Source organism: Chamaea fasciata, unplaced genomic scaffold, assembly GCF_029207755.1.
Source record: "Chamaea fasciata isolate MVZ Bird 193981 ecotype frontalis unplaced genomic scaffold, bChaFas1.0.hap1 SCAF_18, whole genome shotgun sequence".
NCBI lineage: Eukaryota > Metazoa > Chordata > Aves > Passeriformes > Sylviidae > Chamaea > Chamaea fasciata.
This window is the reverse complement of record NW_027094103.1, coordinates 4,344,151-4,484,750: the sequence shown is the minus strand read 5'-3', so window position 1 is coordinate 4,484,750 and position 140,600 is coordinate 4,344,151. Positions and strand designations below refer to the sequence as shown.

General features: G+C 51.1%; 1 protein-coding gene and 1 long non-coding RNA gene across 6 annotated transcripts; both read left to right on the top strand.

The window, feature by feature from the left end:
- The first annotated feature begins 26,111 nt into the window (after positions 1 to 26,111).
- Positions 26,112 to 68,912, top strand: TBX5 (T-box transcription factor 5). Of its 5 annotated transcripts, XM_066199972.1 has the most exons (10): positions 29,896 to 30,027; positions 31,078 to 31,238; positions 33,657 to 33,832; positions 35,292 to 35,386; positions 37,964 to 38,083; positions 38,722 to 38,869; positions 40,856 to 41,008; positions 49,378 to 49,469; positions 59,586 to 59,812; positions 68,245 to 68,912. In XM_066199972.1, exons 2-10 carry the CDS (start codon positions 31,199 to 31,201, stop codon positions 68,820 to 68,822), a joined length of 1,629 nt encoding a protein of 542 aa, XP_066056069.1. In that variant the 5' UTR covers positions 29,896 to 30,027; positions 31,078 to 31,198; the 3' UTR covers positions 68,823 to 68,912. The 5 variants fall into 5 exon arrangements, with proteins under 5 accessions (XP_066056071.1, XP_066056069.1, XP_066056074.1 ...); XM_066199974.1 differs by lacking the exons at positions 29,896 to 30,027; positions 31,078 to 31,238 and adding an exon at positions 26,112 to 26,165; XM_066199977.1 differs by lacking the exons at positions 29,896 to 30,027; positions 31,078 to 31,238; positions 33,657 to 33,832; positions 35,292 to 35,386 and adding exons at positions 36,905 to 37,031; positions 37,563 to 37,655.
- A 45,586-nt stretch (positions 68,913 to 114,498) lies between these two features.
- LOC136298881 (uncharacterized) lies at positions 114,499 to 118,038 on the top strand. Its single transcript, XR_010723402.1, has 3 exons — positions 114,499 to 114,646; positions 117,497 to 117,613; positions 117,852 to 118,038. It is a non-coding gene; the product is annotated as an uncharacterized lncRNA (long non-coding RNA).
- The last annotated feature ends 22,562 nt before the right edge of the window (positions 118,039 to 140,600 follow it).

Here is a 140,600-nt window from a genome sequence, read left to right as displayed (position 1 = left end):
GCAGAGGATTGCAACGCCTTCCACCCTCCACAGGCCAGCAGAATTCCTGGGGAGGATTTTCCTGTTTATTGTTTAATTTGCCCATGTTTTGTTGTGTCTTGTCTTCTTTCCTGGGCCAGGCTCTTGTTCACCCAGCAGGTCCCCCCCAGCTGCCGCTGCTCTGGAGAATGACCCAAGGGATTCAGCTGTGGGATCCCAGATTTTGGATGAGGTGCTTTTCCCCTGCCTGCAGTCCCCCACAGCCCCATCATGGTTGATTTTATGTTCGAAGCTCCACAAAATGCTCCTGGAAAAACTTCATGTCTGGTTCTCTGAGAGAGAAAAGTGGGCAGTGAAGCTCCAAGATTATCAGATTTATCCTATTTACTATGATCTGGTGTCTCCTGCATCACTGTCCCAAGCTCAAACCGATTTTGATGACACCTGCCAGCAGCACAGGTCCCAAAACATGTGGGGCCTTCCCTGCCCTGGCTGTTGAGCCCTGCCCTCAAACGTCAGGGTCTCTCCTACTCTTTTCAGCATGAGCAATTGTTTTGGGTTCTTTTTGTTGTTTTCTAACCTTTCCCTGGGGTTTTTCTGGCCCTGCTCAGCGGGAGGGTACAGGTCCCCAAATCCCACCTCCGTGTGTGAGCAGTGCTCCCGCTGTGGTCCCTGCCCTCCTGCCACCCCTCCCTGCAAACCCCAGCCTCACCTTCTGCCTCATCCCTCTCTGGGACTAATAATTTAGTTTTACTGGACTGTGGATAAAACCACAATTAAAGATTCTGGGTTTTGAATAATCCTCCAGCCACTTTTCCCTGAATTTCATCACCACAAATAATTTTGGGACTCTTTCTCTATCCTTTCTTCCTGCTTTTCTCTGTCGTTTTTCCCTTCCCTTTTTAATCTTCTCTTGCCTTTCATGAGCTCCCTTAACTGGGTAGCATCTGCCAATTTTATTAATGGGCTGTGTAATCCATTTACTGGGTCATTAATGAAAATATTAAATAAGGCCAGACCTAACAAAAGATCCTTGGAGTACTCTGCAAGATACCTCCCACAAGTGTAACACTTGGCTTGGTGCCTTTCTGGCAGCTCTGAATCCACAAAGCAACCTTCTTATTATTGTTATTATTATTGTTATTATTACTGGCACGAGGTGACAACCAGAAACCCCAGCCAAAGGCCGGGTTTTTGTGGCCATAGGCATGGTGCACACATGCTCTGGTTATTTGTTAGAAAACAGCGGAGTCGCTCTGGGAGGGAGGCTCTGGTTTGGTCCAAGAGCTGCACGAAGAAGAGGCAGTCCCAGGGTGGTCACAGCATGAAAAAAGTGACCTGAAGGAAGGATGGGGAGGGTGACAACGGGATCAAGGGCACGGCTAAAGGTTTGCCCTCGGGCAGAAATCACTTGTCTCCATCTGCTTGATTTTACCTTTTCAAAGTGTGTCAGCGCTGGGTGCTTCATTACCCGTCCCAAAATTACCCTTTTTGTAAAGAAGCAAACCCCAGGGTCTTAAGGGGCATGGAAAAAAAGAGAAAATATAGAAACCTTTCTGTGTCTTCTGCTGGACAAGCTGAGTGCCTGGTAGGAGACATGAGCAGAGGGGATCAGGTGGATTTTTAAGAATCCCAGTGAAGGGGAGGATGAGGTGAGCTCAGAGCTCAGCAGGTGGTGGCACAAAGCCACAGCAGTCTGGACAGAGAGCAGAGGGGGGATAGAGCAAAATGCCCAGTGAAAGAGATTCTGCTGGGTGCTTTTCTGCTGGAAAATGTGAATGTCCAGAGCTGCTCACAGCACAGGAATGCCCATCTCCCAGTCAAAATCCCACTGCTCGGGCTTTTAAGATCTTGAGTTAATTAAGATCAGTGCTGGGGCATGTAAATTGTGCGTATCAGATGTTTAAAGAAGTTTTTGTATGCGCACACCCAGATGTTTACGGACAATTATTTTCATACCAGCACACTTATCAAACCTCCTGGATGCTGCAGGTTTAAGGCCTTCAGTTGAATTTTGGGAAACCTATCCCAGTGCACGTGGATAAAAATATTTTTATATCTTCTCCTTTCCAGGTGCGTTTTCCACAATGTCTGTGCGTATACCAGGACCCCTCTGTGACTTGATGGGACAAACAAAGTCCTTTTTGTGACTTTGCAGCTCAATTTTGAGCAGCTTTCAGGACTTCCCAGCTCTCTTTGCAGACCCTGAAGTCCAGGCAAAAAAACAAACAGAAAGGGTTAGGGGTTGGGGTGGAGTTGGGGAGGGGGAGAAGGAGAGGTTTCTGTGGAAAAGAAGAAATTTCTGACCACGTCCCTTTTATTGGCCTGGAGGAACCCTCGAGATTAACAAGCACCGACTGCCCCCTTCCCTGCCACCCACCCCCCTGCAACCCCGGGACCCGAAACAATCCGGTAGAAGGTGTGACTTCAAACTCGGTGGTAGGGATAAAGAGAAAGGAAGCCGGAATGTAAGCACTTGTGTGATGTGATTATTCCCAGAAATGCCTCGACATCTCCCCGCCGGCCCAGCGCGGCCGCCAGCGGGGCCGGGGAACTCGCAGTGAGGTGCTGACCGCGGCTGCCACGACTCTGTGATACCTTATCGGGCCGGGCAGTGTCCCCTCGTAGTTACAAGCGGAAATAGGGCCGGGAGCCAGCCCGAGCACTCTGCCAGGGCAGCTCGGCATCCATGAGACCTCTGCCGAGCCCCCCGCCAAGGTAAAGGGGCTCCGCGGCACCCCCCGGCCGGCCCTGCCCCGGCACCGCTCGCCTGGGCTGGGCTGGGCTGGGGCCACCGCCGGGGACACCCGGGGGGGGATTTGGGGTCCCGAGGGGGATGTGGGGACACCCAGGGGATGTGGGGTCCCGATGAGGATGTGGGGATCCCATGGGGATGTGGGGTCCCCATGGGGAAGTAGGGAACTCCATGGGGATGTGGGGACCCCATGGGAATGTGGAGACCCGATGGGGATGTGGGGACCCCCATGAGGATGTGGGGATCCCATGAGGATGTGGGGACCCCATGAGAATGTGGGGGACCCCATGGGGATGTGGGGACCCCATGAGGATGTGGGGACCCCGTGGGGATGTGGGGACCCCATGGGGATGTGGGGACCCCATGGGGATGTGGGGACCCCATGGGAATGTGGCGTCCCGATGAGGATGTGGGGACCCCCATGAAGATGTGGGGACCCCATGAGGATGTGGGGACCCCATGGGGATGTGGGGACCCCATGAGGATGTGGGGACCCCGTGGGGATGTGGGGGACCCCGTGGGGATGTGGGGGACCCCATGGGGATGTGGGGACCCCATGAGGATGTGGGGACCCCGTGGGGATGTGGGGACCCCGTGGGGATGTGGGGACCCCATGGGGATGTGGGGACCCCATGGGGATGTGGGGACCCCATGAGGATGTGGGGCGGATCCCACAGCACGGAGGGGCCGGGGCCACCCCTGGGTGCAGGGAAATTGGGGTGCACGGACTGGGAGTGTTGCTGTCCCACCCCCACCAGAGGAGGTTTTGCGTGTCGAGTTTTGGGTGCGAGTGTGGCTAAAGATGCTCTGGTAGAACTCGCCATGTCACTTCTTCAGTGCTCGATGATGAATTTACTCACCTGAAGTGATACCCAGCTCTGATCTCATTTGTCAGCAGAGAAAAACAATTCGGCTATTCTCTCTCATATATATGAGAGAAATATAATAAATATATTTCATTATTTAAATAATTTCATTTACAGGGGAGGTGGAAGCGAGGGAGGGCTAATGTAGAACAGGTGTTTTGATTTCACGTTCCTCTTTGAAAGGCAAATCTTGCCATTTGGAGCTCCTATCCAGCCTTGGTTGGTGAAAAAATTAATTATGGGGGTTGTTTAGGAATTCATCAAAGAAAACCCCATCCCCTTTCCCCGCCTCCCCTTCCCTGAGCCGTCGGTGGGATCCAGCTGCCCCTGATTGGAGATGGCACAAAGCTTTGGTGTTTGATTTTTTTTCAGTAATTATTTATTTATTATTTTGGTGGTGGTGGTGGTTTTGTTTTCCAACGCGCTGTTTGGGGCTGTGAGTTAGGAACTTGGCACGGATTGAGAGGGGCTGGCTCTTCCCCGCCGTGGGCTGTGAGGGATGGGGCGAGCAGGGAGAGCCGGCCCGGGTGTGGAGGGGCGGCGGCTTTTCCTGCTCCATTCCCGGCCCTATTCCCGCTCCATTCCTACTCTATTCCCTGCTCCCTTCCCGCTCCATTCCCTGCTCTATTTCCTCACCATTCCCGCACCATTCCCGCTCCATTCCCTCTGGAAGCCGGGATGGGAACACACGTGGGTTTGGAGAGCTGTCCCTGAACCTCCCCCGGCCCTTCCAGGGATCTGCCCTGCATCTCCACCGCTGCTCCTGGCCGAAAAGTAGCTCAGTATAGAAATATAGAAATATAGAAATATAAAAATATAGAAATATAGAAATATAGAAATATAGAAATATAGAAATATAGAAATATAGAAATATAGAAATATAGATATATAGAAATATAGAAATATAGAAATATAGAAATAATTCTTTGCTGTTTCTGCTTCTCTCCTACCCCGTGAATAATAAAAACCCACAGAACCGCGGCCCGGGGTCTCCGTGTGTCCATCGGGTGACACAAAATGTATCTGGATCTTGTGACGGTGCCAGGGGGTCCATCCATCCCCAGCCCTCAGAAACAACCCGGGCACACGGGGGTGAACGAAATATTTGGGTTGGTTTTGGTTGTTGTTTTTTATTTTTGTTTCCATGTTATTAATTATCATCCATCAGAAAAAAAAAATTGTATATTGATGATTTTCCCGTTGCCCGAGAACTTCACGGTTCCTCCCCACTCATCTCCCGGGGTTCACAAAAATGAAAAGCGGTGGTAGGAATGAGATAAATCGTTACACCGGGGAAAAAAAGCGCGTTTGCACTGGGGTGATTTGGAGTAAAATGGGGACTGGAGAATCAACATCGAGTTTGTAAAGCTGCGGTAACAAGTGCCACGCCGTTTGGGGGGGCTGGTTTTAGGACGGGGCTTTAAATAAGCCTAAAACGTGAGTAACTTCTGGCTTAGACTCGCTAGTGTGAGGATGAAATTAATTCAGGATCCTAAATGATGTTTGCGCCTAAACTCAACCAAATTAACCAAATATTTGGTGGTTCAAGAGCCCCGTTTTCCTCTTGATTTCAGGGCTTGGGCTGCTGCTGTGGGAAAGCCGTGGGTAAATGCATCCCTCCGAAATTCGATTTCTCCTGCCTGGTCCCGCTGTAGGTGCTCGTGCCCGAGGAAATTCCTGCCTGCCGCAGCTGCCTGCTCCGAGAAAACAGATTTTTCCTGGAGCCCAGGACAATTTTCTCCATCCTTCTCTTTGCGAGGCTGTTCCGTCCTGCAGAAACCCCGGCTAATTTCCCCAGATAATCTTAATATTGGCCACGAAGCAGAAGGAATGAGCTGGCCCATTCCTCCTTTGGTTTTAAAGGTTGTTTCAAAGATTTGATTTGAGCTCGGGGTGGTTGGAGGGGGCTGCCCTAACCTCGTTTGGAAAAGTCAATGGGGAAATCAGAAATGAAACATCTCCGAGATGGAGAAAGTCCTGTGAAAACTCTCCAGACACTCAGTCCCGCCCGAGAGCCCTCCCCGGCCAAAAGCACCCAGCAAGTGCATGGAGAGAGAAATTCGGGATTTGAATTAGGTAGACATGGAAAAGAGAAATGTTTTCTGTGTGGAAAGCAGGGGATTCGCCTCCTTTTCCAAAGGGGAGGTAAAAAAAAAATATTCTGGGTTTGAGGTTATTTTCTCTTGTAATTTCTCTCACGAACGGCTCTAATTTGGTGGCGATCGCTGGTTTTTAATCCCGAGCCTAACGGGAGGTGGGCTTTGCCCGAGGCCGGGCTGCTCCTTCCCCTCGCAACACTCGTCTTCCAAGATCCGGGATGCCTTGCTCATATTCCCTACAAACCGCTTTATTCCTCCTCAAAAAACCCCGAAACTTTCAGTGATTCTCTCCAATGCCCCCCCCCCCAAAACCAATGAAAACCAACCCAGCCCCAACCCTAAACCCGGATTTACATGGAGTCACTTCGGACGCAGTTTGGGCGAATTTATTCCTTTTTTTCCCTCCATCTTTTCAGAGTAAATCTTTTTTTTTTTTTTCTCTCCCGTTAGAACCCTCCTGAATTTCTCCCCCCTCCCGCTTTTGGCTGGGGGGGAGCGGCGTAATTTAAATCCGCCCTTCAGCCCGAACAATAGGGGCCGTAAACCCAGACTCGAAGAAAGTTGTCGGCAGGGACGGAGGAACCGCAAACACATTTTTTCCCCCCCGACCATACAATGTGGAAACTCTTAAAGTGCGCTATCTGTAGACATCTTGCAATCACTGCTCTTCCTTGTCATCTGAAGGAGAAAGGGGGAAATATATTAAGTGAAGACACACTTTAAAATTACTTATACATTTTAAACATGCTGGCAGAGGGAACTGCCTGATAAACTCTTGCCCAGATTTCCTTCTTCCCGGGTAAATTATTTCAAGTTGTTACTCGAGTATCTCCCGCCTCTCTCCTTTTGCCCCCCGCTTCTTTCCCCGGGTTTAATTCGAACGAAAACAAATTCCTACAGCCCCAAAACCAGCTCAGACGTGGGACAACGGCAGGGCCGGTCCTGCAGCCCCGCGTGAGTGCGAACACCCACCTCAGCTGGGATTAGAAACCGGGGGAAAAAATCCGACAACGATAATTTAAATAGCTTAAAATGCTTCCTAACAAGCCGGCACAGCGCCTGGTGTCGCAGCCAGGTGGGAGCTGAGCTGTGCTTGCTTTCCCCTGAGCCAAAATTCCCCCAAAAGCAGTCGGGGCAGCGAATTATTTCTCTGCTGACGAATTTGCGAGCCTGGCTGGCTGCGGCCAAGCTCACGCTGCCGCCTGTAAAGCCGCCAGCTCCCGAGGCGGAGGTTTGGCCCCGGAATAAACCGAGCGACTTTCCCACCGTGCGGCCGCGCTCCTCGGCTTTGCAAACGGGATTGATCCGGACGGGAGAACGCTGCGAGAAGGAAGCAAGGCTCTATCAGTCTATTTTTTTTTCTTCTTTTCTTTCTTTTTTTATTTTTTTTTCTCGTTTCTCTGGGGTAACATTGTAATTTTTTTTTTTCCTTTCTTACTTTTTAATAAAAACGGGGAAAGGCCCGGAATTCGGTCGGGGATGCGCTGCCTGGTCAGGGATATGCCGTGGTGTGGAGGGGAAAATAGGGTGGTTTGGGGGTGGAGGAAGGATCCGGCCCCGATCGGGGGGAGCAGCGGGGGTGGGGGTGACTCAAAGGAGGGTCTGGGGAACCGAGGGGCTGCGTGGATGAAGACTCGGGTCTACCCCGGGACAGGATCGGGTCCTTCCTCTCCAGCGGGATCTCCAGCCTCCCCCTCTCCCCCTCCCGCTCTTCCAGCATCTTCAAACAGCGTCCGTCACACAACCTGAGGGTAACGGCGCGGGGGAGGGGGCTTTTTTTTTTTTTTTTCCCGTTAGGTCTCTTTCAAGCTGAATTTATGTTTGTGTGATGAAATGCCCCTCTGTGTTTAACATTCCCAATGATCATTTGTTTCCTTAGCTCCATTACTCCTTTATGAGGGCGCCTTTCGCCCGGGCATGTTTAATCATAACCGCTTACGCAATATTTTCTTTGGGATAGATTCACTCGGCCTTATTACATATCAATTATTTCCTTACAACTTCGTTCCACACCAGCTGCTTTGTTATCTGGGCCTGCCACCCCTTCACCCACCCCCCCGCCCTCCATCCCCATCCCTCGGCGTGTGGTGGGAAGGGAGGGAGACGTTTGTTTTTCCTAGGATAAAATACTGCTAATAATAATGCAGATTGAGTGGAAGGAGAAGGGGGAAGCGGGGGGAGAAGCCGGGCCGGAGATGCTCCGCGGGGCTGCGTATCCCTGTCCCAGGCAGGACCCTCGGGGGGTTCCCTTTTCCCCGTTTTTCCAGACTTTTGCGCTTCGTTTCGGATCTGCTCCTCTGGGTTTGCGCCTCCCAGGCTTCGGCGCTGGCTGGGAGCAGAGATTTCTGCTTCACAATCCCCGGGGGAGCTTTCCCCACCCAGCCTCCCGCCGGCTCCTCCGGCAGCCACCCATCTGGAAAGGACATTTCCAATCGATTCGAGCCCCTCCCGCCCGGACTGGAGTTTGAAATCATTTCAGTGCGAGTTTTATCGGAATTTTACATCGTAAACACGCTGCCAGATTTGGCTCCTCTTCCCGATGCCGGTTTTCCTGGGCTGGCCCGGGATGAGCTTCGCTCTCCGCACCCCAGAGCGCTGCGCGGGGGCTGCCCGGGCGCTCCTGGCCCCCGGGGTGGGCTGCGGGGAGCTTTTCTCCTCGTCCGGCTGGAAAAGACAGGAGGGAACAATCCCGACAGGAGAGAACAATCCCGTCAGGAGGGAATCATCCCTGACAGGCAGGGAGAGCCGGACCCGTCAGATCCCGCAGTTCGCTCTTCTCCCCTTCTGCTTTTTACCCTTCCAGCCCCAAAACTCGAGTGACAGAGTTTCCCGTTTGGGGAGCGCGGCACAGCGAAGATTTCTTTCTCCGTTTTTTTTTTTTTTTTTAATTTTTATTCTCCCTGATGCCGAAGAACCTGAGATCGTTTGGTTAAGTCGTGTCTTTATAGGGGAAATATATACATCCATTTATGTGGGCTATAAAGCTGCGCTGGGGAAGGGAGAGTGACCTGCTGCAGTCCTGGGTCCTGTGCCAGTGTGACTCGCTGGGACAGGGACTCAGGGACACCCAGATTTGGAGGGTGTCAGGAGCCCCGGCAAAACGCACTTGGGATTTGGCGGGGTCCATGCTGAATTTCCTCGCTCTGGCGAGCCGCTCTCTCCATCATCTTTACGCGCACACACGGATATGTGAACAGATGACTTGGCACCGGCGAAAAACACTTAAAATAATGCCTCTGCCTCTGGCCAGGCCTGTGTAAATATCTCACTCTCCCACATGCCCGCCTGGCTTTTCCTGATGCTGCGTTACTTGATCACAAATACATAATTTGCACGAGTGTGTGTATACACGGAGCCGCTTTGATCTCGGCGCAGAAATGCCCCCCGCCCCTCGCCTTCGCAGGGGCTGCAGCCCCGAGAACAAAAGCGGAGAATAAAAATGCTCAAATAACACATTTTCAAATGGGAAGCGTGTGTCGGCTTCCTTGAGTGGTTCTGGCACTTGGAAAGGGGTGGTGGGGGTGGGGGGGAAAGAGACTTTATTGAACATATAAATTTAAACTTAGTTACCGCTAACCGTTGCCTTATAAAAGGGGTCCATATAACCCACATCCATTTTTTTTTTTCCCTCCTGGAGTCCTCAGGCGCGTTTCCCAGCGCAGCCGATCTCTTGGCAGCGCCAGGCTGCGAGGAGCGGGGCTGGCCGCGGGCTTTCGCAGGGGGAGATGTTTATTTTTCAGTCATTGTTGGCTCCCTCCCCTGGATTATTTTACTGCTGCAGATTTAAGCCCTTCTACTTATTTCTTGCTTCCCTGGCAGCGCTCTCCGCGAGCCGCTCGCAGCTCTGCGCTTTCTCCCTTCGCTGCGTCTCGGGGTGGTGAAATTACAGGGGACGAGGGAAATGTGTAAATTATAGGGTTTATTAAAATGTAGGCGAGCGTGGCTCTCTAGGCGAAACAGATGCAGGATGGCTGGAAGTCAGGCAGGCTGACAAAGTGCAGAGCAGCGGGGCAGGGGAGTCATTAGAGGGACATTTCCCGCAGGGAGAGAGGAAGCGGCCCCGGGGTGCCGGGGGGAGCCTCTCCCTTCAGGAGCGCCCTAAAACCAGCACAGATTCCCCCTGGGGACAGCGAGGAGGGTGAGCCCAGTAAAGCGGAGGAGGCCTCTGAGTGTTCAGCCCCGAAATGCCGCATCCCTTCTCTGCCAGCCCCGAGAAGTCCGAGGGGTTTCCCCCCTTCTCTCCCCGCACAGAGCCGGCCTCGCAGGCGATGATTTATTTAGGCTAAAGCGTAATTCTCACTTTATAGTTTGGCTTCTCCAACATTAACCTCAACTGCTTTTATGTGAATCTCAGGGATGATGAAGGGACTTTCTGCGGCAAGAGAGAGCTCTCAGAAGGACCTTGAGGTTTGAGCACTGAAACTCCCTTTTCCCTCGCTGCAGGGAAGGGCAAAGCGGCAAGGAACGGGGCTGGGATGTCGATACAGAGTGGGGAGTGGAGGAAAAAACCCTGGATGAGGCGGGCGGGCTTGGTGCTGGCCCGGCTCACAGCCGGCAGCAGGGGCTCACCCGGGGAGATGGAGGCGGATAAAGCAGGCTGAGATCGCACCAGGAGGGTGAGGGCTGGTGGCAGGAGCCCGTGCGGCTTTCCCTGAGGTCAGGTGGAGGATGGACGTGTTCTCCTCGGCAGGGCAGAGATACATCCTGCATCTCTCATGAGCTGTTGTCGCCCTGCCAGAGGAAGGACAAACATCCTGCGGTCCCTTCTGCTGTCACAGTGGGACGTGCTGGGAAGAGATCCCGTAAAGGGAATCCTGGGGCCGTTCTCTCAGCGCTCTTGTTTCGACACCTCGCGCAGCTAATGAAGCCTTTATTTATTCGTGCGGTTTCTGTTTGTTTTGGAGGGTGTCGGAGCAGCGAAAAGCAGACAGAGGTTAACAAAGGAAAGCGTTATTTACTAATCCCCTCGCAGCGTCTATTCGAGGTAACAAAACACCGTCATAAAAGGAGTAATTAGGAAGGTGCTGAAGTACTCGTTCGACTCTCGTCTTCAGGAGATTGGTTTGAGGATCTCAACCAGCCCGGCTGTTTTACCATAACGTGGCCGTCATCCTCTCCTGCTCTCCGGGCTGTGAACTGGGGAGGAAGGCTGCCCACACCTCCTCCCGCTGTAAAACCAAGCCTTCCTTGACTTTACAGTGCTGCTTATCAGTCCTGCCTCTCAATTTATGTCCTGAAAACTCATCTATAAGCTCAGCTGTCATTTTTCCTCCCTCCCTCCCCTTTTCTTTTATTTTTTTGTTTGTTTGTTTCTAGCCACTACATTAATTTAAGAGGAACATATGAATGAGGAAATGGTCCTTAGGCAGCTTTGGAAGCAGCCCTCTGCGAGGGGAAGTTGAGACAGGTCTGGGTAGGAGAGGCTGGAAGAGCAGCTGGGTTTTACATAAGGATGTGGGAGAGCTCGGGCTGAGCAGTGGGAATGGGGAAAGAGGCCAGGTCAGCAGGGAACAGGAGGAGAAACCTCCTCCATGAGCTCCATTCCTCCTCTGGGGAAGCCCTTGCTGTGGACAGATGCAGGAATTGCTGAGAGGTTTCTTCTCTCATTCAGTGAGGTTTCCTAGCTGAGATGCCTTTGAAAGACGAACATATTTGCAAATAAAGGACTGTCAAAACCAGCTCTTCAGTTCAGCCTTCCGTCCTCTTGACACAGGGATGGGAGTCAAAAGAGGCTGGTTGCTGAATGGAAAAGTGCCTGGTGGGATGTGGGGAGAGTTTATGCACTCAACAGTTGTGCTCTCAGTGCAAAGAGGGGGCTTTTTGTGCTGCTGATATTTCAGCAAAAGCTGAAGAGGAAATGAAGCAAACCCGTCTGCATTTCCAGAGGGAATTCTGCAGTGTGCAGGCTGGAAATATCTCCCTCTTTTCCCTTGGACTCCGTGGCTATTTTTATGTTACTTTAGCTCATGATCCTGGGTTCTTGGACTGCTTCTTCTGGGGTGCTAGTCTTTCTAAAAATAGGGAAAAAAATTCTATTCCTAGAAGTAATTTCTTTCTATTTTTGACTGTTGGCTTCTTATTTTTAATGAGGTTCTTTTGGTGGGTTTTTTCGGTTTTTTGAGCCAATGAAGTCACCTTTTCTCCTTTGTGAGAGGAAGGAGACCTTTGCATAAATGCCTGTACTTTGCCTCTGTGCTTATCTCCACCATACATAACTCTCCCAGCGCTGCACTGATTTGTGAGCCGGGGAGGACCAGGCCCATGTGTTTGGAAACACCAGGACAGCAGGAGCTATCAAGTGTGAGGGTGATTAACTGGATGGAGGCCTCCAGGCTGGAGCAGCACGAGTACAGGGCTGTGAGGATGGAAGAAGACAAGTGTCAAGTGCTGGCTCTCAGCTGTGCATGGGGCTCGTGTTATTCCAGGATCCAAACCCGGCCACCCCCTGGTGCTGGGCTCAGATGTCCCCCAGCTCAGGAACTAAACAAAGCCAAGGTGCCAGCTGAAGCCTCCAGCTCAAACTGTCCCGTTAGAGCCTTCACTGCACTCGTGTGGGGAATCCTCCTGACTGATGGGAAGAGTGCAAAAGGCAGGTTGTGTGCGGGAGGCAGTGATAAAACGGGATTTATCCAGAGGGAGGGAGGTCCTGCCTGGCTACCGAGCAGCTCTGAGCTGCTGCTGCTCAACTCCAGTGCCTTGGACTGCTGCCTGTGCTCTCTGCTTCCCTGGGCTGCTCCTTCTGCTGCAGATGGATCCATCAGGCTCTGCCTGTTTGCACTCCTGGCCTATCCACGTCACGCCCCAGAAGAAGAAGATCCTGCAGCTTAGGGATGGTTTCTCTCTTCTGTCACCTGCCTTGGAAGCTGCTGCACTGTGCTCACAGAGTTCACTTTTGCTGCAGTGCTTGGTGGGGTCAGGGTGTCTCAGCCCCAGATCTGTTTCCACAACAGTTTTTTGCTTCCACAGCTCCTGCCTAGTTGAGGTGGGCCTGGAGGGACGTGAGATTTGCCATCCCAGAGCAAAACCGGACACCGTCAGGAGCGCTGTAAATACAAGCGTGTGTGCACCAGTCTGGGTATTCACCACGTATTTCATCCCTAAAAATGCCTCAGCCTGTTGTAATGACCCTGATCTCTGTGGAAATGAGCAATGCATCTCCCTCCTGTCTGCTGTTGTGCCTCCAGTTCCTCTCGCAGCCACTTGGGATCCGACATCCATTTCAGATCCAAAGACAGAAAACACTGAAGGGTTTTATTGTGTGATACACCAGGGGTGGATTGAGAATTCCCAGCCAAGGATCAGCAGAAGTGAAAATGAAGCAAAACCGAAGCAGAGGAGGGATTGATACTGGTGGGATATCAGTGACAGTGGAACTGGCTTTTCCATCTGAAAGGAAGAGCAAGGATGTGGGAAGGGAAGAGGTCTCCCAGTCCACCGAGGGAGAGCAGAGCCTGAAAGGAGGCCCCAGCATGAATTCTTCCCTTCCCACTAACTTGGAGCGTTTTCTCTATCCTGTACAGAACGTGATACTCTCTCAGGAGTGACCCTGCTGACCTCCCGCCTCCTGATAGGATGGCGAGTAAGTGAGTGCAAAATAAATGGCACCAAATAGACCTTTTCAAAGAGAACGAGGGAAATAAATCAGGTTATTCTGGTGCGGCATTGACAGCATGTCAAAACAACTCCCCAAAGCGTGAAACTTGGCTGGGGAATGGTAATTCCACTGCCATGATCCTCACATGCCAGATGTATGGCTTATCATCATGTCTGTCTGTCTGTCTACCTGGCTGCCTACCTGCTGTTCCCCCAGGATCCAGTCTTGGAGCACACATGAGTTTTTAGGCGCTTTTCTCTCATTCTGGAGCAGAAAGTGGGGTTTAAATGGGTGAGGGTTACTCGGGGAGGAAGGGCTGGTAGGATGTAATAGCTGGGGGCTCAGTGTGGCCAAGTGATGGGTGGATATATATATATAAAATATATATATAAAATATATATATTTTATTTATATTTTATGTACAGAAGCCCTGCTGTCTTGCTGAGACCCACCAGGCAGGTGGGTGACTGCAAACCCTGGTGGATGCTGCACTCTCAGCCTGGTGAATTATTGTATCATCCAGGCTTGTATTACCCAGAGCCCCTTTCCAGCTTTCCAAAGAGCAGTGACAAACAGATTTAGAGCTCATCCTGCTAAAAAAACCCTCATTGCATTGTGTTCTGTGGAGACCCAGCCTTCAGGACGCACACAGAAAATCAGTGCTTGCTCATTCCACCAGGAAACTGGGACAAAAAAACCAAATGCGAGGAACTCTTGGTAGGCTCTCAGCATTGATCTGTGCCGATCAGGAGGAGCTGATGGACAAGGTGGGAACACCAGGCAGAGAGCTCCACACCCTCTGTGGTTCTCCAGACACACATCCCTGGGTTTGCCGTGTACAGGACTCTTTGAGAGGGAAGGCAGTTGTGGATTTCATGCCTTTGAGCTTCACGGTTACCCCAGCAGGAGCAGAATAAAGAAGGCTTAGAAATGCTGCTGAAGTTAGTTAGTATATTGCAACATTCCTGGAGATTTCTGTAAGTCCAGAAAAACTGTAGAAAATTATCCTCCCCAGCAATTTCCAGGGCTAAAGGCTGAGCTCACTTCCAGTAGTTCAGCTGCTGTAAATTTCTACTAATTAGCAGAAGGCTGAGTAATTTGGGGAGTAGTTAATGTTTTGGCATTTGTGTGCTTGTTTGTTTTTCTCTTTGGAGGATTAGGGGGAAATGGATCTGTGCTGCACGTTGGATCTGGTAGCAGGGGGGTGTTTCTGGTGCCAGATTGAAGCAGATTTCCTGGCTCTGCAGAGCCTGTTTGAGCAGTGGAGCTCAGGACACAGCCAAGGCCTTGAGCACACAGCCTTTGATCCCTAGCAGAGCCACCAGCAAACCTGTCCAAAATCCATCGGGAATGTTGTGTTTCTGGAGGTGATCTTGGAGCTGTAGCTTCCCTAGGTAGGGGACTGTAGGGATCTGAAGGAGCTTTAAACAAAATTGCTGCTGTTGGTGAGATGTAAATGAAGCATCGCCACCAGAAGAGCTCAGAGCAGGCAGGTATGAGCTGCAGAACAATGCCTCATCCATAAAGTCTCCCTGATCCACAGGAATTGGTTTTGCCTGGGCTGAAATTTAGTGATCCAGGACTGAGCTGTGCAGGATTCTCTGTTCCAAAAGTAGATAAAACCCCTTTTCTTTTGACTTCAGGTGAGCCTGGAGTAACCAGTGTGGTCTGGTGGAGCAGGAGTGAGGAGGGAAGTGTCCTGCAGGACAGGAGCAGAGCGCAGGCTCCGTGATTTCCCAGGACTTCCACCTCGTTTATGACACCAACACCCCTCTCACCTGGGTTCATGAGCGTCACGCCTCAAACGAGAGCGAGGGGAGGTGTCCCACCTGACCCTACTGTGGCTGCAATTCCTGCCAGGCAGATGTCAGAGCCCTGTTACTGCAGGGCCAGGGAGGGCTGGCAGAGCCTGGGGAGGGACCACCTGCCTCCTGGAGCACAGGCAATTACAGGTGACCACGGAAGAGCTGCTTAACCCAGAGGGGTCCCCAGCACATCCACCGCATGCTGCAGGCTGTAAAACACTTCCCAACACCCTATAACAAATTTAAGACCCTCAGTACAAAAGACCAAAAGCCACAAAACCGTGAACACGCAGGAGAGATCAAGGGCGGTGCCAGTGTCCTGGGTCCCAGCAGTAGCAGGGAAATTGTGAGGTGAAAATGTCCAGACGATCTTAGGAAGTGGACCATGGCCCACCCTACAGAGGAAAAGCAAGAAAACCCCATCAGTCCCTGCCAAATCTGACCCGAGGGGAAATTCTTTCCTGAATACAGGCCAAAACCCAAAGTAATTGCATATGTACTCTTTAAAAATGGATTTTATTTAGGAGAAACACATTGTCATCATCATCCTGTAAACTGCGCCAAATGTGCGCCAAGGACTTTCCGTGGAAGGAGAACTGGAAGGAGCTTTGCAGAGATTCTGGGATGAGTGAGGGACCTCCATCCCACACAGCCTGGCTGCTGCCAGAGGGAGGACCCCCTGGAACACCCCAGATTTCTTGGGAAATGAGGTTTGACTTTGCTGGAGCTGCTTTGTTTTTCTTCTTGCAGGAGTCCCCCCCGCCAGCTGTGGCGCGTTGGATTGATGGCTTTGAACCAATGTCGGCCTTCTGAAAGCCAGACAAAAATCTTTGGGAAGGGTTTCCTCAAGGTCCTGGCCTGAGGAACCTCGCTCAGGGTTGGAGAATCCATCGTGGCTGCCTGAGCACAAAGCAGCCACTCTGTGCCTCTGCTGAAATCCTCAGGGCTTGTAAAAGCCCCGAGCACCACTTCAACCTGACTGACCAGACTGAAGGGCTTGTTCTAAAGGGAAATGTGCTTCTGTTTCCTGCAGTCCCAGCCCCATTTCTCTCTTTTCCCTCTCCGTCCCCTTCGATTGCACTCTCTGCTCTCAGTTCAGGCAGCAGTGGCAGTCAGGGCTCTCTCAGGCTGCAGTTCCCCCGTGTCTGTGGAAGCAGATGGATTTCAGAGCACTTGCCAGAAGGACTTATCCAAATTAGAGCTTCCAGCCTTGCTAAAGCAGCCAGGTCTGTGCTCTGGATAGAATTCACACGGGCTGGGAGGGAACCAAGAGAGGTTGGTTTGCTCTCTTCCCATCCTTTTGCAGGGCTGTGTGATCCTGAAATTCCCTTATTTTCATAGAGAATGAGCCCACCATGAAATCTCAAAGCAACCTACACGGCATCACAGCAGACATCAGACTACTCTGTCATTTTACAGAGAGGTTCACAAGTGTACAAAAAAGGGGTCAAAAATCACACAGAGGGGTTGGAATTTTCCGTCAGAGACCCCGAAATTTTACCTTTCCTGGGAAGGGAACCAGGGCTCCCATGACTGGATACTGATTTGGGAAACCCTGGAAGTGTGGGATGTGCTGCTGGCCATGAGGACACACGTGTAATAAGGACCCTCATGCACTAGGGACTGCACAGACACCACTGATCCATTTGGGAATCTGCTGACAGGGATGAGCAGCAGCTCTTACACCCAGGGCTTCCCAAACTCTGAAATGTGGGAAATAGAAATGGGCACCAAATCATCTTGACGTTTTCTCACAGTCCTGTCATGCCACTGGTGACACATGCAGAGAACTGATATTTTCAGGTCTGTAGGTGAAGCCACGGACAAAAATTTGGGGCAGGATGATGCTGGCTGGAGACCTCCTCAGGGTGAGGTCTTGTCCCTACAACCGTGGTGTTTGCCCTGGGGAGATGTGTCCTTCTGCTCCATCCCAGTGACCTTGGGCTCTGTTCTGGCTGGGCTGAGGAGCCCCTCTGGCCACAGGAGGGGTCTCACAGGCACCTGGGGCTCTGGAATCCAATCTCCACTGGTGGCAGGAAAGCTTTGGCACAGGGAAGGCTGTGCCCAGCACGGTGTTTCCAGCACCCCTGAGTGTCCAGCAGTGATATCCAAGGCAGGGACACGGGCTCAAGCAGCTGCAGCTTCACAGTCCTGCCTGGCCCCAGATCTGCTCTGGGTGGACATCCCCAAGCTGAATTCCCCCTCAGGCTGATTTCTGAGCCTGCTGAGCTGTCAGACAGCCTGGCTTTGCTGGGGCCCTCACTGCAGGCTCCCTTCTTGTGCCTGGAGAGCCAGGAGGAGCATCAACAGAGCCAGCAGGGCCAGCTCTCTCTGGGGATTCCCAAATGCGCCCTCTGTCACCTCTCTCAGCTGCAGAAAAAACAGCAGCAAGGTTTAATGCCAGCTCACCTGGTAAAGCGGGAGAGCCAAGTGTTGTGGACACACTGTTGGCATTTATTTTCTTTTTTTTAATAGGAGGAATTAATTTCTATATATTTGGAAAGAGCAGGTTAAAAGCACAAGTCGTTGTGAAGTTAAAGCATGCATACAAGAAATAAAAATAGCCCATGTTGGTGGAGAGAAGGGGAGCTTGCACCATTTCCATTAAAAATGGCATTCAAATGGAAGGTGAACTTGAACCTTTGACAGGAGCATGTCCATCCCCTTTGGAGCCTGCTCCTGCAGAGCCAGGGTAGAACAGCTTTCCCTGCTGGTGATCCCTTGCTGATTTTTTATGTCTCTTTTGAGTGTGAGGAAGGTTCACTGAAAAGAAAAATAACCAGATTTTTTTTTTCCCCTGAAATACCCCTGTCAAAACCAGCTCCTACAGACAAATCACTCTCCTGGTGGAGATCTCATTTAGGAATAGTTGATGTGCTGCTCTTTCCCCCTTTCTGTGATGGGAAAAGGATATTATAGGGTGTGCTCAGGTGCCATCCTGTGTCCGAGAACGACATGGGTCATTTGGACTTTAGTAAAACTCAGTTCCTGCATTTTTCAGCACCTGTTAAGCCTCAAGGCCGGGTCTAGAGACCTTGTCTGGGCTGTGAGTCCCAAGTCCCCGGGGTGGGACCGAGGTTTGGCCATTTCCCACGGGGCTGGGCTGTGCAGAGCTGTTCTTTCCAAACCCACTGGAGGGAAATCAGACCCAAAACATCATGGAAAGGAAAAAGGTGTGAGAAGAAAAACAAAGAAATAAAAATCACAGACAAACCCTCTGAGCCCACACCTCCCTTCTCTTCTCCACGGCTTGCAGTAGATGGTTTTGGGGGCAGATCTGTTTTCTCTCAAGAGCAGGACCATCCTGCCATGGTGGGGCAGAGCTGAGTCCATCCCCTTGGGCCATGCACCCCTCTGGGCTGAGGTGGCTGCAAACCCAAGCCCAGGGGCTGGGCTGGGCAGAACCCCGGGCTGGCACCAATCACCCTGCTGGGCAAGGTTCATCATCACACTGGGCAAGGTTCCCCATCACCCTGGGCAAGGTTCACCCCATCACCCTGGGCAAGGTTCTCCATCACCCTGGGCAAGGTTCCCTATCACCCTGGGCAAGGTTCACCCCATCACCCTGGGCAAGGTTCCCCATCACCCTGGGCAAGGTTCTCCATCACCCTGGGCAAGGTTCTCCATCACCCTGGGCAAGGTTCTCCATCACCCTGGGCAAGGTTCACCCCATCACCCTGGGCAAGGTTCACCCCATCACCCAGGGCAAGGTTCTCCATCACCCTGGGCAAGGTTCACCCCATCACCCTGGGCAAGGTTCACCCCATCACCCTGGGCAAGGTTCACCCCATCACCCTGGGCAAGGTTCTCCATCACCCTGGGCAAGGTTCTCCATCACCCTGGGCAAGGTTCTCCATCACCCTGGGCAAGGTTCTCCATCACCCTGGGCAAGGTTCACCCCATCACCCTGGGCAAGGTTCTCCATCACCCAGGGCAAGGTTCTCCATCACCCTGGGCAAGGTTCTACATCACCCTGGGCAAGGTTCACCCCATCACCCTGGGCAAGGTTCCCCATCACCCCAGGTAAGGTTCCCCATCACCCAGGGCAAGGTTCCCCAGTCACCTGGGCAAGGTTCACGCTGCTCTGGCCAGACCCAGCCCCGCCGAGCCCGAGCCGGTTGTAGGGGTCAAGCTAATGCTGACACCGGGGCCTTTGATTGTGTGTGATTCATGTCCCGGCACCGCTGGTAGGTCAGATGGGCCGTTAATCCCACAGTCCCTTCCCCCTTCCACAGAGGAATTAAAAAAAATTTAAATAAATAAAAGAAGGAAAATGAGAAATAAGTTTAGTGGGCGACTTCCCGGCTCGCTTCAAGGCTTGTGGTGCCAGCTGGCTGCGAGCTCTGGGTGTTCAGAAATGCATTTCCTCCTCCTCTTTTGGTTTTTCGGGGAATTTTTGTCTGGTTTTTTTTGGGGGAGGGCTTTTTTGGGTTTGTTTTTCGGGTTTTTTTGGGGGGTGCTTTTTTGGGGTTTTGAGGGGTTTTTTTGGGGAGGAGAGTTGGGAGGGGTTTTGTGGTGGTTTTTTTGTTAGGGTTTTTTCGGGGGGTGTTTTTTGTTTGTTTGTTTGTTTTAGTTTGGTTTTGGGGTTTTTGTCTTTTGTAGTTTTGGGGTGGGTTTTTGTTTGTTTGTTTGTTTTATTTTGGGGGCTTTTTTTAGTAGCCGGGTTACTAAAATGCATTGGAAGGAAAAAAAAAAATCCCGGCTGCAGTGTGGAGCAGAGTCTGGTGGTGAGGTGGTCGCAACCTGGGCTGCCCGGGAAGTTGTGCTACAGAGAGGGTCTCTCCGCTTTGCCGTTTGCATTTAATCCCAGGGATTCCATTTGCAGCTAATCTCGGCAGCTGGAGGCTGGAGGAGGACGGTTTGGTGCAGGACTGAGCATCACCGCCCGTTTTCTTTCTGTACAGAGATTTTGCCTGCTTGAATGTGCCTTTGCATGTGATAAGAGGGTTTTTGTGGTTTTTTCCCCAGCTGATAAAATGTATTTGGTGTCGCTAAAAGGCCGAATAATCAGATTGTGGCTGTGCTCGGAGGGTGGTCAGGGGGACAAGCCACCCTGGGCGGCCAGTGCCGGGGGAATGATGCGGGACACGGGCTCTGCCATCCTTTGGGATGCGGGACTTCCCCGGCTTCCCCCGCTCCTGCGGGTGAGTGGGAGCGAGGAGAAGCCGTCGCCGTGGATTTGGGAAGGGAAGAGGCCGGGAAGCAGCAGCCGAGGGGGTCCCGGGGGCTCGACACCCCCGCTGGAGGCTGAAAATAGCGTCAGCCGGGCCTGGGCTGGGGATGGCTGCTGCGGGCAAATGACCAATTAGGGAATCTTTGTCAGATTCGGGAAAGCCGAGATAAGTCCCTTTTATCAGCCTATAAAAATACCACTTTCACTTATCTGGAGCTACCTACGCCGCCCCAGCTGCGGGAGCCGGGAGGGGGGAGCAGAGCGGAGCCGCGCCGCAGACAGAGGAGGAGTTTCGGATGGGCTTGACAGGGTTTGGAAAACCCTTTTTTGCCGGAGAACGAGCCCTCTCCCCTCACCTCTCTTCCCCCCGCAGCCCTCCAGCTCTCCTGCCCGCGTGGGGAATTCAAATCTTCCCTTTCCCTCTTTTTTTCCACCCATTTTTCCTGGTGTGATGCCGCATGGGGTTAGAGAAGCCGGGTGGGGAAGGAGCACCCACGGGCTGCAGGGTGGGCAGGAGCTGCCTCCGCTCCCCGCTGTGCGCTGATATTCCCGTATTCCCATGGAAATACCCAAATCCACGGGGCTCCATCCTCCCCCCGAGGCCGTGGGCGGACACGCGCCTGGGGCTGGGTGTTTCCCCGACACCCCAAAACCTCTTCCCGCGTCTGTGCCTGCGCATCTGAAGGCGTCTCCGCCCGGATCCCCACACTCAAACAGAGGATCAAGAGAGAGTGCTAACATGAATTCCCACTGTGGGAAAACATGCTGCACTTTGATTATTTTTTCTGTGGTTTCCAGGCTGTTTGGGCTGTAGGAAAAACGAGCAGATAGAGCGTGGAAGGGGGAAAAGGAACCCATCAGGCAACCCAGCTCACAGCGCTGCTTTCTAGGTTTTTTGAGAGGCTGTTGTGGAAGAGAAAAATGCGGGGAAAATATGGTTTTCGTTAAAAAAAAAAAAAAAAAAAAAAGCCAAGCAGTTTTGGTGGGTTGGAAAGAGGGCAGGGAGGCAGCTGTTCCCCCCTCGCCCTTCATCCCCCCCAGATCCAGGCCCGCAGGACTCCCTCCTGTTTGGTTTTTTTTGGGGGGGTGTTTTTTTGTTTTTTGGCTTTTTGGTGGTTTTTTTTGGTTTTTTTTTGGGCAGAACAAGCCAATCTGGCTGGCACAAAGTGAGAGCCTTGGCTGGCGTGGGGTGAAGTTGCCTCTCTTGGGGCTTGGGCAGGCAAAACTCGGAGCTGAGGGTTTTTGTGGAGTCGTTTCTCTTTCGAGGATCAAACAGGCGGAGGGAGAGGAGCAGGACGGTGCCACGGGCCGTGGGGCGACCCTTGGGGTCTCGGGGAAGGGGCCCGAGGTACCTTTGGCGCAGATTTGCTGGAAGGGCTTCCACAAATTCTTCCAAATTCTTTTCCAAATATAGCCCCGGGGCGGCCGCCCGACTCGCACCTCCTCCGTGTGCCCTTCACGGGGGGACAAACGCGACCCCGGCAGCCGGGAGGAAACGGGGACGGGGTGACCCCCAGGGAAACACGCGTGGGAGCTGCGGGGCCGATCCCCATCGCTCTGTGTTTACCCTGGACTCCGAGCAGGCTCACTTTTTGGGGAGCGAATGGGGTGTTTTGGTCCCTTCTGTCCTGCTGTCACTCCCCGTCCTTCCCGAGGACGTCACCGTCCCGGGCCGGCAAAGGAGGGCCAAGGATTGCTTTTCCCACCCTAACCCAAACCTGGGGATTCCCACCCCAAAGGCTGTGGCAGGAAGGAGTGCGAGGGGAGAACAGGGAGAACTGTGTGCCTTCAGCTGCCCCGGGGGGGGACACGCAGCTTTGGGGACAGACACCCCCCGATCCCCTCAGAACTCCCGTCCTGGGGTGAAACCTCCAGACAGAGGCTGGGGGGCATCTGGGGCGAGGGGATCCCTCCCCGCCAGGCCCGGGAGTCTTCAAAGATCATTTCCCCAGCGATAAAAGATGATTTCCACCCTCACCCCCCGTCCCAGAGACCCCGGTTCCCTTATAAAAGGCTCCGCTTGGGGTATTTCTCCCCCATCACGTTTTTATAGCGAGATCAAGGACAAACTTGTTGAGGATCTTTGGGATTTTTTTCCTGTAGTTTTTTTGTTTGTTTGTTTGGTTGGCTTTTTTTTTTTAAATTTTCCTCCCCCCCGTTTTTTACGGGGTAAAGCTCGGAGAAATTTGCGGTTCTCTCGCCGCAATTAGGAGGGAGAGGGAGCGCGATCCTGATTGCTCCTGCTCGTTCTGCTCGCTTCGGAGGTGGGGAAGGGGAGGGGGAGACGGGACGACGGGAGGGAATTGATTTTAGATTTCTCTTTTATGTCGGGTCTGGTTTCTGGTGATTAAATTTCTCTCTTCTGTGGACTGAACCTCGGGATAACTGATTAATAACATGCCACTTGGCGCCAACACGGGGTCTCGAGGCCTTTAATCGGCAAGATGCACAAGAGAACAGAGAGAAACACAGAGCAGGACGAAACTGCACCGACTATTTCAGCCTGCTGCTCTCTGGCTCGCCGGATTTTTTTTTCCCTCCCCCTCATCTTTTCAGTATTTCCTGCTAAACTCGTAAACTTTATTTGATTTACAGCTATTTCATGAACCTGCTTAAACTAACATGTGTTCCGTCTTGTCCAACTGAATCATAAAAACAATCTTGGATCCAAACGAGATTTTTTTTTTTTTAAAGGAAGAAACGAGTTATTAATGTCAGAAAATAGACTTTATCTCGAACGGCGGCTCCTCGGGCCCCCAGGGTGGGGAGGTTGGTGGCTCCTGTGCCCGCAGCCTCGGGGAGACCCGGTCTCTGTCCCACCCGGCCTCCGAGGGAGTTTTTTTGCCCAGAGATTCGAGCGCTTCTATCCCCTTCCAAAGAATTTTTCGTTGGAAATGAACGATTTTCAACCCAAAATGAGCTGGCAAAGGGCATTAACCCCCCGGCCCCTGTGGTGACAGACACGGGGCAGGTAAACACGCCTGGATGCCCCCCAAAACCCCCAGATTTTTGGGAACGAAACGAGCTCCTAAATTTTCCTCCAGTGGGGTGAAAGCAGGATTTTTTTTGGTGCCCAAAACCACAGGACAGAGAATCCAATGGGAACTGTTGATATCCATGGAACGGGTATAAATCTGTAGGACTGTGCGAGTGGAAGCGCACGTGGGCTTATAAAAAAATCAGGTTTACCACTCCAAGTACCGACACCACCCAAATATTCAGCCCCGAATTCCGCCTCTGTGTGGAAAAACTCTCCAGGGAAGATACCTGCTACCCTCAGAATTAACACCCTGACACTTCGGGAAGCAGGATAGGGCATCCCACTGCTCCCAAATATCGCTGATAACCCGCGGGGCTCTGCTCCTCCAAAATAAATTTCTCTTCTGCGCTCGGGTAGCTCAGGGCCCTAAAGTTACAATCTGGTATCTCACCCAGCCCTGGAACGAGAGGGGAAATGCTCATTATTGTTTTTCTTTTCTATTCCTCCTGTGATCATTTGTTGTTGTTGTTGTTTTTCGGTATTTAAGGTTTTCTGAATATGCACACAAAAGAAATCTCAAGAACTCTCTAGGTTATTGATGTAATCTGTATTTTTCCCGCATAGATAAAAATGGATTTTAGGATGCCCGTGACAGCCGTCCAAAGCCGAGTTAACGCAGTTCCCGTGCTGGGGGCCCACAGCCATCCCCCCGCATCCCTGGGAGCGTGTCCCGCTCCCAAAATTCGTGGATAGCAGGGAATACAAAGGTTAACCTGGACAGAACAGAGCGGCCGGGCTGCGCTGTCACTCGGCGTTACTTTGTGCAGGGGAAGAAAAACGACCGGGGGGAGAAACGGAAAACGGGGAAGAAAAGAGGAGAGAGGGCTTGGAAAGGAGGAAAGAGGGAAAGAAAAATGAGTTGGAGAGAAAGGGAGGAAGAAAGTGGGCCGGGATGAGGGAACCGTGGGTGTTCCCGCCCTGGGCTCCTGTCCCGGGGAGAGCCGGGGCTCCAGCGGGAGGGCGAGGGGAGGGAAGGGAAGAACATCCACAGGTGTTGCCGTGTGGCCTTTGATCAGTGCCTGGTCCAAACCCTTCGGGATCGGGCTCCTCTTGCCACCCTCGCCTCCCCTTCAAGGTCACGGCGGGAGGGAGAGGCGCAGGGCGCTGGGGACTCTCCCTCTCTTTCCCCACTGAGATTTTTCCCAGGGAGCGAAGAGAGCCGAGGCTTTATCTGCTTTTATTTTCTCCTCGGGGCCGAGATAAGGCCCTGATGGACGCCCCGGCTGGGAAGAGCAGATCAGCCCGGCGTGGCAGGGATCGATTAGGAATGGAACAGGGATCCCACGGGCAACCCATGCCAAAAACCCACCCGCTGACAACGGGCGGAAAGAGAAATGCAGCCGAATTCCCTCTTTTTCCTGGGCAGCACTGGGGAGAAATTGGGGAGGGGGTGGACCCCTGTGTCCCTGGACTCTCCTCCCTGAGATATTTTCCAGAGATATTTTGCTCCAGGGGTGCTCCAAGATCAATTTTGGGATCCTCACGCTCTGCTTTGACATCCAAGAGGAAAAGGGATTTTCACCTCCCACGCGTGGGAGATGAGGAAGGGCAGCGCCGTGCCCGCGCCTGGCCAAGCCCTGCCTCTGCCCGGCTCCTTCTTTTTCATTTTCGTCACTGTTTTAAAGCCTGCAGCTCGCCTGGGAAATTAATGAGCTGCAGGGAGGGGAAAAGAGTTTTAATTGCAAACTTACTTTTTTTTTTTTTCTTAAGGTAGCCAGAAAGGCGGGGGAAAAATAAACCCAACAAAAAACCCAGATCCAAAACACCCGAAACCACAAACTTTAAAGGAAAAATGCCATTCACCTGTAATTAAAAAAAAAAAAAAAAAAAAAAAAAAAAAAAAAAAAAGTAAAAAGCTTTATTACCCAGGTATCTACCCCCGAAGGTTTGTCTAAAGCAATTCTCCAGCACTAAATGCAGGATTTTGTAATGGAAAGAATGACACGACAGGACGGTATTGGCCGGAGTTTTATACAAATATTTTGTTGATATCAACTCTCAGATCAATGCAGTCAGTCCCTGCCCCCATGACTGAGGGGGAAAAAAAAGTAGGAAACAATTAGGAGAAAAAATCCAACACACATAAAAAAACCCCAAAAAGTAAATGGACAAAAATGCTTCCAGAGAGGAGGATTATTTTAAACACTTGTTTGCTCCCAGGTGCGTAGTTCGCCAAAGCAAAAAGCGGCCAACAAAAGGGAAATAAAAGCTAAGACAGAACTGGTCCGAGAGGCGAAGTAAATTATCTAAAAATGGAAAGGAAAAAATAATAACGCCTGCTAGGAGGGAGCTGATTTTCTCTGAAAATATGGGAAGGAGGAAAAAAAAAAAAAAAAAAAAAAAAGAAAACAACCCGAGCGTTGGAAAGCCACAAGTGCTGATGTATCTGTATTTTACAAGGCGGGCGGCCGCTCTTCCCCGGACTGGGCAGAGTGGCTGCCGAGGAGCCGCGAGAGAAACGCAAAAACCTCTTTAGTTTGGTTAAAAAGTGATTTTAAAGGGGTGTGTGGAGGGCGGGCGGGGGGAGAACGAGTTCACGCTCGGCACTATTTCTTACCGCTGACACCTCGACCCCACTGCGAGGCAGCACCCCGGCCAGGCCATCCCCCTCCCTGCAGCTCTCCCGGGGAAATCCCGCAAGGAGAAAAGCTCCGGGGCCGGGGACACCCTGCAGAGGCAGCGGGAGCGGCTCTCCGGCCATGCGGGGCGCTAAAGCCGGGGCTCCCCGCGGCCCGGGCCGGGCGCTGCGCTCCCGGAGCCGCCGGCGAGGAGCTGGAAAAGCGGGATCGAGCCTGGCGGGGCTGCGCTGAACTCGGGGTGGGGGAACAGCCACGAAGCCGCCGGCCCCACGGAGGTAAGGGCTGCACGGCCGTGGCTGCCGGAGAACGCGTGTGGGGGGATCTGTATTTATGTGGAATATATATATATATATATATATATAGGGAGAGAGCGTGATGCATAGGCGGTGCGTCCACGCTGATCCACTAGCCCGCCTCCTGCGGGTGCGAGGATTTGCACCCACTCCCACCGAGCTGTGAGGAGCGTGGGGGCACATTAAGGCTTTGGGTGTGCACCCAAAAATCCGCCTTTAAACCCCGGGCAAAACGTGAATATCCACGTAAAACCTACAGCGGATGTGGCAGCGATGGCTTGAGCTGGAGGAAACGCTGTTGGGCAAGTGTTTGTGGGGATCTCACCACCCGCACGGCCACGCACACCCGGGTTCTGTGGATATTTCCGTGTACAAACAGCCGCGTTTATTCGCGTGAATCTCTGGGATCTCAGCACTCGTGCGGCCACGTTTAGTCTAAAGACATCAAATAAATAATACACGGGATCCATGGGATGTAAAAATCGCTTAAAGGCTTGAGCTGAGGGGCATCGTGTGTGGGGGCGTGTTTGCAAACGGGGTGTCCACACTCCTGTGTGCACATCTGTACGGAAATACAAGTATTTACGTGTGTCTTTAGCTGCATTCCTGCGTGTGCTGGTTCTCCCAGCCCTCATCCCTGCCCGCTCCCGGGTGGGTCCCGCGTTCCCCAGGCTGCTCCCGGCTCGGAGGCCGAGAGCCAGCGGTGCCCGGGCGGGCAGGGGGAAGCGATTCCCATCCCTGGGCTGCAGCGGCCTCAGGAGCAGCGGGGGGACCTCAGGGGACACCAGGAGATGATGCTGGGTGCGGGGGAGAATATTTTAGCTCATATTTGGGGTGAGGTCCCATCCTGTTTTGGCAGCGTCAGCGCTTTGGGTGGTGGGTGCCAGCTGCAGCATCATCCTCGGTGGGATTTTTCCCTTCTCTCGGGGTTTTTTTTCTCTCCATCCCGGATATTCGGGAGGGCTCCGAGCTGACACGCACGGCCAGATGCAGCAAATGGGGCGCACCAGGATTAAGGGGGGGCTTTCCCTCCCTAACCTGCTTCCTTTTAATTTTTTTTCCTCCACCCTTGCCGGTGTTTTCCTGCGGGCCTGGCTCCCTGGAAGCTGCAGGGCTCAGCCCGGGGAGCTCCGGGCAGTGCCGGCAGGGCTGCGGGCTCTGGAGTCCCTGGGCCCGAGCAGGGCTGGGGACACTCACCTCGGCAGCCTCCAGCTCCTGCACAGTCTCCTCGCTCTTCCTGAGGTGTTGTTCCTTATTTCCTCGCTCCCTGTTTCTCCTCCTCTCTTTTTCTGTTGGGGGAAAAAACGTTTTAGCATCTTTTTGCCTCTGTGTGTAAGTTTTTTCCTTTTCTTTATTCTTTCTTTTTTATTATTTTTTTTTAAAGTTTGGGTGAAATGTTCCTGCTGTGACCGCGTTAGCATCCCAAAGTTCCTCCAGATTAAGGGAGAGCTGGGACAAGGGGCAGCGCCAGCGGCATCTCTGCAGCCACTCTTGCACTTGGAGGGATCTGGAGGGTTTCAATGTTTTTTTCTCCCTTGTCAATCTCATTTGGCGAATAATCGCCTGCACTTACTGCTTTTTTTTTCTTTCTTTCTTTTTTTACTCCCCCTTTTTTATTATTTATTCAGAGCAAATAATTGGTTCCCGAAGCACACTTGAATCCGTGCAAATAACCAGGTTATCATTTACTATATATAGCCCAGCGTGCTTGCTTCCAGAGGCGCCTGAGCGTTCATTGGACAAGTTTCTGCTCACCATAACAGAATTACTTGTTTAGAAAAAGAAATCCATCTGAATAATGCCAATCCCGTTGGATTATTTAACTCGTGGTGAAGCGGGAGTTCGGTTTCTGCTTTCCCCCTTTCCTGCTCGGAGGACGAGTGGGTTTTCCTGAAGTTTCCAGCGGGTCCTTGCCTGCTCATTTATGCTACAGACCCCCTCACAGCCGCATGTACGAGTCTGCCTCGTGAATATCTATATTTAAATGTATATACATACATCATACAGAGGTCGCACATACCCAGCCACGGTTGCATTCACCGAATGGATTTCTTTTGGGAAAAAAAAAAAAAAAAAAAAAAGGCGCAGGAATCTCCCTGATAGAGCTTTAAAAAGAGGAGAATAATACAAATTAACCTTCCATTACTGCTGCAGTCAACCATGACAGAACAGGCCAGTTGCGTGGTTGGTGACGTCTCCGTGTCCTATAGGAGCAAAGCTCGTGAGATAGCAGCTATCGCCTTGAACTCTCTTTATTTTATCCGAGTATGGCTGGTAATAAACAGTAATATTTAATTTGTCTGAGACCACAAACCAGCTTCGAGCTGGAAGGCTCCTCGCCTTGCGCTTCCAGTCCTGGGGGAGCCTGAATTTGCCATCCTTTTTATCTCCCCAGCTGCTTTTTTTTTTTTTTTAATTTTTAGATTTTTTTTCCCTCTTTATCCACTCCTCCCCCCTCCCCAACCTGCAGACGGAAATAAATTCGATTTATTTGCATCGTTTTCAACTTGTCTTCAAGGTGTTTGAGAGCTAGTTTGGCACTGGAGAGGTGAGTGCTTTTCTAGGCAGCGGCCGTGCTCGGGTTCGCTCTTCCGAACTTCAGGGATTCTCACTTCTCCCTTTCTTTCCGCCGAGGGGAGGGAACCTCCAGCTCTCTGTCGCTCGCAGCTGCGAGAAACCTTTCTCCTCGTTGCTTTCGCTCCTTTTTTGGGGGACAAACCCGCTGTCCTTTCGGGGATGCTCGCAGCACACGTGCGGCGCGGGGCCGGCCGCGCTCCCCGCCTGCTCCGCGGCTTCATCTCCTTTTCCCCCACCTTTCCTCCCCCCGGGTTTGCACCTTTCGGAGCCCAGCCCAGGCCGGGGGAAAGGCTCCGCCGAGCCGCCGCTGCCCGCCCGCCCCAGGCCGGGGCTGGGGCCGCCGCCTTCCCCGCGGGGGATGGAGCGCCCGCTCCGCCGCCTGGTTTATTTGTGTTTGGAAAGGCTCCACGGCTCCTTTCCCCTCGAAAAATAATGAAATATGGGACAAGCTTCGCTCTGTTTGTTTAAGTAGCGTTCTCTGGCTTATTCTCTGCGGCTACAAGTGCAGTTCTTGTATTATTTTATTATTTTGTTTGCAAGCGTTTACTGTTGGCTGTTTCTTTCTCAAGTAGCTGTTGGGGCTGGCGTGCACACGGGAAGGGATTGGGAGATGCCAAACGGCACCCGCAGACGCGCCCCCCTCCCCAAGAGCCGCTCGCCCCCAGACTTTCCCCTTCCTCACCTCAAACTTTCAGAGGGCTCCGGTGTTATTGCGCCCTGCGAGAGCTGGGAGCGAGGGTGGATTTGCTGAAAACTTCCTCGAAACATCAAAAAAAAAAAAAAAAAAAAAAAAGACTGAGAGGCAGAAAAGAGTGAGGGATTTCTTTTTTTTTTTTTTCTTTTTTTTTTTTTTTTTGGATGGGTAGGGGGACAGGACACGGGAGAGAGCGGCGAGCAGAGGGTGGGGGCAGCAGCAGAAGGAGGAGGAGGAGGAGGGTGGGCAGAGCAGATCTGAACCATGCCATTTATTCCGAGTCTTATCAAAAATCCTCCTCGCCAATCTGGTTCTCTTCAGCCTGCAGAATGCGACAGGGAGGCTGTTTACCCTGCGCTGACCTATTCAACTTTACCCTCCCAATAATACATTAAAAAAAAAAAAAAAAAAAAAAAAAAAAAAAAGAAGAAGAAGAAAAAAGAAAAAAAAAAAAAAAAGGAGAGAGGAGAGAGCGAAGGAAGATGCAGATAAACCCCCAGACCCGCTCTTCGCTGACGGCTTGATTTGAGCTCCGGGGGGCTGCGGCCCTCGGCCGTGGCGGCGCGGCCAGGGGTGAGGAAGAGGATGGGAAAGGGCAGGGGAAGGAGGTTGGATGCGGGGACAGGGGCCACAGCCCCGCGCACACACCCCGCGGCTTTCGCTGCCGCTCCGCCGCGGGTTTTTTTCGGGGGGCGTTGTACTCATTAAGAAAATCTATTTTAGGGGAACACCCCCCACCCCCCAATAAAAGGCCTCACTGTGAGCAGCAGCAGATTTAGAGCTGGGTTTAAATCCACACCTCTGCGCTGCCTTGGAGGGCGGGAGGGGGAACTGGGGGTGGTGCGAACTTAGAGGAGCCAGCGATTTATTTTAGAAGGGGGGGCAGGATATTCCCAGACGCTGAATTTTCTCTTTGGTTGGGAGAGATGGATGGAGGAGGGAGAGAGGGAGGGAAGGAGGGAGGGAGCGGGGAAGGAGGTAAAGGAGAGGGGGAGGGTTGCTGGGGAGTTTGATGATTGTCTTTGTGCCTTGTTCTTGTTTGCCGGCCAGAAAAATAGGCTGGAAAAGGAGCTTTGGGGGGGAGGGGGCGGGAGGGAGGGCTGTGGGAGAGGGAGTCTCTCCGGAGCAGGATCCCAGCTGGTTGGACAGTGGGTCCCGGCACTTGGCGAACGGAGCTGGACGAGCCCACGTCACCTCCGCGCTCCGCTCGGCTCCTCCGCGCTGCGCGCCCGGCTCCGCGCACAGCGGCAGCGCCGCGAACCTGCCCGGAGGAGCGGGGCTTACCAGCCAACAGAAACTTTTTCTTCCTTTTATTTTTTTTTTTTCTTTCCAAGAGGGTGCTGTTTTCTTTTTCCTCCCTCTCGCCCTCCCGCTTTTTTTTTTTTTTTAAACTACGATTTTTAATTTTTATATTAGTATTAGGTGGGCGGCAGCAAGAGTGGGCTGGGGAGAGCTGCATCAGATCAGGCTGAGAAAAGGGTGGGGGTGGGGGCTTTATCTTGGTCTCAGGATCCTTTCTAGTGCGTCTGACAACCTGGAAGTGTTTGTAGAGAGCAGGAGAGAGAGAGAGAGACAGAGACAGAAAGAAGCAGGCTTGCATTGGATAGATTTTTTTCCTTCCAGGCTGGGTTTTCACATGCTGATCCGCAAATATAAATAAATAAAAAGGAAATATGCACACGAGAAGCCTGATCCCATTGTAATTTCCATGGCAAACGGGGGAAAATAGACCCACACATTATATATGTGGAGATGCATTGATTGCATGGAATTCAACGAGCAAGGTAACGGCTCTTCCATTGCCATGTCTGTCCGTCGGGGTCTGTCCTGTGTGTGTGTGCGGGTGCGGGAGCGAGGCACAGCGAGCTCCGGGGGCTCCGGGGGCTGCGAGGCCTCGGGAGCCGCGGGCAGCGGGGCAAGGAGAGGCTGAGCTCTGCCCAGCGCTGCTCTGCGGGGCTGCCGGGGCCCGGGGCGAAGCCGGAACAAAAGCAGAGGGTGGTGATTTTATTTTATTTTTTAATTTCTCCCCTCCCTCCCCTTGTGTGTGTGTGTTGTGTTTTTTTTTTCCTCCCGCAAATCCACTCGGCGTTACTTTAGCAAAGCGAGATGCATTTTTCATCCAGCCACCGCGGCCTGGTTCTGTCAAGCTCCATTTCTTCTCAGAAGCTCTTTTAAGGGGAAAAAAGAAAGAGAGAAAGAAATTAGAAGCCACGGATCGCCAAATGCTCTTAGTTGTGGGGTTATTTTTTGTCGTCGCACCCTCTGTTTTTAAAATTATGGTTGTTTTTATATCTGCTTAATTATGTCTGGGCGCGGGGTGCATCGAGGAGGCTTCGCTGGGCTGGACTGGGCTGCGCTGCCATGGCTGGGTCCCTCTTTGTTTTAATAAACATGCTTTAGGGCTTTTTATTAGTATTTTCCCTCGCTCTACTCCCTAACCTTGCCACCTCTGGGGGAATCATAGCTCCAAGCTGGAGGGAAATCGGTTAAAAAATGCATAAGCGGCACTTCCCAAGGAAAAAAAAAAAACAACCCAAACAAACAAGACACCACAACAGTCCAGGAAAAAAAAAAAAAAAAAAAAAAAGAAAGAAAAAAAAAAAAAAGAAAAAAAAAAAAGAGGAGGAGGGGAAGAGAAAAGCCTTAAATGGTCCCTGGAGCTGCGGCTCTGCCCCCACGGGCTGGGCCCGGGCCCGGCGCAGCGGCTCCCGCAGCGCCCCACGCACTCTCCGCGCTCTCGCTTCGCCCTCGGCTCTGCGGCCGGGAAAAGAACCTTTGGGAAGGGAGGGAAGAAGGGAGGGATGGGCCACGGGCCGTGTCCGCGAGAGCTGCAGCTCCAGAGGTGCGGACCTGGAGTCCCCTCGCATTTTGTTCTTTTAAATTATATATCCGTCCGTGTGTGCGATACCCACCACCAGCGGGGACCATCGTTTTCTCCCCCCTCCTTCCCACTCACAATTTTCCTTCGTTTTTAAAGGAGGATTGCCTCTTCTTTTCGGTCTCTCTGCTTGATTTTTAACAGCCTTCAAACATCGTTGCAGGGCGAAAAACTCATTAAAAAAACATTCTCATGTATTTAAACCCAGTATTGCCTCCATATGGTTGGCCTTTCAAAACCGAATCCCCTTTGAAACATGCAAGGATTATATTTTTAAACCAGCTAAAACTCTGAACTCCTTACGAACAATAAAAACCTATCAGATAATTCAATTGCTTTTATATTTTGGTTTGTTGGGGTTTTTTTTTAATGTTGCTATGAAAGTTTTACCATTCCTGATAGAGCCTTTAAAGCTAACTCAAAGTACAGCTTTTAAAACTCACTGCGGTTACTCGCATCAGATATAAACCGTGTAATTTTTAAGCTCGTTTTCTCTTCTGGTGCAGTTTCATCCTAAATGTTATGGCTTAGTTCACTCCAGCCCCCGTTCACCAGCCCGAGTCCCCGTTACCTCGCACAGCGTTTGTCCAGTTGATTTATTTGCCCTTTTATATTTTCATTTTCTCCTCCATCCTTTGCTTTTGTTGTAACTGCCCGGGTTAAGAGAAGAACAGGGTTTTAAAATTTTTCGTTTGTTTAAGAGGTGCAAGAAGTTGAGTTCTCCTTGGGAATTGGGTGCTGGAAGTGGCCTCGTGTGTCAGTGGTGTTTTCCTGCTCGAAACTGAAGCGGGGTGAAAGCTTCCACTTCCCTGGGAGGAGAGTTGGGACTTTAAACCCCCCGGGCCGCAGCGAGCCCGGAGGAATTGGAGGTGGCCGAGCCTCAGGGGAGGCTCTGGAGCCCCCACCTCGGATCCCCCGACCCCCAGTATCATTTGTGCCACGAGCTGTTCGTCCCGCAGCCCCTCGGGTGCCCGGCTCCCCGCGTGCTGCCGGGCAGCCCTAAAACGCGCTGTTTACCTTTTCCAAAAGATGCATTCAATAATACCGCCTCCCCCTTCCCCTCCCTCCTCACCCCCCTGAGCCCCCCCCCAAAATCCTATCATCCCTTGCGGGCTGCGATAATAAATAAAAGTCTTTATTTCTCCCTCTCCCGAAGTTAAAGGGCCTCGCTCCCTCCCCGGGCAGCTGGAAGTGAGTGGCGGGATGGGCACGGCGCTGCGCTGGGCTCGCAGCCGCCCCGCTCGATAAATATCTATATTTTATTAACCACGGGCATTGACTTGTGCGTCTCCTATCTCTGCTCTCTCCCGACGTGTGCCTGCAGCGGGGGATTCGGCGAAGGAAGCTCGTAACATGGCGGATGGCGAGGAAGGCTTCGGGCTGCCCGGCACGCCGGCCGACCCCGAGGCCAAGGAGCTGCAGGCTGAGGCCAAGCAGGACACGCAGCTGGGGGCCACCAGCAAGTCGCCCACCTCGCCCCAAGCAGCCTTCACCCAGCAGGTAAGCAGCGCCCGCGCTCCTCTCCTTCCATTCGGTTATTTCCCCCTTTTTCTCCACGTTCTGCCCCCGCCCCGGCTGCGGGGCCGGGTTGTTTTAGGCCCCACGCGAGGGCAAAGCCTCACCTGGCCGTGGGCCCCGTCCTGCTTTTAGTGTTATTTAAGGTCGTGCTCGAGAGCTGAAGCGGCGGGGATGTGGCCGGGAGGTTTTTGGGGGTGTGGAGGAGCAGACCCGAGATCACAGCGAGGGGAACCCGCCCTGCAGCGGCACCCCCACACCCACGGGTGTCCGCGCCTGAGCGGGAAAAGACACGGGCGAGCACCCACAGGGTGGGTGTATATATATGTATAACCTTTATACATATATATAATTGTATGTATTTTATACATACCCACATCTACGTGCAGCCCTTGGACACCCAGCGGGCACAGCCACACCCCACAGCCCCAGCGGGCACTCGGGGATGTCACGCGTGGGCACCCTCAGGGTGACACGGGGAGCTCGGGGTGTCCCTCAGCCCTCGTCCCCGGCACTACGTGTGCCGGGGACACGCGTGGGCTCCGTGCGGGACCTCCGAGCCGTCCCTCGGCTTCTCCCCGGGCTGGGCGCTGGGAACCGGCTCGGGCAGCCCTGGCAGTGGAAGAAATGCGGGGAGAGGGGATTTCCCACGGCGATCCCTGCCCTCCGTGGGGTCCTCCACGCTTGTCCCCCGGCAGATCTCCCCCGATGGACCCCGCTGGCAACGGGGTGCGGGGAAGGCTCGGCAGGGCCAGGGCAGGCACCGGGGGCTCTGGACCACCGGGGCTGTTTGGAAAGCGACGCCCCGAATCTGACGGGGCGCTCCGGCTGCGTTTCCAGTGAGGGGGAGAATGATTTGGTTGGGCTGGGGGCGTCCCCGGTGCCCCCCAGCCCGGGTAGAGGGACCTGGTGTCCCCACGGTGGCATCTGCCCCAAGCGCAGGGCTCGCAGCTCTTGGGTGGAGAACGGAAAATCAGGGGGCGAGGGGAGCAGGGTGACACCCCACGCCGCTCCAGCCTGCAGAGTGTAAATCACTCGTGGGAGGTTGTAAATCTCCTCCGGCTGGCTCTGGGAGCTGCTGGGCCGGAGCTCCGGGGGATTTCTCTGGGAGGATGCAGTTGGAGCCGGCTCCTGGGGCTCCCTCCCATCGCCTCCCCGGCCTCAGGACCCCGCTCCAGGCCTGGACCCCCGCTCTGGCCGCCTTTGGGGCAAGGTTTTCCGGGGAATGCCCCGAGCTCCGGCCCGCAGAGCCCGGCCTGTCCCCTGCGGGCTTCCCGGCGGGGCCGTGACGGGCCCGGCCGCGCTGGTGGGGCTGTCCCCGCTCTGGTGAGGCTGTCCTTGCTCTGGTGGGGTTGTCTCCGCTCTGCTCGGGGTTGTCTCCGCTCTGCTCAGGGCTGTCCCCGCTGCTCTCGGGGCTGACGCTCTGTGCCTCCCCGCTCCGCAGGGCATGGAGGGCATCAAGGTGTTTTTGCACGAACGCGAGCTGTGGCTGAAGTTCCACGAGGTGGGCACGGAGATGATCATAACAAAGGCCGGGAGGTAAGAGCAGAGGGGGGTCCGCGGTGCCCTCCGTGTTTGCGGGGACGGGGGGACACACCTGCCTGGGTGGGGGACTGTGGACACCTCCCTGGCGCGGGGACGGTCACTTCTGTCGTGTCCGAGCCCCCCCGGTGTGTGTGTGTGTGCCAGTGCCCGGCCATGGAGAGCCCTTCCTGCCCGGAGAGACGCGACACAAATCGTTTCTTCTGGCTTCTTTCTTCACCAGAACAGCCGGATCATTAATTCCGACTTCAGGCCTTTGGAAACTTTCCAGGCGAGCGCGAGTTGCAACCACTTGGCCAAAAAGCAAACTTTGTTTAGAGCAGCTCTGTGGGCCATTATTATTATTATTATTATTATTATTATTATTATTATTATTATTATTATTGGAGCAGTTTGGCTCTTCTGCTTTCCCCTCCCCCCCAAAAAAAAAGTTTTACGCCGTTTTACAGAGATTTTTATTTAGTTTTGCTCACTCTGGGGCGAATATTCCCAGCCCAGCCAAGTCACCCCATTTAAAAGTCTATGAGGTCTGAAGCTACTGTTTATAGAGAGATAACAAAGCTGTTTAGATGCAGAGATAGATGCGTCCGCAAATCAATATCATGTGGGTGTGTTTCTGTGCGGGTGTTTATCTGCGTGGGTGTGCGGAAAAATACGCAGCCTCGCAAATCCGACTTTATTGGGGTTCTAATCGATTCCATGAGCGGCTGTGTAAACCTGATCCGCAGATATTTACACGTGGACGCGGGTATTTTTGAGGGGATTTAACATTATGCTGGATATTAATGCGGCGGAGGGTTGTTAAATTGAAGAGCGGCCAGCGAGACGCAGTAAAAGAGTCTCTCCAGTCCTATCAACAAATTGGGGGCAGCTCGAGGGAGGATTTTTCGTTGTGATTTTTAATTAGAATCCTCGGAGAGAAAGGGGGAAAGCTTCCACGTGTAGGAATAGTTTTAGATTGCAGGGGCACGATCAACAAGGCAAACTTTCATTTTGCTCTGTCATCTGGTATTTGTTGTGGTCTTCCAAAACTTGCCTGGAGAGGGAGGGGAAATATAAATATCGAGCTGGTTGGATAAAGTTTTAGCGGGTAGATCTCGCCTTCCCCTTGAACCTCGCTGCTGTAAAAATGGGTTTGAAAGGGGTTTGTGGCCAAGGGGACGTGGGATGAAGGGTGGGGGGGTGAAGTCGGTGTTGGGATCTTCCAAAAAAAAAAAAAAAAATCCCACCCTGGTTCACAGGGACAAAGGAAAAAAAATCCAGCTCTCGAAGGGAGACAGAAACCACCTTGCAGAAATTTCAAGCAAGATTCGCTGTGGACGGAGAGCTCATCTGGAGAGCAATAAAATAGACATTTACAGGGCAGGGGCTCGAGGGGAGATGCGGGCTGGGTTTCCTTATTTATTTTATGGCTGGAGAAGTCCCTGGTCCTGCCGCTCAGGTGTTTTCGATGGAGATACAGATTAATCTCCGGGTGAAATTCGGTTTCTTCTCCCTTAAAACTTTAAAGTTCAACTCCTGCTTCCTTCGTTGGGCGCTTTTCGCCCCCCCTTCAACTTTTTACCGAATTAAAACCCAGCCCAGGTGCCCCACGGCAGCGATAAGATCCCGAGCCTCGGAGAAGAGCGCGGTATTTTTAGAGGTGTGGGACGTTTTCTCTTTTTTTTTTTCTTCTTTTTTTTTTTTCTTTTTTTTGTTGTTTATGCGTGTTTTAAGTCCAGGGCTCCATTTTCATCTGCTTTATTTTTAAATATTTGGAAAGCTCGAACTAAAATAACAGCAGTGGTTTAAGTGCCTGCCTTGCAGTAATGGAAAATATTTCGAAAAGCCCCTGCCTTGTGTGTATCCGAGGGTTTCCAAGGATTTGTCAGGTGTGGCTGCTGCTCTCTCGGGGTGATCACTCGGCTGTTCACAGATTTTTCTCTTACACCTGAGTGCGTTCAGGGGTTTTTTTCCTCCATATCTATCCCTAGAACCTCAAGGTGTTCATATAAATGTATTTTAAAATGTTTATATTTTTATATATGTAATATATGAGAACGTATTTCTATAAACATAAACATTTATAGAAAGATATAAAATATAATTTTTAATAGAAGTATCTATATAAAAACTTTTCTTTTACAACTTTTTTTTTTTTTTTTTTTTTGGCAAATTTCCTCTCCTGCTCCAGCGGCTTATGGAGGGAGGGAAGTAAATTGCATCCAAAAGTTCTCACGCTCAGATTTATTCCAAAAAACGGAGATTCAAAACCTCGGTGAAAGAAGTAATCAGTAAAAATACGAATAGACGAGCAGATACACGACGGGGTGAATAAACAAACCCACCAGCCTCGAAATTCCGATTTTTCTCTGATAAATCACCCGGTTCACCTCGGATGGGACCCAGCACCACCCAAACTCGTCCCACATCCCAAAGGTTTCGGGAAGGTCCACCTGGGAATGTGGCGTTGCCCTTTCGTTAAATGACCCCCCTCAATGTCTCCTCCACGCGCGCACACACACACGAAACCACCTTGGCAAACTTCCTCCACTTTTAAACTTTTATTTATTTATGTATTTGTTCATTCAACAGGCGAATGTTCCCCAGTTACAAAGTGAAGGTCACTGGGCTCAACCCCAAAACGAAGTACATCCTGCTGATGGATATCGTGCCGGCCGATGACCACAGATACAAATTCGCCGATAATAAATGGTAGGCACGCGTGGGGCAGAGAGGACAGGGACGAGACCTCTGGGCTGCCCGGGGGGGGGGAGAAATCCTTCAATCAGCGCCTCGTCCTCCTTTACCCATGAAAAACGTTGGGCTGCAGGAGCCTCACCTGAGCCTAGCGGGATGTTCCCACAGCCCCCGCGAGAGAAATGCATCCAAAAAAAGGGGGGGGGAACACAAAGAAATTCTGTGGCAATTAACGAAACTTTTTGTCCATGAAATTATTCGCTATTGTGGAGCTGATGGCTTAATTATATTAAGGAAGGGAGTATCTCCGGGCAGGAAGATCTTTGAGGATTGGGTCTTTGCTCCTGGCTCGAGGGCCGTGAATTTGGGAAAGGGGGAAGGGTGGGGTTAAACAGGCAAGCGGCGAGAGCCATCTCGGATGGGGAAAGGTGCCAAAGAGCTCAGTAATTCCCGAGCCAGCGGTGCTGGAAATGCCTTTTCTCCCCAGGCACGGGGCACCTGAGTGGAAGTGACCCCGCGGGAGGGGACGGACGGGGAGCAGGAGCCCAGGAGGGGATGGACGGGGGAGTAGGAGCCCAGGAAGGGATAGAACGGCAGCAGGAGCCCACGGGCCGTCCCCAGCGGCCGGAGCTCAGCCCCGTGTCCCCACGCAGGTCGGTGACAGGCAAGGCAGAGCCGGCCATGCCCGGCAGGCTGTACGTGCACCCCGATTCCCCCGCCACCGGCGCCCACTGGATGAGGCAGCTGGTTTCCTTCCAGAAGCTCAAACTCACCAACAACCACCTCGATCCCTTCGGACATGTAAGTGCCGGGGCTGGGACAAGGGCACCGCGCGTGGGGTGTCCCCCACCACACCAAGGTGGTGCCGGTGTCACCCACCCTCCAATCCAGGGGTGCTGAGCTGTTGTTTTCACGCCTGAGAGAGCGAGGTCAACCCCACTCTGGACCCCCCAAAGATAGAAACATAAACCTAAAACCCAGGTTGTTGAGTGGGAATTGATTACAGACCCCCGGGCCTGGAGTTGGCGAGTGGGTGAAATTCTCCTGGCTTGGCTGAGTGTTTGGTACCTGATTTTAATCGCATGGGGAGTTCCCGCATCGTTAAAATCCGCCCGCTGCCTCCGGGAATTTGCCTAACAGGTAAAATCAATCAGGCAGAATTAGCGGAGGAAACAGGACCTAAAACGATGTGGATTCTTCGATCGGGGGAAAAAAAAAAAAAGGAAATGTAACAATAATTAAAGACAATTGGAAAATTTTAAGTCCCGCTAGAACTTCTCGGGCATTAAAAAGGTCTTTGCGAGACTCGCGAGGCCGTGAAAATTTGTGTGAATTCTGCAGCCAGGAACAGCCCTCCTTCGAAGGTCTCCAAAGATGCGAGTTCCTCTGAGCAAATATATATCTGCATGTATGAATAATATATATAGTATACATATATTATATATATATAATTGAACGAATATGTGAATCCAAATCCCGCCAGCCCTTTCCAAGAGCGGATTTTTCTCCAGTCTCGTTTCAACACTTCAGTTTCATTTTTTCCAAGCTGTTTTTTTTTTTCTTTGCTTTTTAATGATAAATTTTGTGCCATTAAATCCTCGCCCACGTGGTAGCCAAGAAGTGAGAGGGGTTTAGGGGAGAGGAGCCAGCAGAGTCCCCAGCCCACCCCAATGCTGAGCATCCTTTTACAAGCTCTCCTTTGCACCTCCATTTGCGGGGGTTGATTTCCTTTTTCTTTTTATAATTCGAATTTTGTTTTAATTCTACCTTGAGCTGGTGGCAAAGGGGTTTGCGAGGGCTTCTTCCCAGGCAGCAGGAACTTTCCTGAAAGGAAGAGGGAGGGGAGCAGCGCGGCCGGGGGAACCCACCCCAGCCCCGGGGTGCTTTTGGGGAGAAGGGGGGGATCCGGCCCGGGGGGAAGGGGCCAGGCCTCCCCGCTGGGAACAGGCGGCTCTGGGGAAAAAGTCCCTCTAAACAAACCGAAGACGCTGAGGGGACAATGAGGGACTTCAGAGGAGGAGCTGCGCCAGGAGCCTCTCAATTAGAGTCGCTGTAATGAAATTAAAAACCATTAGATCGTTCACCGTTGATGTCTACGACTTTCCTGGATGTCAAAGCAATTTGCTTAAACCCCCGGGACGGGGGAGGCGGCGGCGGGACGCGCTGAGTCTCGCTGTCGCCAGGGTCCGGCAGTCATTATCGGGCCCGAGCGGCCCCCCGCCGCCGCCGCCGCCCCCCGTCTTCCCCCGAGATTAACCCGGTACCGAGCAGGGCAGCGCCCGCTTTTTATCTGCAGCGCAGCGCCTCAGCCCTCCCGGCTCCGCCACCGTCCTCTCCTTCCCGTCCGCTGCGGGAGGGATGTCCCTAAACCCCCAAATCCCTCCAGCTCTCTTCCCTGACCATTTTCCCACTCTTTAGCCCCCGTCCTGGGATGGGGTGGGGGTGTTGAGATGCTCGGGCCCCTCATTTTCCCCCAACACGTGTTGGGGGAGCAGCTCTGGCCCCTCAGGGGTTTGTGTGGGGAGGGGGCAGCAGGTGAGGAACCGCCTGTGACAGCTCCCGGCCCTGCTGGGCTCCTGGAATTTTGGGTTTCTGGAGAGATCCGTTCCCTACCCCAGCACCTCAATCTGCCCTTCAAAGGGAGTCCTGAATGAGCCAAAAATGTTGGGGAAGGGGCTGTGTGTTCCTGCTGGTCTCTGTCCTCCTCCCCTGGAGAGGGGGGGGGAATGCGCCGTGCTGTGCCCCCTCCATTCCCACGGGATGTCCTCTCCTTCTCCCCCTGCCCAGATCATCCTGAACTCCATGCACAAGTACCAGCCCCGGCTTCACATCGTGAAAGCGGATGAGAACAACGGCTTCGGCTCCAAGAACACGGCCTTCTGCACCCACGTCTTCCCGGAGACCGCCTTCATCGCCGTCACCTCCTACCAAAACCACAAGGTGAGGGGCTGGGCCGGCCCCCGCCCCGGCAAACCGCATCCCGCTCCTTCCCTCTTCCCGCTGCTCTTCCTCAGGGCCTCAGCCCCTCTTCCCTCCCTTCTTCTTTCGCCCCTTCTTTTTCTCTCCCCTTTTACTTTCCACCCCTTCCTTCTCCTTTTTCTGTCCTTCCTTCTCCTTTTTCTTTCCCTCCTTCTCCTTTCCCCTTCATTTTTTCTCTCCTTTCCCCTTCTCCCCCTCCTTTCCCCCTTCTTTTTCTTCTCCTTGTCCCCTTCCTTCTCTTCTCCTTTCCCCCTTGTCCTTTCTTCTTCTCCTCTCCCCTCCCTGTCCTTTTCCTTTCCTTCCTTCTCCTTTCTCTTTCCCCTTTCTCTTCTCCTCGTCCCCTTGTCCTTTCTTCTTGTCCTTTCCCCTCCCTGTCCTTTTCCTTTCCCCTCCCTTGCCCTTTTTTCTTCCTCCCTTCCCCTTTCCTCTCCTCCCATCCCATCCCCTCTGTTATTCCTGGCGGCACAAAGCATCCAAAGGCAGCTCGGGGCGAGCCGGGGAGGGGGGAATGAGCTCACCAGGATGCTTTGCTCACACGGAGACGACCAACCGAGGAAGTTTGCTTTATCTTCCCCCCGCTCCCCGAGGGTCAAAGGCTCCTAATCTGGAGGAGGGAGCCGGGCGCTCCCCTCCGCGGCCGGGCGCTGATAACCCGGCTGCCCACGGGGGGCTGCGGGCTCGGCAGCCGGGGGGCCCGGGCAGGAAAGGGAGCCTCAGCTCCCGACATCAGGCAAACAAAGCACCGAAATAACGGCATGGGTTTGTCTTCTGCTGGAACAGAAAAGGGTTGGGTGGAATAAGGGATTTCTTGGCAGGCTGTCGCTGCCCCTCTGTGAGGAGCCCACTGCTCCCGCTCCTTCCCTGCTTGGTTTTGGGCTTCCCCACCCAGCAGGGGAGGAAGAAGGCTGAGGGTTGAGGTGGTTCTCCACAGATGAATGAGGGACGTCTTTCACCAACTGTCCCTTGCCACTGCCCACAGACCCTCTCCAGGGCAGAGCCCCACGAAAACTCAATTTCAAAAGCACAGATTCCTCTCTCAATCACATAAAATGCACTTACTATAAACCCGTACTCACAGGCAGGTAGGATGGCTCCTTGGTACCCGACAGAATAATTGTTTCTCAAACAGAGAAAAGTCATTTAGCACCCCAAAGAAATCCTGGATGCTTTCCTGGAAATGCAGGTTCCTAAACCTGTGTGAAACAATTGCATTTCCTCCATCCATCAGCTGGCCAACAAGATGCAGAGAGCAGAGCTGGGCTGGAGAAGAGTGTTCCACCATAACTAGGGAGAAAGGAAAATACTTCCCTGCCCTTTAAAATAGGAGCTGCTGGCACGGCCGGGACAAGCAAACCGAATCCAAATTGAGTCCTTGCCAAATTATGCCTTAAATTATAACTCCACTGTGGATGCTATAAAATCAAGTTTAACTTCTGCTTGATGGATTTGGAGAAAGAATATAATATTAATAGAAGTGGGAGTTAATAAAACAGGACACACTGCCTGCTTTAAAGGCATTTCCCGAGGAGAAAACACGTGAATGGAACTGCTCCCCTTTGAAGAAAAACGGGGCTGTTTTATAGGGAAAGAAATGATCATGCAAATAAAACGAAAGCAAAGCAGGAACATGTAAGTACAGTAGTTTGGGAAAAGTGCCATGCTAGGAGGAGCAGAAATATTTGATTGTAAATCAGCAACATCTGTGTGATAAGAAATGACATCTGCGCATCTGACACGGGCAGGAACCCCCACAGACACACACACACTCCCAGCCCAGCAGACATTTGCACCCACCAGGACACATTTTACACACCCCTGACACGTTTTACAGGCTCTGACATCCCTCTGCCCCCTGACACACACACATTCCTCCCCGTGCTGCTTGGAATTGGGGGGGAACGGAGGAAGAGTGGCCGTAGCCCCAAGATAAAATCTCAATCGGGAAAGATAGAGTCGTAAAAATAAATCAGGGGATGATCTTCCCCAAATGGCATCTCCCTGCAGGGAAGGGAATAAAATTTGTAGCTCACCCCAGGACAGATGGGGAATGATTTTGGGGTTGATGCAAATGCTGAGGAGAAATATCCTCCAGTGGAGGTGGGTGAGGCTGAGTTGGGGTCTTTTCCACCAGCAGAAACCTGAGTTCAGCTTTCACAGCTGAGAGGTTGCTTGGAAAACCAGATTTTCCTCCTGCAGCACAGGCTGCATTTCCCCCACACCTACCCCTGCCTGGTGTGGGGCATCCCCAGCTCTTTCTGTCCGTGCACTGCTGATTTTCCCATTTTTCTCTCTCACCTTCCTCCCTCACCTGTGGCTCATCCCTCGTGCAATCTTTCCCACCCACCCCACCCAGCCTCGGACATATTTCACACAGCCTCTGATATATTTCACACAGAGTTTTATACACCCATCTATTTTACACACACAAATTCATCCCTGCACGGGGTTTAGGTTTCAAGAGCTCTGTTATAGCTGAATTCTGTTACAGAATTAATCGTGTGACTCACCCCAAAACGCATTTGAGTCCATGCTTACACAGCTTATAGAAATACCTGCCTGCTTCCACATAGGTCAATTTATTCCAAGAGCACAGCTGCAATCCCAATGTAGGGCTTGTGCTTATTTCCCCAGATATTTTAGACAGCCTGAAAAGATATTTAAGCACCCTGGGATCTCCCTCTCCTCAGCCCTACTCCCCAAAAAGAGGCTTAAGCTATGAAGGGAGTTTTGGTGAAGTTTTCAGGGCGGTTGTCAGCAGCTCTGTTGGTCACCTCCCCCCTCTCTGCTACCCTTGAAAACACCCCAGAAATATCGAGGTGTTAAAAAAGGTCACATGCACATTTCATTTCCTCGCCGTTTACACAATGGGTGCTAGCAATCAGGTTGATTCCCAAATATTAACTTCCCCTGCAGTCAAGCACCGTTTTGCTGTAGCTTAAAGCATTGTGTTACTGGCTCGTATTTATTAGGTACGAGCTCTCTGCTTAGGACCAGGAAATGAACCTAATAGACAGAAATAATTAAGGTTCTCCCCTCACGAGGGTTCTTTCAAAAGCAAGAATTCACAACAATTATTCTCATTAATTTTTACAACCTACTTTCCCCCCTTAGCTGGACTTGGGCTTTATATTGGTTCCCCCCCTCAGGATATCCGGTTTTATGCTGATTTTTTCTTCTCCCCCACCCTAAGTTATTTCATGTTCTTGGGAGCCAAAATTCTTTTAAGGAAACTTTAGCCCCAGGTGGGATGATACAGGCACCCAGAAATGCTGCGTGCACCAGGGTGAAGCAGGGGAGCAGGGCAGGGCATGGCTGAAGGCTGGATTCACTCCCACATATCTGTGGGATCTCTGAATAGAGAGGCTCATCATTCCCCTGGAAAGACCCAGTGCTAAAATCATGCTAGTGACTCAGTTGGTGCTGCATTCTGGGGAATTCTGGAGAGATGCCTGTCCCCTCTGAGCATGTGGCCTCTTCTCACTGTGTTTGAGGGCAGGTCCTTGGGCCTGGGGTTGGTCCTTGGGCTCTCTCTTCTCCTGAGAGCTCCATTCTCCTTGTCTGAGGTTGTAGGTGGCCACCTCCACCACTTCAGTGGCCACCAGCGTGGTGGCCTGGCTGGCATTTCACGGGATTCCTCTGTGCAGCTCTCCCTGCCCCGCCTGGGGTCACTGTCCCTGTGTTCTCCATCTCATTGGCAAGAGGGGACAGCCCCTGTCCTCACCCAGGGCTTCCCCAAAGAGGGGTCCCCGAGTGCTCCCTGGTTTAGGCAAGGTGAGACCAAGTAGCTCCTCTTCATCACCACACCTGGTGGCTTCTGTGCAGCCCTGGGGCACCTGAGGATGGCACTGAGCCTCTTCTCTCTCGCTGACCCTCTCTGGGGCTCCTCACATCTCTGCTCTCAAATCCTTAGTGCTGTTCCAGGCCTTGGTCGGACAGTGCTTCCTTCCAGAGGTCTCATGCCCTTCACAACTGTGGCTGAACCAGCCTTGTCTCCTTCTGTCCCCAGCCCTGTCCCTGCTCCCTGCCAGCCCTGAGCCCCTGGACCCCCAAAGCAGCCCCTCTCCCCAAGCTTGGCAAAGACACCCTCTGGACCCAGCGTCCTCCCCGCCTGCAGACCCATCTCCTTCCCCCACAGCACTGTGCCAGGTCTCCCTTCCCACCCCTCGTCCTGGTGCCACAGCTCAGCCAGCAGCCTGCTCAATGAGCCCCTCTGTCTCGCCCCAGAAGCTCCAACCGGCCTCCCAGGCCCTCCCATTTCCTTCACTGCCTTCGGGTCCAGCATCTTCTCCCCTCTGCCAGCAACTCCCCCCTCTCCTCCCTTCTCCTGGCCTTTACCTCGGGCTCCCAGCCCCGCCTGCCCCTCCAGCTGCTCTGCTTGGCCCACGTGTCCGTGGGCTCAGCAGGCACCTTGTCTTCATCTGCTTCTCTCCTTCCCACTCCTCTGGTTTGGTTTCCTCCTCCATCCTGCCTTGGTTTCCCCTTGGGCTACGTGAGAGTGAGACAGAAAAACTCTGTGCTCTTCAGCCCCAGGGCCAGGTCCTCTGGCTCCCAGCACTGCCAGCTCCAGGGGCGGCACAGCTGCCCCTGGTCCCTCTCTGCCACCCTGAGCAGGACCACAGCCACCTGCAGGCCAGGGAGAACACAGATCCCCACGGAGAGGGGAGGTCCATGAATGTTCTTCACCTCCCAGGGTGATCACCTGCTCCTCTTCATCACTAAATGGGGATTTCTTTTTTTTTCCTCCCAATCAGTTTTAAATTCTCCAAGTGGCACAGATCTGAGAGAGAACTGAGAAATTAAGGGTGCACATTCCTTGCAGAACATGAAGTCCTTTTCCAGAATGTCCAACCTTTCTTAGTTTCAGAAGAGCCCGAAGAGATCAGGGTGTGATGTTTTCCCTCAAGTGCTTAAAAAAGAAGTTGAGAGCAAAATAAGTCAATAAAATAGGGCCCAGAGCACCTGGTGTGGAGCACATCACCCCTAACAAAGTTTTAACTTTGTTCCGACTTCTAAAGGTAGAAGCAATTGAGAAAAACCTTATCATGCAAGTTCTCGATAAAAAATAGTACAAAATGGTAGTTTTGAATTTGGCCATAGCAATATTCGTGAGCCCTTAGGCACAAATCCCATATAAATACATGTCTGTGGAAAGGAAAAAAGAAGTAAAGCATTTCTCCTCAACCCAACTCTATACAAAGCTCAATTTTGTCATGCTGGAGCTAAAGATGCTGTTGGGAAGGTCTCAGCAGAAAAGCTCTGTGGCCAATTAGCCCAGAGAAAGGAGTGCAGGGGAGCAGCCCAGGGATTCCTTTGGGATTCCCAGTTCCATTGGGAACTGTCACTTCCTGTTAAAGTGAAGATGAACCCATAGGTCAGAGAAGTCCTGAGAAGTGGAAATCTGGGAGGCTCCACCCTGCAATCCTCTGTTCTCCAAGGGTCTGGGGCAGCTTCAGGAGCCAGCGAGGTTCAGTAACAAATATGCAAACAAAGCCCTTCAGTTTTATTGAACCCGTGCTGTATAATTCAGCCCTGGGCACTCCGTCTTAATGACCTTGCAGGACGTTGTATTTTGGTTTATTTTTCATGAGGTAATTGTCATTTGACTTTCTGACAGCTTTTCTTTCCCCCGTGCCCCTCCACGAGTTATAGTCAATTAAACTGAGTTTTGCTGTGGCAAAGCTGATCCAGAAGAAGGTTATTTACCCCTGTGTTTGCTTTTCCACCTCTGAAATAATTTGGAAGTCAGGCTAAAAGGTGGCCAAACGAAATATCTTCCACAGGTTGTTTGCTAAAGCAGGGATTCACCAACTTTTTCTCTGTTTTCTAGTTTGCTGTGTTCAGTTTTGTTAAATCTGGCTCAGGCTCTCCTGGCTTTGTGGTGGCTGATGCCATGAGTTGTCACCTAGGGAAACTTTGTTCTGGAAGCTCCAATCCATCTGAAGTACAGCAAAGGTCTGAGAATTAATTCTAAACCTGTAGTCCCTCGTTTTTAGATGCCTTCAATCCAGCAGGTCTTTAATTTTAAGGAAGGTGAAGTTAGCCGTGATTCTCTTGGGGCTTTTGGCCACCAGCATCAACACCTTTGCTCGTGTGTTCTTCATGTGGGTTAGGGGACTTCTCTACTCCTCAATCAAGAGATTTGCAATATTGAAGTCCCATTTTGATATTTTGGCTGATATTTCGTGGGTGATTAAAAGCTTGAAGAATCAAACGAGGCATTCAACCGAGGGGCTGGAGCACTGCTGGCTCCTCCTGCAGCGACCAGAGTGCACTGGGGACCCGTGAAGGCACTGCCACCCACCCCGGAGCCCTCTGGCAGTCCCCATCTCCCTCCCTCGGTTCCAGCAGGGAGCCCAGGCTCCCAGTGCAGGCGCCTTGGTAAAAATGCCTTCGGTCAGGTTGGGATGAATCCGGCCCTTTGTGCCTTTGTGCGCCGGTGCCAATCCTGTAAATCCTCACTCACTGAAGGGCTTCGCTTATGTGAGCAAATATTGCCATTGGGGTCGGCGAGGGAGGACAACTCCTACATTTACAGGGCTTCAGGAACACTCAAAGTGTTGAATAATGCCTATTATTCATTCTAGAAGAGTCACCACCTTCAAAATGATAGGCAGTTGCTCTGCAAAATACAGAGCTGGTTCTGTAATAATTTGGGGGTTTTAATTACAAAATGCACCTCTGTTTTATTGCTAGAGAATGGCTCAACTGGCAAATTGACCCCAAAGGATTGTTTGTTTTACCCTTCTCTTTGAAATATGAAATGAGGGACAAAAAAAAAAAAAACAGTGCCAAGGGCTTGTTTATGTGCTGAAGTATGGTCCTGATTTAAATAGGAATGCCCGTGGACATAAGTATAAGTGTGGTGGGGGGCTCTGTGAGAAATTTGGGGCTGAATGAGGCAAAAAATGGCAAATAAACAAACGGCCCTCGGAAAAAAAAAATATGCAAAAAGACAAGAAAAGAGCAAAATAATCTGGTTGTGCATGCACCTGGCGAGGCTTGCTATTGACTCTGGGCGAGCCAGATTTTCCTCTCTGGATTTTGGCAGGGAGGTGGGCCAGGTTGTTTGTGCTCGACTCGGTGAGCATGAACCTCTCTCTGTTCTCCCTCCGTTAATCCTGAGCTCTTTCCTTCCCCTTGGCCAACTTTCAATAGGAAGGAAGGACGGGGTTTCCATAGAACATGGTGAGAGCCTGAAGTTCCTCCAGGGGCAAACACGGGGTTGTCTTTCCCCCTGGGCAAGTGTCTCTCCTGACTCCTTGCTGAGAGCTCAGACTGCCAGGCAGTAATGGAGAAAAGAGGAAAAAAGGGAACTTTTCCCTCTTCTGCCCAAATTTTGGGGCTTTGCAGCAATAACACACCCGATCCAGGCTCAGTCAAGGCACCAAAGCGTTTTGTACATCAGATTTGGCATGGCAGAGTGAGCTTTCACAAAATCCACAGGGCAGCTGAGGGTGTTGCTGGTCCACAATTAATATTGTCTCAAACGACAACCCCTGCTCACCAAAACCCTCAGGAGAAGTAGTGCAGGAGGGGATTAAACCGCCTGGAGCAGCACAGTCCCTTTGGGTAAGGGCGTGGTCTGTCCAGCAGCTGCTTTAAATGTTAAATGTAGATGTTTTAGGAGGACCAAAGTTGAGTCTGAGAGGATTCTTCCAGCTGAACTTCAGATTCTCAAGGTGGCTCACTTAGTGAGCAAACTGGAATTGATGTGGAGACAAAGAATCCTCCAGGGTTTGATGGTCACAGGTGAAGTCGCCCTCAAAGCAATTTAAGTAATTAGTCCATGGAGCGCTGCCAGATGTGGGGCCGGATGGCAGATGCAGAGCACCTGGAGCACAGTTAGCTGGCCTGAAACACCCAAAGGCTGAGATTCACTGGGACACAGGGTGCAAGGTTTGAGAGGTGAGGCTTTGGTCTTGCCAGTGTACTGATGAGAAAACACTTGTTGGGATTTGTTCAGAGCCAATTTCCATCCCTGCTCCTCTGAGCAGTGAAGCCCTTTCTGTCCCAACAGCGGAATGAAAGTAAGAACTCTCAGAAAGCAGGTTTTCTCCAGAGAAAAACGTGTGTGAGCAGTCCCACATGTTAGTTACGGGACAAGCCTGGGAGAAGCGAGAGGCTGTTGACAGGAGATATTTTTCCTGTGGAGCATTCTAGGGAAAGGCCCATCTGGAGTGGTCAGTGCCTGAGCTGAGGGATGACTGGAGCTCCTGCAAGCTGTATTTTCCCTCCCACCCCACCTGCCTTGGGTTTAATAAGCACTATCCCCTCTCTCCCGGGCCATGCCTTGGACTGGCGATGACCCCGTTGCGTTTCCTCCCTTTCAGATCACCCAGCTGAAGATCGAGAACAACCCCTTTGCCAAAGGCTTCCGCGGCAGCGACGACATGGAGCTCCACAGGATGTCCAGGATGCAGAGGTAATGTCTGTCCCCTTCACGGGGACCCTCCCAGGGCCACCAGAGCCACCTGGGCTTTGCTTGGCACGTCCCTGGTGGCTTGCCCTGAGCCAGGACACGGCTCCACTCCCTGCCCCGGCATCCACACGGGTGTTCTACTGCAGGTTGTTGAAATATTCCCAGGACCTGGGGCCAAACTCCTGGACCTTCTGCTCCCAGGGGAATCCCTTAATTGCTGGGTGGAAGAGGCAGGACCTCCCTTGTGGGATGCTGTCTTGGCCACAGGGACTTTGCATTTCTTTCAGCCATGTCCCCATGCGGAACAACCTCTAGCTTTGTACTAACCTCTCATCTCTGAGGCTGCACATGGATTTAGGCTTATTAAAAACTTGGACTGGCTGGGAGCAGCTCTGGCCACCAGGCTACTGTGGGAGAATTCCTGAGTGTTCCTTTCTCCCAGGGGCCAGCACTTGAAGGACAAAGCTCCCAGCCTTGTTCTGGGAGAAGGTTTTTTAAGCCTGCTCCAGCTCTAGAGATGGTGGTGGAGAGGCCTGCGCGCTGTTGTTACTGGCTTTGGAGGGGCTTTGGCAGGAGGGGAGTGTTTGCCTGCTGGGTTTTGGATGTGCAGAGCACAGCAGAGGTGTGGTGCTTTCAGGCTGAAGAAGGAAAGCTTAGAAAATGTTGGGATCTCCAGGGCCAGGTGGCTGAGGAGACCTTTTCGAATCTCGGGTTTGGCTGCAAGTACTTAAGCTGAAAACCAAGCCTAAATCTTGTTTGAAAATCCTGTTTAATGTCCTTTTCTAAATGTCAGGTCCTGCTGGTAATTAACTTCATGCTTCTCCCTTCACTTGGAACTCTCTCCATGTGTCAAGCTGCTTCCTGGTGCAAATATTTTGCAGGAATGGTGCCATACCCACGATTCTAACCGAGACAGATGGAGATTCTCAATAGAGCATTTTCCAGGTGGGGAGGAGCCACTCGGATCCTTTATCCTCTGGCTCCTGCTGGAGGGACCTGCTTTGGGACCTTCAGATGGGAGGGGTTTTCCCCCTGCCCACCCAGGAGCCAGCTGTAGGTGGTCACTCCTGGTTGTTGTAGTTGATGACCTGAGTGTGGCTCTCCGTAGCCAGGAAAATTGTGCTGTCAGGCACTAAATAATTCCTGCAGTCCCAGAACTCACCTCAAACCGGGCAAATGCCCTCCTGTGCACAAACGTGTGCAGGCTCAGCCCCAGAAAAGCCAAGGTAGACGTGTAAAAAAGGTCCATGTAACACTCCATCTACTCCATCGAAATCATCTCCGTGGTCTCCTGAATGCGCCCTGTGTTCCCTGCCTGCCCTTCCCAGCAGATCCTGGCAGGATCCGTCAATATTTATTTATTTATGGTGGCACTACCCCTTGAAATAGCTCCCCCCACCCCGTGCCAGTCTCCCAGTTTCTACTGGAACTTGAGTGATGATGTGTCCCCCCCAATTTTTTTTTTTTTTTTTTTTTTTTCTGCCAAACCACCCTTTCATTACAGTCACTGGAAAGATTTGAAGGTTTGGATTCATGAGGGGGGGTTTTTCTGGAGCAGGAGGGAGGAGGTGGAACAGGGAGGACTCTTAGGAAGGGCTCGGTGCCATATGAAGAGCGTGGCATCAAGCCACGCTGAGCCCGTGCTAAAAATTGATTGGCATTTTTATGCAGGGGCTGCGGTCGATGATCCAGGGAACAGAAACACTTGGAATATATAAATGCACCCCCTCAGGCCTGGCAGGGCTGGAAGGGTTAAAATCCTTCCCTTTACAGGATCATTTCTGATGTTCATTTTAATAACTTAGCAGAGGAATGCCTGTGTGCCTTTACAAAGGTGGCATTTTTTTTTAAGGGAGGGCAGGATGAGATGATTATAGTAAAATAAAGGCCCATTCAAGGTTGCAAATATGTGCCCACCTTTGTGGGTTTTTTATGCAGATATATGAATATATCCAAAATTATATATGAAAATACATAAAACCATATATAAAATCAGCTATATATATAAATAAATTGTAGCTATAAAAAATAGGTTGTGTCTATGAGATAAAGAACCATTCAGGATTGAGAACGTTGCAGAACTATGCCCTGCCTTTTGTGGGTTTATATAGATTTAACATATAAATATGTATTAAAATCTAATTAAATTTATATATTATATATTTTAATACATAAATGTACGTTTATGGTGTTGTTTCCCAGTGATGGACCAGTCAGTCTATCCTGGTTTAAGGGGAATAATGTCCATTTATGCTCTTGGAAAATATGCTGAGATGCATTTTTAGGGCTATTCCTTATTTATGATAAAAGTAGCTGGAAAACCCCCACATTTTTATAACAGTGCACAGCCTTTTGTGCCAGAAACTGCTGAGCTGACATTCACCATGGCTTCGAGTCCATCCTTCTGCATGGCTTTCTCCTTTCCAGGGCCTCCCATATTGGTTTTTCCCTCTTATTTCCCAGAAAAAAAAAAAAAAAAAAAAAAAAAAAAAAAAAAAAAAAAAAAAAAAGTTGATAAGGCTGTCCAGGTAGAACTTCATTCAGGAGCGAAGTGAAGCCTTTCAGCAGCAGAGGATTTAATTGGAAAAGAGGAGCCACGAGCTCCAGAGAGATCCAAATTCCAGTGAACGTTCATTTTCCTCCCACTGCCTTTGTTTTCTGAAGCACAAGAGGTGCCTTCAGCAGCTTCTTCGGTAGGACAGACCCTCTGGCCTTTCAAAGAGGTTTTTGAAGTTTCCAAGTTTTTGAGCATGAGATTGAGTTTTTTATTTTATTGATTAGGGGAAAAACCCCACCCAAACCATTAAAAAGAAAGGAAAATGCATAGAGGGATGTGAGTTTTACTACATTTGTGGGTCTGGAGCTGGAGCACTGTGAGGGAGCAATTCTGGTCAAACCTGTAACCAACTCTTGCTGCTCATCTGCAGCTCCCATTGTCTGTGGTGGTTCTTGCGGGGGCTGAGGAGCTTCTGGAAGTCTGGAAGGCCCTGGTTATTTTGTAATTTAATTAATTCTGTAAATTAAGGCAGTTCAGCCCTTGAAGCTTCTGTTGGGAAGGCTTTTGAGGGGGATGATGATGCCATTACAAAATGCACCTCTGTTTTATTGCTAGAGAATGGCCAGAGAACTGGCAAATTGACCCCAAAAGATTGTTTACCATTTCCTTTGGAATCTGGTGGCTCTTGGCTCCCTCAATGGGTACTCTGAGCCCTTGAAAAGTGACCAAAAAAAAATCCAGAATGCTCCATGTGACAGGGGAGAGTGACAGTGCAGTCTGACATTGTGGCTGTGTTCTCTCCATCAAGGATCACGAGCCAGGTTGCTGCCTTTGGCATTAATCCATAGCATTCTTCTTGGCTCCAAAGGAATTATTCCAGAGATTCCCATGTGTCACTGACAACAGAGACAGGGCCAGACACAGAGGACACAAAATCAGTCCCATGAGTCAGAGCCAGCGTGACAGAGGTGACGGTGCATTTTGGGGTGCCAGCAGAGGAAATGGATGAGCCTCTGGTGTTCCCTGGCATTCCAGCATCCTGTTGGACTGAGAGGCACCGGGCTGACTCGTGTAGGTCTGCTGCAAATGACCTCGTTCTTCTTGTGTCTCCTCACTTCACCTGTAATCTACTTCCATGTCCCAGGTTCTGTCACTGAAATCTCCCAGGATTTCACCCTGTCTGAAATGTTTTCAGTGTGAGACTTGGTGTTATAGCACCTGCTGGGGAGAGAATGCTTTTCCTCCAGCACACACCCCCAGGAAACTTTCCTGCTCCCGGTTGAAGCTGCAGGCTTGAAATGTGTTCTGTAGAAGTTGACAGAATTCAGGGGAAATCCAAAAGGAAGCTGGGCAGACCTCACTTGTTCACAGCTTTTTTGAAGTGACAAAGCCACTCAGGAAACACAGGTTTAACTGCAGTTTCTGTCATTGACCTTCCTTTGGGGGATCTGAGCTGCAGGGTTTGATCCGCAGAAGCTCAGCCCAGCATGAGGGGATGAGGTGCTGCCTCTGGCCCACATCCAGTCTCGAGCTTCTCTTGTGTTCCTCTTACCCCGACACCTTTTTCTGGAGACATTTATCTTTTTATTTGGCTGCTAATGAGAGCTCTTGGTCTCCACCTGGTTCTTTCCATTGCTGGTCCTTGGGTTGGTTGCAGTAATGACTTCGGGCTGCACTGCTCAGTGGAATTGCTAACAGACCACAGGATCGTCACTGAATGGTTTGGGTTGGAAGGGACCTTAAAGCTCATCTCATTCCACCCCCTGCCATGGGAAGGGACACCTTCCACCATCCCAGGCTGCTCCAAGCCCTGTCCAGCCTGGCCTTGGACACTCCCAGGGATCCAGGGGCAGCCACAGCTGCTCTGGGCTCCCTGTGCCAGGGCCTGCCCACCCTCAAAGGGATGGATTTTTCCCTAATATCCAATCTAAACTTTCCTGTCAGTGTGAAGCCATTTCTCCTGTTCCTGTCACTCCAGGCCCTTGTAAATTCTCTGTCCGACTTTCTTGTAGGTCACCCTGAAACCTTCTCTTTTCCAGAGACAAATTCCAATCCCAGTTTCCTCCCAGCAGAGCTGTTGGTGCCATCCTGGCACTATCCTGGTGCCTCCTCTGGATCTGCTCCAGCAGCTCCAGGTCCTTCCTGTGCTGGGCCCTAGGGCTGGGGCAGCTCTGCAGGTGTGGTCTCACCTGAGTGGGGCAGAGGGGCAGAAGCCTCCCTTGCCCTGCTGCCCACGATGCTGGGGAGGCAGCCCAGGACATGGGAGGTTTTTTGGGTGCTGGGGCATGTTCAGCTCTCACCCAACCAGCCCCTTCAACCCCTTCTCCCCAGGACTGCTCCATCACTTCATCCCCAACCTGGGCTGATCCCAGGATTGCCCCTACTCCAGTGCTTGGCCTTGTTCAGCTGCCTGAGATTCCTGTGCACACACCCAGTCCAGGGATATCAGACCCCCTCAGGTCCTGGCAGGAAGGTCAGGACATTGGCTGTGTTGAAGGAGAACGGGGCAGTGAACACTCCCACATTCCTCAGTGGACATTTGGGCTTGTGTTGCTGCACCTTCAGTCTCAGGTGTTATTCTCTGTGGGGCTGCCCTGCCGTCCCCACGCAGGGAGGGGTCGTGTTTAATCAGAGGCTGAGGCTGCAGGAAGCACTCAGTGATTCCTCTGCTACCATGTCCTTCCCTGCTGTAGTTTATCCACTTCCAGACAGCCTCTTGAGAGCGGTTCAACTTTATTTCAATGTGCTGGAAATCAGCTGAAATGAATGCACGCTGACAATGGGGTTTGGGTTGATTTTTTTTTTTTTTCCTGGGAGATGATCTGTTTATTCCAGGCTATTTTTTTCCCCTTTCTTCCTTTTGCTGTGTCTGTTATGGCTGACTTCCACTTCTTCCCTCCTCTTGAGCCTCCGCAGGAAGGACAACAATTGGTGGCCTGGGAACTATAAACCCCAAAGCCACTGAGTTGTGTTTGCACATCTGGAATTGGGGGTTGTTTCTGTGCTGGGTAGAAGGGACAGCACTGATAGGGTGACAAATATTTGTCATTTTGTTGGGACGGCCCAAGGAGGAGTTAAAATCTCCTGGAAATTTGGAAAGAGTGGAGCGGAATGTCTGTGTTCAACCTTGGGATTTGATAAGACTGAGATTTGATATTGTGGACAAGATTGAGACAGTTCAGGGATTTCCAAGGCTGCAGTAAAAACATGGAAAGGAAATCCTTTCCCATCTGATATTTCCCATTAAATATCACATCCCAAGGATCTGTTGCAGGCCAAGGTGATCCTTGGGATCTGATATTTAATAAGTCTTTTGAAGTCTTGTTGCCATGAGCTACAGCAGCTCTGGAAAGCTTTGAGGTATCCAATGTTTTGTTGCAGAAATATCAGGAACATCTTCTAAAAAAACTTTTTTAGGGCCAATAGGGGTTGGGTGCTTCAAGGCAGGAGCTTCCTGATTCTAAACTGTGGATTTTTGAAGAGGTTTTCAACCAGGTTTTTGTCTGGCAGCGGCATTTACTATGCCTTGGCTGGCACATCAGGAAAATTCAGGTCTGCACATGAAAATATACGGAAAATTATTATTCTCTTAGAGTGTAGTAATAAGCAAGAAGGTGAACTGGATGCTGCTCTATGAAGGTCTGTATTTATAATTTTTCCAGTTATTATTAGTTTGCAGTGGCCAACAAGGTTTCTGCTTCTGAGATTGCAAAATCCTCCTGAATTTGCTCCTTTGAGTTTGTGGCAGAAGGAATCTTACAAAGCACTTTAGTCTGTTGTGGTGAGAGCATCACTCGGCCAGGGAAAGGGGACGTTGTCATGAGAGAAAATGGGACTGAGTTTCTAATTCCACCTGGCAGGGGTGGGATTTGGGATTTGGAATTGCAGGAGGGATTCGCCTGATCTGTAGGGTGGGAGTTGTATGATGAATTTGAAGTGGAATGTGGGTGCTGTTGGGGAAGTTCTGCAGAGCCGCCATCCAACCATGTGGATTTGGGAAACCTGTGGCCAGGTGGGTGCAAGAACAGAGTCCAGACTTCAGCACCCATGGTCTTGGACCTCACCCACGATTTCTTTCCCCAAGTTTTAACAAAAATCAAAATGTTACACAGCACCTTGTGCTGCTCCTCCCTGTCTCCCTCTGCTATTTTAATACAGTAACTGAATATTCATTATTAGCCTCCGACAGGCTTTAAATGGACCAGGGACCATTTTCTCCTTGTAAATTCTTTTCTCAATCAATTTTTTTTTTAAAAATATTTCTTTTAGTTTTGCCATTTTTAATGCAAAAAAATGAAAGTAGCATATTAACACTCCTCATAAAACTAATGTTCTGGCCCAGGAGCACCAACAACCTCATCCTTGCTTTGTGGACAATTCCCTACATTGCTTAAGTCAAGCTTTAATGCATTTTTTCACCCTTCTTACTTAGCCATGGGGTTTTTTTGGACAGCAAAATTTCTGGATATGACAGAAACCTTTCAACCTATTAAACTATAGCTCAGGATTACAACTGCTACTTTGGGAATAGTGACTTTTTAGGAAAAAAAATAGAGTTGGATCCATTTTAGCTTGTCCTTCAGTCTTTAACAATGATAGGTGTGCACTCTATATATTGAGTGGGCTCAGGAGAAAAATAAAAATATTTTGAGATGATTGTTGCTTTAAAAGATACCCAATATTTATTTCAGCTCAACTCCTATAAGGAGGAATATGTAGAATTACAGAGGTAATGACCTTTGTGAATTGAAAACCATCAAAGTGAAAGAAAGAGAATATTTTAGATATTTAGTGAGAAAATACTTTCCTTCAGCTCCCTCTTCCACTCGCTGATTTTTTGGCAAAAATAGCACCCACCATGTTTTGACTGAAATGGAAATATTTCAGTCTGGAGAGAAGTTATTGCGGTACCTCCTGGGAACTGCTGTTTGGAAACTTGGTGACTCCAACCTGTTCCTTCTCCGGCATGACTCCCACTTCCTGCTGTGTCCCCCAGAGCAGCACAGTCCTCTCTCATGGCCATGGAGGTTGTCACATTCCCTGGGAAATGCAGTCTGGAAAGAATTTGGAACCCAACACCCCTGGGCTCTGTGCTTTTACTTTGGGGTAAAAGCATTGCTGGTGCAGACAAACAGCTATTTCTTGGCCAGAAAGGAGCTGAACTTCACTCTGGCCACCAGGAGGAATTCCTTCCCTGGGAGGGTGGTCAGGCACTGAAATGGGCTGCCCATTCAATGGTGGAGTCTCCATCCCTGGAGGTGTCCAAGGAATGACTGGATGTGGCACTCGGTGCTCTGGTTAATTGACAATGTGTTGATCAACAGTTGGACTCGACCTTGGAGGTCTCTTCTGACCTTCATGATTCTAGGAAAATGTTTTTTCATCAAGAAATAAGATCCCTAATCAGGTTGTTCTTTTTTTTTTTCCTGCTCTCAGCTTTCTGTTGAAAGAGAGAAAAGTGTTGGTTTGGGTGAGAAGTATCTGGGGTGGGGGTGGCTCCTCAGTGTTTGCGTGGGGCTTGGCACGGCGAGGGTCTGACCTTTATGGGGTCCCACTGAGGATTTATGGTGAGAAAACCCCACGGGGATCACGTTCCAAAGAGACATCCTTGGAAAAGGGTCATGGAATCACTGAGGCTGGAAAACACCTCTAGGATTTCATCCAAGGTTTATCCACCATGGCCAAACCTACCAGTGAAAGATGTGTCACATGGTCTGGCATCACACCATGAGATGTCACCCCTCTCAGGTGCCCACTGGAAAATAAAACAAGGCTCTGTCATTTTTTTGGGAATTGGATGCTGGTTGATTGGATGAACCCAGCCAATCCGTGCGGCCTCTCCTCAGGAAGGAGAGCTAAGGGCGCATCCAGGAATCACCTCCTCACAGACCAACTCCTTGGAAGGGAAACAAGGTGGGCATGCAGCTCAGGGGTGTCGTGTTGGTACGATTTTCATTGAGGATCACGGTGTGAAGGTGGAACAGGCGGCTCAAAAACTGTGACCTGGGAGGGCTGGGAGATCCCTTAGAACCGAGATGATTTGAGGGTCATCCCTGAGGTTTGGTGGCCACAGCTCTTGACCTTCCCCAGAATCCACCAAAGCTGCCCTCCAGCTAAATCTCCTGCTGGGTATCCACAGGCAGGTCCTCTGAATCCCATCACACAGCCTGGCATCCCCTGCTGCCCTGAATGTCCAAGGGATAATTCTCTGCTTCCTCCCGTCCGTCTGTCTTTTGTTGCTCGTGCACAGCCTGGATTTGAGTTCTGAGCAAGTGCTGCTTCCAGGGGATGAAACCCCACCTTTGGAAGAGGCTTTCCTTGGCAAGGCCCCAGCTCCCAGGGCTGGGAAAGCTTTCATGGCCCAACCAGAGCCACATTTCTTTGGGTTTGAGCTCCTGGGTGAATTTCCCTTCTGCTCCAGCTTGGTTGCTGATGTTTCTGGCAGCCACCACAGCAGTGGTTTGGATGAAAGCTCCCTGCTGGGGTAGGTTTATATGATTGCTATTGTTAAATTTTGTAAATAAGTTCTGAGTTCTCCGGTGATAGGTCCTCCCTGAGGAGTGTCACTGGAGCTTCAGGGCTCCTCCTCTGCATGGAAGTGGCCAGGTGAGCCCGGGGATGCCATTTATGGAGCTGTCCTTGCTCCAGCACGATGATTTCGGACAGGTGAGGGGGGTACCTCAAAGCCAGCTTGGTTCAGTGGTTACAGACTCAGGGGAGAAAACTTGTGTTGGAATCAGCACTTTGTGGCTGCTCTGAGCCTGGTGATGCTTTGGGATGCTGTTCTACCTGATCTTTATGCATTTGAGCAAGTCTTTGGGTTCAGGAGGAGACTTTTACCTCACCTGAAGTGCCTGAGACCCCCTGTTTAGCTTCAGCTCTCCCTGCAGAGCAGGAATCATCTTTGGGGTTGCCACATTGCCAATGTGTTTGGAGAAACGTCTCCAAAAATCACCGTAGGGTCTTTGAGGAGAAGGGATTTCCAGCCTGTGTTGGCAAAGCATCCTGACTTCAAACCAGATCTGGGGCAAGTGAACAATCCAGGCTTTCCCTCCCATCCTGGCTCTGCTGAGGCTCTGGTGTGCATCAAATCTCAGTGATTTATTTATTTCTCTTTTCTGAGCTTGCTCTGTGGTGCAGGGATCCCCCATCCAGGACAAGCAGGCTGACAGACTCCAGGCTAAAGGAATGGGGGCAACTCCTCTAAGGGAAAAAACAAGTAGACCTAAATATTTGATTAATTTCCAAGTCAGCTTGGCAGAAATGATGTTTTTATTTACATGCATGTGCATATTGGAAATGCAAACAGTATAAAGCTTGTAAATGCTACAATATGCAAATAGAAATCTTGTTTATTTTGCTAAAACCATTTAATGTGTGGATATAAAATAGTGGTGGTGGAGAAGGCATGAATTTAAGGGGACTAAAGGAAAGGGAATAATGAATTCTGCATGGATAAAGTGTGGCAGGGCTGCTGCCTCCTGGGAGGGATATCTCCATTTCCCTGAAAGCCTAAACAAACTCCATGACACTAATGTGCTGCCTTCATTTATTAATCCTCTGATCTACTTATTAATTGATTGTTTTGCTGACTTGTTTCTCTGTTGTTCCTTTGCCTGCAGTAAAGAGTACCCGGTTGTTCCCAGGAGCACGGTGAGACAAAAAGTGTCCTCGAATCACAGCCCCTTCAGCGGCGAGACCAGGGTCCTTTCTGCCTCCTCCAATCTGAGCTCCCAGTACCAGTGTGAGAACGGGGTGTCCAGCACCTCCCAGGACCTGCTGCCTCCTGCCAACCCCTACCCCATCTCCCAGGAGCACGGCCAGATCTACCACTGCACCAAGAGAAAAGGTCAGAGCTGGGCTGCTCCTGCTCCGTGTTTTCCCCCTCCTAACGTGACTGTCAGCATTGTTTCCTGATGTTCCCCCTCCCTTGGACAGCTCCAAGGATAATGGCCCTTGTGGACAGAAAAACATCAAAGTGAAAGAAAAGAGTATATTAGATATTCAGTGAGAAAATACTTGTCTTTGTCTTCCTCCTCCAATAGCTGTTTTTTTGGCAAAAATAGCATGCAACAAGTGATGCTGGAGGATGAGTGAGGCATGAGCGTTGTGGGAAGCTCCCCCGGGCTGGGCTGGGAAACTCCGCAATCCCATTTCTGCTGGGTTGGGAATGAGCTGTTTGGAGGGCTGGCAGTGCCTTTCACCCACCGCAAATCCACATTTGGAAAGATAGCTGGTGCTGGAGATAAAGATGACTTATCTGCAGCCCCTCAGACAGGGTTAATCTCCAAGTGGAGATACCTTGACAGTTTGTATTTTGCCCAGTTTTCAGCTCAGGGCTGTCTCACACTTGGGAGACAGTTTTCTGTCTGCAGAAATGCTCAGGCTGATGAAGGGTTCCTGGGATTGAAACCCATGATATCCATGTGCCTTCCCTTCTGCAGAGCTTTAGGGATCAAGCTGAGAGGGCTTTCCACTGACTGCTCAGCTCGTCCTGGTGTGAAGAGCCCCCTGACAGTGATGGGATTATTGTTCTGGGCAGGAGTGAAGGGTTTGTGGTCTCTGCCCTCTTGTCCCAAAGCAATGGGAACGCTTCAGTGCAGCACCACTTATAGGACTGAGATAGCAAGAGCTTTAGAGCAGTTTTTACTTGGAAAAAAATGGGGGATTTCCAGGGCTGGATGCAAGAAGGGGTGGGCAGGGGCTGGTTTCTGCCAAGCCTGTTGCCTTTCTCGGGATTTACTCTATGGAAAAGCTACCAGAAGGCAGCAAGCACCATGGCACTGAGGGCAGCAGGAATTTCTCCCCACAGCAGATCCCTTCCCGCTTCCCTGCACGACCCTCTCAGTCAGACACATGTCATTATTTTTAGCAACATAACCCCCGGAGCACTGGGATGTGCAGACACACAGTCTAAGGTAGGGAAGGCTGGGAAATGCTGGCAGAGGAGGCAGGAGGGCAGTGGAAATCTCTCCCACGTCCTTGTAGATGTTGTAGGAGCACATGGGTTGTGTGCAGATATGCAAAGGAAAAGAAACTTGAGAAATCCGAATATTTTCCTGAGATTAAGGGAAACAGGTGGCATTTTCTGTCCCCTCCAGCTGACCAGGTGACTGTGCTCACACAGAATGTGTCAGAGCAGGGATTGGGAATGGGGATGCTGGCTGTAATACAGGGAATGAGGAGATGCAGTGGCTGCCCAAAGTGTCCCCCAGGTCGGAGGTGGGGTGTGTGGGCTGCTTTACCCCGAGGGTGTGAGGTGCTGGTGATGGAAGGTCCCGGGCTGTGATCCCTTCTCAGCGCTGGGAGCAACAGCTCCTCTGTCCTGGGAGCTGTGCTCTCACCTCTCCTCTTCCCCGTTTCCCAAAACTAACCAAAACAAGCTGGCCCAAATGGCACCCAGGCCCCGGGACAATCCCTCAGTGCTGCGTGTCCCTGCCCCGCGGGGCAATTCATCATTCGCCTCCTCACTGTAACGTGATAAGGAATCAACAGAGGTTTCCTTCCAGTTTTGGGATTCCCGCTAAGTGATGTCTCCATGGGTGGTTTCCCCTCAATCCCCCAATTATCTCACTTCCTCTTATTGTCACAGAAGACACGGCTATCTGCCCTGGAATAAAGCTCCCCAGCCCCTCTCGGCCTGCGTGGCCCTCACCACAGCTCGGGGACACACCGAGCCCCATGGCCCCTGCTTATCTCTGCCGTGGCTTGAGTGGCACAAGCAGTTAAGGGCCTTTTATCAAAGCCGCCAAAGGCTTTAATCAAAGAGGAGCAGTGTCCTGCCCGATACCACCGGCTTCTTCTGTGAGGAGCTTGGGTGTCCCGGGCGCCTGAGCCTCCGCTCCGCTCCCTGCGCCTTCTTCTCTCTCCCCTCCCCGCGCCTTCGGTAAATCGAAAACAGCCACCGGGGCTTACAGGAAAGAAACACAAAGTTAATGGGAACCAGAGAGCCAGCCTGAGCTGCCAAGCGGCTCTTCGCGAAGTGAAATTAATTAAAAAAGAAAAAAAAAATCGCTAGGGATGAGCAGCTCGGGTCGGATAAATCAGAGTGTGATCCAAGGTTTCTTGTCGCTGAGCGTGGAACTTCCTTTCAGCATCAGAAAGGATCTTTGTTGGACATGGGAAAATAATCCTATGTGTGATATTCCTCTTCTTTTTCTTCCTCGTTTCTGAGTTTTCCCTTATAGTTCTCCTGCTTTCCTACGTTTCTGCTTAGCAGTTATCAAGCCTCACCACCTCAAAAAAAAACCCTCAAAAGCAAGCTTTTGTTTGCTCCTACTGTCCCTCTGTCCATTTTCTGGACTGGAAATCTTATTGATTGTGCTGGATTATCGACTGCCCAAGCACTGACTCCTCCTCAGGCAGTTTAGGATTTATCTCAAGCGGATTATTTCCTTCCCAAGGCTGTGGTTATGGATAAGTGCACTTGGGGGCAGAGGGCAGCTCAGCTGGGTTTGAGACCAGCTCTCTGCATCTTCTGGGGTGAATTCCACCCCTGTTTTCTAAGCCAATCTCCTTGCAGCTTTGACACCTCCTGATGTTTCTCTGCATCCTTCTCAATCAGGGCCAAGCCTTGGGTTAGGCTCAGTCAGGGACAGGTCTGTGTTCACCCAGCTCACAGGAACCTCGTTCAACTTCTGCTTTCCTGGTGACCTAAGACAAGGACTATTCTCTGTGGTTGGCAGTGTTGTTCTTAGCTGTCAAGGCAAGATGGATTCGCTGTGGAGATCTGATATGGAATTACATTAGGGGAGAGCAGCAGGGCTGCCAGGGGGTGTTATCTCTGAAGGCTCCCCTGCTTCAGGGAGGTGATGCTCTCCTGGCTGAGGAAGGAAGGAAGGACACATCCCAGAGCTCCTTAATCTGCTGGTTCCTGGTGTGCAGGTGGGAGGGCAGGGTCACAGCATTGGGAGTGACCCCAGAGCGCTGGAGTGGGGTCGCTGTTCCAGGAGCGGGGAATGGCAAGGATCACCCTGCCTTGTACCCCAACTCCACACGGGGATTGCTGATGGCACGTGACGAAGTCACTGGTCTTGAGAGGATGGGCTACCTCCAACCCTGTATCACATCAAGGAGCGGCCTCAGCTCTTGATGTGGATTTTTGGGCTGACACAAACAGCAGTTGGAGCTTTGTTTATTTTCTGGTTGCTCTCCACCTCTCCCTCTCCCATTGTTGTGCTTGGAGAAGCCCAAAGGGCCTCACCAGCAGGCAGCTCGCCTGGTGTCATTCATTTAGTCCCACATCCCAGTCAGGATACTGGGCCTTGTTTTCCCTTGTATTATCCTCTCTCTCAGATATCCTGTGGACTAAACAGTCATCCCTCTAAACCTCTGCTCCCTCCCAGCCTTACACAATCCCAACCACTTGGCAGATTTCTGGGATGCTTGCGATGCTGAACAGGAGGCAACTGGAACAGCCTCTCCCTGGGGAGGTTATAAAAGTTGTCACTCCGAGGGAGAAGAGGGATGTGGCAGAATCCACTGGCTCCAGCCAGTGAGAACCGTGTCCTTCAGCCCCCCAACTTGGACAGAACCCTGGGGAAGGATTTCTCTTTCATCTTCTTCCTGCTCTGGTGAGGTTGGTGCTGGTACAGCACAGCCTTTCCTCCTCCTCCTGAAGAACAGGCACTGTCAGTATGGACAGAGCTGTGCTGACTGAACCAGCTTCTCCCACATCCCACCCAGCCTTGTTTTTTCACTCAAAGAATCTGTAGGACAAAAAAAGTCAGGCATGGGATGTCTCCTTGGAGGACACGCTGCTCATCCTGCTGATGTTTGGAGATGCCATGGGTTGGCCAAGGCTCGGGCTGTGCTGCAGCTGGAGAGATGCAGTGGAGGCCAGAGCGGGGTGGCTGTGGGACACTGAGGGGGAGGAAGGGACTCCCTGTGTGGGAAGGAGATGTTCAGGGAGCTGTTCAGCACCCGGCTCTTGCTGTGCAGCCACGCTGTCGTGGCACTGTAGTTTCATATCCCTGATGAGGAAAGGCTGAGGGAGCTGGGCCAGGACTAAGAGGAGACCCCATCAGTGTCTGTCGGTGTCTGCAGGGAGGGGCCAGGGGATGGACCAGGCTCTGCTCCACGGTGTCCAGTAACAGGACAACAGGCAGGAACTGGTACCTGGGAGATTCCACCTGAACATGAGGAAGGACTTCTTTCCTGTGACCAAGCACCAGCCAGGCTGCCCAGGAGGGTGTGGATTCTCCTCACTGGAGATATTCCAGAATTTTCTGGACACAATCCTGTGCCCTGTGCTCTGGGATGACGTTGCTGGATCTGGGAGGTTCAACCAGAGAACCCACTGCACTCCCTTCCAACCTGACCCATTCTGTGATCTCCCTCTCCTGTCAGAGGTGTCTCCTGTGCCTCTGCAGGGAGTGCCGGCAACTTGCTGCCTGTGGAAAAGATTCCAGCTTTGGGGGGTTGGATTGTCCCTGTTCCACAACCAACCCTGTTGTGTTCAATACAACACAGCCACATCACCAACAGCGCAATAGCTGGAATGGCTGGCGTGTCTCAGGTTCCACGTCCCAGGATTTAGGACTTATTTCCCTTTTAGAGATGTTCATTATGATTGAATCTGCCTTGTTCTTTGCTTCTTGGACAACCTCTGTCACTCTTGCACCCTGGTATTGGCTCTTCAGGCTGATGCCAGACCCACGCTGGAATCCAGCCTGGATTAAACAGCAGTCAGTGATAATCACCCATTGTGTCTCCCTCACAAAGTCAGGATGAACCTCCTGTAACGCCCTGGAATTGTGGGTGAGCTCTGAAACCCAAACAAGTCGTGTCCCATTCTCCATTGTCTTCCATCCCAGGGGGCTGAGTGCCATGTGTGGGGAAGGAGCTCTCCTGATTTACACCAGGGGGGAGAGGGAGGATCAGTGCACCCTGAAGTCCCAAGGCTTTCCATGTTTGCATTTCATTCTACGTGGCCCGAGTCTTGGAATTGGGAAAATTCCATTTAAAAAGCCATTTGCGTGGTATTTACAACCCAGCTGGAAGTAGTAAATACCGGAAATCTTGGAAGCGCTCATGCTCTCTCGCTCAGGCTCCTTCATGAGATAGCTCATCAAATTCCTTGTGAGGGAGCCAGTTTCCACCCCATTCTCCAGGCTCCGTTTTTCCTTGGATTCACTTCGGAGCAGCTTCTCCCTGGCGCTGGCAGCTCCCCCTGCTTGGCAGCTCCTCCTGCTTTAGAGGTCTGTGCAGCATCGAGGGGCTGCTCCCCAGAGCTGATCACCACCCCTGGCTTCCAAGAATAGCAACAACAGTGGGGAATGGCCAGGGTATCTCCCAGGATAGCCAACAACTCCCCTGAGGGCTCAGTGGCACCTGGAAATGGACAAGGAGCTGCTATCAGGGCACCAACATCAGGAATCAAACCCTGAGCAGGCAGTTACATATCTCTCATGTCCCACTTACATTGATAGCAGGAGGTAAGAGGACGTCCCGGGACAGGATTATGGCCTTGAGCTGCACTGCCCAGGCTCCAGAGCCCATGAGGATGAATTCAAACTGCAGCCTTTGGCATTGCACGAGAGACCTGTTTGTCTTGTGCTCCTTTTGTCATTGAAGGTGTCCCCTTACCACCCTAAAGCTGCTCCAGGCACCCCGGGGATGCCCTCCAGCTGCTCTGTGCTGGCTCTGATCTCCTCTGTGAGGAGCAGTGGGACAAGAGCAGAGAGCCTGGACAGCTGGAAACCCCTCAGGCAGCACCAGCTGAGGCTCTCTGGTCTGTACCATCCCACCTCAGGATGCACATGGACCATTCTCTTCCCTCTCTAGGCCTTTGAGTCTCCACAGATGGGAAAATCACTGGGAAGTGGGGCAGGAGGACAGGCAGAAGCTGTTAGGGCAGGCTGGAATCCTTTGTTTGTGCCTAGGTCCTGTCTGGAGATGGGAACAAGGTCCTTACACACCTTAAAATCCCTTTCCACATAAAACATCAGCAAACCTGGCACTAGAGGGACCAGCAGAGTGATCCTGAGAGCTTACAGAAGGACAGAGGCCATTTATGGGGTTTCCACTGAAGTCCTGGTTGGCTTTGTTTTTTCCTCTTCACCTGTGGTGGATTCTGGAAGTGGTTCTGTGACACTGCGGCTCTGCCCAGATGGGCTGTGGCGGGCAGTGAAATGTCTGGGCTAAACGGAAAAATCAGCAAGCTCAGGTTGTAAGTCAGGCAGTTTTACACCATTGAAAAACAGAGTTTGACTGGTTTGTGTTGTATATTTAAAAAAAATCAAAATAAAATAAACAGTCAAACCCCAAGCCAATGATTTCTGGTGCCAGCAGAGTGATGCGGTTTAATGCTGAAAACTTTATTAGCAGAACAATGCTGCATTTTACAAGACATTGTTTTTCCACCCCAGTGTTCTTATTACTCAGCGGTGGGTCAGGAATCCAAACTCTTTACACTGTCCATAAAAGCTCCAGCTCAGGCTGTCCTTCCAGATGTAGCTCATGTCATGGAGCTGGGATGAGGAGAGTGATCAGACCTGTGCCTCCAGCTTTTGGCTTTTGGGAGGCTCCATCCTTTCCCCTGCTCCTACAGAACCTGGGACCTGAGCTGGATTAAGGAAAATGACACATTCCTGCATCTCCTTGCTCATCGTTTCAGCTGGTTTTAAAAATGGCATGGAATTGCTCATTTACCTCATCCTGCTTCCCACCCCAATTTACAGGGAAGGCAGAGGAGAAACTTGGTTATCAGGGCTCTGCATTGCTGAGGTGAAGGAGCCCAGGCTTTGATAGTGTCAGGAAGAAAGAAATGGGACTGTGGCTTCCCAGCTGAGTTTATGCAATTACAGAGCTAAAGGCCACTGTCGGGAATGTCCCCACGGTGCCCCTCAGTACCTGCTCTTTGTGGGATTGTTGGACCAAGACGAACAGCAGCAGTTGTTCCAGCTGGACTTGGAACGCCCCTGGGTGGGAATAACGGGTTATTTTACATGCAGAGAGGGTGCAGCTTCCAGGAGTGCCCTCATGGCTGCTTAGAGCAATAAGCGTTATGTGCACGTGTGTGTTTAGAGGGAAAAAAAGATGCCTGCACTGCCCACCTGCCTCTCCTGAAGGTGTGACATCAGCATTCCCCTCGGAGATGCCTAGCAGCCCCCTCTGTGCCGCCTGTGGGGCAGATGCTCTCAGTCCTTTCTGTGCAACTGTTTGGGGTTTGTTTCCCCACTGTGTTTTGGGGGTGAAAAAAACTGCAGCTCAAAACACATCGGTTGAGAAAAATTGTAAAGGGTAACTTGTTCGAAATTTCTTTCAGATCTGAGCCCTCTTCAAAGGGTGCAGCCAGGACAGCTCTAACCAAGTGGGATGTTTTCCTGCCTGCACCAGAAATCTTGTTTTTGAAGCGGCAGCAAAGCTAATCCATGTCAGAACAGCTCCCCTTCCCTTGCCACGCTGTCCTTAAAATCTCTTGGTGAAGTGCTCATCCCTGGGATTTTTGCCATTCATTCCAGCAGAGCTGGATTTCATTTGATGACCCTGTGAATGAATAAATAAGTGCACATTCATTTATTCATTTGTCCTCACCCTGGAGATTTCACCTAAATTGTTTATCTCCTTTCCTCCGCTGGCTTGGGATGCTGCAGGAAACAAAGGGCTCTGCAAGATGTGCCTTGTTGTTTCTAGCTGTGAAATTTACTTTTCTCCTTTGTTCCCCTTGGCTCCAGCACACGGCCCTGTGTGGATTTATGTGCCCACAGCCCTGTGTGGATTTATGTGCCCAGCTGCCTTGGCACAGCTGAAGACTGGGACTGTCAAACTCCAAATCTGATTGTCCCAACCGTGCCATCACTCAGTGCTCTCTTGGGAGGATTTTTATTGTGATCTCCTTTTTTTTGTCTCTTTTTATCATGGAAACATTTTGTTGTAAAGAATTTGAGTTGACAGCATCAGCTCTGAGCCTCCTGGAGGGCAGTGGTAGCTGCAGAGGTCACAGGCAGATGTTATTCCTCAGGTAAAAGCGGCAGCAGGAAGGAGATGGGGAGCATGCAGAGGGATCACCGACAAGATAAACCTCAGGATCCCTCCAGCATCTTGATTTTCCTCCCAGAGCTCCTGGCGAACCCCTTCCCCACTCCAGCAGAGAGGGCCAAGTGCAAGGCTCGGTTTCCTCAGGATAGATTGAGATCAGTTCCAGGGCAATGATGGGGATTTCCCCCGAGGGGAGGGAAGTGTCAGATCATCCTCGGTGAAACCAGCAGTGCAGAGAGGGAGGTTCAGCTGCGGGCACATTACCCTTGGTGCCTTACCGGGACTTTTCTCTCCCAACAGACGAGGAGTGTTCCACCACCGAGCATCCCTACAAGAAGCCCTACATGGAAACCTCTCCGGCGGACGAGGACCCTTTCTACAGGTCCAGCTACCCGCAGCAGCAGGGACTGAACACGTCGTACAGGACTGAGTCGGCGCAGCGCCAGGCCTGCATGTACGCCAGCTCCGCGCCGCCCACGGAGCCCGTGCCCAGCCTGGAGGACATCAGCTGTAACACGTGGCCCAGCGTGCCCTCCTACAGCAGTTGCACAGTGTCTGCCATGCAGCCCATGGACAGGTTACCCTACCAGCATTTCTCGGCCCACTTCACCTCGGGGCCGCTCATGCCCCGCCTGGGCGGCGTGGCCAACCACACGTCGCCCCAAATCGCCGACGGCCACGGCATGTTCCAGCACCAAAGCTCTCACCAGCCCATCGTCAGGCAGTGCGGACCTCAAACGGGCATCCAGTCCCCTCCCAGCAGCCTCCAGCCGGCGGAATTCCTCTATTCCCACGGCGTGCCTCGAACCCTGTCGCCCCACCAGTACCACTCTGTGCACGGCGTGGGGATGGTGCCAGAGTGGAGCGAGAACAGCTAACCAGGGGGGCAGGGAAGTGCCAGAGCCACGGGAAAATCCGAGGGAAGGGGAGAAGGAAAAGGAAAATAACCCCCCTGTTGATAACAAAGCGTTTTTGCAAGACTCCCTGAAGGGAATGTTCACCGCTAGCACTCGAGAGGGACGGACACTGACTGAAACCACGGCTGGAAGCCGTCGGCCTCGGTGTGACTTGCCCTGACCCCCCTTTTGTTTTCTTTGGTCTCAAAAGAAAAGCCAAGAGCCCAGCACACTTCTGTCCCTCCACGGTCCCACCCAGTTTGTGTTGCTGCCGCCACCCTCATCCCCCCACCCCCGGCCCTTCTGCTCTTTTTGTTCTTCAAGGGACACCAAACTCCTGCTGCCTTTCTCACCACGGTCAGAATGCTTGAACGAGAACAATTAGGATGCTACTTTTTTTTTTTTTGGTGGTGTTGATGTTGACAATGTTATATAATAAATAATAATATATATTTTTTTTCTTTCCATTTTCTCAGAAAAAAAAAAGAGAAAAAGAAAAAGACACCGGTCCTTTATACCAAGGGTGGATTTTGGAGTGGTGTTTCATTTTTATTTTTTTTTAATTAGTGTTATCTTTACTTTTCAACAGAGAGAGGTACTGAGAACCCCCAAATAAATAAATCCAGTACCTAGGGTACTCAGGCATTATACCAAGAGTGAAATTACTCCTGCAGTGAGCAGTGTTTCCTTACAAATTCCCCAAATTTCTCTCCAGGAACCATTCCATAAACCATCCCCTCATCTCCTTTTCCACTTGTAATTCTCTCGTTCCTCTTCCCTTCCCATCTCCTGCTCTTTCCTGGTCCCTCAGCCATCTCTGACAGAAGCGTGGGGTTATTTCCAAGCTTGCAAATATCCCCAGCTTGAGTCCTGCTGGATTTTTAGCAGCGTGTGGAAAGCCAGGCTCTGAGCCAGCCGCCACAGGGGGAGAGGGGGGAGAGGATGCAGACACTGAGAGGAAAATGTTTGCTCACCAAAATGATGATGACGCTTGTTTGCAATCCCGGGCTTTCATTTTCTCCCGTGTTCCTTTGCTTCCTCTCCAAAAGAAAAAGAAAAAGAAAAAAGAAAAAAAAAAAAAAGGGATATCAGTCTGGGTGTGTGAAGTGAGATATTAAATAAATGTGTTTAAAAGAGGCAGAAAGTGATCATGAGAGGCTGGGAGTGGTGGAGGCAAAAAGAGAAGGAAAAGCAAATATGTGCAAGGAAAAATGTCTACTGCAGAATATTTCAGGTGTAAAATTTCCTGGTTCTATTTATTTATACGTGGGAGTTCCAATGACTCCAAGGACGTCACAAAAGCAGCTGATTCCAAGAGGTTCAAATTTTTATTGAAATGGAAGTTTGCTTTATTTTCTTCTTTTTTTTTTTCCTCTCCAAGCTGTGCACACTCTATATAATTTACATATATTTTTAATTAAAAGTAATTCTAATTAACTAAAGAGGTATACCTGCGTGTCAGCCACTGGGAATGGGGGTGGGAATATGTGGGAATTCTAATTTGGGACGGAATATAAACAAAAGCCATGGAGCTAAGGAGAAAAAAATAATCCCTACCTAGCTCTGATCTCCCATTTTTGTGTGACAATTTATGGCTCATAAATACGGCAAGGTGGCAAGGCAGTGCCCACCTATTTTTAATGTATTTTCACGTTTGGGGTGGTTTTACTTGATTTTTTTTTTTTTTTTTGCTTCTACTTGATGCCTATAATTGAATTTTTATTCATTTCTGCTGTAGCAGAGGAGGTGCAGCATCACAGGGGGGAAGTTGGGATGGGCTGAGCTCGAGCTGCGTTTGGGACTGTGGTACAACCGCCTGGGTCCCGCAGGGCCGTGCCCTCCTGGGGTCACTTTCCCATCAAGGCAGCCTGAAAAGTGACCTTGGTGGGTGCTGGGGTGGCACTGCGAAGCCCCAGTGAGGTGGAACTCCGCCCTGTTCCCAGGGGAGTGAGGCTGTTGGGGAGTGTTTGGCCCGGGGGAGGTGTGGGGTTGTGTCCCAGCCTCAGTGAAGGAGGGGAGATGCTTTGGGGAGCGGAAACCAGGTGGGGAAATCAGCTCCAGAGCAGTGAAGAGATTGCAGTCGGGAAGCCCAACAGAAAGGTTGGCTCCGTGGGGCTGCTGAGGCAGGATCACCTCAGCAAGGGCATGGAGGGAGCCAAAGAGCTGTCCCCAGCCTGGGGCAGGATCACCTCAGGAAGAGCATGGCCAGGCCCTGGGAAGGCGCTGAGGGTGTGTCCCCAGCCTGTCCCACGTGGCAGGGACACTGAGGGGCACCCTGCGAAGGCACAAAGAGGATCAGTAGGGCCACTCCACGAGAGTTATTCCCACCTTGCTGTCCCAAGGACGTGGGGCACGGGGTCTTCTTCTCCCAGCACTGCCTCCAATAAAACTTTCTTCTTTGGAATGTCTGCTTTTTACTGCCTCATGTTTGCGAAACATTTCACGGTTGTTGGGTCTGACACAGCCAAAATGTGTTGCTGGAGCTCACTCTGGGTATCAACAACATTTGTGGGCAGAAGGAGACTCAGGCACCACATGTGGGGCATGGCTGAGACCTCAATTCTTGCAAAGCTTTTTGTCTGTATGGAGCCACCCCCGGGGAACCACCCAAACGCTGCATTAAATCACACAGAACATGCAGGGCTCCAAGATTGATGAGTAAATTGCATTTTGAGTTAAGGAACACAACAATTACACCCTATTTAGCTGTCATCCACGTTGTGCTTTCCCAGCTTCGTTATCCCACTGCTGATCATGTCTTAATCTGACCCCCCATGGGGTGATTCCCATGTAATTACGTGGGCAGTGGTTACCCTGAAAGTAAAGAGGTCTCCCCAGAAATGCCTGCTAGGCAGCTCAAAGAGGATTAAGGAAAACTAAACTCCCATGGAAAATTACTTCTTAAGCGCTGGGAGGAAAGGCTCGAGCTCCCAGCTCCACTCATTCCCTCAGAGTTCCTCAGGTTTGGGTTTTCGGCTCCTCGGGGTTATGCTGAGATTCTGTGCTGGGTTTTGGGACTGGAAAAGCAGGCAGATCCCTGAGGATACAGCCTTGTGGGGCCACACTGGTATGAGGAGCAGGCAGGCCACCAGAACCATCACTTGTCACAGCAGTAAAATCTGGGATGAAGGCAAAGAAAAGGTGGGGGGAGGATCCAATACAGCCTTTTCCTCCTCTTTTGAAGGAGTTTGTCAACGTGGCATTTCCACGTGGCAATTCCATTTCCATGGGCAGGACTGGGGGGGGTCAGGATGCGGAAGGAAAAGGTGATCCCAGGCTGGATGTGGATGTGCCTGTTCTACCTCGAGCTTCTACTTTTTCCCCAAGTGGTCCAAAACAACACCAGGAGCTGTCAAGAAGAAGGTTGTCCTCTCCCTCTGATTGTGATTTTTTTTTTGTTCCGAAGAGCCTGATGTGATTTCTTTGATTTCTTTTCTTACGGATTCATTTCTTAGCCAAGAATAATAATGCTGACGATAACAACAAACAGCAAAATTCGGGGAAAAATTACATTTGCCAGTGGAGGAACTGGACAAAAGAAGTTGCAAAATTCATCTTATTCAGAGCTAAACTGGCAATTCTTCCCTGTGAGGGTGGGGGGGTCTGGCACAGGATTCCCAGGGAAGATGTGGCTGCCCCTGGATCCCTGGAAGTGTCCAAGGCCAGGTTGGTTGGGGCTTGGAGCAGCCCGGGGTGGTAGAAGGTGTCCCTGCCATGGCAAGGGTGGCACTGGATGGGCTTTAAGCTCCCTTCCCACACAAACCATTCCATGATTCTTTAATAAGAAGCCTCAAAACTTGAGGAAGACCATCCCAAAACAATCCTCTGGTGTTCTCCATAAACCCCATCAAGGCTGCTGGCGGTGGGCTGGACCTGGGCTGCTCCTGCCCCAGGCCTGGGGACAGGGATGATGGAACCAGAGTCCAGGAGAGCTGTTCCCGGGATGAGGGGGGAACTGGGCTCCAAAGGGAGCTCCAGAGTTTGAGGAGGGCTGCTGAGGTGGGGAGAGAAGGCAGTGGAGGCCCACCCTCGCCACGAGCAGGGAATTTGGTGAGGAAAGGAGCCGTGGAACATCACCAGGCAGAAGGCAAACAGGCCTTTAGGGATGAAGCAGAATAAACAGGAGCAGGCTGAGCGATTCCTCGGAGCACGAAACCCAACCTGTGCTGAGAGCACCTTTGAAAGGGGGAGCAGCAATTCCCAGGCTGTGGCCACAATGCTGTTTTTCCAGCTGCCTCCCTGGGCTGAAACACTCCCTGAACTCCTTGCCTGGTACCTGGGGAGGGTTTTGATGCCCTGAGAGGCACAGAGAGCTCTTTGTCTGCCCCTATCAATCACTCCATATTTCAGATTTCACCAGCCACGCTGCTGGGTGGGTTTGGGAGATGACTTTTCCCCACCAGCAGCCCCCAAACCTGCGCTGGTGAAGCTTTTCCTACAGGCAGGAATGCTTGGAAGGGGCAAAGTCACCCCTCTACTGCTCGGGCTGCTCCCACGGCAGAGCCAACCTCCCAAAAATCACTGTTGTGCCTCGAGGGCTGAGGGGAAAAAAGTATCCCAAAGCCTCAGGATTCTTGTCCATAAATCCAGCCCACAATATCATAGATTTTACAGTGCTGCCAACTCTGACAATTTTATGATGGCTCTCATGAGATTTGCAAAAGTGTGGTTTAGGTTTTTTTCTCTTAAAATTTCCAGCTCCTGGAGACCAGTGAATATTTGAGGCTCTCAAAGGATTCTGAGTCTTTCCCCCACTGCCCTGGTTTTGATTTTTATTTTTTTGATTTTAGAACATACTCATACATAAAGTTGAAATTTTACTGTAGATAAAAGTGAGGCTGAGAAGACATGACTTGGGGAGGTGGGGCTAGAACTCATCATGGGTCAAAAAATATTTAGCTTGGGAGTTTTTTTTTAAATTTGTTTGTTTGCTTTTTAAATTTATTTTTTCTCTGTTGAAGTCCATGCCTTTGCTGCAGTATTTTTGAGTAATAAAAATGACAAAGTTTGAGAAGAATGGCAAATGTTCAGAGAGTGGTTTGAATAAATTCCCACCCCCAAAGAGGAGCAATACTTTGTTCCCATTTGGATTTTACTCCTTCCAAATTTCCAAGGAAATTTCTCAACCTGAAGACATTCCAGAGGGATGTGTTTCACCTGAGCCCATCACACCCAGGGGCTCCAACATCTCCTACTTCCTTTTTTTTTGGTTGAAACAAATCCTCCAGACTCAGTGCGTGGTTCTGGCTGTGGAGTTTGGAGATTTGGTAAAGACTCAGCTACAGAAAAGTGGATTTAAAAGTGTTCCTGAGACAAATAAAGGCAAGAAATAAAGGTAGAGCAGCTTCCAGAGTCAATCAGAAGGGCTGGTTTGAACACCCTGGCTCAAGCTTCTCCTGGGAACACCTGGGAAAAGCCTTGGAGACAGTGCCAAGGTTTCCCACCAGCACCATTTGCACCTGGGTGAGCCTTCCCACCACAGGGAATAAAGGCAGAGGGAAGAGGAGGGTGAGGTTTTGAGGAGGTTTTGCATCAGCTCCTTGTACTGATTCTGCTGGGAACACACTTGAGCACAAGTGGGTAAGAGGAAAATAAGAGGATGTGGTGAGAATATGGGAATTGGTTGCTGTGGGTATCACCTGTGCACTGCTCTCACTCAGGGCTCTTTGCTTCTACTAGAGACCGAAGAAATGAGTTGTAACCTGCCTCGGGACAAAAATTGTTGCTTGAATTATGATCAGAAAGTTCTAAACTGGGAGGGGGGAAGAGGCAAACACCTGCAGCAGTGCACAGTGAGCCCTTTAACAGCAAAGGGCTGAGGGCTCGGGGGGTTCCTATGCCCATAATTGTGGTTTTGTCATGTAAGGTCAAACCTGATGATGATGATGATTATTACTGTTGTTATTATTGTGTTATATTGTATTACATTGTATTGTATTATTTTATCTTGATTATTAATTATTGTTGTTGTTGTTGTAATGATCTGCTGCTGCTCCTCTGTTTTGTGGGAGGTGCCATGTGGAGGATGCCTCTTGCAGCGTGTGCCTGTGCCCCCGTGGTGCTGTGGTGATAGCCCTGTCACCGACTCCTAAATGCATCAGTGTTTCACTTCAGCTTTTCCTCAGACCTGCACTGCCAGGAATCAGGGATTTGTTCACTGCCCCTGGGTCTTCCCATTCTCCTGGGAAGGCAATGAGATGGAATCCCAGTTCCTCTTTTCCTGCTCTTGGTGTGTGGAATTCTAATACCTCCTTTAAAATCCCATTCCTGGCTGGGTTTGTGCTCCTCCAGCTCAGGGTGCAGCTGATCTCTGCTCCATGGTTGGCTCCTGCTCCAGTTGTTCACCAGAACCCCCAGGTCCCGTTCTGCAGAGCTTCTTTCCAGCCCCAGCCTGAGCTGGTTTGTGGGATCGGCCATGCCAGAGGTAGGGCTTTGCCTTTGAGCTTTGGGGAGTTCTCCACTTCTTTGGGATCTGAGGAGCAGCTCTGCCTTCCAGTGCTTTTCTCCCTGAACTGGATGTCCTGTCCCATTATCACAGTCTTTGATAAATGAAGTTATTCCAAACCATTGGTGCCAATACTAAGCATTGAGGGATGCTCTTTGTAGCCAGCCACCGCCTGGAATTTTTGGCATCTGATGGCCCAGCCAGCTTTCTATTATCTGTCTACCCATCTCTACCTCATCAGTTTGGATATGGAGATCACTGCTAAAAGCAGTTTCTGACGTTCAGCAGAAACTCACACTGGGGAGTACCCCAGCATTTCCCGTCTCTGGACCACTGCACACCTGAGATGTCTGGGTGCAACTTCTTCATCAGAGCTTTTAATTAGAAAACAAGTGGCCCACCAACACCCAGGATGGCTTTTGTGGGGTACAACCTGGAGAAAGCAAGCCCAGCTGAAGCCTGGTTGGAAAGATGAGTAGAATGATGAATTTGGGGCTGTTCCAGCTGTGTTGGCTCCCCTGCCTGAGCTCAGTGCTGCCCGGGCAGGGAAGGAGGGGTAAATCCAGACTTGGAGAGCTTTTAACTGAAGGCAGGGGGTCCTGTGGATGGTCTGTGCTGCTGGGACAGTCTGGAGCTGCTCAGGGAGTCAGTCAGGAGAGCGGCTCTGCACAGACGCTTTACAGCCTTTACAATATTGATATTGGGGTGGTGCCAGTGGAGGTGACGATGACAAACCCAGGCTGGCACTGACTGCAGCCCTTGCCTACGTGGGGAGCAAAGAATAAATTCTGGTTTGGGACATTCCCAAGTGTCCTGCACTGGGGTTGTGTGGCCAAGCAGGGAGGCAGCGCCACCTCGTAGCTCCAGGTTGAGGCAACCTTGCACTGCTGGGTGACCTTCAAAACCTTCAAAAACACTTGCAAAGGGGAGTAAACACCACTGCTGGACCCGTGTGGGTCTCTGAGCTTTTTGGGTGTGTTTAACCAGCACCAAAACACTGCTTTTAGGCTTGCATGACATCATTTCTTCACTTACAAAGGAGCAGTTGTACTTTCCCCTCCATTTTTAAGCCAGTCACCTGACACAATAAATTGGGGGGTTTTTTTCAATGTAAAGCATCTCCTAGAAGAGGAAGCATAAGAGCTGCTTAATTTTTGGCATAAAATCTTGCTTCTGGCCACCCCAGCATCCCAACTTGTTGCTCAGTGGTAAAGAGTATTCAAAGAAGGAATAAAAGATGGGGAAGTCAGGAATCAAAAAGGGTCAACTCATTTTTAGCTGTGTTATAATATTAAATAATAATAAAAAAGAAACCTCAAGTACTTCCCCACTGTCTTGCAGACACTGGGGCTCAGTCTATGCCATTACTTGAAGGCTTTTACCCATAAGGAAGGGAGCTCTGGGTCTGAGCAGGATTGTCACCATCCCAGGACATTCCTGAGCCTGATAGGGGATTGTTTCTAAGGTTAGTTTGCTTGGATTTTTGTGCAATTGACACAGCTGTTAACAAAGCGCAGGAAAGTGACATGTCCTTCCTCACCTGGTCCTGGCAGCTTTTAGGGTTTTTAACAACTTGATCAGTTACTGATGGATGGGGCAGGACCCCCTTGGATCATTTGCTGGATCCTGCTCTTTCCAGGAGAGCAGAATTTCAGGACAGGTAACTTATGCCTGAGAGGTGCAGCAGGCTGGGATGGGACAGTAGCTAAATATAACCTAAATCAGGGCTTCATCTGGAGCCAAAGCTGGAGGGTTTGGGAGCCAGGAGAAGTTGAACAGGCACTATTTAAAGAATGAACTGGCTGGAGAAACTCTCCAGGCTCGATGGCATTTCACTGAGGACCCTCAACATTCATACTGAAATTCTTCTGGGCTTTTTGTTGAAGGTGGTTGAATTTTGCTTATGAAGGTCCCAAAAGACAACTGCAGTGGCCCATTTCTTTAGGAAATTAAGCTCCTCCTAGCTCTCTGCACCAACTGTTCCTCAGCCAGAAGGTTTTCTCCATCAGTCTTGTCCACAGTGGGGCTACTCCTGGGAATTCCAACAGGAATATTCTTTTAGGTTACAGATGGGCCCATGCAGAGCTAGGTTGGAGAAAAAAGTCATGTGGGGTTTTTTTAATTTATTTTTTTGTTTAATCCATCCTGATGAAGTTCAGTGTAGCACAAGTGCATTAATTGAATGCTGTGCTGTAGGGATCTGTTCTCCTTCAGGACAGAAGAGCGGGATAACAGAGGAATGAGTGATTTGTACATTAGGGATAAAAGGAGGCACAGCCATTGTCCAGACCTGGCTTGTGCAACTCGCTCGGGATTCCATCAAGGACATGATCCTTGCCTGGAGGAGAGGGATTAAATGGTAGGATAAAAGGAATAAAATGGCAAAGCCAGGACCCCCCGCCCCCCCAGACTCCAGTAAAAGACAAGCAAAGGCTGCTCTCTCCTCACACTTTGGAGTGACCCCAGCAGGGAGAGGCTCCCTTGAATCCCAACCTTTCCAAAGCACTCGTGGCAAGGAGCAGCTCCGTGGTGCCACGACCCTGAGCTGTCCCCTGCTCCCATGGCTGGTGCTGGTGCTGAAGGGGCTCTTTCTCAGTGTCACTGATGGCCGTGACCTTTATGTTCAGTCTGTGCCGGAGTTCACCCAGCTCCCCCTCCCCGGGGAGGAATCAGCCTGGGAGACCTGGCACTGCTCCCTCCCCGTCCACCTCGTGGCTTTCCCTGGGATGGAAAAATCCTCCAAGCTACCTGCCTCCCTTCCTTGAAGCCAAGGGGATGAGGGGAAATGGCAGAAAATCCTTTACATGGCTGTGACTTTTTTGAGACATAAAAGCTTCTCTTTGAGAGCAAATACTTTTTTTTCTTTTTTTTTCCACCCCCCCCCCCTTCTCCTTCTCGTGGCATTAGGGCTCAAGAAATTCCTTGGAAAATAATTTGTCAAGGCCCTGCCTGATCAAAGACATATATAAAAGGACCCTTTTTTTTCAAGGGGAAAAACTCCCCCTCCGAGCTCAGAATGAATTGGCAATTCATTTACCAACTGTCAGATAAAGTAGCTCAATCCCTATCACGTCTTTAGCTGGAGTTGTGGCCAGAAGGAAGCAATTCCCGGCCCACTGTGCGTCCATGTTTGGGGTATGTTAGTGATTAGAGTATTCCTGCCTGGGGGATGCAGAAAGATATGACTCAGATTCACAAAAGAGCCATAAATCTCCCTCCTTTTATTCAAAATGTGTGTTTTATAGCCATTTCCTGGCCAATTTCTGCCTCGGATAAATATGTAACATATCTGTGTGTGTATAGTTTTGTAGGGCTGAGTGTTGGGCTTCCTCTCAAGAGCCAACTGTCGGCTCACAACAGCAGAGAGCCACGCTCAAACTTTTCCTTTCGTTCCCAGAAAATTCCCTCGCTGAGCCTCAACTGCCTGTCCTGGTGGCACCTGCTCCTGTTCTCCTTGAGCTGTGGTCCCTGGAAAAGGACTTGGGTGGGACATAGGATCTGAAGGACCCCAAAAAAGTCATCCAGGCCCCAAGACAGGATCAGCCAGATGGGAAGGACAATGCAGAGCTGAAGGAAAAGGCAGGAGGAGATGGACAGCATGGCAGGAGAAGTCAAGGCAGGGATATTCCTCTGGTTAAACCCAGGCTGCACCAGCAGAAATACCCAACATCTTTAATTGTGTCATCTTCTGGCACCAATGGGCTGCAACCCTTCACTGGAACCAGCTGAAGTAGCTGAGAAATGCCCCCCAAGACCCATTTGCTCTTCATGTTTAGCCAGAGGATGAGTTCCAGGAAGAACAACAGGAACAACCGTTCTCCTGGAGAGCAACAGCGCTCAGCTCTCCATCGGTGTCCTGCTCTTCCAAGTCACGCAGAAAACTGATTCCCCTCCCTAAAAACAACAGGAAAACCCATCCTCTTTGCAGGAAAGCAGTAAATTTGGGGGTCTGGCATCGCTGGTACTTTATTTTTAGCTCTTCCTTCTAATCCTTTAAGCCTGTAGTTCCTTTCTGTTTCCTTTTCCCCTAAACCAGGAGCTGCAATCGCTTGGCCCCGGTTCAAAGTCTCAAAGCCAAGGGCAAAGCTCCCAGATCCCAGAGCAGTCTGCGAGGGGCCGAAGGTTTATCTCCTGGAGGGTTTGATCTGAAAGCTGCTGGAGTCGGTGGGAATCTCACCCCCAACCCTCAGGAGCTTTTTTTTTTTACCGTGCCCTCAAACATACCCAGCCTATCTGGCAGTACCCTGGGCGCGCGTGGTGTTTAAAAATAACACGTGTGGCTGCAACAGCCTCAAAACCTTTCCTAAACTTTGGCCCGAGGCTGGAATTGATCTCAGATACCCAGTGTGGTGCCTTGAGTGAAAGATGAACAAGAAAAACATGGACTGGGGATGATGGGAATTTCTCCTAAAGGCAGGTGGCAGAGGAAAATATCATTCCCTGGATTGAGATTTGTGTTGTAGCTGTGCTTTGGATGTTCTCCAGGGGGGAGGCACTGCCAGGGTGCTCTTTTTCTGCTCTTTGCTGCTTTTCAGTGATTTCTGGAGGATTCACATTGCGAGTTTATCTCCTTCCATGAGCCATTCTCACCAGGTGAATAATCCCATGGCTCTCAGTGCCAGGAGATGTCGATTCTTTTGAATTACCTCTCTCTGCATCAGGCACTGCTGGTCCTGGGGTCATTTATCAGCAGGGAAAAGAACTTCTGGAGATCCCCAAATGCTGGGTTTGGTAATTCCCTACCTGAGGTGACCCTTTGATTTCAAACAAGGAGCCAGCAGATCTGAAACCTTCCCCACAAGTGTCTTTCAGCTCTGCCCGCGGCTTTCAGCTGAATTTATTTTTTTTTCTCCTCGTGGTATCTCCATTTCAGGCCCCCTCATGTAAACATTTCGAAGCACATGCTGGTTTTAACAATGATTCATCCTATTAAAGTCCAAGTGGCTCCTCACAGGATGCTTTCCAGAACTAGGCAATAGATATATAAAGGGCAGGGACCGTGACTTCCCTGGGCTATCTCAAGTGCCTGATACTTCAGACACAACAGGCTCGGCTGCAGAGGAGCTGGGCTCTCTATTAAAGCTGCTTAGAAATAGGATTTATAGAGTTGTTGGTTTGGTTTTGGTTTTCTCCTCTAGGAAATCCTCTTTGTTCAAACATCCTAAAGAGGCTCAGATTATTGGGGTTTCGGGCAGCTCCAGGGATGTTTCAGAGCAGGGGTCTGATGTAAGAGAAGGGCAGGGGGATGTGACTTTGTGCCCAGCAGGGTTTTATTATCAGCCAGAAAACGAAAGAGTCAAGTTGAGAAATGACAATTTTCCAGCTTCTGACCCAAACATTTGGTCTTCAATAGACACAACACAGAAAAGGGGTTTTTCCCCCAAATTTGTGCACTTACTGTGCTTTACACGGCTGGGGAGGGACGTGGCTGGTCCCAGCTGGGTACGGGAATTTGGGAAGCTCCTGGCTCTGCCTGGGCGCCACGTGCAGCCCTGGAGAAGGTCCCTGGCTGTGTTCAAGCACTTCAAATGTCACTGGGTGGTGGCCTGTGTGCCCAGAGGGCTCTGTGACCCTGGCTGGGACAGCTCAGGTGCTGCCACAGGGATGTGCCAGCACATCCCAGAGCTGTGAGGGTTCTCCAGGAGCCTCTGGAGACAGGGAAAGGCCGGGGAGGATGGGCGAGGAGCATCCTTGGATTGGATCTTGATTTGTTTTTGTGAAAGACTATCAGAGCTCCCTGGCAATGGAGTTTTATTGAGATCACCTTGTGTATTTAGGCAGAGAAGCTCAGGGAATTTTGGGGGATGTTTCTGGGAAGTTTTCCAAGCACCCACGACCTTCACTGCCCGTCCCCTCAGCTGGCTGGACCTCAGCCAGCCCTGCATGGCTTTGTCAGGCTGCTGCTATGCCTGAACTCTTCCCAAAAATAGAAATTAAAAATGCTTTCATTGATATTTTTAAAAAAATTATTTTTTTACAAGCTGAAGTGGAGCAGGCCTTTTACAAACAGTGTGTTTTTCATGAGACACTTAAAAGCCAAACAAAAAAAAAAAAGTTGTCCAGAAATGAAGCTATGACAAAATTAATCTTTTTCATTACAAGATGATTCAATGCAGAGAAGTGTTTTACTTCTTTAGTGATTTATCAGCTGTCTTCAAATAGACCAGGTAATTTAAGTTAAAAAATTATCATTCTGTTGAAAAATCACTTTTCTTTTTCCTGGAGAAAAAAAAAAACTCTTTCAAGAAGAAAAGCTTTCTCTGAGTACCAGGGAAGTGCTCCTGGAGATGTTGTTGAGGCAGGGAAAAGAAGTGAAGTGAGCTGACTTTGTATATTCATATAAAGTATTTTAAGGTGTCTATAAAATATTTTTTAATCTGCTTGATCAGTGGCCAACCAAACACAGAGGTAGAGATACCAGCATGATATTTTTGAGGGGAGTTTCTAACTCATCTGATATTTATAAAAAGGATCTTTGGACCCTTGAGACTTCTGCAAAAAGCAAATTGATAGCAGGACATTACCAGGGAGAAAAGAGAAAATCCAAAAGCCCTGAGCATGACCAGGCAGTTGCTTTGGGGAAAAAAAAAAAAAAAAGAAAAAGAACCAAAACAATAATAGAATTTCCAGGAAAAGCCTCAAGATGCTCCTGGTGAGCTGGAGTGAGGGAACACCTGGGGAAGATTGATTAAGAGACAGCCAATGTGTGCCTGTGATTTATGAGGAGTGGGCCTGGCTTTAGTAGGAGTTTTTGGGAGATATTGCTGCTATGGTGCAGGACAGAAAGCTCCTGGATGCAATCGAGTTCCCAGACTGTCAAACATCACTTGATAAGGTTCCATCAGGGAGATTATTCACTCAGAGAGGGGGAAACAGAGCAAGAGGTCAAAGAAGCTGTGGGGCAGAAACCTGCTTGGAGAATTCTCTCTGTGCATCCGACTCAATATAAACACGTGTGTAAAAATATAAATGTATCTATACCTATCTCCATCTGTCTGTCCATCTGATTATTTACCTAAAGCAGTCACTCCTGCTCCTCCTTCCTGGCAGCAAGGAGCTGTGCTTGAATCCCTAAGATTATTTTAGGGATTCACTCCCAGGAGGACCCTTTGGACTTGAGTTTTGAGCAGGGTTTGTTTGTTTGTTTTTGTGGGTGGTTTTTTGGGGTTTTTTGTTGGGTTGGTTTTTTTTTGGGGGGGTGGGGGTTGTGGTTTTTTGGGGGTTTTTTTGCACCCCTGTGTGTTGGATGGTGGAGCTGGGATCAGGGGGTGCTGTTTGGAGATGCAGAGATCCATCCCTGCTCTTTTAAGTGCTTACACTGTGGTCAAGGCACCGAATTCCCCTTTTTAAGATGTGATGAATAACCAGGCCGTGCCTGAAGGATGGTTAAATGAGTACACAGTGTTTTCCAGCTGGATAAAGACAGGCAGCAGATAAGAGAAGTTGATAACTTTGGCTTTTGGGAGTGATCAATGGCCTCAAGATAGGCCTTTATAAATGTTGGCAAAATGAAGGATTTTGAGCATCCCTGGAGCTTGCAATGCCTGAGAGTCTGGAATGTGCAGCCTTTCAAATGGATCAGCGGAGTTTTCTGTAACGTAATCTCTGGCTTTATTTGTTTTCATGCCATTTGGAACTCTCTGGGGAATCAGAGCGGCTGGGCTGCGTTCCCTGTCCTTTGATAAGGTTGTATCTTTTGGAATTTCACTTTTGGAGGTGGAGGCTTGAGAGGTGTGTCCAGAAGGGAGTGAGGCAGAGACCGGCAGCTTTAGGGACTCTGCTCTTACTCCACACCAGGTACCTGCTGCTTCCTCCTGCTCTGCTCCCCAGAGCCTGAACAATGAGAGCTCTTTGATTCCTGATCAATAATCGCTCTTTTTGGCACAAAAATGGGCACTTCTGAAGCCATCCAGTGAGACACCAGAATGGTTTTTAGGTCATATTGAAAAACCAGGCTGCTAGGACAAAAGAGAAAGGAGGAAGGCCTAAGGCTGCCTCGTAAATCTCAGAAATCTTTTGGTGCCTTCAGCTGTAAAGCTGCAATGGGATAAAAACCACAGCCAGCAGAAGAATATGGGGCATTGCTTCCCTGGAGCAAGGAATCAGCTGGGAACTTAGGCCAGATACAGTTGTGGCATCACCTTGGCCGGCCAAAAAACCCCTGAGCCTGCCTTGGTTTGTGGTTGTGAGGGAGGATCTCACTGCCCCATGAACTGGGGCAACCGGGGTAAGTCCACTTCCAAAGTGTTCTCTTTGATGGGGACACCTAAACCCCCAAACTGAAGTTTTTCCATTTAGGAACAGACTCCACATGGTCAACAGCCCATACTCCCATTGGGAAGGTCCAAAGCCAGTGGGACCCTTAGGAAAAAAGGGAATTCCAGACAAAACGCTTCCCTGGCAGCACAGTCAGATGGTGGAGGCAGTTGCCAAGAAGGTCATGAAGGTCTCATGTGCTTTAAAGGGCCAGTTAGACATTTTTATGGGAAAAAAAACTGCATGTGGGGATCTCACAGGGAAAGGAGGGGAATGTGATGCAGGAAGTGGGAACAGGGATGTGTTTTGGGGCTCACAGCTCTTTTTGAGAACTGCCACCTGTGATCTGTGTCCTGACCTTCTTCATCCCAACCTGAAAGGGGCTTTTCCAGCAAATTCCCGCCCTGGTTTGGTTCATGTGAAGCTGTCTTGGATCAGTTCCTGGGAGGAGCAGGCCCAGGTGGAGCAGAGGCCATGAGCTTTTCTGGGGGAACATCCCAGGGAGCTGCACCCTGTACTTGCATCCAGCTCCTGCATTTTCCTACAAGCACCATAATCATCAACCTGCAGGAAAAGAGTCTAAACCCTCAAAATGTACCTGGGAGCCTTTGCCTTGCGTGTCCCAGGATTTGGAGTGTTCTCCCAGGGCAGAACGGGAATGGCTGCTGTGTGACCCCATCCGCACAGACGCTTTCCTTGAAAATTAACTATCTGAGCCAAAAACAGCCCAGGGAGCGAACTCTGCCTCCGAGAGAGATGTGAGGTTCTTGCACTCGGGGCTGTGGGAGTCCTTGGCATCTAATTTTAGCAATTCAAAATGTAGGCCTCAAATTTAAGCGACTCATCCAGGCCTTTTTTTAATAAACATGTGCCCTTCAGCTGCTGGAGGCTCCACAGGTCAGCAGAAAACACAGAGGGAGCATGTGGTGCTTGTAGGGATGCCCCAGCGGTGCAGAACAATGCTCTGGCTCTGGGTGAGGACAGGGAGCTGGCACACACTAACATTTCTGCTCGGAGCCTCTCCTGTGCCGAGACAGAAAGATAAACAGAAATGGGAAACAGTGGCTGCAGCGACACAAACACAGCTTCTCCTCTGATATTTGCTCTTGGGGGTGGTTGCATTCCTTCAAAGCAGAGAGCGAGTCAGCAACAAGACAATAATAATCACAGCAACAATAAAAAGCCGTGTCCACTCGGGCTGTTTCCTAAATCCTGCTCTGGCAGGGGCCGTGTGCTGCCTGCCCCTGGTGCTGCAGCCCTGCTGGGAAGCGATAAGGAGACACAACCTCCTGCACTTGAAAGTGCACTCGAAATAGAAAGAGAGATAGAGCTCTACAAGAGGAACCCGAGCGGCCTCAGGCTTCCCCCAGGCCTGGCTGGGGGCTCCAACAGCCCCTTGGAGCAAACGGAGAGCAAATTCTCTGCTGTCTTTGATGGACAGAGGGTCAATGTGCTTCTCAAAGAGTGGGACAGCTCTGCCTTCACCAAACTCGCCGGGACTGAGGCCGCAGGGACCATGGGCAGAGGCAGGCTTGGCGCCCTTTGGGCCAGGCCTCCCTTTCAGTTTAGGTGTAAGGAAGCTCTGGCCTTAGCCGTGCTGGAAAAATGATGGTTATGTACAGAATACACAGAAGGAATTGTTCCCTGTGAGGGTGGGGGGGCCCTGGCACAGAGAAGCTCTGGCTGCCCCTGGATCCCTGGAAGTGTCCAGGGCCAGGCTGGATGGGGCTTAGAGCAACCTGAGATAGTGGAAGGTGTCCCTGCCCGTGGCAGGGAGTGGAATGAGATGGGCTTTAAGGTCCTTGCCAACCCAAACCATTCTATGGATTCTTTAGCAGAAGGTTCCATGGATCATCCAGGTGTGGTGATAAACTCCTCTTCCTGTTTGGAAAGCAGGAGCTGTGGGTGGCTTTTGGGTCATCACCTGTGGCCCCTCTTGGGCTCTGTTGCTTTTTCTTACTGTTCATTCCAGATGACAAACCCCTTCCCAAGCAGCACCTAGAGAGACTGGCAAGCCCGCTGCAGGATGGGGCAGGGAACTTTTCCAGCAGGTGTGGCTTTGCAGGCTCTTTACTTTCCCTGCACTTGCTGAGGTACTCAGGGGAGGGGAAAGAGCCCCTGTGAAGCCAAAACCTTTGCCCACAGACCAGCAAAACCCCATAATACTGAACATCAAACATTTCTTTTGACCTCAAGGGAACATCCAGACCTCGGCCATGGGATAGGATGCCATCATGGTGTGTCTGCAACAAATTTCAAACCAGCTTTGCTGTTGGGCATGTGCTGAGCATCAACTTTAGCTTGATGTTCTGAGAGGTGCCTTCCCCAGAACTGCTCTCAGGCTGGGTGTGGCTCGCTCTCCCAGCGCTTTTTCATTTTCCAGCAGTGAATTGAGTTCTGCACCTGCTCAGCTGTTTTCCAGAGGTGAATCCAGGAGCTCAGTAGCTACATGAGGATATCTAATTCCCTTTTTCCACCCTGCTCCCACATGTGCTCCTGCCCTCCAAAGCAAACAGCAGCAGGCAACAGCAGCACTGCTTTCCATGAATTGTTTTGCTCTGTTTTCGAAGAAGAGACCGGGGAAACTCTGTGGAAACTTTCTCGCTGGCCCAAGTGAGTTGAGAGAAAGAAAAACATTGCTCCAGAGTCAAAACTGAAATGAGTTTTGGTTTTTTTTGTGTTCAAAGATGAACAGGAAAGGCAATTCATGAGGGAAAAGGGAAGGGCTGCTGTAGAAACCACAAAAAAGCTTTCGAGGACCTGGCTCCAATCCTGCTGTGCTTGGATGAGCTGTGGTTCACAACCTGGATGTCACCAAGAGTCAGGCACGATCAGCTGCTCTGCAAAACAGAAAACGGGGGGACGTGGAAGGGGTTCTATAGGTAAAATTCACCGTTGGATGGGGCAGCAAAGAGGCAGCTGCTGTTTGATCAGAATTACTTCAGTCTGCAGCTGAGCTTCTTAAATCCCTGCTACAATCCGAGCCTTGTTCTTCCTCTTGCACCCCGCCAAGGATCAAAGACAGGCGAATAAAATAAAAGGAAGTGGTTGAAATGGTCTTGAAAGAGGAAATTCTTGTCTAATTCCAGGACATGGCAGAGGCTGTGTGTTCTGCATGGGGAACATCTCATCTCCCAGGCCTGGAAAAGCCATTGGCAGTTTTGAATCTAGAACTAAAGACTTCCTCCCCTCTGGCCCCAGAGAGGAAGAAAAAAGAGGAGTGCTTTTGTGCATGGAAAGCGTGGCTGGTTGCACGGGAGGAATCCTGTCCTGGCTGTTTGGGAGGCAGGACGTCAGCCTCGGGAGGCCAAGAGTTTAGTTTGGAAAAGCGAGTGTCACGTTTCTCATCTGCAGCACATGGATGTGCTTCACCTCCCTCTCCTCCTCCAGCCTCCTCCTCTTTTGTGCCTTTCCTGCCAGGGTGCTCCCAGCCCTCCTGGTGGCCCTGTCCCCAGCCCTGGGGCACAGTGTCACTGTTGTCCCTGTTGGCAGCAAAGCTCCTGGCACAGGAGGGTGAAGCTGGAGGCTGCTTTCCTCTTCTCAGCCTCATCATGGAGCTTCCCCGCTGGAAAACCTTGGCCTCTCCAGTTTCCCACACTTCAGCTCATCCGCTCCTTCGCTGAGTTTCCAGAGTGCTTTGTGGGAAGCCAAAACACCTGCTCTGTGAACTCAGCTCCTGGAGGAAAGTTGGCACAGTTGTCCTTCCTGGACTGGAATGATGATTTTGTTTTTAAATTGCAGGTAGATGGGATTCCTTCTGTCTCTCCTGAAGCACCTGGAACTCTGCTTCAGGAACTATCTCGGCTGTGCCAGCTTGTGCCCTGGCTCCCTGAACGTGCCGCCTCCCAGCCAACATTCCCATCCTGCTCGCAGGAGGTGCCAATGTCACTCCCAGAGCTCTGCTCTTCCTGCTGGATGAGGAACTGCATCACTTGGCTCTGCCAGCTCTTATTCCTGCCTCATCCAACTGTGTGAAGTCAGGCCAGGAGTCTGATCTGGAATTAGGGAACGACAGCGAGGACTTAATCTGGTGTACAATTAGTGGTCAAGACTCAGCTCCCGAGACACAGGGGAGGAGAGGCAGCTCCTGCTATTTTCCTTTTCAGCAACAGCCCAATAATTCCCTAAATCCACACTTTGGATCACTCTGCTATCCTTTTGGAAAGGGGAACAAAAATAACATCACTAAGCCCGCTGCAGCCCCTTGAAGTGGACTCAAATGGAAATAAAAGCCCTTTGTGGAGTGAGCTTTGGATGGATTTTTCCCTGAGCGTCCAAAAATTCCTTGGAAAGACCATGTGGGCCAAAGGCCAGGGTCTGGGCTGTGTACCTGTGCTCTGTCCAGATGGAGGAGAAATAGAACAGATGCACCAAGATGAAGAGAAGGTTTCAGAGTGTTTTCAGAGCCTCCTGTTCACCGAAAGGGCTGGAAAGTGATTTAGAAAATGAATCCTTTGAACATGAGGAAAAAATTGTCTTGGACAGAGCTACCCGTGCCCTTCCAAGCTTCCAGAGGTGGGGAAATGTTATTTGCCTGCAAGGAACTCAACCCAACCTCTCCCTTGGGTCAGCTGCCTCCTTGTGAGAGCCTGGAGTGGGAGGAGACAAACACAGGGGAAGTTGAATGAAGCTCTTAAACTATCTGGCCTCCCTCTAATGGAGGTTAAAGTTGGCAATGCCTTGGTGGGGTTTTTTCCCTATGACTTTGTCCAAATGTCCAAGGAGATCTGAGGTTGCACTGCTCTCCCAGGTTCAGGAGTGAGGGGCAAAAGGAAGGAAAATTCTTTGGGAAATACACGTGGATAAAGGAAAAGGAAAACGCTGCACTTCCTGTCCCATCTTACACAAGGGAAGGAAACCAGCACCTCTCTGGCCACAGCTTCAGTGGGGCTTCAGCTCCTGAAAAGCAGCTGCTGTGGGCTCTGGATGTGAAAATCAGACTCCATCCCTCTTCTCAATTTTTTAGATATCATTGTCTTTCCACTGCAAAGAGAGAAATTAAAAAAAAAAACAAAACAGGGATTCATGTTGGGTTTTTTTCTACTCTATTAAGTGTGGGCACAGCAAAAGGAAAATCAGGCCTGCAGACAAGTATCGGCAATGATTTCCATGGAAACCTGGGGTTTTTAACAGCTCTGGAGACTGATGGGGATGTATGTTCACTAAAGGTGAAGTTCTGGCAGCTGGAGCTAGTGCTGAAACCACTGGATCGAACATGGAAATCAACGTGGGACTAATGTTGAGCCTGATGGAAAAATGTGGGGCTCACAGTGAAATACTTGCAGGCCAGACAAGCAATTCAGGTAATTTAATAATAATAATAATAACAATAATATGGAAGAAATTTGACCGAGAATAACCAGTCTCAGATCTATGGACGCCAGAGCCTGCTTTCTGTTTATAATGTTGCTTTACAACCTCCTGGCAGCATTCCTGACCCTGAAGTGGTGTTCAATTCCTTTCCCACTGAAGGCCTGTGTATTCCACCACTGTGGGCTGCTTTGGGGCAGCAGGGAACTGGGCTGGACGTGGCCAGGAACCACATAGGATGAGAAAAGCAGAACTGACAAGTGTAAAAATCTGGATTCGCAGAGTCCAGTGATGTATTTGAGCTGCAGCAAGTTGTCAAATACAGCAAGGACTGAATTGATCCAGCCCCAGGCCTTTGTTGTGGAAGACGGGGAAGTTCCTCACTTCCATGAAGGAGACCCCGAGGAAGAGACACTGAGGTTTAAGATCTTGTGTCATATTGAGTCTCTCATTTTTGCTGTGATTCATCTCTCTGGATTTAGGGACTTTACCCTTCACTTTCAGCTCACTATAAACGTGTAAATTGGTGTACAGCTGAACCTGTGAAAAGAAGTGCAAACATCTGTCGCCACTGATATTACCCAAGGGTTTCTAGGCTTGGATGTCTGATGAGGAAAGATCTGTGCCTTGGATGTGGAGCTGGAAGCAACAGTTAGACAGAAAAAGGAGTGGCTGCCATGGAGAAAGGGCACAGGGAAGAACAGGAGAGATGTTGCTGCTGTTCAGTGGGGCAGAGCTGTGGGTTTGTAAGTCAGGACTTGGTGCAGCCATTCCTGGTCTCTCCCCTGGGGCTGGGTTTGGCTGCAGCATCTCCTGAAGTCTCTGGAACATCACCCCTGCAGTGGGGGTTCTGATGTTGTTACTGGTGTGTGGATGTGACCGGGTTGAGGGAGCTGGAGCTGCAATTCAACCCTGTCTCACCTTGTCCTGGACTTCCCAGGCCAGCAGTGAACCTGAGGACTGCACTTCTGCCCCCAGGGATCCAGAGAGCCTGGCGTGGATGGGCTCAGCCCCTTAGCCCAGCTGGGGTGACTGGTGGCCTGTGCTAAAGAAAAAGGCTGGAACAAACCCTGAGTGTGATGTGACCTCACAGGGAACAGAGAGAAAACCCCTCAGTAGATGCAGAGCGGTGGGAGAGTCACGCATGGAAGTTCTGTGCCTGAAAAACTGTCCGTCTTCAGCTGTCATCCACTTGAATAAAGGCAGGATGGAGAGGGAACAGCTTTCCTTACCTTCACAGACCATCGCTGCTGCAACAGCACTGCAGCAAAACCAGCTCAGTGTGCAGAGAGGGAGAGAAAGCTGTCTCTTCAGAGAGACAAGCAGACAGACAAACAGCCAGCCAGCCAGCTTCTCCTCTGTTCTGTGCAAAGAACTCCAAAACTATTAAAGGAGCTGTTTGTAACCAGGAACAGAACCAAACCGCTGGCGGAGCTCCCCGTGAAAGATTCCCCGTTCAATCCTGGCTGGCATTTCAACAGGAACAGCTCCTCCTCAGCAGTGTCAGGGTTAAACACTCCCAGCATGTGTGCAATTGCAGAAATGCCCCGAGAAGAACCAAGGAAATATTTCCATCTTAAACTGCGATAAGGAGTGAAAATGTGCAACCAGTTCCATATGGTGGCTGCAAGGCCCGAGCCAAGCGGAAAAGCCGCCGAGGCTGCCAACCCCTAAGAACTTACAAGCCTGATAAATGGGTGCCTTGCTTTGGGAAAGCCAGAGACAAAGTCACACTAGAAAGGAGAAAACAGAAGAAAAGTGAGGAGTCTTTAAAAAAAAAATAAAATAAAGCCAAGTCTTCCCCATTTGTCTTGTCGGCTGGCAGCAAGAATTTCTGGAAATGTTTTACACGTCAAAGATTTAACCAAGCTGGGATGTTTGTGGACAAGCCCTTATAGGCAATGAATAAATAAATCAGGAAAAGAGTCCATCTCCTGCTTTACAAAAATGATCCTGGCCTGAGACAGCTGCATTCTTCTGGGATACTCTGTGCAAGCCAGGATGGAAGCGCTCAAAGCCCGGAGCGTTCTCGCATTTCTGCAGCATTGACATGGAAGGCAGCGCTGTGCTTGGTCGTGCAGCAAGGAGGGAAAAGCTGGAGGGACAGCTCTGGCCAGAGAGGCTCCTGGGCATCCTCCAGCAGGGGGATGCCGATTCCCAGGACCGTGAGCACCCCCAGCAGCAGGAAGGGGTGCTCAGGCGACCAGCAGTGGCAGCGTCTGGCACAGGGGTCAGGGATCAGGGAGAGCCCGGCAGAGCCGGGAGGGAGCAGAGGGTCAGGGCAGATCGGCCTCTGCTGCTCGGGGCCTGAGATTTGACAGGGCTGCATTCCTGGCTGAAGGGATCTGGCTGTGCCATGGATTTCTGCGGAGGAGCGGGCAAATCCACGCCTTGGCTGCCTGGAGGGAAGGCTGTGCCTTTGGAAAAGTCTTCTGGCCTCCTCCAGCCAAACGCACTCCCATGTTAAATCAGAAATAGGGGAGGAAATCAAGCATACAAACAAAATCCCCTCCCGTGTCTTCTCCAAACAGGGATTTTTTTTTAATCCACGAGCTGCTTTGAAGCTGGGTCTGTAGAAGCTCCGAGGTCCCCTGCCATAGGAAATCTTAGCTGCCTCGTTTGCCTAAGCAAATTTGTTGTAATGAGGTTTTTCTGTTACATCAGGCCTTCAGCAGTGTCACCTGTGCCAGCTCGCCTACTTCCCCCCAGCTGAGGGTGTTTTGTTGGGCTAAAAAGAGCAACAAAAAGAGCAAACCCTGCAGGTTGTAAATTGCTGGGCAAGGTGATAAATGCTACGTGAAATGGCCACTATAATCTGTCTGGAAAGTTGAAAGGAATCCCACCTTCTCGGGAGCCTAAAATACTCCTTTTACTAGAATACCTTATTTTCCAGCTGTGTGCCACGTTAGTCACTCGCCAAAATATTTGTTCTCTGGTCTGTGCTTCTGTCTTGCAGCTGCTGACCAAACAGGACACTCAGAATTTCCCTGGCAAAAGGGAAATAAGAATTTCCTGTGTTTCGTGTGCGGTTCTAGAGCAGCTGGGTTATTACGGTGGCACCTGGGGACATCCAGGTGACACCTGGATTTATGAATAAAGGGGATCTACTGGGGATCTATTTGCTGGGGAAGGCTCAGATAGAACAAGGCACCTGAGGATTGCCAAGATGCTTTGCTTTGGCTGTTGGCCACCTCCAGTCCGGTGTCTCCTGTCACCCCGCTGTGGCTTTTCCAGCACCGTCACCTCCCCTCTGTGTTGCCCAATGTGCTGCTCACTGTCCCAGGCTTATGGTAGGGAGCAGCCCTGCAGTCCCACCCCTCTGTGCCCTCAAGCCTGGCATTTATTACTTGCTGAGGCTTTCTTGAACCAGCCCAAGACGTTGGAGGGAAGTCCTCTCTAGATCTGGGCTGGCCAAAAATTCAGCGGGTGGGAAAACTTCAGAGATGAAATGTTGAGACTTCTCAGATGATGGGCCTTTGGATTTCCATTTAAAAACAAGTTAAAGAGCGAGCTTTGGTTATGACATCTCTGTCCTTGCAAAACACCCTCCCACTGAAAGGTCTGTGCATGAATTATAAGGTCAGATTTTCCTTTGTGTTTTATTTTTTTTGCCATCGTTTACAGCTCGGAAAAATTCCTGTAAATAGGCTCCACTTTACACCCTGTTTTCCCACGGAGCCTCTGCATGGATGAACAGATTCTGTCAAAGATTTCATAAACATAAATAATAAACTCAGTTTGCTTCCCTTCGGCCTATTTCTGTTACATAAGAGAGGATCTGGAGTATGTGAAGACGACACTGAGCTGAGGTCTGGGAAATTCCAGGTGTATTCTCCAGTTGAGTGTTCACCATGTTTTGGGTTTGTGCCATGCCAAGGAGCCAGCACAAAACTCCTCTGCGGGGGATGATGTCCATGCTCTCCCTGGATATGTTTCTTTTAAAGCATTGCCAGTTTGGGCAATCATAAATCTGTACCAAACACTGCCACATTTGTTTATCAAGGTTTTCTGCCGTAGAAAATTCCTTTAATGAAGACACACTTTTGAGGGGCTTCTTGAGGCTGAAGCTTGGAAGATATCCCGAACTCCTGACCTGAAGTTCTGGCTCAATCTCCCAGATGGAGAAGATGCAGCTTTTGAGACAGGTCTGTATCTCGCAGCCCTAAACCACAATCTTTTGGAAAGAGTAAATCTGTTAAAGGTCAGTGTTTTGGAGACTTTGGAGCGGCTCAGATCAAAGACTCATCTCTCCCCAAATCCTGTCTCTAATGGTGCCAGCAGCAAATGTTCAGTGCAAAACCATGACAAGTCCCTTGTGACTCTTCCTGTGGTCCTTCCAACTCGTGGCAATTTGCAGCTGAAGCACTTCCTGAGCTAGGGGTCATATCCACATCTTTGTGTGGAATTAACTGCCCAGGTTGGATCTTTCAATGTTTTTAATTGTTATTTGAACCCATTCATGCTCTTGGCTTCCACAGCCTCCTCTGACAATGAGTTCTAGCACTGGATTAAGTGCTGTTTAAAAAACAGCACCATAAATCAGAGTAGCCCTCAATTATAATAAAAGCTTTAAATTTGGATGAGATTGCAGCATGGATAAAGTCCCTTAATCACATCCATGGATTTTATCCACAGCAATGGGAGCCCCATCCCAAAGCAAGGGGAAAACATGAAATGAGTTTATGGCAATATCTTGGAAATCCTGGAAATTCAGGAGCCTTCAGCTCCCAGCTGCCTCATGCCTGTGCCTTGCCAGGGTCTGCTCAGCCTGGAAGGGTTTCCTTGGGAAAACTTTGGCCTGATGAATCGTGGCCATGCAGGAAAGGCTGGCTCTGCTGGGAAATTCATTCCTGGATGAGTCTTTGGTGTAAGGGAAGGGAAGGTTTGCACCTGCTTGGAGTGAGGACCAACCTCACTCCCCATCCACTTGTGTCTGTGCAGACCTGGACTAACAAGTGCTGCTGGAAGAGGGAAGCCTGGGGAAGCTGGGATGATCCCAGATTTATTCAGCTGAGCCATGGCAGACTGAGATGTTCCTCTGCTTTCTCACCCCTCAGATGGCTCCAGAAGGTTTTCCCATCTATCAGAGCAAAGCTTGAGTCTCATTTGGAAGCAGAACATGTAATTAAACAGCTCTGAGAGCTAGATCTGAGCTCCCTGACAGTTTTACCTTCTTTTCCCCGAGACTGATTTTTATGGGAGGGTGAGAGTGGCAAACCCCACATAACGTTGCAACTTTTTCTGGTTGGGAAAACCCCAACCTTCTGTTTTTTCTTCAGTGCTGGTCACCTTGGCACCACCAGCTCCTCAGAATTTCTCTTTTCAGAGCATGAATTTGAACATTCAAAATTTACAGCTTGAGGTGCATCAGGAAAGATCTGAAAGTGTGGAGGGTTTGGGTTCTCTCTGCTGATGTTTTGTAGGTTCACGTTATTCCAGCCTCCCCAAACAGTGCTATGGGAACTATTTCCGATTCCTGTTATTTCTTTTTTTATTTGAAGTTGGGTTGTGCTCTAATTACACAACTCCAGGAGCTGGGGCTTGAGGAAAAGCAAAAAAAATTGCTCTCACCAGGTTCAGGAAAGGCTCAGGGTTTTTTTTGTTTTGTTTTGTTTTGTTTTGTTTGTTGTTTTGTTTTTGTAGGATCTGCCTGTCTCTGAAAGAGCCTTTCTTCCTTTTCTTAAAAATTCTCCTGAGTTTTGCCATCCTTGGGGACCACCTGCCTCACCTGGAGACTGACTGGAAGTATAAACCATGGAAGGCATCGTTTCTCTTTAGCCAAGGTGGAAAACACCCATCTCCAGAGCAAGGGGAGCGACCCAGGGGCAGCTCCACACCTTGCCGAGGTGATCAGCGACCCAGACATGAATTTCTTCCTTGAAGATGAATAATCCTGGTTGACCACAGGATTCTAAAAGACCCAGGAACACTCCAGCTGGGCAGGGCAGAGATGTTCCTCCTCCCTCTGAGAGCAGCATCTTCCTCTCCAAAACTCAGTGACCTTCTGCTCTCTCCCGCTGCTTTTTGCTGCACGGAGGGGAAGGATTTGATCCCTCCTCCCCTCCACGGGGGGCCCAGCGCTCTGAATCCATCCCGGCCTGCTCCAAAAAGGACTTGCAGCAAAATGAAGTGACAGGAGAGCAGTGTCACGCAACTGCTCCTGCCTGGGCAGTGGGATTGGGGGATGAACAGCCAGGGTTTCTGTCTTGGGAAGAGTGGGACAGCTGTGTCAGCTGAGCTGGGCTAAAACTAGGCTTTATATATAAATTTGGGGGTTTTTTATTATGATTATTAACTAGGCTTTTTATATATAAATTTGGGGGTTTTAGTATTATTATTAATTAGGCTTTATATATATATTTGGGGTTTTTATTATTATTATTATTATTAATTAGGCTTTATATATATATTTGGGTTTTTTTAATATTATTGACTAGGTTTTATATACATATTTGGGTTTGTATCTTTTGTCTATATAATGCGGATAAAAACATCCACGTCTACGCAAAGTCACTCTGCGCTGTCACGGCACTGCGATAATGTTGTGTATCTCTATAGATTGCCAAAATGTGAAGGTTTTGCGTATAAATAATAATTCCGAGGGGTTTCTTGCCTCGCTCAGAGCTCAGTGGTTCCCCAGCCATCCCACCTTGGCTTCTTCCCACTCAGCCTCTCATCCTTGTTGCCACTCCTGGGTGCCATGAGGATCTTGGCTTTATGCTCTGCCCCCTGAGAAAGCCCTGCCCTGAGTCCGTTTTGGGTCCCAGCTCCTTAAAACCTCTTTGCAAATCCTTGAAAATTTCATCTGTAAAAAACACCAGGAGGAATTTTGCCTGACCAGAGCTGGATTTAACCTGTTGCTGCCTTCACCTGCTGCTCTGGGATGAAAATCGGGTTGAAGCAGAGTCAGGTGCTTGGCAAATATCCCTTTCCTCTCCATATTCCAGCTCTAACATCCATGGATTTCTGCCTGTTGGTTCAGCCTGTATTTGCTGTGTGAAGGATTTCATGCTGCTATTAATTGCAGAGCAAATTAACCTTCTTCAGGCCATATGCTGTTGCTGTAATTTATGCAAATATGTTGTTGGTGACTATAAAAAAATACAGATAAACCATAGCTGGATCGGTGTTATTGCCAAGAGATTAAATACCGATGTTTATAAACTTGGCAGCATTTCCTCAACATGACTTTTGTCACCTAATGCTGTATCTGCTGGGATTATCCTTTTAAAAAATTGGCAGTGGCCTCAGAAAACACAACCTCTAGCTTATTTTTTTTTTCTTTTATCTCTATATTTTTGGCAGGTCTTGAAGAAATCCCTTTGCCATTTCCAGCCCTTTTGCTTTCACCCTGCGAAACCCCAGCTCTGCAAGCCCTGGCTTCCTCCTCTCAGCATCTTTGGGACACCCATCGGTCAGTGACAGGGAATTGGAGGGAGAGGAGGGAAAGAAACTCTTCAGGTCCAGGAAACATCCGCTGCTGGCCCATCTCCACTGGTTTTGGTGGAGTTGTGCCAGGGTGGAGCTCGGCCCCAGCGTTTTTCAAGTTATTATTCTTTCATTGATTATTTGCTGGAGTGTATTAAAAGCCTGACTTTTCCATCTGCTCCTTCACGGATTTCTTGCGTTCTGTGATGAACGCGCTTTGTTTTTGTGTCTGGCTTTCACTCTGCAAACGCTGGGCTAATGATAAAGAGGGGTTTGGGGAATCATGGGCCGCGTGCACGGGTGTACACAGGGTTTGTTATTCCAGACACAAGCCAGCACCAAAGTATTTTGATGTAGCTGGAAAAAAAAGCAAAGCCAGAAAAGAAAGTTCTGAAGGTGAAGCAGCATGTTAGAAATATTGAACTTTTTTTTTTTTTCCCCAGTTTATTGAACTTTTAATAAACTGTCCCATATTTAAAAGCAGAAATGGGTTGCAAAGGCATGGACATTTCAAGGCAGCCTAACCCGCCTGTCGTTTAGATGCCAATTTAGATAATGACTTCTTAAATAGAAACAATCAATGTTAATTAGAACAATTAAGTTAATCATAAAGGTGATTGTAAACAAGTCGATTGTTCAGATAACAATTCATTATCTCGCTGCCCTCCCTAAGGCCCCATTTCCCAACACATTCAGCCTCGACGGCCCGAGCAGGGCTCCCTCTGCCAAGTTCACCCTTTCCGTGGGAGGATGTGGGACTGGAGAGCTCAGCCATGGTTTTAGAACCCGGCGATCAAGGACAGCTGCTGAAAGGTAAGTAATTAAAAAGCCTATATAATTGCATGTTAAAAAAAAAAAAAAATTAAATGCTTATCGACTTTTCAAATCCAAAAATTGTAGCTGGGTATTCGGTTGCTGCCAGTTTACCGAAAGCAGAAAGGTGGATTTGGGATATGAAATGTTCCTTCTCAGGTGAGATCCCAAAGAAGCCCCAAATCAAGCAGACATTTGGGTTCCAGCCGTGTTTAGTTTTTAGGATGTGCAAAGAAGAACCCACCCAAGCTCCTGCAGGAGGAGAAGACACCGGAAAATTCTCCAGCAGGAAATGGGTCTGGAGTGCAGCAAGAGAGGGTTGGTTGTGGGAGTCCCCGGGATGGAGTGTGAAGGGAGGGGACAAAACCTGTTCTGTCAGCACCTTCAGGAAGATGCAGACTTCCAGCTCATCTAAATTTTGTCAAGCTGCTTTCCAAGGGATGGCTGCCGGAATAGCGACATCCCGGTGCCTTGCTGGGAAGGCTCCTCCAATGGATTCCACAGGGAGTGGGATCCTGAGGAGCCCTCGGTGGGCAGCAATAAAGGGGCTCCAAAGCCCCCTGATCCTCTGATAACAACTGTGGCTTGTGAGCACGGCTGGGGAGGGCTTATCCCTCCTTTGCACCACCACCATGCCTTGGGCTGTAAATTCCTTCCAGCTGGAAAGTCCGGGAACACACTGATAAAACCCTGGCTGTCCCCCCAGCTGGGAATGATGGATTTTCCAGAGGTAACTCGATGTGCCCAGCTCCCTTCTCCTCCACAGTGGGAGCATATGGAATATATTGTGGTCTGAGGGAAATGCATCCCAAAAATTCCTCCTGCGTCTCTTCGGGAGCGTTCCAGGGTGGATACCAGCAGGTGTGTCATGGGATCGCCTGCTCAACGCGGGGTAACTGATGAGCACCCAAAATCTCAGGAGAGCTTTGCAGCCAAAAGTCTGGCTGTTCCTTGGGTTTGGGGGAGACTTGCAATGGAAGCTCCGAAAAGACTTTCCAAGGAGAGGGGACAACGAGGAAACATCCAAGATCTGCCTGGAACAAAACTGCTCCTGCCAAGGGTCTGATAAGCAGTTTCCATAATGTGTTTTTTATCCTCTGCTGCCCGAGGAATCCAATCAAACACCCTTGATACTCCTCTGCAGGGATTGCCTGGGAGATGCCCATGGATTACTGGGGTGTTTCAGTTCTCAAAGTGGCCTCAATTGAAATTTTTCTTAGAAATAAATAGAAATTTCAGTTTTATCGGTTGTTATTTTTTTCAACCAAAAGCAATCGGCCCGATCCTGCGGTTTTCCAGCACCAGAGAGGACAGAGTCATTCCCACAGGATAAACCCACTCTGTTTTTCACTAGTGGGTACAATTTACTCCAGGTAAAACATGGGATCAAGCGGAAACCCCAGCAAAGGCACATCCGTTACAGTCAGAGCTGATGGGAGCTCAGAGCTGAGATAAAAATCCCTGCATTGACCCACGAGGCTGAATTATCCTATATGGAAAACCATTGCCTGAGTCCTCCTCTAGGAAAAGGCTGGAAATACAGAGAGGCTTGGGAAGAGAACTGGACACGTCAGCATTTCCCCCCCTGGAAGGGCTGGGCCCTGCTGTGGCCTCGGCGTGGCTCTTTCCCAAGTGCTTTCACGTGTGGAGGAGTTTTCCCCAGTGAAATTTGCCCCACAGCACCGAGTGGGCCCTGATTTAGTGCCCTTGGAGCATCCAGGACACCGGAGTTGTGTTTGGTTTTGTGTCAACCCTGGGTATAAACACAGGCCCTAACCTAGGCCAGACCTGCGCCAGTCAGGCCTTTCTGCTGCCTCAGTCTCTCCCTGCTGATCCACGGAATTTTTTATATTTTTGCCCCAATCCAAGAACATTCCTTGCTGCTCCTGCTCCAGAGAGTGCAGGAAGCTGGACAGTGGGTTCAGCTATCACCGGGCTTTTCCCTATATCCTTTCTATGGTTTCTCTCATGTTTTGCCAACAGCCTTCTCGCCCAGGATCCTGGAACCCAGAGCACCTGGGTGAGACAACAGCTCTGAAAAAGGTGTCTGGGCAAATCAGTGCCTGGTTTTCCCCGGGAAGGACTTCCCTGTGAGGAAAGGCTGTGCCATGAGCCTGGTTTGTGCGCCAATAAATTTTGGGAGCGTGTCTGGAGCCCGCCACTGAGGCCCGTGAGGGATTCTCCTCAAAGAAGTCTCCACATCTCCAGATTTCCAGGTGTGCAGACTCCCTCCACAGTCCATGGAAGGTGATGAGCACCCCAAAAGAGCATTTTTCAAACCAGCTGCTGTTTTCAGGGGGAAGGAAAGAGCTTTGAGGTGTCAGCCCCTTCCCATATTCCAGAGGTGACCTCGGGGGGCTAATTTGGGTAAATGATCCCAACCAGCATCACCCCAGGGGAGTCGCACCACAGACTGGGGGGAGTTCCTACAAACTGGGTTATGAACAAATTCCTCTCACTTGGAGGTTTGTGGGAATTTGCTGCCAAATGTAAAAGGTAATGTAAGGAAATGTAAAAGCTGAGGAAGTGTCCAACACCTCCAGGCACTGGAGATGCCCGAGGATGTAACAAAGTGCCGCTGGAATGTCTGACACCTTGCCAGTGAGCCGTGTTTAATGGGTCAGGCAGCAGAGGTGTCACAAAATCAATAATGCTGGAGTGGAGATCTTTGCAGGTCCCACAGCTGCGTGGTTTAGGTTTGGTTTGGGTTCTTTTTTTGTGGGCCGTTGTTGCTGCTGGTTTTTGGTTTTTTTCCCCCCTCCGTTCCATCAAAGTTTTCAGTTCCCTTGTGAGTTTTTCAGGTTTAACCCTCGGCCAGACCAAAATTTGAAGGGTGGCTGCCAGAGAACTGAGGTCTATTAGGACACACAGAGCAGTTGGCAGGATTTGTGCTGAGAAATATCTGGGAGAGTAGAAAATAGGGGCCGTGTCCAATCCCCTGGGGAAGGAGCTGAGCTCTGCAGACAGAACTCCAGGCTCCAGCCCCAACCCCAGCCTGACAATTGAGACAGACAAATCCAGTGGCTGCTGGATTACAGCACCAACGAGGAACGCGTGCTCTGGGCTGATCAAAAGTCCCTAGCCCAGCCTGCTCTGCCTCTGATCTGCAAATACATCACTGGTTTTTATCACTCATTTTTGCTTTATCGCAGCGGGGCTGGTCTCAAGCGCTACAACCTGATTATCTGGCAAGAGGCTGCCAAAAGCATGTCAGGGATCGTTAGAGGGAATAATATAGGAAGCAGGAGGAATCAAGTGGTTTGAGGAGGAAATCAGAGGGAATTCCTGGCTGGAGTTGCCAGGCTAGGACTTGCAAAGAGGAGGGGACAGCTCAGGATTCTGAAGCCTCCTCAAATTTGGTGATGTGTTCAATGGAAATGCTGGGCTGGGTTCCCCGAGCCTCATTAAAAATATTCACACAAATGCCTGAAATCTTGAGGAAAAGTAGTATTTAAGGCTGAATTTCAACCCCCCCCCCCCCCCCCCCCCACAAAATTACTCTATTTTAGCCTGTGGCTTTGAGTTTGTTAAAGCTCAGAAAGAAATGGTGTCAGTTCAGTTTGTAGGAGAATGAACAGCAGCACAGCTACATTTTCTTTGGATGAATTAGACAACAAGCAGCAACATTCTTGTGCCAAAACCCCCACTTCTAGTCAATTTGAAAAGAACATCATTTTGTATTCAAGAAAACTTGAGGATTACTTTTGAAGTAAACAGATATTTTTGGCTTGAAGCGGTCTGTAATTAAACACTTTGCTTTAAAATAATCAAACAAAGCGTTGGAGTTCCCTCCCTCCTTGAGCTTTTGCCAAATTATTTGGGTTTATAAAACCTATTATGGAGCGGTTTGATTTGGATTTCTACTTGTTTGGCTTCAAAATGTAAGTGCAGCCAACAAGAAGTCCCTGTGGCACCGTGTGAGTTTTGCCAGGGCCAGGTGCTGTGCTGTCCTGCCGTGGGACACGGCGTTCCCTGCCCGGCAGGAGCTCACACACACAGCCCCAGCTAAAGGTGAGGGATCCAGCTGAGTGAGGAGTGTGAGGATCAATATTCCCGGGAATTATTGCTCCTGCAGGGCTGGGGCTCGGCTTGTTGTGCTCCCGCTGCACGGGGCAGGTGGACTGGAAAATCCAGAAGGTGTGAGGGGAGAGATTTGGCATCAGGGAAGGGGGAGCTGGAATCTCAGCACTGTGTGGCAGTTTGGGGGCCCTCTCCAAAGCAGAAGGTTGCACCTTGCTCCAGCTGGTTTTGTTCCAGGAGGAAGAGTGGGGTTTCCAACACTTTTAGCTTCAATTCTGCTCTTTTATTTGTATTTCCTGCTCAGAGGAGGGAAAAGGCTGGATTGTTTGGTTATTTACATGCACTGGTTTTGCTGCACAGTCCAGAATTACTGAGTGTTAACCCCTTCAGCTTCTGGAATAACTAAGAGGGGAAAAATTATTAATACTTGGCAGCTTAACCAGTATGAAACTCCCCAGCCAAATTTGGCTGTGAGGTTTTTTTGCAGACATAGGTGAGGATGCAGGTTTTAGTCAGGTGATTCCAACCCACAGCCTTGGGAACTGTGAATCCCAAAGCAAGGCAAATGTGAGGATGCAGGTTTTAATTAGGTGATTCCAACCCACAGCCTTGGGAAGAGTGATCCCAAAGCAAGGGAAATGTCAGTCTGAGCGCTTCATCCTGACCCCACCCATGAAGGGACAGCTGCAGCAGGCAGGGAATCATCCTGAGGGGACCAACAAACACAACCTGAGGGATGTCCCATCCCTGGGAGTGTCCAAGGCCAGGTTGGACAGGACTTGGAGCAACTTGGGGTGGTGAAAGATGTCCCTGCCCGTGGCAGGGGGTGGAAGAAGATGAGCTTTAAGGTCCCTTCCATGATTCTGTGATGATGCAGTTGCAGCCCCATTAGGAAACTCTGCCTCAGGTGTTGCAGTTGGGTTGCCAAGCCCATAAACCCAAGAAAATCCTTTCTAGGGCTGAGGAGGAGCTTGAGTTTGCATGTGTCACCTCGAGGCTGGGATAAATAATAATAATGAGGACAATGAGGGATGGAGAGGATTTTCCCAGCATAATTAATGCTGATTTATGGTGCAGGGTAGCAGAGAGAGACGGGCTGTGATAGAATGAGTGGGCGAAGGTTCTGAATGAGAGAGGCAAGGGGATGACAGTGGGGAGTGAAAAATGAAATGTGCTTTGCTAAAAAAAGCAAGTGGAGCTGGCTGGAGCCCCGTGTGGAGCAAAGCAGGTGACAGAAATAATGCCAGAGGATCTGCCATTCCCAGAGCTGGGATGACTGTAATTAGATGGAATTCTTGGTGTCTTCAGTGCTGTGAGACAGAATAGGAGTTCTTCATTCCATGGAGCCAATTAAGTGGCAGTGAGGGAGAAAATGAGTTCAGTCTGGGTAAAAAAGTAGTGACTGAGTTATGTGACTTTGAGGGTGGCCTTCACAGGATTCGAGTGAAATGGCCCAAGCCCTGCCTGGACAGCTCGTTCCTCAGACCTTCCCCAGCCACAGGGAGCTACTGGAATCTCCAGGACTCCCTGGGCTCCTCTGTGGAGTCCCAAAGGAGCCAGAGCCCCATCACTGCTGCTGGCACCATGTCCTGAGTGCAGCAGCCTCCTCTACAGCCAGGCCGAGCACAAAAAAAACACAGAGAGAGGGTTGGAGTTCTCCAGGCTCATCCTGCCCTGGTGTGGCCATGGGATCTCGGCCATGGGCTGCACCATTTTCTCCAATTAATTAACTCAAGGCAGCACTGATCAGCACCAGCAATGCCGCTGTGAGAAGCAGGGATGGAGCAGAGCTGTGCCCCTGCTCCCTGGGCTGGCAAGGAAAAGGGAATCCTTCCTTTGCCGTGGTGCCAGGGGCTGCTCCTCGGGAGCTGCAGCACATCTGAAAGCAACGTTTTGGGTTTTTTTAAAATTATGTATTTCATGTGAATTTCATCTGGCAGCCACCCCGTTCTGGCCACAACAGGTTGGATCAATGCAGCATCAATCCCAAACTCCCTCTGCTGGGAAGGGGGCAGAGGGAAATCAGTGGGGAGCTGACTGGCCTGTGCAACTGGGACAATCTCTGGGATGGGCTGTCCCCACCTCCCTGAGATGGATTGCAGCATGGATTCGGGGAGCTGGATGCTCAGGGAGCGCTCTGCTGCTCTTCCAGGACATCCCACCCTCCTGCTCCCTGCCTCATCTCCAGCCAGAGGCTTTTCCTGCCTCCTTTCCTAGTGCTGCCACCCAAACAAGAGCTCCAGAGGCTTCCTGCTGCCAGCTGTGCATCCCCTGGGACGCCTGGACAGATGTTACAGTGAGACAGGGGCTGGTTCTTCCTCCAGACACAGGGATGACTTTCCTGTGGATGCTTCCTCCAGCATGGGAAGGACAAAGGTGTTCCTTGGACTCTCATGGACTCACTTTGAAAAATTAATCGAGCTGAAACGCTCCGAGCCCAGGGACATAGGCAGGACAAAGCTGCCAGGGAGGTGGCAGCCTGGAAGGACACCAGGTACAAGAAAAACAACAGACCAGCTTTGGGACTGCTGGGATATTGATTGGATTCTTCCAGCAACGCTGAACGTGTCCCTGCTCCCACTGGGCCATCTGGGTCTGGGGGCTTGATCCTCCCTCTGCCCTTTTCTGCCGGGAAAAAGAACAAGAAGGACCAGTTATTTGCAAGTCTTTGCCCAGCAGAAGAGGGACTGTACCTCTCTGCAGGGCTCACAGCTGCTGGTTCACAGAGAACCCCTCCATTGTGCCTCCAGGCCCAGGGACTGCCCCTCCTCACCTCCCTTCTCCCCCAGATTGCCACATTTCTGTCCCTCCTGTCCCGCAGGCTGGTGGCTGAGGGCACACTGGGCTCTCCATCCCTGCTCCCCAGCACCCCTGGGTTCTGTCAGAGCCGTGCTGGGGAGGTGGCCAGCGGGCCCCCAGCCACACGAGCCGGGCTGCTCTCCTTCCCCCACACACCAGCCCAAAAGGACACCGTGACTCACTCCTTTTCCACAGGCAGTGCTGCCAGCTCTCGAAATACTCCGTGTTTTTCTTAGAGTCTTGGCTCCTGAAGCCCTGTAATTACTTGAACTTTCATTTTCTTTAAATAAAGCCAATTTCTGTCACTCGCAGAGAATCGCCGGACTATGTGACCTCCTACGAGCTCAGGAGCCACAGAATGAAAATCCATCCCCACCTTTAGTCCTCCTATGTTGATATTTTTTCTTTCCTGTCATGTTTTTTACAGATTTTCCTGCAGATCGGGGTTACTGGAAGTTGTCTTTCCCTGCCTTGAGTCTTGCATCGTTGAAAATGATCTGGAGTTTGTGCCTTGGTGGTGTTGACATCTCAGGTCCATTGGCTTCAAGCATTTGGTTTGGAGTGTAAAAGTCGTGAATAATTCCCTTCAACACGTCCTGGGCTCTGTGCAGCTCTGGACAACACAAATTTGGCTCTGGATTCTGTGATCCCAGAGTGTGGTGTAGTTAAATTGCTGCTTCAAGCTTAGAGGAGAAAGAAGAATGCATTCCTTGGGGCATTCCCTGCCTCGGGATGGATGAACGACGTGGGACAAGAGCTGCCCTTTTCCCCCTTTATTTTGAGGATGTTTGGACAGGTTTGGTGTGTATCCCTCAGCCTTGATGTTCAGCACCAGGCGAGATGGAAAAGCTCATTTTCTGCTGGGATAAAACACCATCTCTGGAGAAATGGTGTTGGCTGGGGATGAGGATCCCAGGCCTCAGCATCAGGGCAGAGTGCAGGATGGAGGTGCCACAGAATGATCCCACCCCAGGGGGACATCAGGGCCTGGAGACACAAAGGCACAGAAAACCAGGCAAAGGAACGAGCTACGTTTTCCTTGTCCTCTTCATGAGCTCTGAACATTTGTCTCCTGTCCTCAAGCAGCACAAAAAGGCAGCCAGCACACACGGGGCCAGGGAATTGCATTGGAGGTTGATTTCAGCAACAAACCCCAGTGATCTCCAGAAGCTCCCTAGGAAAAGTAATCCAGAGACATTCCAAAACACATTTTTTCCAGAGGAGTAGGAGGGGGCAAGCGTGCATTTTTAGCAACATCAATCAGCTCACTGGCCCAAGTCACACGTTCGGATCGAGGCCTAGAAAATATGGAAAAGTTGAAATAATCCTTGGAAGTCATCCAAGGACTGGTCATTGAGTCTGCAGGACCTCTTATGAACAACTCTGTAACACAAACCGAATGGAAGCACCAAGAGCCAGCCCATTGGTTTTCCAGTCCCAGTTTCCCGCTCCAAGGTAATGGCCTGGGTTTTGGGGAGGGAAAGGAGCAGGGCTGCTTTGTCTCCTGCCCGGGGGAGTTTGGCTTTGAAGAGCTCAGCCCGCAGGAACAGGCAGCGCTGTGAACTTCCTCACCTCGGGGTTTCTCTTGGCCTGGGTGCCCTTTTTATTCCCTGTTACTTCCACTTCTGTTACATGTTCAGGAAGTTGCCTCCATTGCACACCAGGACATGCTCTGCTCCCTCCACTGAGTGCCGTGGAGAAGCCAAACCCTTGGAGATCCTGGACACCTGCAGGTCTCTGTCTCTCACCTTTTTTTTCTCTCTCTCTCATCACAGACATCTGAAGCTTTTCATTCTTGAAGCTGTGGGACAGAGAGAGAGGAGTAATTTGAAATCACTGACGGGCCAGAAAGGCCCCCAAATGACCTCTCCTTAGCACAGGGGGCTTTTCTGTAGCTCTGTGACCTCACTTTCCCAACAGCAGCTGGCAGTGGGCAGCAGAAGGGAGAGGGACTCACCGTAGTGAGAGCTGCTCCACTGTTCTTAATTAAAGCCGGCTTAATTCAGATTTTCACTGGCCCAACCTCCAGTTTTCCCTATTCCCCAGCAACAATCCTAAGCAGAATCCCTAATTGCTAAAAGGGGATGAAGAAATAGATGTGGGAGGTTGAGTTTCCCTACCACCCCATGAGTCAAAACCTCGGGAGAGGATGGGAGAGGGTGGGAGGGAGCAGAGAGCACAGGGAGTGGGTTATTCCTGTGCCACAATCCCGAGCAGCCTCTGGCCCTGCAGAGCATCCCAGAATCATTAAGGCTGGAAAAGCCTTCAAAGATCATCGAGTCCTTTTGGCATCACAGCATCTCCAAACTGGCACTGGCAGCTGCTCTGGGGCATCTCCTGCTGAGCCCAGACGTCACCTGTGGGCACACCTTCCAGCCCCCACCCAGCCACACCTGCAGTACGTTCCTGCATCTCCTTTCCTTATGTTAGGAATGAAAGAAAGCAGCTTGAATCCAGAGATTCCTTCACTGACCTGCGATTCCTGCTGAAGCAGTCAAGCACCTTCCCCTTGGTTCTGTGGTTTTTAGTGTTTTTTAGAAGTATCTGTTTATTACGGCTCTATAAAGTTTTATTTTGCGAAAAAAACCATGATTGATTTCCTCTGCTTGAAACAACAAGCAGGCACCCTCCTCAGCCAGCACCTCCTCCTCCATTCATAAAAACGTGTTAACAATTCGTTTAAAATTCATAGACAAGCCAAGCACAGTTTATTCCTGAAGTTACACAAATTAATACAAAGCAGCACACGGCCTAGGCCTGGCATCAAGTCAAAGCCTGCTCCAAAGGCCTCCCTCTGCTGTACAATACGTCGATGTGCTCTTGGAAACTCCAGGAATCAGCAGATAGTGCTTGGAGTTCCCTCCTCCCCTGCCTGCTCCTCTCTGCTCTCCTGGTGGATATGAAATGATCTTTAAGGTCCCAAACCGTTCTGTGATTTGTAATTCCCTGATCATGACACAGAGCATTGATTAAATCTAAGGTTATACAGATCTGTGCCCCTTCAAAGTCTGGTCGTGCTCCAGAAGTCGTGTTTGGGAGTTATCCCAAATTCTGGCTTATCCTGAATTTTTCTCCTTTCTGTTGTGTAGGTGCCCAGAGCTGTGAGCTTGGGAGCAGAGGTGTTTTAGTGACAGGAGAGTGACCCAGCTTTGGGAGAGTGTGGGTTGGGAAGGAGAGCTCCAAGGGAAGACTTTCATCTAGGGAAAGTGCAGGTGGAGCATCCTACACAACTCCCGGTGGGACAGTGAGAAATGACTTTTCCCTGTGGTGTTGCACTCCTGTCCCATCTGCCATGGCTCAGCAAAGCCACCAGAGCAGGTCCCTCTGGCCAGCTGTGGGCAGGGGGTTGAGCCCAGGCCCCTGCTGCCCTAGAAAGATGTTTCCCCAGGTTGATTTTCCCCCAGGAGGCTCTCCCCTGTCACAGCAAGCACCACAGCAGGAGCAGGTGCAAGGCATTAATTGAGCCCCACCTGGAGCCTCCACCTATGGCCCTGGGTGTAAAAGGTGTTTAAGGGCAGCTCTGAGGCTTTGCTCGAGGCTTGGGCTGTCCCTGCTCTCCTGGGTGGGCTGTGGGTCCTTTGTCACCTGGAGTGCCCTGGATTGTCTGCCGTGGGCAGTTTGTCTCCCAGCTCCCTCCTGCATGGACTGCAGCCCTGTGAATAACTTGTCTCGTGTCCTGGAGGGACAGAACTGGTCCTTTCCCTGTCCCCAAACCTGTGCAGAGTCCCTGCAGCACAGCCAGGTGCCTTTCCTTGGAGGTGTTTGGTATGGGCAGCACAACGTCCTGCATCAGCTTTCCCTCTGCAAGGACTGGCGTTATGCAGCTTTAACATCCCAGCGGTGATGGTTTTTTGGGGGAACAAACGATACAGTTAAGTATTCGGCCCGGTGTTCAGTGCTGGGCTCTCTGTGAGCTCCAGCACTGCTCTGCTGCATTACTGCCTAGAGGGAATTAGAGCAATAATTTGATCTACTGACTGTGTTTGGTTGTTTAATCACCTATTCAACTCCATCTACCTTCTCTTTGCTTTTTTACTCAAGCGAGTCAATTCTGAAAGGCTCCTCCGAGCAGGGAGCCTGGGCTGCCTCCCCCTCCCCGCCCTGTCAGCACAGCCCCTGCTCTTGACCTCTGAAGTTCTCATTTGTCAGCAAAGGCAGGGAGAGCTGGCACACATCGATTGTCCTTGCTGAAAGCACCTGGAAGTGGCAGGAAGGGAAGTGTGAGGTCAGGTGGGACTTTGGGAAGCATCCCTTGCTCCCCCACCTGTGTCAGGCGGGGCAGGCAGCGCTCAGGTGTTGGTTGATGTCATCAATAAATTGTCAGCCTGGATTTCTCTCTGCGAGGGTCATTGCCTCTGGGGCTGGGGGCACTTTTCCCTGGGAGGCTCCTGATGTGCAGCAGGGCCACCTGAGCTGAGGGCACGGCTGTCCTGCCTGCAGGGACAGTGCTGTGCTGCTCCTGCTCTCTGAATTCCAGCCTTTCCCGTGGGGACTGGTGCGATCTGTGATTGACAGCATCAAATATCCCCCCAGCCCTGCTCCTTCTTTCCCCTCTGCTGACCTCTTATCTAAAGTGCTTTCTCCTGCCCTCAGCAGCTGAGTTTCATCACACCAGGGAGGTCCAGCAGCCTGTAAGCCCGTGGTAAATCCCACTGCTCCCAGGATACATCCAGGGGGCCACAAAATGTCCCTTTTTGGCCCTAAGCTCTGAATTCTCTCCCCCAAACCCGGCTGTTGAGATGTTATTTTGTGGTGTCGTTCCCTCAGGGCTACCAGGAGAGGGGGGAATGATCCTGGGTCTTGGCTGTGGTGAAATACAGTTGGGGTTTGGCCCCAGCCTGGAACCAGCTGCAAAGCCAAGGGAAATCCCTGGCACCAGCTTCAAAACCTCCTGTGCTTCTGGGCAAGGCAGGGCCTGAGCACGGCTGGGCTTTGTGTGCTGGAGAGCAGAGCTGCCCTGGAAGGTTCCTCTGGGAATATTTAGGTAGTTTCTAGCAAGATAAATTTAGTGCACGTGGAAGAGATGTGGGGATGAGGAGGCAGACGTTTCATCAGCTTTGGCTGGGTAAAAAAACCAAGTTTAGCCTGGCTGGTCTCAGCCTTTGTCTGAGTTGCTGATTCCCCCTGGAATCCCTTGCGAGACTTGCTCAGAGATTTTGAAGCTTCTGGTTACAGACCTGCTTTCCCTGGTTATCTCTCATGGATCCTCCACGGTTCTGGGAGTGTTTGATCGTCGTGGACTGAGAATTTGGCTGTGCAGGGAGGCACAGGAGAGCTCTGCCTGTGCCACGATGCTCCATGACTGCCAACGGGCACTTGGGGTCTAACAAAGCTGAGGCTGGGGAGGTTTTGTTGAGAACTGCTCGTTTCCCAGGCTCATTCCAGAATTTATTTGCAACACCAGCACTCAGTAACTGGGAGCTGTATCTGCTGAGGTCACACAGGAGTGGATTTGAGACCTTTTCATTACAGCGAAGAGGCCGGGAAATATTGCGGTGACGGAGGCGAGTCCCAGCTCCCTGTTTCCCAGGGCTGGTGCGAGTCCAAACCTGCCCTCCAAGGAAAGAAATGATGTGCCGTGTGTCTCAGCAAGCTGCAGCTCTCCAAGACAGATATCCAAGTGCCCTTTGCAGCCCCTGGAGCGCCGTGGTGGGGATCAATCCCCACAGACCCACCTCCTGTTGGCAGCGGGACACGGCCACACAGTCAGCGTGGAGGAGACACTTCCCTGCAGATGGTTAAGCTTAAGCAAAATGCAGCTATATTACAGTCTCCTGAATTAAATTCCCAATTGCTTTGGGAACCTATTTCAGGGAGGAAAAAGTAGATCATGTTTCACCAGACAATGCCTGAGCTGAACAACTGGAGCTGGTTTTATAGAAGGCACAGTTGATTTTTCTCCCAACCTTTTTTTTGTTTTTTTTTTTTTTGTTTTTTTTTTTTTTTTGGCAGGAGAAGGAGAGAGAAATCCTGGTAGATGAATCCTTACTGGAGGAAGGGAGTGTGGGTGGAGGCAGGATGCCAGAAGATGGTCACTTATGACTGACACTGAGAATTCCTGCTGCTGAGTGCCACTGGCTGGACCCCGGGAGAAATCCTGGGAATACAGAGATGAGCAGTGGGCTCCAAGGTAAGCACTTCCCATCTGCTGGATTTCAGCTGCACATGTGGTGCCCAAGTTGCTTTTGGTTTGTTTTGGGTTGTTTTTTTTTTCTGAGGGCTCTGATGTTAACTCAGGACTGGGAGAAAAAAAACCTGGGATAAAGATAGTGCTAGAGCTGAAAATGCAGGGAACAGTCACTCCAGGATGAGCAAGAGAGGAAATTCAGGTGTGAGCATGGCAGGGGCCTGGCTGGGATGAAAATGAATCTTTAACTCAAGAGAGAAAAAACAAAGAAAGGTTGTTTTATTCATTTCCTGAATTGGGAAAAGCCAATATCCCAGGTTGGATGGGGATTGGAGAAGCCTGGTCCATGGAAGATGTCCCTGCCCATGGCAGAGAGCGGGAACGAGATGATCCATAAGGTCCCTTCCAACCAAAACCACCCCATGAAATTCTGCATATTCAATTCCTAAAGGAAAAAGCCTCTTAGAGTAGTCAACAAATTCCATTCTGGTAGCATGGCTGATTTGTTTTGAGCTGGATGTAGAAAATGAATGTCAAGGAAAAGCCATTTCCAAGCAAGAAAGCCCATCCTTTGCGTTGGGGAAAATGTCAAAAGGGCACGCTGACATTTACATTTTTTTCTCTCTCCACTTTGTTCCTGAACAAAAATTTGCCAAAGCCAACAGGGTGTCACTCTGTGATGGAAATCTGTTTTGACAAAGAATTTTCCAACCAGCTTTCCTTGCTACACACAAACATTTCCGCTCTCGATTCCAATCCGGATTTGGCAGGGAGCAGGGTAAGGATGAAGAGGGGCTATTCCTTTCAGGTCCTGTCAGTGATGTATCACCCTGTCAAAGGCCCCAAGATTGCTGAGAGCATCCTGATTCCAGGGAGATCTCAGCCCAAAGTTCCCTCTCCTTGCCTGCCTGGCCGACCTGGGCAGGGATTAAACCACTCCCTTGCTATGAAACGCTCACCTGGGAGCTGAATTTGGGCTGGAGAGCTGCTGATCCACAGTCAGGGCCTGCTTGGGCCTCACATGGCTTGTTCTGCTGAGTTGCAGATCTTCCTTACAGATTTTGGGGGGGGGTTTCCTTATTTGGGATGCAGTTCCTGGATCACTGTTTGGACAGACACTTGTTTACAAAGGGCTGGAGTGACAGGACAAGGGGGAATGGCTTCAAATCGCCAGCGTTGGTTTAGATGGGATTTTGGGAAGGACTTGTTCCCTGGGAGGGTGGGCAGGCCCTGGCACAGAGGAGCTGTGGCTGCCCCTGGATCCCTGGAAGTGTCCAAGGCCAGGTTGGACGGGACTTGGAGACACATGGGATGGTGGAAGGCACCCCATGGCAGGGTTGGAATGAGATTGTCTTCAAGGTCCCTCCCAACCCAAATCATTCTATGATTTTATGATATGGAACCAAGGCAGGAGTCCAGTTATCTGCTTGTTTTTTGGTACTTACAGACCAAAGTTTCTGTATGTTCACTGCAATTTATCTGTACAACACTGAAATGCGGTGCGTGGGATGGGAGAGGTTGGAAAGTCTCTCATTACCTTGTTGGGGTCAAATCAGCAGGAACATCCTGAGCATGGCCCAAGCCATGCTGGCTCTCTCCTGGCAGGAGGACAGCCCAGTTTGTACTCCAGCTCTGAACATGAGGGGCTTGCCAAAAAAAAAAAAAAAAAAAAAATTAAAAAATCTGAGCACAAGTGCTTGGATGTTACTGGCAGGGGGAAAAAAAAAAAAAAGCCACAGCGGCAATAAAATTAATTTCCTTCTCTAATATATACAAGACTTTCTCCAAGAGAATTATGAGGCAAGCTGATCAAAGTCTGTAAGTGGTACTTATGCTATCAGTTTCACCCCCTTAATGCCCTGCTGTCAAAACAAAATCCCCTCGAAAGGCTTTGAGGAAAATCACATGAGCATAATGGCTTTGAGAAAAATGGCCCTAAGTACTCAGTAACATATACAGAGAGGACTATTAGATGGGCTGGTGTAATTGGACTTATTTTCAAATGTAAACACTCTTCTAGGAGCAAGTTACTGCTTAGGCACGGAGCAGGGCAGGGGCTGGGTTATCGAGGGAGAGGGGAGCACCGGGAACTCTGCCCTGAGGCACGGTGGTGACTTCAGGCAGAAGGAGATAAAAGCAGGAGAAGGACGGGGTTTATTAAAGATCCATTTGCAGACATATAAAGGATGAAATTCAGGTGGGGAGCGATGGCGCAGCTCTCGGGTAGGAGGTGGTGAGAGTGAACTCCGGGCTTTTATCTGCTGTGCTGGTCTGAAGGTGTTCCTGGTGGGGTTGGTGCTGCCCCGACAGCTCTGGGAACAGGAGGCCCTGGAGGATTCCCAGCTCCAGGCAGAGCTGTGTTCCAGCCCAGGCCGTCACCGTCCAGGCTGGTGGGGACAGTAAAGGTGACACCCCAAGTGCCCAGTCAGCAGCACTGGGACGAAGCACAGCCAACCCTCATTAAAGGAGGATTAATCCTGATTAATCTGCTTCATCCTCTGGAGGATTTGTTGGTGCACCTGTAGGGAAACACCTATTTTCCTGTTCTGGTCCACGACTTTCCCACAGGACATTCCATCACCTCTGGAGCAGTGCTTGCTCCATGTGCAGCTCCCACTGGCACCTCCTGCTGTCAGCTCTGCCCTTTTCCCATCCCTTTTTGGGGAGCTATCAGCCCCTCAGGTCTCCTTTGCTGCAGAGCAGTGCCCCAGGGGGGTGCAGTGACTGGGAGGGGATGGACAGATCAGCGTTTGGAGAGATCCTGATGTAAAGGCAGGAACAATGAGCATCCCTCACGCTTTGGATGCTTCTGAGTGGAGAAGCTGCTGCTGAGGGTTAATATCAATTCCCCCCTGTGCAAACAGTGTCCAGTGCAGCCTCCAGGGTCCATTTCTTCAGTCCTTGCTTCCCCTCCACCCTCCTGCACTGCAGCCTTCTCTGTCTGAGGCCAAAAGGCCCTTGGAGCCTCTTTCCCAGACCACTGAACCTCTTTGCCACACGACTTTTCTCCCTGGGAACGCCAGTTCCCAGCCCACCAAAAAAGCAGGATCAGGGATTTTTTTTTTTACAAAATCCTGAAATATTTCAAAAGCTTAAGAAAAAAACTTCCAAACAACCCAACAAAATTGTGCCAATAAACCCACACATTTTCTACCATCTGTTTTTTTCAGCTGGCAAGTGCCAAACAAGTCTCCCCTGAGCATCCTTTTGGGCTGGGACACAGACAGAGTCTGCTGGAGTCAATGAAAAGATATTCCTAGGCCAGGCTCATCCAGATTGCTGCCATCTCACAGAGCTATTTCCCTATCTGTTCCTCTTTCCTGGCCTTACTGTCTTGCTCTCCCTTTGGAGGAAATTCCTTTCCTGGTGATAACCATGTCTGTAGCTCATATTTCCTCTTTCTTGTTGACAGCTTTAAACCAATAGATTTATGAACTTTGAAGCAATAGAAATATTTCAGGCATACCTACCCTTGGCCGTTATCTAGACCAGGCAGGGATTTTTCTTTTTCTGGACACTGCACTTGTAACAGGAGACATTTGCCTTTCAGCCCATCCTTTGGAAAGCCAAGCCTGGTTTGCTTAATGAGGGCTTTGGTAACCTCTGATTATTCATGTGTGAGTCCCACAGCTGCTTTGCCAGCATTTACCTCGGCTGGGCCCAAAGAGGTGAATCTGCTCTTGAGGCGATGCCCTCTGATGGGTGTGTGAGCCTGGGGGGTGATGGATGGGTGCTCAATGAAGAAATTGGCAATTATTTCCCATCAAGGCTGGCTGGGACACCAGGGTGAGTGACCAGGTCCATGCCCTGCTCCCTTTTTGCAGTCCCTGGCCCAAATGTCCTGCTCCATCTGAGAATCCCACATCGCTTCTCAGGCTTCAGCTCCTCTGCAGTTTCACCCTCCAAAATGGGAACAACCTGGTTAAAAGTGCTGCAGGCAGGCTCAGAGCCAGCACAGCAGTGACAGGGGACATCAGCTGCCCCCATGCCTGGACTAAGGCAGGCAGGGAAGATTTTGCACCTTCCAACCCATCCCAGGCTCTCTGTCCTGGGGGGACACAGCTGGGGCTGGACTGAGCATTGCTGAGCATAAATTCCACCTCCAAGGACTTCACCGACAGAAATGATTCCCTTTTTAACTCTGCAGGATCATTAATTAATAAAAAAGGGGTGGAGGGAGTAGACGCTTCCTCTAGGAAGTGTTTCTGTCGGTCAGAGACGACAGGACAGCCCTTGTGCTGATTTACTGCGGCCCATCCCACCAGTGACACAAGTCAGTGATAATTCCAGAGGCAGCAGCAGCACCTTCCCCACCTGAATGTGAGTGCTGAGCCCTGGGGGGTGTAAAATGATTGGCACTAATTGCTGACACCTCCCCAAACTCCCCAGGGGCAGAGGAGAAATGCTGCAGGTGGGACAGTTGGGTGCTAATTGAGATTGTGCATGGCTGTGATCTCCAGCGAGGTAAATTTGGAGAAACCCTGTGGCAAACGCATCTTTATGTAGGGCAGGATTTTAGGAGAGGCTGAGCCTCAGTTCCAACAGTTCCAGACCCCAGAACGATGCTGTGGATGAAGAAATGACAGCCCTGCGAGGTGCTGCTGTCAGGTGGGAGAATGACACCACAAAACCTCCTCCTTGGCAGTGCTGGAAACAGGAATTCCTGCTGGGATGGGGAGGGTGCACGGCTCTGGGAGGGAAGAGGCAGATCCACTCCAAGCCAGTACCATACCCAGGGAAAAAAAGGATCAAAGTTGTGATCCTGAAAGACCTGGGACAGCTTTGAGAGTCAGCAAGTGGCTGCTGCTTGCATGCCAAGGATGTGCTTTTGGTATGAGAGGTTGTTGATCCCCAGCCTGGTTGTGTTCATCCTGGAAACGGGAAGGATTGGCTGGGTCTGTGCCCAGATGATTCCCAGAATCAGGGAATGGTTTGGGTGGAAAGGGACCTTAAAGCTCATCCTGCCCCACTTCTGCCATGGGCAGGGACACCTTCCACCATCCCAGGTGGCTCCAAGCCCTGTCCAAGCTGGCCTTGGACACTGCCAGGGATGTGTGTGGGCTCACACAGTATTTACCACCATGGTGAGCAGCAGGTTTTGTGGCTTTTTTTTTTTTCTTTTTTTTTTTTTTGTCCCAGCATTTCCCCGTTCCTTGCAGGATTCTGGTGGCTCTGATGCAGCAGCAGTGCAGGGAGATCCCACACTGGTGTTTCCCCAGCTGTATCAGCTGCAGGCTTAACAAAATAAATCATTTTCCAGGGCTATAAATCCCGGGCCTTTCAGCAGCTCCTACAGTAACTCCCATGTGCAGAACAACAGCAGGCTGTTTATCCAAACTCACCGAAGCATCTGTAGCCGAGTTAATGATTTCCCAGCCACTCACACCCCGGCTGCGGGCTGGGAGCTGCTGCCCAGAGCATGGGAGAGGAAAGCAGAGGCCTCAGGGTAGGAGAAAACTGCATTTCCCCTCCCGAAGCCCAAGCTGGCGTGTTTGTGAAAAGCATTTTCTTCCTGCTCCGCTCCATGCCGGGATTTCTTTCCAGAGGCACGGAAATTGGCACTGTAAGGGTTAAGCTGATGTGCTGGGATGTTCCTCTCTCCTCCTGATCCCCAGGTCTTGTCTCTGTTAAACATCTCTCCCTCTCTTTTACGTTCGGCTCCTCTTTTACAAGGGCGGGCTCGGGAATTTCGGCGCGGCCAAGCGCCATCTCCCCATCCATTAGGGCGCAGTGACAGCAGGTACCGGGATCACTTCCAAAGGACCACGTTCCCCATCGCCCCCTCCCCACACCCCGCTCTGACAGCAGCGTTCGAGCACAGCCGAGGAAGGAGCAGCTGCCGCGTCCCTTTGCGAGGCTCATCCACACCCCAAAGGGCCCGTTTCGGGGATCCAAAGCAGAGCCGAGCCCAAAGGCTACTGACGTTTTTTAGGGACTGCGGGGCAGTCTGAGCAATCCCATCCCCAGGAAGGGCTGGGGATGCTCTGCTTTATCAGCCGGCTGCTGACCTCTCACCCTGCGCCGGGCCAGCCAAGGCTGGATCGTGTCTTGGCTAATCACCGGGGCTGCACCCACCCTGCCAAGCAGGAGCTCGCTTTCTCTCTTTTTGCCTTTTTTAAAATTTTTTTTATTTTTTTCCTTCTTTCTGCCCTTTCCCTCCCCTCCTCTCCACGTTTCTCACATCGTTGCCGGCTGCCGTCTCTCACCCACCCCGCGCATCCCTCCCGTGGGGCAGGACGGGTTTGCTCGTGTGTGGTCCTCACCTGGGACAGCACAGAGTCGCTGCTGCTCCCCTGCCCGGGCACTGATAGCAGTAACAGCGGCAGGAAGGGCTCTGCTCATCGAACAGGAGGTGAAATGTTGGTTTGGTGATGCTGGGAGGGCAGCACGGGAGGTGCCAGTGTGTTGTCTGGGCAGGGAAAGAGGTGATTTCTGTCTTTCCAAAAATCTATTCATTCTGCCAAACAAAAAACTCAGAGTAATAAATAACCCTGCTGGTTTTTTTAAGTTGCAGAGGAGTAGTTACAAAGAAATCTGGGAATGCGAAGGTATGAACACACAGAAGCTCCCAGGCTCTGCCTGCAATTTCTTTTAATTTCTTTAAATATTAATGTAAAACACTCCCCTTCCTCATAATTCTTCTGCCAAACCCATTTATTTACAGAACTGGCTTCAGCCGCTGCAAAGCCCCAGCACAAAACCCTCACCCGAGTTCAACTCCAGCTCACTGGGTGAACTGCCCCTGGATTTCCAGAGAAATCCTGTCCCAGGTGACAACAGGAGGAGCTGCAGGTGCCTGCCCAGGAATGAGGGGCGCTGGTTTCATTTGCATTTACGAGTTACATTTGTGTTAATGAGTTACAGGGCGACTGAGGGCGCAGAGTGCCAGCTCACTGTGGGGCACTGCCGTGCTCAGGGCTGTGCCGCTGCTCCCTCTGCAATTCCAGAGCTCGGGTTTATGGCCTGTCCTTGTAAACCAGCACAAAACCAGTCCCCAGTGTCCAGGGGAACATTCCTGCAGGGCTGAGGGATGGGGAGGCACCTGTGGTTGTGCTCACATCCCAGCTGTACCTGCCAGGGAACTCTTGGGGACATCCCGTGGCTTCTGCTCCATGACCCTTGGCCCTGCTGAAGTCCCTCTGTCCTGGAGAACCCTGCTTCTGGGAATTTCTCATTCAGGGGTAGCTCCTGTGGAATTGCTCTGGCAGAACGGCTCCCAGTGTGGGAATAATTACAGCTTTTTAAAGGCAGAAATAGATTTGGACCCATGCAAGCCCTTGGGGAACTCTTCCATTCTCCCCCAGGCCTGCTGATTTTTTTTTTTCTGTGCTTTTAAGGCGTATTATCCAAAGGAGGCCACTCTCCTTTCAATTTATGGGACTGGCTTTTAAATACGGCTTGACTGATAATTCAATTAATTGATTCAGTTTGTGGCTGGTTTGAAAATGGCTCTTTCAGGGCTCTCCCCAAAGCTGTGAATTCTCCTCTGCACTGATGGCTGCGAGCACCCCACACCACAGGACCCTGCAGCAGCCCAGTCAGCACCCGGGCATGTGTGGGCTGACAGGAGGAAAGGTGAGCAGCATTCCCGGCTCCAGATCCCTCCCCCAGCACCTGCCAGATCTTTTCTTCACCCTGCTGATCCCCGAGCACACCCCATGGAATGTCAGTGGCAGCATCCTCCCTCCCCACAAATCTTATTTTCAGGTGGGGAAATTGAGGCACCTGAAATGAGCCCCCTTAATCACCCCCAGGGCCCTGCAGGCAAAGGCAGAATTCAGCCATTAAAATAGCTCTGATTTCTCTCATCCAGTTTTTAGGATGCTGGAGAAGACACTGGCCCCTCCACAGAATGAAACAACATTGCCAGGGAGTTCCTTGTGCTGTCAGCACTTCTGGCCAGCTAAACAGCAAGAAATCCAAATTTTGGCAGTTAACCCCTCAAAAAACTGAACATTAAGGAGACGAAAGGGCAAAATCAGGGCTTGGAACTCAGAGTGCTGAGCCTACATCTTGTTGAGCAGGGGCTGCTGCCCCAGCAACCATCCCAGAGAATCCCTGTCCGTCTCCATCTGCCCGGCAGTGACAGAGATGGATGGTGCTGCTGCCGGGAACGTGCTCCCAGGCTGGGGCTGTCCTCCCAGGAGAAAGCTGGAGGCTTTAGGAGCCCCTGATGAAGATGTAAGAGCCGTGTTTGACACGCCAGCTCTTTTGTTGGGGCACTGGTGGCTCGTGCCACCCGCCTGCCACGCAGCAGCCACCACACTCCTGCCCAAAAGGGACTCGTGGCCCTCTTTCTGCCTACAGAAAAAGCTGAGACATAGGAAATCTGCCCAGAGAAAAGCTTCAGGAATCATTTTTGGGGGGTAAAAAGATCAGAAAACAAGCAGGATGTGTAACAGCAGGCAAAGATCAGGGAGAAATGTTTGCTCACCTTGCCAAAGTGGGGAAGGATGAGCAAAAAGCAGAGAAACCTCCAGCACAAACTTCTATAACCATCCTGTGCAGGAAGCTGGCCTGGAGTTCCCCTCCCTCCATCTCACTCCAAGCTCTTCCAAGGCAGTTTGCCATGCCTGTGTGCATGAACTTACAGGGCACTGGGAGAGTAACATCCTAAAAATCACTCTTCAAACCCCCAACCCCCCCCTTATTCCTCACCACACCCTTTTGCCGCTGCTCTGTGCAGCCAGGGCCTTTCCACACCACCTGTCCCAGCTTCCCCCTGCACGTGCTCCAAATATCTTCCTGTTGGTTTGGTTTTTGGGTTTTTTGGGGTTTGTTTTTTTTTTTCTGAATGGAAATGAAGATGTTCCCCCTCACTCCTTTCTTTTAAAGGAAGTAAAAAGGAATTGAAATTTCCCTGAGTGGTGGAGACGCCCAGCAGCCCAAACGGGCAGAGCCGCTGCCCCTGAAGGAGTTAATTCCCCGGGCAGTGCACTAAGTGGTCAGCAGCCCAATAAATTACGGCCTGGAAAGACAAACCCCAATCATCATTAGTCACGGCTCATTGGCCTGTTAAGGCTCCTCAGCCCGAGTTTATCTCGTCCCTGCTGCCCGGGCCGCTGCCATATTTCATGCTCCGAAAACAGCTGACCCCGGGGGTCATCCCAATGAAAGCCCCATTCAACAGGTCCTGCCAGGCCCGGGCAGGGAGGAAAAACGGCCGAGGTCAGGATAAGAGGGAGCTGCAGGCAGCCCCGGGCGCGGGCAGCCCCACAGCACACGCTCAAGTGCCCAGGACATGTTAATCCGCTCCAGGATCACGCGGGGTCAGGCCGGGGCTGGGAGGAACAGTGGCATAATTAGGTGAGGGTGACCTCCATAAAACAGTAATGGGCTTCCAGAGGCCGGCACGGAGCAGCCCGTGGGGCTCTGCACCCACTGCCTGGCTCCCTGGGAGATGGGGATGGATGGGAGGGGTGGAGGGAGTCCCAAATGCTGGCCTTGCTCCTGCTGCTGGGTGTCCCAGCCCAGGGTTCCACCACTCGGGGCAATTTTAGTTCCTTTTTACTAAGGAGTGGGGGGAATTGATGTTGTTGTACACCACGACGACACAGACTGTGACTTCAGAAGGCTGAAAATGACTCCTTTATTTTTGGGATGTGTCTTTTTTACATACCGTTTTACACAGACCAATTCGATTGGTGAAACAAAGACAAACCTCTTCAATCACACTGGCCAGACCAGAGGGACATCAATAAGTCTCTCCTAGGGAAAAAAATGAAAGCATAGGTACAGTTTATAAAAACATGTCTCTTGTTTACAGAAAATTCCCTGGGAAAAGAATTTCAGAAAACCAAAACACTTCAGGCACGAAACCAGGGCTGCAGGGAATGTCTTCATTTCCATCCATTTACATTCAGAAAAAAAAAAGAAAAAAACAAACCAACAGGAAGATATTTGGAGCACGTGCAGGGGGAAGCTGGGACAGGTGGTGTGGAAAGGCCCTGGCTGCACAGAGCAGCAGCAAAAGGGTGTGGTGAGGAGCAAGGAGGGGTTGAAGAATGATTTTTGGGATGTTATTCTCCCAGTGCCCTGTAAGTTCATGCACACAGGCATGGGAAACTGCTTTGGAAGAGCTTGGAGCGGGATGAAGGGAGGGGAACTAAAAGTATGGTTATAAAATTTTGTACTGGAGGGCACACAGTGGCTCAAGGTTTCCTTTCTGAAGCCACATGGCCAACTGAAAACTCAAAAACATCTCTTAAAATAAAATTGAATGCTGTGAAATGAAAACCCTTAAGATTAGCATCAAGTAAGAATACTCACTCTTCACCAGCACAGCAGGGCAGGGTTTTAATTCTAGAGTTTCTTCCTGGTGGGAAGAATAAAAAAGATGGTGAGGAAAATATCTCAGATTTTTACGTTTTGGATATATTGGTTTGCAGCCAGATTGCTGTTCAGTTTTTGGCTACAAAAGCGCTTCTGACATCACAACACAAAGCTGTAAATATTTCAGAAATAATCCTCATTTAAATTGATTGAGACTCAAGGCTTTGACTGAGGAACAACAGAGATCAAATCAAACTCCTGCTTTACCAATCCCTTGCAAGTCAAACTCCTGTTTCTTAGCGGCCCTTTGGAAGCCAAATTCCTGCTTTCCAGCCCTTTGGCTGACAAAGCAGCATCGCTTCCAGGAATTCAAAGCTGTGCCAATACCTGAGACCAGGGAAACCTCGTGGAGGCAGCGCAGGTGTTTATTCCTGGGGATTGCAGGTTTTCCTGCAGCAGCAGGAGATGCTGGACTGTGCTTTTTTATCCCAATTCATGAGCAACCTGTACATGTCCAGGTGCTAACAGGTGTTTAGGCTCTGGAAGAAGATGTGTTGTACGCTGGAATATCATTTTCCTGGAGCTGGAGGTCAAACCTGGGGCTGAGCCCACTTCGCCATCCCTGTCTCTATTTAGGAAGGGTTTCAAACCACCTCTCCCGATGGCTGTGATCTCTGTCACTGGGCACCACAAATCAGGAGCTGCTGGATCGGGGCTTTTCCTTTCCTTCCCGGGAAGCAGATGGAGGGAGGGATGAGTTTGAGGGAGAGCTCTGCCGAGATAATTCCTGCCCCAAGCAGCTCGAGGGGATCACGTTTTCACCCAGCCGTTTGTCTGTTCATTGCAGCGTGTCACGGGATGTTTTAACACAAAGCAAGAGAGATGATGTGATCTGGGCCGTCCCATCTCCCTGCTCCCTCCCTAATTGCAGCAGGATAATGATGGGAGGGTGCCAGAGGCACGTGTGGAGCATCCCAGCCCTGGAGCTTTGCCACGGCTGCGGGAGAGCTGGGATGGAGGAAAGGGAGCTGAAAAGGGGAGAGGAGGAGGAGGGCTGTGATTCCTCCTCTTCCTGGGCTGGAGATGGAGCAGCTCCTGGCTCTGAGCACCGTTTGCAGCCAGGGATTTGCAGGGTTTGGGTAACCCAAGGCAGGAGTCTGAGCTCTGGAGCCAGCACCGGAGGGTGAGGAGGGAGAGGAAGGGAGGGAGAGGTGTCCCCCTGCTCTGGAAGGCTGGGGTTGGTTCTGGCTCCTCTGGCTCCCGGGGGCGCAGGATGGGGTCCCTGGGAGAAGGGGCTGCCTGGGAAGCTCTGCCTGTGGGATTTCAGGCAGCACAAGGAGGTATCAGGGAGCTGGGGAGGGAGTGCCTGTGCAGGGGAGCTCTGGAGTCTCTGTCTCTCCCCCCTTTGCCCATCCAGGGTCCCCCAACCCTGAACTCCCCTGCTGTGTAACTGGGGTGACTGAACTGGGCAGTGCCATCCTCATCCCCTTCCCCTGGGTGGGTCTGCCAGGAAAACTTCAAACAGCCAAAAAAAAAAAAAAAATCTGTTCTAGATAAAAATCCCGGGGCTTTCCACAAGATTTCTTTTTCTTTCTTTTGTTGGAGATGAAAACCTTTGCTGCCACAACTCATTTTGGGAGAATTTGCTGCAAAACCTGCATCCCACCTGGAGCTGCAGCCTCTGTCCTCAACAGAGGAACCTTTTTCTCCCATCCTGGACGCTGAGATGAGCCTCCAGCCATGGGGCTGCGCTGTCACCCCGTTGATGCCATCCCCACCCTGGAGCTGCTGGAGCGGGCCTGGCCCTCCCAGCCCGCAGCAGATGCTTGTGGGAGCCCAGGGAACTGAGCTGGGATATCCCAAACCCTGGGTGAGCACTCCAGAGCTGCCTCCCTGCTGGCCACCAGTGACTTCTGAGCACAGGGTGTGACCTGAGGGGGGATGGATTTGTTCCCGGACAAGGGAGGGGGAATGGACAGCAAAGGAAGAGCTTGGAGCTGGCCGCAGGCACGGCTTGGAATTCACAAACTGATGGAAAAGCAGCTCTGGGAGTGAGACAGAAGCTGGGACAGTGTGTGACAGCTCTGGCTCTTTATCCCCTGGTATATAATGAAGCCATTCGTTAAGCTGAAATAATTAGCTGCTTCTGGTGGTGTTTCCAATGCTGTTCCAAGGCAGGGCTGAGAGCTGCCAGGCTCTTCCCTTCTCTCTCTGTATCAACCATCCCTCCCTCCCTCCCTTTCTCTCGGGCAGAAGCGAAGGCTATCCCATTTCCCCTGCCTTTCCCTTCAGCCATTCGCCCTTGCCAGACTATCTGTGGAATTAAAGCTCGTTAAATCAGCTCCTCTGAAAGGCCTGGCTCAGCAAGGCGCAGTGACAGCCCGGTCCCAGCGGTGGCAGCAGGCAGAGCAGGGGAGGGATGCAGGAGAAATGCCTGAGCAGGACTCGGTGCTGGAGGAAAATTTACAGCCCCACGCTCGGGCTCCGGGCCCCCTTTTTATTACATTTGACACCAAGCAAGCCAGATTGATTTACCCCCTCGTTTCCATCTGCTCCAGCAGGGCTTTTCCAGCTCCAAAGACCACGGGGTTGGGAAGAGCAGCCACGGAGATGCCGGCTCTGGCCGACAGCAAATCCAGCGGATCCAAGCAGAAAGGGCAGGCGATATTTCATGAGCTTAGGATGGGATTTAGCTGTCCTGCAGAGCCAGCATTTCCCCAGCACTGGGGGAGTTAGCTGCATCTCCACTTCGCTCTCGTCCCCAGGTAATAGAGGCATTTTTAAGCCGTGTTTTTGGCTCCTCCATCAGCCTGCCTTTACCAGCTCTGCCGGCACGGAATCGTGGAATATCCTAAATGGGAAGGGGCCCACGAGGATCTCTGAAATCCAGCTCCTGGCTGTGCACAGGACAACCCAACAATCTCACCGTGTCCCTGAGAGCGTTGTCCCAACATTTCCTGGCCTCTGCCAGAGGTGGGGCTGTGGCCATTCCCTGGGCAGCCTGGACAGGGAGACTTTAACACTCCAGAATCACCCTGGAGTTTGGGAAGAGGATTAATCTGTGCTCAGGGCTTGGCGTGGTGCTGCAGAAATGGAGATGCAGAAGAGAGGAGATTTCCCTTCGAGCTCCTTGCAGGTGAATTTCCTCCTCCCCAGGCTCTCTGGGAGGATCAAATGGGGATGCTGGAGGCTGGCAGGACAAGCTGCCAGGTGTTGGACTGGAGATCTCCAGAGGTTCCTCCCAGACTATGTGCTTCTCCTGATGCTGGAATTAAACGTCCTGAGAGGTGCAGTGACCAGGACTGGTGTTGGGATGTTTCCATTTGCCTGAATGATTTCACACCTGGCACTTCACCCCTGCCCTCTCTCCTGCTCTGCCCCCAGCTTGGCCACTCTTCTTCCAAAGCAGAACTGTGGGAAGTTTTGTTGCTCCCAGGCTGCCTTCCCACCCCTTATCCTCTCTCCTGGGAGAAGCTTCCTCCTGTGTCTCATCCCTTCTCCCATCCCCAGGCTCAGTCATTCCTTGTCCCATTTCAGTCTGCCTATTCCCTTCCCAAGCACTCTCAGACTGGATATCAGGAGATATTTCTCCCCTGAAAGGGTGTTCAGGCTGCCCAGGGCAGTGGTGGGGTCACCAGGGGTTTCAGAGGAAGGGAGGGATTTAACAGCTGTGTGGATGTGGCACTTGGGGACAAGGATTAGTGGTGGCCTGGGTGGATGGTTGGATGTGATGACCTCTGAGGGCTTTAGGATCACAAAAATCCCGTGATCCTGTGGGCCACGTGGAATGTTCCTCAGACCCTTTAAAGGCAGGATGGGGTTTACAACGCTCAGCTGGGCTTTGTGGTGTCCCCAGGCCCACCCTGGCAGTGCTGACAGGGAGAACTGCCTGGAGCCTCCCTTCCCAGCCTTTCCAAAGGTGGGAGCTCCACAGCCCCATCGTGGTGCCCACCCTGCCCCACCAGGGACCTTCTCTTGGGGCTTGCCTACTCTGGCTGGCTGAAATCCTGTGATCTCAGCGTGCTTACATCCCAGCTCCCAGTGTAGGAACCAGGACATCCCCTCACCCACCTGCTCCCTCCCCAAGTCCTGCATTTCATCTCCAGCTCTCAGCTCTGAGTGGCAATATTTGCTTGGGCTCTGAGCCATCTCCTCTGCCCTCTCCACCGCGGGGCACAGGGAGGTGGCAGCAGGTTTAGCAGAGCTGCTGGGGCCCACTCCTGCATCCCATCATTGGTCAAGTTTAATGGGGCTCCTCCGCTTGCAATTTGTCAGGGCTTTATCTGAACATCTGCACCCCGGGCTCTTATTAAGCCCTTAGAAAAATAGAAGTGTCTGATGCCTGGATGGCTTTAAATTTGGAAGCAGAGTGGGAGTAGATGGGAGAAAATGCGTTGCCCTTGATGTAATCACCAGAGGAGGACAGTTCTGAACAATGACCAGATCGTCCTCGCCCCGACGATGACAGCAGTTTCTGACTTATCACCCCCCAGCACTATATTAAGGCACTGCGATTACAGTGTTATTCATTAGCGCCACATCTGCTGGAAATCAGCGTGGGGAAGGGCTGCTGAGGGTGCTAAAAAGCTTCAGGATGGCACGGAGAGAATACTCCCCCAAAAGGAAGAATAAATGTCCTTCCCCTGCAGTGCTGATGAGCCACGAGCCCGTGGGGCAGCCTTGGATGGGGCTGCTGAGGACAGGGGACACTGAGAGCAGCAGGTCCCAGGCCTGCCCTCCCCTGGGGCTCTTCCTTTTTCCCTGCCTGTTCCAAGTGGTCTCTTCCTGTCCTGGCACAGCTCTGTGCGTGGCACATCAGGTTTAACCCGTGTCACTCCTTCACTTTCACCCCATGGGATGAAGATCCCTTTTCCTGCATTTTGAGGGTCTCAAAGATTCTCAGCCTCAATGCAGTCATACAAAACCCCCTTTGATTCATAACAAATCCAGAGTGATAAAGGAACTTCCGGCCATTCGTCCTGCCTTGCACCAAGACCTGCCCTGCCCTGGCTGCCCCCCAAAGCCCTCACCTTTCTCATATTCCTCTGACAGGTGAACTAAACTCATGGATAACTTTGGAGTGACTTCCTGATTTTGTTTCCTGCCCGGCCTGCTGAGTAGCCAAACTCCATGGTTTGTAGGCTGGAGGAAAACCTCCTTGCAGCAGAATTTGCTGATTCTGAGGTTCAGCAGTTGCAGCAAGATTTAAACCATTCTTTAGGAGCGCTCCTTGGCTTTTCCAAGCAATTTCAGGCACCCAGAGAACAAGGGATTAGGGCTCCAAAGGCCTTGTGGCTAAAAATGCAGAACAGGCTCTGACCTATGAGGATCTCCTGGACCTGCCATGGTGGATTTTCTTCTACCCAAAGTCTGAAGGTGATTTCTGAGCCTCCCCAGCCACCGCCATCCATGGCAGCCACGCTCTGATTTCCCAAGGATGGCGTGGAGGACGAGCAGCGTGGCTGGCAGGCTGATGTGTGGCTCTGCACGAGGGTTCAGGAATCCCATCTGACCTTCCCGGGGCTGCTCTGCTTCCCTCAGGAGCCAGGGCTGCTGATCTGCAGAACCTCGGCTCGAGGAGCTTTCAGAGGACCGTTCCAGCAGCTGGTGTGAACCATCCATCAGTGCTCCTGTCTTCGCTCTAACCCGCTCCATTCTGGGCCGCCTTAATTCGGTTATGATGAAATTCCGAGCAACTGCTCCTGACAAATGAGACTTCCTCTAGTGGGTTGCTTCTTTAAACTGTTAACACATGCTTAAATATTGTCAGGGCTCAGAAGGAGGACGTTTGAGTTCCCAAAGATCCTTCATTATCAAAGGCAGCTGCTGGCGTGCAGTGGATCCATCCCTGCTGCCCAACTGTGCTGTCCGTACAGGAGAGTATCCTGGCAGGGATCCTTCAGTGAGAGGAACTGCTCGGGAAAAGGGGCTGGAGGTGATAATAGCAGGGGTGGAGAGTTGTTCACAGGCAGAAGAAGGAGGTAAGTGGTGGAAATGCAGAGTGGACAACGCTGACTTCCAGGACTTGAAAGGAGTCTACAAAGAAAAGGTGGGAAGGGACTTTTTACAAGAGTCTGCAGTGTCAGGGCAAGAGGGAATGGCTTCCCAGAGCCAGAGGGCAGGGTGAAATGGGATATTGGGGAGCAATTGTTCCCTGGGTGGGTGGCCAGGCCTAGAGAAGCTGAGGCTGCCCCTGGATCCCTGGCAGTGTCCAAGGCCAGGCTGGATGGGGCTTGGAGCAGCCTGGGACAGTGGACGGTGTCCCCTGCCCATGGCAAGGGTGGGATGAGATGATTTTTAAGATCCTTCCCATCCCAAACCCTTCTGGGACTGTGTGACTTCGGACTTCTCCCCATTCCACAGGGATCTCCAGGAGCTTTGGTTTTCAGGGAAGGGTCTCGCAGTGAGAACAAAGGTTTTGTGCAGCCCCTCTCCCAGCTCAGCTCCCTGCCAGCCACGGCTGCTCAGCCTGTCCAGCAGGGAGAGGAGCCCCCAGGAGATTTCCCTCCCACTCCTCCCAGCCTTCCCCGCCCCGGTTTCCACTGGTGCTGCTGTGACAAGCCTCTCTGGAGGGCACCAGCAGCTCTGCTGGCAAATCCTCATTAATTGATTCACCGGGAGCAAGGAAGAGCCCAGCCCAATTAGAGATAAATAATTGATGCCATCGAGCGCCGAGGTTGGGGCGTTATTGATCAGGGGCACGAGAGGGGCCGACAGCTGTTCCTGGTGTCAGCACCACGGGACCTGAACTGAGACAATGACCCCTCTGCAGCCCCTGCCGCTGCCAGGGGACACCAGCCCCACGGGAACCACCTGGGCTCTCCACACAGCACAGAGGAAACCAGTTCTTTAATCCTTGGCCTCTGACCACACCGAGGGCCCAGAAACCTGTAAAGCTCCAGAAGATTTCAAAGGATGTCTGAGGTAACAACAGGAGGCAGCTTCTATCCCTGGCACCTCCACCATTGTTTTTAAACAGCCATTGATGATCCTACTAAACCCATATCCTGAGAGAAATGAAATGTCCCCTCGAGGAGCACCAGGGAGGAGCTTGGTTGGACAAGTAGGACAGGATAAGAAATAATTCTCCTGCAGCTTTGTGGTTTGGTGGCTCCAGACGACATGGAAAGGAGCAAGAGGGGAAATCCTGATGAGAACGTGGCCCTAAAGGTACCCTACCATGGGAGGAAGAGGAGGGAGAGGTTGGGGGTTGTGGGGTGAGGATTGCTTCCCTGGGGATTGCCCCCCTGTGTCTTCCTGCTGGAGGGGCATTTCAGGATCAGGGTCTGGAATGTGGGCAAGGATTTTTCTGAGGAGGATCAGAAAAGTTTGGACTCTGCCCACCCCATCCTTTTCAGCATTTTAATGGCTGAGGAATTGTTGGGAACTCGTGAGCCAGACAGAGATTTACCCCCAACTTTGGGGGAATTTGGATTAGGCCCAATGGGACTGGGTCCTTGCAGAGCTCAGGGAGAAGAGGGGGAAGCTGTAAGTGGTCCAGAGAAGCCAGGATTGCTCACTGATATCCCCTTGGAATGAGCACATGGTGATTTCAGGCAAAGGCAGCCTGTTATTTCCACTCCAGGACATTTATTTGGGTCAGGGTAAGGAAATTTGATTTACTTGCCAAAGTCCCACAGGGCTGGTAAAATTATAACTCCCACACATCATTCTGTGTGTATCCTAACCAGTGCTTGGTGACTGTGTTTATCACGCTTGGCCACTCTGGGAGTTTTCTCTCTGCCCCCTCCCCTAAAGTCACTTTTTTTGAGTGAGTGAGTTTGCCCTGAGTGCTGCCAGGACCTGTGGAAGCGCAGAGAGGGGCTGGAGCCTGAGGGATCCTGTCCCCAGCTCCTTGCAGAGCTCCACAAGCACGGCCTGCAGAGGGGAAACCCTAAAGTTCTGTCCTCTGCTCAGGGACTCATTTCGTGCCTCTTCTGCCACGATGGGAGTTGTTCACAGCACCCCAGAATGGCTGGGAGGGACCTTGGAGCCCACCCAGTGCCACCCCTGCCATGGTAGGGACACCTTCCACTATCCCAGGCTGCTCCAAGCCCCAGTGTCCAGCCTGGCCTTGGGCACTGCCAGGGATCCAGGGGCAGCCATAGCTGCTCTGGGCACCCTGTGCCACAGGGAACAATTCCTTCCCAGTATCCCATCTAAACCCACTCTCTGTCAGTTTGAAGCCATTCCCTGTGTCCTGTCACTCCAGTTCCTGATGAACAGTCCTTCTCTGGATTCCTTGCAGCCCCTGCACATCCTGGAAGGCTGTTCTGAGGTGTCCACTCACCCTTCTCTTCTCCAGCCCCTCCTGCCAGCCTGTCACCACCCTCAGAGCTGTACCTCTGACAGAAGCAGGACAGGGATTCCCCCAGGCAGGGCTGAGCTTGCCCTGTGATGATCCAGAAGGGTGGAGGGCAAAGAGGACAAGCATTATGAAGATGCACTTCACTGGCAGGAGGACAAATTCGGATTTCTCAGGCTGGATGAAAGCAGAGCCGGTGGATTGGAGCCTGTCACTCAGGCACTGCTCTCTGCTGACCAGTGACAGCACACAAAGGAATGGCTGCAGCTGTGTCAGGGGGGTTGAGGTTGGGTTTTAGGAGAAGGTTCTTCCCCAGAGGGTGCTGGGCACTGCCCAGGCTCCCCAGGGAATGGGCACGGCCCCGAGGCTGAGCTCCAGGAGTGTTTGGACACCACTCCCAGGGACAGGGTGGGGTTGTTGGGTGTCTGTGCAGGGCCAGGAACAATGATCCCTGTGGGTCCCTTCCAGCTCAGGATATTCCATAACCCAAATGTTGCTTTCCAGCCCTACATTCCCAGCTCTGGGTCACAGCCCTTCACCGTTGGCTTCCCAAGCCCTAGAACTGCCTTGTACCTCTTCACTTGGACCTGTGCCACCCCCGCTCTCAGTCACCTCTGACTGAGGGCTTTGCTCCTGGGTGTGTCACACCAGGCTGCAGGGAGTTCAAGGCCCCTGCCTTACCCTGGCTGAGCTCCACTGCCTCTGCATATTAGGACTGCCCTGACTTTTTTTTGCTTTTTTTTTTGCCTTTTTCTTTTTCCACGCAGGAAAAAGTTGTTCTGCTGCTCTGGCACCATGACTGTAACAACCCCCAAGGGTGCTGCTGGGTTAAACCCGACCCTGAACATGCAAGCTCCTGCTCCTAAGGAAGGAGGGAGCTTTCCTTTGTATTTACCCCCCAAAGTAGCCTGAAGCAGCAGCCTGGCTCCTCGTGCATTGTGCCAGCACAGCAGCCCCAGCAATCCAAGGGGAAAGAGGTGCCAGTGATGCCTTGGGAAGGCTGACCTGGAACAGAGACTGGACAGAGCTGGGGAATAAAGTAGATGTTTATTCAAAGGCCTTTAGGATCCACCTTGGGCAGGACAAGAGCCTGACCAGGGCTACACCCAAGGTGGACTAAGAATGGTCACAAAATGCCAAACCAGTCACGAGATCTCACATTTTTATAAGTTTTGGTCCATTTGCGTATTGGGGTTTAATTGTCCATTTCCAGCTCCAGGCTGTGAGGTCCCGTCCTGCTTGTTCCTCCCTTCAGCCCACCCTTGTTTGTGCTTTTGGGCCTGAACGTTGTCCTTGGTCTTGAGCAGGAAAAGGATTTGTTTTGTGTCCCTGCTGTGTGCAGAGCTGAGTGACACTGAATGTGAGCTCAGAGCTGCACCTCTGGGCAGCCCAGAACCTGAAATACAAGAAAGCTCAAAGTTCAGGCATGACCAGGATCCAAACAGAAATCCCTGCTCCAGCATCCACAGCTGGCTGCGTGCGAGCTCCGGGTGCCAAAACCAGCCCAAGGCTCTCCCTGCCCTGCCCGTGCTGCAGGTGCTGCATTAACTCACGTTCAGGGCTCTCTGCAGAGCACTGACAGGGATAAAAGCAGAGGGAAATCATCTCCCAGCCTGACCTGGGGCTCGCAGGGCCCCGTGGACCTGCTCCCTTTTCTGCTGCAGCAAAGGCTGGCGTGCCGGCTCCCAGGTAACAGCTTTCTCCAGGTAACAGCTTTCTCCAAGGAAATCCAGCACTTTTAGGAGGAGCAGGTGCTGTGCAAAGACAGCAGCAGAGCCCACAAACGGAAAACTCCCTCGCAGGCAGATGGGAAGCGGGTCCTGCTCCGAGGGAAGAGACCTGGAGGAGGTTTGGTCCCGCCAAGGAGGTGCTGGCTGCAGAGATTTGCATATTTAGTGACTTCATGCACATCCACTCAGCCACTTCCTTCCCCAGCCTCGCCGGGATTGCTCGTTATTTGTTTTCGCAGCTAATTAAAACCTCCCCGAGCTCAACCCCCTGATTAGGGAGAGGAGGCTGAGGCCACAGTGGAGGATGCCCCAGCCCACAGGCTGACCCCAGGCCGCTCTGCAGACCCCACGCTGCAGTTGGGACATTATTTACCCTGATATTGCAGCGTTCTCTTAAAATATATTGAAGGAGAGATTGGGAAAATGAAGTGTATAAGATTTATCCTGCACTAGAGGATTTCAGCATCCAAGAAAGCCAGAGAGTCCAGTCCCTCAGACTTAATAGAAACCTCCTGCTTTATTAATGTTGCCTGACTTTTTTTCCCCTCCTTGTCCACAGGTCCTGGGCAGAAAGTCAAAGCTGTATTTGAGGAGCTTTCCTGGAGGTTTTCATTAATAACAGGGCCAGGGAATCCGCTGCAAATGTAAAAATAATAGATTTGAGAGCCCTAAAAGGATGGAGATTTACTCACTGTGGAAATATTAGGGAGAAAGTGGGAGTGGGAGGTTCCCAGGCTCGGCGCTGCCTGGCTGCGAGCTCTGGAAGCTGCTGGGAACGGGAGAGGGGGGAAGGTTGCCTCCGAGCGGCTCCGGGAGGCAGCTGCGGCTGCTCTGCTCAGTACCGAGCTCCCGGAGCTGCGGAGATTCCCGGGAAACGGAGAATTTCCTCCTCGGGGTAACGGGGAAAGGAGGGTGGAGAGCTTTCATCAGGCAAGGTGTTCACCCCTGGGGCTGGAGGTGCGGGGTGATGCTGATGCTAGGCGGGTCAGGAGGAACACACAGGAATTGGGGTAGGAGAGAAGGATTGCTGCTCCCTGCTGTGCCCAGCTCCTGTGGGAATGCTGGAACCGCCTCCCGAGGGACTGCTCCTGCAGCCCATACTGATCACCAGGCCAGCATCACCCCTGGGGACAAACCTACGGGTGCAAGGAGCCCTGACAACCATCAGCATTTCCATCCCCCAGTCCTGACACGTCCCGGCTCCAGCTGAGCCCGTGCACAGGAGCTCCTGCAAGGAAAGAGCCTCTCTGCCTCCAGGACAAGTGGCTCGAAGGCTTTGCCCTCCTCACTCCGCTCCGAATTAGAGGAAGTCATCTTCTGAATCTTCTTGGGGTTTACTGGTGGAAAATGGGTTTGAAATGGGCCCAAGTCGTTTTAACTCAGCCTTTAACACTGTGCCATCCTCCAGGTGGATGTGAAAACCCTCAGTGAGAACTTGCAGCCAGCTGAGACCTCTGGGCACCAGCGGCCTGGGAGACGGGGGGAGGGAGGGGCGAGCTTTCCTCCCATCTGGACAAAAAAGGCAGCGCAGCCCATGGATGAGGACGGAACTGACTGCGGGGTCGAGTGCCAAACCAGCCCTCCGAGGAATCCCGGGGAGCCCCTGCCAAGCCCCGCTTCCCCGGGAGGCAGCATCCAGCCGGCCCTGGAGCACTTCAGCTCCTCCACAGCCGCTCCCCCGGCGCTTTTCAGCAGCTCCGCAGCCCCCCGGCCCCGGCCGGCCGCGCTGGTGGCCCGGGGGGCTGCGGGCATTTTCCCAGCGCTCTAATCTAACAGCACCAGTGGGAATGTTTACAGCACGCTGCCACTTGAGGGCTTATCAGCCTGGCTGCCTATCTCCCACCGCCCCGGGCTGATAACGGGAGGGGCTGCTGGCACCCGGGGGAAGCGCCCGGAGCAGGGGACGGGCCAAGCAAAGCCAGCGGGGCTGCGGGGCTTTTCCAGGGAGCGCCTCTGCGGCACCGAGGATGTGGTGGAGAGGAGGAGCAGAGCTGATCCTTTCCCAAAGGAGCCCGCGGAGCAATTTGGGAACGGCAGCGTGCAGGCCTGGGGCAGAGGGGACATCCCGTGAGGGGCTGTGGGGCGCGGAAATGCATCCCTGGGAAAATTAGAGGGACGCCGTGGAATCACAGATCATTTATGTGGGATCATCAAGTCATCCTAGCGCTGCCAAGGCCACCACGAACCCGTGTCCCCAAGCGCCACATCCACACGGCTGTTAAACCCCTCCAGGGATGGGGATTCTGCCGCCACTGCCTGCACTTGACAACCCTTGGTGAAGAAATTTTCGCTTTTATCCAATCTGAATTCAAGGATTCTCTTAAATTCAATCCCCTGGTGCAACCTGAGGATGTTTCCTCTCGTCCTGCTGCTCGGGGGAAGAGTCTGACCTCACCATAGCGGGCGGCTCCGATATTTCTATTAAGGAAACCAATTGCTGACACCTGCCCGCCTTAGGAACAGGTTTGCCCTAAATTAGCTTAATCAGCTGGGGCTAAAACACCGCTCAGCCGAGGCTTCACTCCCTGCATTGGGTCGGGGCCGAGCAGCAGCAATTTGTGAGTGTCTGCATGAATCCTAAAGGTACATCCCCCTTATCCACCTGCAGCGTTTGAACCGAACAGAGTTAGAAAATACCTAATTTTTATTTATTAATTAATTTATTTATTTTAGCTTTGGGATAGGCAGGTACCCTGCAGCCACCGAGCAGCCCCCGCAGCTCCCCCCGCGCATCCCTGGCCCCCGGGGCGCTCCGGGCGTGGGACACGCCACGATTGCCCTCTAGTGGCCCCCGGCCCGGGGAAGGGGCGCTCCAGGCCCCGGGGGCTGCGGGGTCCCGCTGCCAACCCCCCCTGTCCCCCCGGCCGGGATTCCCGCCCGGATCAGCGCAGCCTCGCCCGGCCCGGCAGAACCCGGTCCGTGTCCCCTGGGCTGTGCCAGTAACTCACACCTGGTCCCTGTCCCCTGAGCGTCCCCTGGGCTGTGCCAGGAGCAGCCGTTTTCGGGATCTGGGCTTTTCCCGGGATCCCGAGTGCAGCAGCCCCGGCTATTCCCGGGATCCCGAGTGCAGCCCACCCGGCTGCAGCCCCGGCACGGCTGTTGTGCTGCTCCCCCGCCCTTTGGGATGTTTCCCAGCCAGGGTGGTTCCCCCACGCCGGGAATCTCAGAGTTGAGGTTTTGGAGGGTGGTTGGAACAGGGAATAAATTCAGTTTGGAGTCCTCCCCAGCTTTATTTTAAACGCGTTTTTTGTGGAACCATGGAATCATTTAGGCTGGGAAAACTCTTCAGGATCATTGAACCCAACCATTCCCCCAGCACTGCCCAGGTCACCATGACCCTCCAGGGATGGCGACCCCACAGCTTCCCTGGCCAATGAATAATCCTTCTGATAATCCTTCTGGTAAAGAAATAATAATAATAATCCTTCTGGTGAAGAATTCTCCCTTAATATCCAACCTGAACCTCCCCTGGCACAACCTGAGGCTGTTTCCTCTCCTCCTGATGGTTGTTAGCTGGGAGAAGGGAGCGATGTTTCAATTTAAGATAAGAAAGTGGCTGCTGCTCCTGACAGGAGGGATCCCCAGTTCCCACCTGGGATCCAGCAGAGCTTCCCAACACCAGAAACAGAGGAAATGGAGAGGTAAACTCTGGGAAGGAGGGAAGTTTGCAAGGGGAATGGACTTTGTATAACTCCTGGGATTGATGGAGGGCTGTGTGAGTGCAGGGAGAGGCTGGAGAGTCTCTTCTGATTTTCAAGAGTGCTGGAAGAGCCATGCACAGCACATTTTGCCCATATTCACTCTCCCCCTTTATCTTCATACATAAGGAGCTTTTGGAGAGCAAAAATATCCTCCTCTTCCCATAGTTCTGTTCCCAAAGTGTTGTTCTGAACTAATCCATCCTCTAGTGGAGCTGCGTGTTGCTATTCTGGTCCCTGCAGTAACAGGAACCGATTGCGTGCCTTGTCAGGACCTGCTTCACCCCAGACATGAGATCACAGCCTCATTTCTCATTTATAAATAAATGTAATTCCAGTCCTGGCAGGGCTGGAAACGGGAGGGAAGAATAAAGGAACGTTTCCTCCCTGGCGTGGTCCCAAAGGGCTGGGCAAGGGGAGAAGATGCAGCAGGAGAGGGTGAAATGTGCTGCCATCCCATCTCTGCAGAGGTTTCTGGAGAGGTTTGGAGTTTTGGGCTCCTCCTCCAGCCCCGGTTGATGTAGGACTGGGATCCTAATCCTGCTGTGTCTCAGTGCCTGACAAGGAAAAGGGAAGGGCATTATATGAGACTTTAAAGTGTGTGGAATTTTTTAAATGTGAAGGTGCCACTAAGGAAAATCATAGATAATATTTTTTTCTCAAAAAAAAAAACCAAAAAAACAAGGGCAGAGAAGATATGGGAGCACATCAGCAATGCATGCAATCCCCAGCCTAGACTGTGACACGTGCACAAACTGCAGCCACAGGTGCCAGGTGAGGGAAAAATCAAACCTGAGCTGTGGATTGCAGAGAAAAACGCAAAGATTGGGGGGGAAAATACAAAAGGTGAGACTGAGAAAGTGATGTAGAAAGTCAGAAGACCACGTGGGGGAAAAACAATCCAACCCCAGAGCAATAATGGGGAAGAGAAAATAGCTGGGAGAAAGCAAAAGGAAGTGAAGCCATGGCAGAGGGTTTATTGTTCTCACCTGGTGTGTTTTATGTCCCCCATTACCTGAATCTCTCCCTGGGTGACTGGAGGGTCTCATTAACTCACTGTGTGACCCCTCAAGAGTTTTATGGCTCAGGACAGACCCCAGTGGCCATCACCATTCAGAGGCACAGATGTCCCCAAGCCACCCATCATGTCTCTGCAGGGCCAGAGCTGGGGGTGCTCAGGGGTTGTTGCAGGGTCCTGGGTGGAGTTTCCATCCCTCCCCTGCCCCTTCAGAGCAGAGTAAGAGCACAGGAACATCCCTTGAAGCTGCTTTTGCCACGCAGGAATCTCCTTCCCACAGGCAGAGGGGAGGGGATGAGGAGGTGTTGGTGAGGTACTGAGGAGTTGGGACAGGGACATCTCCAGCTCAGTCCTGTCCACATCCTGTGCCTGCATTGGAATTTTTCTCTCCCAGGAGTGAGGAAGTCTCATCCCTGAAGGTGCAGCTCTGACTTTTGTCCCTCAGTGAACCCGGTGACACTCGGTGCTGCATTTTGTGCCTCCCAAACTGAAACCTGGCTACCCCAGCTCCTCTTTCCGAGGCTGGTCCCTTATTCCCTGAGCAGCACCGTCCTCCCTGGAGGCTTCCAGCCCCGCAAACCCAGTTCCCCCGTGCTGCCCAAGGCTCTGCCCTGCACATCCCTCCCCCTGTGCAGTGCTGGGCTGGGTGAGGCGCCCTCTCCATGGACACCCAGCAGCAGCTCAAAGCCTGCTGTGATGCTGTGCCAGCCCTCCGAGCGTGGCTCGGGGCACCTCTCCTGCCCACCAGCCTGGGGGGGACCAGGAGCCAAGCCCTGGAGCACAAAAGGGGCTGTGTGGCTGCTGTTTGCCCTCCAGGAGCTGGAGGAAACTTGGCAGGCAGAAAAAAAAAGCCTTTAGAAGCTCCTGGGATGGCCGGGATTTGTTGAGCTGCTCCCAGGAATAAAGGGAATCTTGAGTGGGAGCAGGTAGGGCAGAAGGGATGTGGGCAAAGGGGATTTGTCTCCACATTTCCAAGAGGAGCAATTCACCGTGAACAGCTGCAGTTTGTGTCCTCCTAAATCGCCTTTGTCACCTGCTGGAGGCTGATCCTGCTCATCTGAGAAAACCCCTTTGGTTTCTGAGGGGGTCTGCAAGAAACCACCCCAGCCATGTATTTTTAACCTGAACGTCTTTAACTTCACATCGTGGGGGACAGCAAGAAGGATGAAAAATCCCCAAAATCTCTGGGAAAGAGGGCACGGTGCAGGTATCTGAGCTGCAGAGCTGGAGAACAAAAAAGGTGGCTGTTTGGAAAGAGGGGCAGAAGTAGAGTGAGCTTAAAGGCCCAGACCATGGAAAACCCTCTCCTTGGAGAAAGGGAGGCTCTGTCCCTGTGGCATTGTCCCAGCACTCAGGTAAGATGAGCTTCCCTGGGGATGAAAAGCCTTGCTGTGAGTTTATGCCGTGCAAAGGGCTGGGCCGTGGGTTCTTTTAGGCTTTGTGGTTAAGGGCAGGCTGTGCCCAGCCAAAGAACAAAAATCAATCTCCACCCTGGGCTGCCTGAGCGGGGCCTGAGCCTGCTGTGGGGCTGGGACAGGGCCAGCAGGGTGGTGCTGTGTGCTGGCCAGGCTAGCACAGAGCTGGCTTTGAGAGCCAGGAGCCTGCCAGGCAAGCCCTGGATCCCAGCTGCCCTTGGGGAATGCCTGTGCCGGTGGTCCAGCTCTCAGAGCCTCACTGTGAGCGCTCCCAGGCACACAAAGGCACTTGCAGTGGTACAGGAAAGGGTTTTCTGCAGCATCTCCTGCCTCCTCTGACAGATCTGTGAGAGGGGATTCTCCTGCTGGCTTAGGCTTTATCCCTTTAAATTTGAACCTGTTTTGCCCTCAGAGTGTTTTTGCTCCTTTTTATTTTTTTTTCTCCTTTTTATTGATTTATTTTCCCTGGAAAAACCCAAGCAGGCACTTCCCTGCTCCGACAGGTACTACTGTGCTCCTGCTGCAGAGTTAATGAAAACCTGTTTTCATTATTTTTATTGCAATTTAATACATTTATTTCCATCCCGTTTTAAACGCTGGGTGAACTAGATTTTAAAGAAGTCCCTGTGGCTTTTTTTTTTAGTCTTTACTCTTTAACGTACTGACATTTTTAAAATGGGCAATGAGGTGATATGGAGAATGGCAGAATAATTTCTTGCCCTTATTTTCTATCAGCGAAGCTCCATCTCTCTGTAGCGTTTCTGCTGCTTTTGAAACATCCTATATTTGCAACGATGGGGATTTTTGTTTATCAAATGGCAGCTTGTTAATCTGTGCTGATCATGAGCCCTTCATTAATTCTTTTCCCCTCTCCTCTATAGCAGGAAAGGGTAAAGGAATGATTCCCGTGGGTGCCTGGCGTTTGGCCAGCGTCACACCACCACAGCCTCTCATGATGAAGATCCCTCTGTCCTGCTGTCTCTCCATAGTCTTCAGCTTCATCCTGGTGGTTCTTCAAGGTGGTGGCTCAGGAGCCTCTGCTCTGAAGAGCGTCAGTGTGTTGGAGCTGCACAAAAGTGCTCTTCTTCTGCCTCACTCCCTGCTGACCTTCTCCAGCTGTAACCTCAGCCCTGGGCTCCGTGGGGGGAAGGAATCCCAGCCTGTCCATCCTCAGCCCTGCCAGGGACACAGCTCTGGGAGCCAGAGCTGGGAATGATGGGACCCCCATGAAAGGGCTCCTGTCTGAATCCCTGCGAGCTCCAGGGAAAAGCCTGGAACCACCAACTGTCCTGCCCATGGTGGAACAGCCCTGGTTAAACCCCTGCAGTGCTGGGGCTGCTCCATGGGGCTGCTCTGGGTGTGGGTCCTGCCCATCTCCCCAGCCTTGTTGGCCAAGAACATTCCCGGGGGGTCACCACCACCTCCCTGCTGCTCTCCCGGCCCTCAGCTGCTGCCCAAATTCCCTTTGGCCCCAAAACCCAAGGGCTATCCCTTTGCCCCTTCCTTTCAGACATTTGGCTTCCTGTGCCAGCTGCCCAGACTGCCTGAAACTGTGAAACAAACCCAGAGAGACAGCACCGTTCCCTGGAGGAAAGCAGCTCCGGCCCCACGTTCTGTGCTCTCCTTTTCCCTCCTCCTCCTCACTGCTCTCCGGGAATCTCGTGCCTGGTGATTTATGGGCAGTAAAAGGGACAAGGAGCCTGACTTGGGACTTGCTTTTGCAAGGCCTCAGGGGAGTTTTGTGAGGCTCAGCTTGTCTGGAAGGTGATTCTTGCTGGTGGCTGCAGGTGGGTGAGCCTTGCCAAGCTAAGAGGAGCTTGAAGCCATGGGAAAAAAATTCAGGCACCTTCTGTGGGCAGAGTGAGAGCAAAACCAGCTCGTGAGATCTCTCAAGTTGAGGATGGCTCCAAGCACAGCTGGCCCAGCTGCAAGCCATTCTCAGGACAAACTCACTTTTGCCACCAAATGTCCATATAATTTTATGGCCCTGGTCTATCCATCACGCCTAATACGTGGCCATATAAGCCAGGCTTAAGTAATGAGTTGTGAGAGGCTGTACATTTCTGGGTGATTATGGCATGTGTCGTAAAGCAAAGGGCTGGAGGCAGTAATCCCCTGGAAACACATTGCCCCGGGGTGTCCTGTTACCGTCCTGAACTAAAATTCCAAATGAAAAAATAATGAAAACAGTCGAGAACTTGAGCCACAGGTAGGGCAGGAGTGTCAGGGAATCGATCCCCCAGCCCCAAACTGTGGGGATCATTTAGATCCAGTGTCAGCACCCACGGGTGTTGCTGACAGCCAGCCCCTGGATGCTGCTGTGCCTGCCTCCAGGATCCCGGGAAAAGCAGCTTTTCCTTGGTGTGAGGGGTCCACCTGCACTCTGCTCACCCCCAGCTCACCTGGGAGATTTCCAAGTGCTGGGAAATATTGGAGAGGTCTGCACGCTAAGCCCATTTAGTAAAAGCTTCCTATTGCATGAGCTGGGTTGTGATGGTCTGATTGGGTCCCTTCCAGCTCAGGATATTCTGTGATTCCTCTTTTATTCCCCACATTTAAGGTGAAGAATCTTGTGAATTGTTTGGAATAATAGTCTCTCCTTTACTAACTGGGCTCCAGGAACTGGAGCCTGAGAGATATGGAATCTCAGGATGGAGAGGCTGGCACTTGACTTTTCCTTGGTTCTCCTCCTCCTGGCCTCCACACCTCCATCTTCTCCTTTTCCAGGGAGCAAGAAGGTTTTCTTTCCAGAGGAAGTTGGGAAGAACAACTCCGGGAGCTGCCTGGAAGCACAGGACTGTCCTGCCTTTTGGACAAAGCTAGGAGTTTGAGCTCAGTCTGGACCTTGAGCACCAGGTTGGACTTGAAACCTCCCAAGGATCCTTCTGAGCTGGTATTTCCATGATTCCGTAGGAATTTGGTGCCTTTTGGGGTGTTTAGGAGCACAAGTGGCCTCTCTTTTCCATGAAATCCCATCCGTGGGGACACCACTCCCAGCAGCACAAGGCAGCCGTTGTTCCGTGGGGTTTTCTCTCTTTTCTCAGCCCTAAATGAGGGATTGACCCAGCACCACCCTGGTCCTGCAGCCAGAGGTTTGTGGGAGGACTTTCCCCACCACGTGTGCGATATCAACAATGATTTCTGTGCCTGTGCAGAGAATTCCAACCATCCGTGATGGGCCCAGGAACGTCACCTGCTCCTGCTCTTCTCCAAACAGAAACAGGAGATGCTGGGAAATTACAGCACAAGTTTATTTCTTTCCTCTTTCTCTTCTTTTCCCTCTTTCTTCTTCCTCTTTCTCCTCTTTCATTTTTCTCTTTCTCTTTCCTCTTTCTTTTTCCTTCTTTCTTTTCCTTCTTTCATTTTCCTCTTTCTTTTTCCTCTTTCTTTCTCCTTTCTTCTTCCTCTTTCTCCTTTCTTCTTCCTCTTTCTTTCTCCTCTTTCTTCTTCCTCTTTCTTTCTCCTCTTTCTTTTTTCCCCCCATTTCCTCTTTTTGTTTTCCCCAAGCTCAACAAAAACACCCAACAAAGAAAATTTCTTCTTTTTTTTTCCCTTCTCACATCAACAGGATTTGCCAAGTAATGACGGAGGGCCAAGGTGTGTCAAATGTCAACCCAGAAAGGAAAAGCAGCTTTGATATTCCACAGGATCCAGGTTTGTGTGAAAATTCGGGGCTCTTCAGGAAAAAATCTTTGTCACTATTTCGATTTCCTTGGCTTGCCAGGATTGGAGTCTTTTCTATCAGGTATTTGTTTAAGAGAGAATTCAAAACTGTTGCTGGAAATGAGGGTCTTTTTCTCCTCTTTTCCTTCTGTGGGAAAAAAATACAAGCTGAGGAATTCCAGTGCTTTGAGAGCTGACTGAAAACTGCAGTTTTTTAGTTTGAAAGCAACAAAATGAAATTTTCCCCTTCTGCAAAGCAATTATAAACCAGCACTTTTCATGCAGGAAAATTGGAGAAAAGCAGTTAAGTGTGGAGGAAGTCTAAAATGCTTCCTGACTCTGGGATTTTTTTAGAAAAGAATTAATTTGTTTCAATAAAAAATCTGACATTTTAATAGGAGAAAATGTTTTGTTTGGATTTTTTGTATGCATAGTTGAAATTTACCGGCATCAACATGCAT

Bases quoted from the DNA above. Each gene is read 5' to 3' on its own strand.
- TBX5 (XM_066199972.1), top strand. From the start codon at position 31,199: ATGTGGAGATGCATTGATTGCATGGAATTCAACGAGCAAG. The intron at 31,239-33,656 runs GTAACGGCTCTT...GTGTGCCTGCAG, and splicing joins CATGGAATTCAACGAGCAAG to CGGGGGATTCGGCGAAGGAA. The intron at 59,813-68,244 runs GTCAGAGCTGGG...CTCTCCCAACAG, and splicing joins CCACTGCACCAAGAGAAAAG to ACGAGGAGTGTTCCACCACC.